General features: G+C 36.3%; 11 protein-coding genes and 1 long non-coding RNA gene across 15 annotated transcripts in view; 4 read left to right on the top strand and 8 right to left on the bottom strand.

The window, feature by feature from the left end:
• Positions 1-1131: 1131 nt before the first annotated feature.
• Positions 1132-6597, bottom strand: LOC111456092 (transcription initiation factor TFIID subunit 12b-like). Of its 3 annotated transcripts, none has more exons than XM_023097839.1 (9): positions 6138-6597; positions 5736-6107; positions 5282-5503; positions 4026-4655; positions 3848-3922; positions 2587-2665; positions 2254-2318; positions 1832-1870; positions 1132-1745 (listed from the first exon to the last, which is right to left on the bottom strand). In XM_023097839.1, exons 1-9 carry the CDS (start codon positions 6468-6470, stop codon positions 1563-1565), a joined length of 1998 nt encoding a protein of 665 aa, XP_022953607.1. In that variant the 5' UTR covers positions 6471-6597; the 3' UTR covers positions 1132-1562. The 3 variants fall into 3 exon arrangements, with proteins under 3 accessions (XP_022953607.1, XP_022953608.1, XP_022953606.1); XM_023097840.1 differs by having other exon boundaries at positions 6141-6597; XM_023097838.1 differs by having other exon boundaries at positions 5736-6597.
• A 1949-nt stretch (positions 6598-8546) lies between these two features.
• LOC111456093 (40S ribosomal protein S3-3-like) lies at positions 8547-10789 on the top strand. Its single transcript, XM_023097841.1, has 6 exons — positions 8547-8671; positions 8774-8921; positions 9652-9823; positions 10001-10055; positions 10150-10281; positions 10387-10789. The coding sequence occupies exons 1-6, from the start codon at positions 8642-8644 to the stop codon at positions 10561-10563; spliced, it is 714 nt and encodes a 237-aa protein (XP_022953609.1). The 5' UTR covers positions 8547-8641; the 3' UTR covers positions 10564-10789.
• Positions 10790-15419: 4630 nt separating this feature from the next.
• On the bottom strand, positions 15420-17995 carry LOC111456560 (vacuolar protein sorting-associated protein 2 homolog 1-like). The gene is made up of 5 exons (XM_023098480.1): positions 17754-17995; positions 17287-17417; positions 16992-17096; positions 15812-16072; positions 15420-15700 (listed from the first exon to the last, which is right to left on the bottom strand). Exons 1-5 carry the CDS (start codon positions 17788-17790, stop codon positions 15572-15574), a joined length of 663 nt encoding a protein of 220 aa, XP_022954248.1. The 5' UTR covers positions 17791-17995; the 3' UTR covers positions 15420-15571.
• Positions 17996-26093: 8098 nt separating this feature from the next.
• LOC111455790 (protein BIG GRAIN 1-like B) lies at positions 26094-27709 on the bottom strand. The gene has a single exon (XM_023097403.1). The coding sequence runs from the start codon at positions 27406-27408 to the stop codon at positions 26218-26220; it is 1191 nt and encodes a 396-aa protein (XP_022953171.1). The 5' UTR covers positions 27409-27709; the 3' UTR covers positions 26094-26217.
• A 3436-nt stretch (positions 27710-31145) lies between these two features.
• On the bottom strand, positions 31146-36881 carry LOC111455892. Its single transcript, XR_002712649.1, has 2 exons — positions 36706-36881; positions 31146-31418 (listed from the first exon to the last, which is right to left on the bottom strand). It is a non-coding gene; the product is annotated as an uncharacterized LOC111455892 (long non-coding RNA).
• A 907-nt stretch (positions 36882-37788) lies between these two features.
• On the bottom strand, positions 37789-41531 carry LOC111456580 (protein Brevis radix-like 3). Of its 2 annotated transcripts, none has more exons than XM_023098509.1 (6): positions 40932-41531; positions 40549-40782; positions 39808-40181; positions 38774-38912; positions 38291-38661; positions 37789-38063 (listed from the first exon to the last, which is right to left on the bottom strand). In XM_023098509.1, the coding sequence occupies exons 2-6, from the start codon at positions 40666-40668 to the stop codon at positions 37985-37987; spliced, it is 1083 nt and encodes a 360-aa protein (XP_022954277.1). In that variant the 5' UTR covers positions 40669-40782; positions 40932-41531; the 3' UTR covers positions 37789-37984. The 2 variants fall into 2 exon arrangements, with proteins under 2 accessions (XP_022954277.1, XP_022954276.1); XM_023098508.1 differs by having other exon boundaries at positions 40549-40748.
• A 4612-nt stretch (positions 41532-46143) lies between these two features.
• LOC111456080 (phospholipid:diacylglycerol acyltransferase 1-like) lies at positions 46144-52084 on the top strand. The gene is given in 7 exon segments (XM_023097817.1): positions 46144-47104; positions 47690-47912; positions 48021-48304; positions 49479-49788; positions 50278-50537; positions 51440-51722; positions 51724-52084. Coding segments are annotated over 7 exon segments (1986 nt in total). The 5' UTR covers positions 46144-46679; the 3' UTR covers positions 51925-52084.
• Positions 52085-53716: 1632 nt separating this feature from the next.
• Positions 53717-56673, top strand: LOC111456082 (PHD finger protein ALFIN-LIKE 3-like). The gene is made up of 5 exons (XM_023097819.1): positions 53717-53941; positions 54780-54812; positions 55058-55286; positions 55386-55515; positions 56147-56673. Exons 1-5 carry the CDS (start codon positions 53845-53847, stop codon positions 56411-56413), a joined length of 756 nt encoding a protein of 251 aa, XP_022953587.1. The 5' UTR covers positions 53717-53844; the 3' UTR covers positions 56414-56673.
• Positions 56674-57812: 1139 nt separating this feature from the next.
• LOC111456081 (solute carrier family 25 member 44-like) lies at positions 57813-59764 on the bottom strand. Its single transcript, XM_023097818.1, has one exon. The coding sequence runs from the start codon at positions 59102-59104 to the stop codon at positions 58064-58066; it is 1041 nt and encodes a 346-aa protein (XP_022953586.1). The 5' UTR covers positions 59105-59764; the 3' UTR covers positions 57813-58063.
• Positions 59765-61280: 1516 nt separating this feature from the next.
• Positions 61281-105016, bottom strand: LOC111456078 (midasin). Its single transcript, XM_023097816.1, has 78 exons — positions 104880-105016; positions 104241-104516; positions 103674-103990; positions 102953-103037; positions 101442-101701; positions 101156-101362; positions 100798-100967; positions 99077-99186; positions 98859-98978; positions 94446-94524; positions 93647-93769; positions 93452-93548; positions 93273-93369; positions 93042-93176; positions 92855-92911; positions 92604-92780; positions 92393-92518; positions 90545-92302; positions 90193-90260; positions 89906-90110; positions 89709-89807; positions 89331-89627; positions 87828-88021; positions 87692-87746; positions 87020-87170; positions 85878-85951; positions 84847-84994; positions 84517-84615; positions 84349-84449; positions 84147-84236; positions 84007-84072; positions 83743-83907; positions 83437-83644; positions 82467-83347; positions 80793-82373; positions 80537-80714; positions 80281-80361; positions 77711-77787; positions 77385-77633; positions 77134-77269; positions 76813-76898; positions 76642-76727; positions 75671-75812; positions 75496-75582; positions 73685-73808; positions 72934-73088; positions 72450-72566; positions 72026-72163; positions 71769-71939; positions 71493-71684; positions 71303-71404; positions 70981-71193; positions 70762-70884; positions 70307-70388; positions 70080-70210; positions 69838-70002; positions 69523-69598; positions 69332-69444; positions 68958-69016; positions 68762-68872; positions 68459-68527; positions 68203-68359; positions 67360-67454; positions 67161-67273; positions 66843-67072; positions 66528-66749; positions 66049-66270; positions 65806-65964; positions 65503-65727; positions 65090-65377; positions 64835-65005; positions 64448-64654; positions 62639-64339; positions 62271-62552; positions 61967-62146; positions 61735-61833; positions 61517-61642; positions 61281-61420 (listed from the first exon to the last, which is right to left on the bottom strand). The coding sequence occupies exons 2-78, from the start codon at positions 104343-104345 to the stop codon at positions 61388-61390; spliced, it is 16278 nt and encodes a 5425-aa protein (XP_022953584.1). The 5' UTR covers positions 104346-104516; positions 104880-105016; the 3' UTR covers positions 61281-61387.
• Positions 105017-107203: 2187 nt separating this feature from the next.
• On the top strand, positions 107204-109042 carry LOC111456440 (threonine synthase, chloroplastic-like). Its single transcript, XM_023098294.1, has one exon. The coding sequence runs from the start codon at positions 107282-107284 to the stop codon at positions 108890-108892; it is 1611 nt and encodes a 536-aa protein (XP_022954062.1). The 5' UTR covers positions 107204-107281; the 3' UTR covers positions 108893-109042.
• A 2694-nt stretch (positions 109043-111736) lies between these two features.
• The window catches only part of LOC111456249 (protein enabled homolog), a 3674-nt gene continuing 3267 nt past the window's right edge, over positions 111737-112143 (bottom strand). Inside the window, exon 2 of the mRNA XM_023098066.1 lies at positions 111737-112143. This exon is cut by the window's right edge and continues 1136 nt beyond it. Within this exon, the coding sequence (XP_022953834.1) occupies positions 111840-112143 (304 nt within the window). The 3' untranslated portion in view covers positions 111737-111839.

Below are 112143 nucleotides of genomic sequence, written 5' to 3'. Positions count from 1 at the left end.
ACATTCTTTATAAGGGTTTAGAAACCAATTCCACGTTGGTTGGGGAGGAGAACGAAACATTCTTTATAAAGGGTCTAGAAACCAATCCCTAACATACGCGTTTTAAAAACATTGGGGAGGAGAATGAAACATTATTTATAAGGGTGTGGAAACCTCTCCCTAGCATACGCGTTAGAAACTTCTCCCTAGCATACGTGTTTCAAAAACCTTGAAAAAAAGCTCGAAGAAAAAGTCTAAAGATGACAATATTTCCTAAACGTGGACTTGCAAATCTTTCCACCTCATATGATGAATTGAAAAAAATGACAATATTTCCTAGGGGTGGACTTGCAAATCTTTCCACCTCATATGATGAATTGAAAAAACTGTGCTCTCAATCGACTTAGTGGCTTCCTTTCTCCAAAGTAAAAAACTTTGATGCATCCAAAAGAAAGGAAGGCTGAAATCAAGAAAGAAAATGGTGTTGCTGAAGGACTCAAATTCAAACACAAACTCATTGGTTAATAAGATCCAAAAGGTTTCTCAATCCTGGGTTTTAAGATCCAAAAGGTTTCTCAATCCAGAGGTGGAGATCCAAAATAGACATATCTACATTCTTATACGTCAAATAATATCAAAAGTGTTGGTTAATATTTTTCACCTAGAGAACTAATTGGATTGTTGCAAGCGTAATGAACGGGGTGCTTTGGAAGCAACAATTTGTTACCGAGCCATATTATTGAGAATAACGAAAACATCTCTAAATACTAATTTCCCCTATCCGAACCAAGTTTGAAAGAAACTAACTTCTTTCCACGATTCCCATTTCAAATGAAGAGTGCAGCACCTGATAACTCAAGGATATGTGATAGAAGTGGAGTGAACTAAATGCACATGGGAAGTGAAAAATCTGCAACTTTTAGAAGGCCAAGGACCAAGATGAAGAGGTTCCATCAAGGCTTTCTGTATCACAAGCCCACCATGAATGGCTTATGGCTTTGTGGCATAGAAGAAAGCCCTGCCATGAAGTTCAAGTCATCTGCATAATTCACCATTGAAGAAATTTTGTGTACCTTACAAGTTGGCCCTTTTCCTCATCTGGAAATTGAACTGTTAACATCTGTAATACTTGAAATCAAAACAGTTAAAAGGGAATCAAAACATTTGTAATCATATCTTCTATTCCATTTGTAATAGTTTTGCTATGATCCTCAACAAACTTCAGACGGTTTGAGATTGTGAAGAGAATCAATATAAACTAAAGATGTCCTCCATGGCAAAACACAACAATAACTTAAGGCCTATACTAATATGACTGCCAAATATTTTGTACAATTAACATTACGCCCGTGTTCCAGATTATGCATCTTCATATTATACAGCCTAAAAAAATTGATTTCATAAGTTGTATCACTAAGAACCATCACACACTACTCCACTCCACACAGAAGTCCAGTTCAGGCCCCTCTTAAATGGCATTCTCTAAATCTCATTTTATTTTTGTATCCCTGAACTGGTAACCAGGGTTGTTCACCAAGTAGTCGAGATTTACAAGCATTAGTTTTTCAAACATAGTTGAGACATTAAAACCTCGTCATTTGCTGCAGCAGCTGTGAACCGGCTGTCTGTGACAATAGTTGTTCTGAACTTGGTGAAGGCCTTGTTAGAGTGTTGGTACCGATGGAGATTCCAACCCCTTGTCGGACCATCTCTTTAGGGGTGTTCATGTTTGTTTCGACACGGGAAGCTTCCTTCAATATGCGTATCTGATGAAATCCCCAGAAGAGAACATTTGAGACAAATGATAAAAGAAGGAATGGACCAAACACTTGAACAGATGAGTCCAACTTACCATGTCCAGACGTTTCTTGTGGACGTCACTTGATGATAACTACAATATTAAAACTCAATAGGGTTAAACAAAAACGGATTTTAGAAAGTTAAAGGCCTCGTTTGATAATGATTTCATTTTTAATTCTGTTTTTGACGCTTGTTTCCTCCAAAATTCTCTGTTGTGGTTTTCACATTTCTTAAACAAACATTTAAGTTTTTAGTTAAATTCCAAAAACAAAAATAAGTTTTTAAAAAGTACTTTTTTATGTTTTCACAATTTTACTGTTTTTGAAAATATTGGTAGAGAGTGGATAACAAACAAAAGAAATTTATAAGTAAAAGTAGTATTTATAAGCTTAATTTTCAAAAATCAAATCATCATCAAATGAGGCCTAAATTTAATAAAATGCTTGTTTTGAGAGATTATGATAATTTTCTTACACTTTTGTTCTGGTTCTTCCGCTCGTCACTTGAATATCCAGGAATGTTCAACTGCCAATTCTTCTCTGCACATCATCCAGAATTTATGGTTAGTATAGATTTGTCTAATACTATAAGATCAATACCATTACTACCAAACATGATGAATAAAGAAACTTGTAACCTAGTGCCCTCTAGGTTGAATTATCACAAATGATGAAAACTTGAACTGTTCATAACAATTAAATTAACGGAGCCTCACCATATCCCACCCCCACTCTCTTTAGGGAGGCATATGCTGCTGATGCATGCCAGTTAATAAATCAAGTAGAGAAAAGACAAGGTAGTACACACCTAAGTGTAGCAAGAGATCTTTGGATTCTAAAGTTGAGGACTTTCGATGTTTAGCCAAATTGCATGAAAAGGTAGTAACCTGTATAGCAACAAAAAAAGAAAGGGAAAAAAACTTAGTTTTTACATAATAGACCATCGAATCATACTGAAATGATCATAGCTGATGAACGAGCCATGAAATTAACATGAATTATTAGGTACTGCTATATAAATAATATTGCAATAGAAGAAACATAATAATTAATCCACACTACTCTGAAAATCGTCCCCACCAAAAGGACCCTGACGCCAGTTAACTTGATTTGTTTGTAACATGAACATGTTATGGTATGGGGCAATGAGAAAATAGCTTTCAATAAGAACATGTAGACTTTAAAAGGACCTAAAAGTGTCCACATCAGCGTCTTAGTGGCAAAGTATTTAATTTTTTAATGTTCTTGTGAGAGCTGGTTCACAGGTTTTTGTTGGCAAGAAAGAAGGGAGAATAATAAGAACAAGGGAGTGTAGTAGTATACTTCTACTAAACTGATAAATGACAGAGAAATAGACCGATCAGTCCAAAAGAAGGTATACACCACTCTATGCACCCATGGGCGATCACACTATTGAAAAGAAAAAAATCCCTGAAATAGGGCCCTAAAAAGTTAATCAGGAGAAGAGGCATAGCAATTTATCATCATTACAAAACATAACAAGCCACGGCTTATAAAAATATAATCACATGATTGAGGAGGAGCTCTCGTTCTTGACTTTTGGGGCTGTTATGGGTCGTAACAGAGGATTTTGTTCTATGATTGAAGAGGTGTTCTTGAACCCTCCTTTTGGGACAAAGGAAGAGTTATGTAGCAGTCTTTTTTTTTTTTTTTTTTTTTTGTCTTATTGTGGAGCATTTGGCTTGAGAGGAACTTTAGAGGGTTTGAGACATCTGATGAGGAACTTTGGGGGTCGATTTTAGGTTTAACTTGTGGCCATCTGTTTAATAAGACCTTTTGTGTTGTCATAAAAAAAAATTTGCTTCATAATGTCAGTCTTCTGGTGATTAATAATGTGTCATAGAATAGCATACTATTTTACGAAAATACTCCAACATTATCCTCTATGACAGTATGCAGTAATTTTTCTTCTTTCAAATGACTTCCTATTGTAAATGTTTTGATATAATCGAACATAGTGCTTCACACTTATTATAGTAAGTGTAAGAAATTGGGTGGAAAGGTACAAAGAAGTATAGGGAAATGGTAACAGTACTAGGAGGTCTCACCGAGTCAATAAAATCATCGGCAATCTCCAAGAGAAGATCTTCAACTTCAGGTTCCAGCTTTCCATGCGGATCTACCTGCAGACATTCAAATTTCAACTAAAGCGAGAACAAAATAAGAAACACAGAAGTGCGTTACAAAGGTAGAGTAGATAAGATATGTGGGAAGTTAAGGCAGAACCTGTGAAACCAGATCTTGTATCTTTCTCTTTCCAAGGACTTGAGTGGCAGCTTCTGTCCCTTGGCTTGAACTTCCCCCAGGTGTACTAGTGCCAGACGCTGTAGCATCTGGATGTGATCCAGTCAAACTGAGAGATTTCTGGCCCACAAGTCCAGCTATCCTAGGAGAATGCTGCTGATGTTGATGCTGATGCAATACTGGTTGCAGAGAATTCTGAGGTGATGGTTGTTGAAGTAGCTGCTGTTGTTGATGAAGGGTCTGCTGTTGTAGCTGCTGTTGTTGTAGCTGCTGTTGTTGTGGTTGCTGTTGTTGTGCCTGTGGTTGCTGCTGTTGCTGTTGATGTCCCATGGACGGCTGTTGCTGTACAAGCTGAGGAAATTGTTGAGAGTTCAAGGACATGGGGTTTTGATGCAATTGATTAGATGAGGCCAATTGCTGCTGTAGCAGAACTTGTTGCCTCTGTTGAAGACGATATGAGGGTGAGCCAGGGGTAGACATTGATGGAATTTGCTTCAACCACTGTTGCTGTTGCAAAGAGTTCTGAATCATGTTTGACTGCCCATTCTGAGCCAAATTAGTCAATTGTTGATTCATAAATGCTAGATTTGACATTCTCGGTAAGTTCTGAACCTGCAGTTTATAAAAATTGTCTTGGTGTCACAATCATGCACGCAATTTTACAGTTACAAGTTTCTACACACAAAACAAAATATCAAGATTGAATAGTAAGATCAGCAAAACAAATTGCCAAAAAACTATCCATTAAAGTAATAAGGTGATACTGCAGTTGCTGATATACAGATTAAGTTAGAGAATATGACGGACATATAAGTAATGATGAAGACAATAAGAGTTATACCATCTACCAAAATGAAAAAAGAGTGTTAATGGGCACCAAATGAAATTAGAGACGTGTACTAATAAACATATTAGTATGCCCTATGGCCATTTTTTGTAGTGCAATGAATGTCTAGCTTGTAATGAATGAATGTTTAGCATACAAAATAAGTTGTGTCAGATAAAAGCCGGAGTACTACACTTCTATTATAGTCAATAAACTAACATCCTTGATTAATTGCATAAATAATACCCAAGCAATCACCAAAGTAACCAAACAAAGCATTAATCTGCCACGGTTCAAATTTGGCCTATCAGCCCATATAGAATCTAACAATACGTATATAGAATTAAAAGCGCAAACCCATTATTGTAATAAAGAACATGGGCACGGGAGCAAAGATGTGCTGTCATGAAACCTGTGGAGACGTGAGTGAGCTTTGTTGTGATAATTGCTGCCTTATTTGGCCTTGGTTTATTCTCTGTTGGGCATATGACGACGCAAGGCCATTGGCTCTTAACTGCGAGGTCAAATTCATTGAACCCATCATCCCCATTGCTTGGATTCCTTGTAAAGCTTGCCCGTGAGAGTTACCCGACTGAAATTGCGCCCCCTGGACTAAACCAGCTTTCTGCTTCGACTATACAAAATGTTCGGTTTCAGTGAAAATCAGAAGCAAAATATATTTAACTTGATTTCTAACGTCAATAAAGTAAGAATTTAGAATTGTAATTGAACAATAAAAGGCAACTATAGACGCTGACCCATCACCAAAATGCCAACGCCATGCCTAGAAAGATCTTCAAATAACAATGTCAAAGTAGCATCAATACCAATTTAAGACCAACGAGTACCAAGAATTCAGTGCATACCGAAGCAAGTAATTGTGACTGCAAGTTATACTGAGCAGCAGCAGCCGCCCCAGACAACATGGGCAAATGGCTACCCTGACCAATTAATGCAGACCGCGACAGATTCCCAGTTCCTATTTGCTGTTGTTGGTTAGGCTGTTGCTGCTGCTGGTTTGTAGAAGACGCACCAAAATTCATCTGACTGTAAAGCGCCGATTGCTGTCTCATCATCCCAAACTGCTGCTGCTGCTGCTGCTGCGGTTGCATTTGGTTCAACCGAGACATCGAAGGTGACCGCTGTAAAGCCTGCTGGATTTGGAAATTCGTCATCGCACTCGCATTCTGAGGTTGTTGCACCAATTGCTGCGAATGTTGCTGTTGTTGTTGCTGCTGTTGTTGCTGCTGTTGTTGCTGCTGTTGTTGCTGCTGCTGCTGCTGTAGAGGCTTCTGCTGGTAGTCCAATCCAACCGCAGGGCTAAGCTGTTGCTGTTGCTGTTGATTTTGCGGGAGAGAGATGTGCGAAAGAGGAGGAGAAGAGATTTGAGATAGCGGATGTAAGTGGTCAATCGAAGGTGATTGAACAAGCGCAGAAGGCGATGGAATGGGAGGATTTACAGAGGAATTTGACGGATTCGATGAATTTTGAGGAACAGCGGTGGTTGAAGGTTGAACTTGCGGTTGATGCTGCGGCGGCGGTGGCGAAGGGTCCATCGGGTTCGTTTGAACTGGTCTAGGAGACGAAGTACTATCCGCCATTGAAATTCAAAGATAAGCAAAGATCAAGAAACTAAATCATGGCAGAAATTGCATCAAAATTTGCAGAGAAAGAAATGAATGCGAAGGGGAGAAGAAAAGAGGAAGGGGGAAGAGAGAGCGGAGGAAGAACGATCAGTAGGATTTGTACACGTCATCTGATGGACCGCTTTACGGTGGGTCATTTTGTGCAAATGGGTTCAGTATACACACGTGGCTTGCTCCTGTACGTACGATTGGAGCGTACGATTGATTCCTGTGAGTACTCCCGTATCTGATCATTGAATTAAATAGTTTTCTAATTAACCTCGGATTCGAGTTTTTTCTTTCGCCATAACTTCTAAGTAATTATGATAATGATATGATTAATTTATAGTTAAATATCACTTTTAATCTTTATTAAGTTATTTAATTCAACTGAGGCACGTACATCTTTCTTCTTCAAGTATCGGGGGTTGTATATCCTTCTCTTTCCTTTTATTTTTCTTCTCGAGCAACACGACAATTGCTCTGCTACAACGTGTCACGTTGGATGATGTGCGATTGACAAAACGACACAAAATAGGTTTACAAACACAACTGTAATGTGAGTTTTTTTTTTTTGTCGAAAATCTATAGTTTTACGATGATAAGACTTGCAAAAAGGGAGTCATACATCGACTCTCACGTTTTCTCCAACATTTCTTAGACAGATTTCTAATCACCTCGTGCTTGTATCTCCAATAAGTATGCGACAACACTAATGGACGATTGATAACGGTTTTATTCTCAAAATTACGATGAAATCTCATATATTATATGAGATGGATTTAACAAGCAACTTTGCCTCGACCCATACCTATAAAATTCGAACCTCCATTATTGACGTGTTTAAATAACTACCAACCATGTTTTTTCCTCCCTCTAGCTCGTCTGTTACATATTGATGTGTTTTGAATATGTCTTACTTGCTACTCATATGACTATCATGTTACCCATAGCCGGTAGAGTTATGAATGGTAAGTTTGAACCTATTCAATAAAGAACTAACATAGCTTCCTATAGATTTAAGATCGAACAAGGAACGATATTTGAATAAATATTAGGTTATAATTTGAATTCATTAACAACATTTAATATGAGGTTTGGATTTAGTTCGGTTAAAGTACTTAAATTTTAAAATTTTATTTTGCTCAATGAACAACTTATCTTATTCCAAATTACTTAATATTCCACGTGGTCAATGTCAATGTCAACATGACCCCAAAATACTTCGAGATGGATTCAACTAAATAGTTGTTTTATTCCATTTTATATACATATATTTTTAATTGGAATCTAAAAAAAAATTAATTTTTTTAGACAAAAAATATATATATCCATATGTTTTTTTTTTCATAGATTTGCAAATATCACGAACATGCATGCAATAACAACTACAACCAGTTTAGGTAAAAAAGACTAAATAATTATACAAACACAATACACAACACGGTAACATGTTCATAACAACTACAACCAGTTTAGGTAAAAAAGACCAAATAATTACACAAACACAACACACAACACGGTAACATGTTCATAACTACTACAACCAGTTTAGATAAAAAAGACCAAATAATTACACAAACACAACACACAACACACAACACGGTAGGTTACAACGGTGGCAAAATCATGAAATTACACGGTACTACCGTAATGGAATTATTTAGAAATCAAGCACTACCGTAATGGAATTATTTAGAAATCGAAAAGAAAAAATGACCCACATCAATTTCAGATTTAGAATTGACAGAGAAATTTTATTTTATTTTTTAATTTAAGAGATTCATGAGAAAAAGAGATATATAGCCACGGTTGATGAGAACAACAAACACCCATATATGGGAAAATAAATATAATAATATTTTCATTAAGATAATATTTTTAGAATTTATATATTTGGATCAATATTATTATGTTTAGAAATGTTTTTATTATTGAGAAAATTTAATTGGATTATCTTTCATGCAGCCCATTAACTTTTGTTGGGCCTATAAGGAAACTGGAGGCCCAATCTTTAGATGTTAAAGCCTTTAATTTGAGGATATTTTCCTCTTTCAGGGTCTCAGCGTTTCCTAGGGTTTTATTCATCTTCAACCTAGAAGTACACGCAGAGTAGCGGTGAACGGCGACATCACCAGCAACCAAACATGGCTACTCAGATGAGCAAAAAGCGAAAGGTAGGTATTGAATTCGTTTCTTCATCTTATGTTCTCCATGAGACACTAATTATTCTGCACATTTTGGTTTGGTTAAGATTTACTTTATTCAATTCGGTGCAGTTTGTGGCTGATGGAGTGTTCTTCGCGGAGCTAAATGAAGTTCTTACCAGAGAGCTTGCAGAGGATGGATACTCCGGAGTGGAGGTTAGGGTTACACCAATGCGGACTGAGATTATCATTAGGGCTACTCGTACACAGAATGTTCTTGGTAAGAAATTTTCTCTTCTAGTATTGATATTTTTGTTATTTGAATCATCGGAATAGGTTTAGGAAGATTGGAATCTGTTTTTGTTTCAGATCAAGCTACCGCTACGAGTGTCTTTTCATTTTCTCTTCTAGTATTGATATTTTTTACCTGCGGATCATCGGCATAGGTTTGGGAAGTTTGGAATCTGTTTTTGTTTCATATCAAGCTGCTACTGCTACGAGTGTTTTTAACCATTATTGGTTGTGCTTCCGTCTATAACTTCCAATTTTGCTTCAAAATTATGAACTGTGTATTCATCTCTAATTGGAATCTCATGTAATTCTTGCGAAGTTGAATTTAGAATTTTAGACATGCGTAAGGAGTTGTGTTGAAGTGTTACCGCTTTGTAATTGGTTACGGCCTCTAATTGGGTTGGATGGCTCTCTACGTTTTAGTACAATGTAAAGTTATGTTCTGTTGTTGGTGCTGGATAGTCGACATAGTTGAATTTTTCTTCTGTAGAGGTTATTGGCGCTGTATGCCTTACTCGAGTTTTGATGGTTAATGTCATTGGAGGATATGGATACATTGAAGTGGATTTAAGTTCTTAGGTCAATAGCTGTTTCATTTTCCTTACACAGGAGTTGGGAGTTTAGATATATCAAACATGTTAGAGTAGTTTAATTTTGGTGTTTTCAGTCGTTGCTTTTGGATCTGGTGTCTGACTATGTATTCAATTGTGTGGCTATAGGTGAGAAAGGTAGGAGAATCAGAGAATTGACATCTGTTGTTCAGAAGCGTTTCAAGTTTCCCGAAAACAGTGTTGAGCTATATGCCGAGAAGGTCAACAACAGAGGACTCTGTGCCATTGCTCAAGCTGAGTCTCTCCGCTACAAGCTTCTCGGAGGCCTTGCTGTGAGAAGGTATAATAGAAATTATGGATGTTTTTGGAAACTTTTAGTCTTAGGTTCGTGCAATATCATAATGATGAAAATTTTCCTGGATACTGATTGTTTGGTTTGGAACTATGTCGTCTTTACACGTTTAACTCCATATTTTGGCAATCACTCCTATTCAGCATTACTTTTTCATTTTTCCAGGGCTTGCTATGGTGTCCTTAGATTTGTCATGGAGAGTGGAGCTAAAGGATGTGAGGTCAGTCCTAACTTCATCTTTATAGAATTTGTTCTTGATGGTTTGGTGGGTTTGTATTACACATCTTTATTAATTAGTAATCTGAATCATGCAGGTTATTGTAAGTGGTAAGCTGAGGGCCCAGCGTGCAAAATCCATGAAATTCAAGGATGGATACATGATTTCGTCTGGACAGCCAGTGAAAGAGTACATCGACTCTGCCGTGAGACACGTTCTCCTTAGACAGGTCAGTTCAGTATTCATCTCAAGACGGCATTCATTATCTTTTCATGAATCATATATGTGGGTGGATTTGTTCTTTAATTGATGCCTCTGTTTCTTTAATTTACAGGGTGTTCTGGGTATCAAGGTCAAGATCATGCTTGATTGGGATCCAAAGGGCAAGCAAGGTCCACCGACACCGCTTCCCGATTTGGTTACTATCCATACTCCCAAGGAGGAAGAGGATTTCATTAGGCCTGTGGCTGTGATTCCGACGGCTGAGATTGAAGTTGAAGCAGCAGCTTAAGAGCCAGCAGACATGAGGGGGGAGCAAGTTGTCTAGTGTTGCTATCATAATATCATTTCTTTCAGAATATGGAATTCTAAGTTTTGATGTCATTTTTCTTCTGTTTTGAGTTTTGATTTTGGGATATTTCTGTTACAAAATATTCAAAGAGGCCGTGGTACTTAACTTTATGTCAGAGCCCCTAGTGTTCTAATGGTAATCTTAACGATGATGCCATTTAGTTGTATAAGTTTGGCCTGTACGGACATAATTTTGGGCTTCTCACGTATTGGGCCTTGGACATAATGACGGGCCCAAAATTGACATTTACAGTAAGGAACACTAAAAGCCTGCGAAGAATGATAAAATGATAAGCACGTGCGAACAAAAACCATCCTTGGTGAATGGAGACAGGAAAGGTCCTGATGAGCATGGAAGATTGTCTGCTATTGTTGAGAAGCAAGAAACTGCTCACTAAATTTCTCCAAGTCTAAATGAGAATCATGGGAATGAACATAGGAGTTTGGGGGATTGTTTAAAGCATCCAGATAATCTTTATTGATTGGGGACAGATGCCTGGATAATCTGTCAATTAGAGAACGTAAATGTTTCAAAGCAACTTTTGGGAGACATACTACTGTTGAAGACAAAATGTGGCTTAAGAGGAGAATTGCCATGGGATTTACCTATTCATGCGACATTCCAGCCACATCTTTCAAAATTAAGGAACGACATTCCAGCCACATCCTTCAAAATTAAGGAGGAACAAATCTCAAAACCTGGAGGGCTGTTTGTTTGTTTATAAGGCAACCTTGATCCTCAGTTCAAGGATCAGTTTACCGGTCCAAACTTTTATTAAAATAAGAACCCTAAAATCAAAGAAATTAACACCTCCTTATCGAATCACCAGGAGATTTGGAACTTTTAAGATTAAAGATTTAGGAGCAAGAGTTGGAACAAAAATTAACACCTCCTTATCAGATCACCAAGAGATTTGGAACTTTTAAGATCAAAGATTCAGAAACAAGATTTGGAACTTTGTTCTAAATTGAGTGACTCCACAACCAAACTTGATCAAAGTTTTGATTGAATGACTCGGATACAATTTACCAAAGAATTACTTAGAACTTAGAAATGACAAAGATAATGCTTAAATTTCTAATGTTAAAAGTTTCAATTTCATTCATTCAAAATCTGCCTTTTACGTGCTAATTTGTGGGTATCTATAGTCCCCTCGAAAGAAACTTACAATTCTTTGAATGCCTACGAGATTTCAAATTTCTATTTTTCTTCTTAGTCTACCCTTCCGAACAAAAATCAGAATCCTTTAGTTATGGATGCAGATGAGGCAGAGAAGACTTTGGCGATGAAGCAAACAACTTTTGGGTGTGCGTCGGATGATAACACGGTGGCTTAGACATCAAAAGAAGGGATGAGGGGAAACATTATCGTGCTTGGACTCTAGTTGAGATCATCAAAGGACATGTCTGATAAGGATCACGAAGTTTCAAATGTTCCAAGACATCAAAGGACATGCTTTACTTTCAAGTGTTATAAGCTGATTTGATTGAGGAAGAACTATTTGGAACTTCAGGAGTGAATATTTGCACGATTGAAGTAGTGGATGAAGTTGCAAGAATCATCTACTGAGTTGTTATAAAACTTTATTTATTATTTTTAACTTCATAATTCTTGTAATGGACCAAAGGGTGAAAGTTAATTGTCAAATTGACTACATGTTTTGTGGAGATGGAATCGGGATTAGATCAAGTTGAGACTTTCTCCCTGAAATCCGAGCATCATCTCTACCATTTCTAAATTTCATGCAATTTTTGTGGTAGATTGCATCTGAGTCATTCAATCAAGCCTTAATGAAGTTCGATTGTAGAGTGACTCAATTTAGAACAAGGTTCCAAATCTTGCATATAGATCTTCGATCTTAAGAGGTAATCTAATTCTAGCATTTTCTCTTAGTTGATCCGAATTTTGTATAAAGAGGTGTTAATTTCTTTAATTCAAGAGTCCTTGAATCCACAAAAGTTTGGATTGTAGGGCTGAGGATTAGAGTTAGCCTTATCAATGTCGAAATATGGAGCCGAAAGGTGGTCCGAGACCATCTTTTTTATCATACCCATACCGTACATCAGTTGATCTCAAGGTGAATTTCCTCACAAACTGTCCACAAGGAGGCTGTAACTTTTGCGAATCATGCTTAATGATTTTGATATTAAAAAATTTGGTTTAGAACATCACAATTGTAGGAGAGGAGGTTTGAATCTTGAACGGGAAAGATTACTGGTGGCTTTAACTCTTGAGCTCTCTGTTCAGGTTCGTTTTGGACACTTTTTTATTTACTTCATCCCAAAATATCTTTTGTAGGATAAATGGAGAAACCTGCTTAAAGCTAGCCTCACGTCTACCTATTGATGAAGGGGTAGGCATTTGATATCCAAAGGTTATGTTCTTTGATTATGTTCTCACTATGATTAATCCGTTGTTCTTCATTTTTGGATAATCAATGCAGATAAGTTCTTGGAAACATCCATCGATATCGATTCCTTCATCGATCTTGTCACGGGTGAGGGAGCTTGATGAGATACATGCTCAAATTCCTCCTCCAAATCACAGCCAGGGGATGTTGGGTGCAGGAGTTAGTGGGAGAAGTATGCATGAGAGATGAGTTCAGCAGTGTGCTTGTGACATTGTAAATAACAGCCCATCTTATTTTCCCCCCCTTGAAATAGAAATTGAGAAATAAAAAGCATTACTGATATGAATGCTGTAACAAAAAAAGTTCGTTGTGTTGGAAGAAAGTCCCACGTCGGTTAATTTAGGGAATGATCATAGGTTTATAATCAAGGAATACTCATTCCATTGGTTTGAAGCCTTTTGGGGAAGCCCAAAGCAAAGCCATGAGAGCTTATGCTCAAAGTGGACAATATCATACTATTGTAGAGAGTCGTGTTCGTCTAACATGGTATTAGAGTCATGCCCTAAATTTAGCCATGTCAATAGAATCCTCAAATGTCGAACAAAGGACTCCAGAAGAAAAAGGAGTCGAGCCTCAATTAAGGGGAGGCGTACTTTGTGCGAGGGGAGGTGTTGGATGAAAGTCCCACATCGGCTAATTTAGGGAATGATAATGGGTTTATAATCAAGGAATACTTTCTCTATTGGTACGAGGCTTTTTGGAGAAGCCCAAAGCAAAGCCATGAGAGCTTATGCTCAAAGTGGACAATATCATACCATTGTGGAGAGTCGTGTTCGTCTAACATAGTATCAGAGTCATGCCCTAAACTTAGCCATGTCAATAGAATCCTCAACTGTTGAACAAAGGACTCCAAAAGAAAAGGGAGACGAGGCTCCTCGAAGGCGTAGTAAAAAATGACGAAGACTCCAAAAGAAAAAAGAGTTGAGCCTCGATTAAGGGGAGGCGTACTTTGTTCGAGGGGAGGTGTTGGATGAAAGTCCCACATCGGCTAATTTAGGGAATGATAATGGTTTATAATCAAGGAATACTCTCTCTATTGGTATGAGGCCTTTTGGGGAAGCCCAAAGCAAAGCCATGAGAGCTTATGCTCAAAGTGGACAATATCATATAGAGAGTCGAGTCGTATTCATCTATTATGTCATTGGTAGCAAATTATAGGAGTTTCATGAGCTTTGCAGTAGTTTTTTTTTGTGGTTCCTACGGTTTTAACTCCCAAATTGTTTACAAACTTACAATTGGCAGACAATGAAAAAAATCTAAGAAAAAAACTCCAGATTTCTACTAAATTAATAAAAAAAAAAAAAGGAATAATTAAAAACTTTCCTTTCTTTAAAAATATATAAATTTAACATCTGTAATTGGTTTTATTCAAAATGATCAAGACAATATGAAGTGAACCTATACTATATAATAATTGCTTAAAGAAATTAGTTACCTCAACTTCAACGCATGCCTGCAGCCACATTATGAGCGTAATCGGAATGGACAATGAGGGTTGACGCGGACAAAGCACATATTTCAAGTTCAGCAGTTCGGAACCCACAAAAGTTGATGAACTATGTCAGGAGAAAAATAAGAAAACAAAAAAGATGACTCACATTTTTATGTCGTTTTATGAAGATTCGTACCTGGAACAATTGCCAAAATTGTTAATACGTCCATAAGATTTGCCGTTCATTGTTCGTTACAGCTGCAGCATCTTTTATCTGATTTCCATTGTTCAGCACGACACTTGAGAGCTCCTAATCTGAATTCACCATGTCCGTCCTCTTCATTTGCTCCGGCATTGCCATTATTTGCTCACTGATTATATCCCTCACATTCTTCCGTCTCACAATACTAGGATGGTTCAATTGCTGCTGCCATTCACCCGGGACGACCGAGTCGGTTGAGAATATTAAGAATGAAGTATCACATATCATGCAGATCCCAACTGTCACGTACAAGAAAGAAAATGAGAATGAAGAAACTAATACTGAAAGTGAGTGTGTTTTGTGCTTGTCACCTTTTGAAGATGGGGAATGCATACGGCAGCTTCCCAGCTGCAACCATGTCTTTCATGCTTCGTGCATCGACGTATGGCTCTCTTCACATTCAGAGTGCCCACTCTGTCGGACTCCAGTCCACCATGTAGCTTGTCGGACTGCAGAGGCGGTGATTTCTCAGGTAGTAGACATTAACAGTCTCCAGATTGAGCTTTCTCCTCATGTAATTAGGAGCAAGGCGTGGCCAGAAAACATGGTTTAATAATTCAACTGCATATCGAAATAAGAAAATCTCGATATGCACTCAGAAAGCTTCAAGTGGAATGGTTAATCTCATGCAAATCTATACTATCAATCCAAACCTTTGTCTTCCTTGAAGGCTTAAATTTGTAATGAGAGAATTACCTAATCCCAAGTGCTAAATTCATTCTCTTCTCCAAACAAGAGATCAAACTTGTCAATGTAGTATTCAAATACATAGAGTTCAACTATAAACAATACATGATTTATTATGTCTATTATCTGAGAGTTATTAATTTCGCATAATTGAAACCTACATTTTTCTCAAGTTGTCCAGCCTAGCCTGTAAATCACTGTCAATACCAGTATCTTCGGCTTCTGCTTGGGCAACCCTATTATTAGCAGTTGAAACTGACACAGAAGCTGAGGGTGCATTCACAAGCTGCATGTGAGAGAGAACAAAAAACAATCACGATTGTGTTTAAGTTACCTTTTCCCATGACAAGATATGAAGCATTATGAAAAAAATCTGTACGTGTGCAAGCACATTTACCTCTGAGTTGATATCAATTCCAATCTCATCGAGCACCTGATTCACAAGCTCGTCTGTCTCCTCCTCTTCTTCATCTCCTTCTAAAGCATCATCAAGAACGTCTGCCATCACTTCAGATGTCATTTCCATCCTTTCATTCTGCCTCTCAAACTCTTGCATTATCTTCTGTAATGCCGGCAAGTTCATCTGCCTATTCATTTGGCCCATCGCCTTAGTAACGCCTTTCATGGCTTCTCCCATAGCTTGAGTTGATTTCAACGTCTGCAGGAAGCAAACAATTTGGAGCAAAATTTGAACAATCACAAATGCAGAAATTGTACGTGTCAATTGATTAAATAAAACAACTTTATATCTTTATGGTCTCAAAAAGAAAGTAAGAGTTCATTTCCAAAATTTATAAAGAAAAATTCTATTTCCAAAATTAATCGTTTAATGCTGAAAGCTTCTCTTACAGTGATGAACAGTTTTCTTCAAATAGAAAACATTCTAATGATACATCCACTTGTTTCGTAAATATAAACAATGGAAAATTATGTTTATACAGTGTATTTTCATGGACAGTGATACAGTGCGACATTAGACAAACCATGAAAAGTAAACAAGAGGCAGACAAACTAAAAACAACCTTCCCACGTTTCTGAAATCACAAAGAACTGAAAAGATAGTTTTTCCAACTTTGTTATGAAAAATCAATCTAGAAACAAACCCTAAAGAGGCAGATAAGATTTAATGGAATCAAATCCATTATTCTAAAAAGTGATTCGAATAAACTACTTCAAATTCCAATTTGCATATAAACTTGAAGCAAGAAAATACTCTTGCCCCAAAATCCCAATTTTTTTCAAACCTTCCTTTTACTGTACAAAAAAATTAGAAGATGCAAGTGAAATTAAACTAATACTAAAGCATTTTGTTGTTTGTTCTTTAATCATGCGGCAAGAGAACTGTATGGTTTGCAAAATGTTTCGTTTCTTAGCACAGATATAAGCGAGCCTCAGTTAGAATTTGAACCAAGCAAATGCATAGCTTAATAAGCTCTAGATAGTTATAACCTTAAACTTTCATTTTAGGCTTTTAGAGCTCATCTATCAAGAATAAATACCTCTGCGTCCCATCAACTTCAAATCCACGCCCTGTAGCTATAATCCAAAAGTTTCGGAGAAAGGTGCACATAGAATACCTGAATTCTCAAAGCCACGCCCTGTAGCTGTGATTTTAGTTTATAAAATTTTTCAATCTGATGTCGTGTCCTGATGAGATCTTTGGCCATTATTTTAACTGCTCCCTGGAAAAAACAAAAACAAAGGAATCAAGGAAGTTGTGCGGAGTTGATGGTTCCAACCAAGAATCCATCGCCCTTTCTAAAGAAACAAAAGAAAAGAAGTAGAAGCACACTTCCATCCCGTAGAGCTATAGAAACCCCGTCACTGAAATGTGTCGATGTCAAAGAACAAGTTCTAAATTGTTTAACTCACCATCTGTCCTTGTTTAGCATTTTTCTTTATCTCGACAATCAACTTCTTTTCCTGAGACTGTAAGCCTTGTCTTTCCCGTTCAATTTCTCTTATGGACTTATCAAGCATCCTCTTGTTCTCCCGCAAAAGCTCTGCGCAGAAAACCAAAACAAATTACAATCATACAAATCACGAGTAAAATTAGATGTACTGAAATTACCGTCAAAGAAATTTCATCCACATCAAAATGACGTTTACAGGACTGAGCTCTAGACTTAGAAATCCACACAAAAAATCACGCTATCACAAGAACAAAGCTCCGACGAATGCAAAATTGAGAAGGTAAAAGGCAAAATTTCATCCACATCAAACATACGTTTATACGACTAGACTCCAGAGTTAGAAATTCATCACAAGCAATCACGATATGATTAAGAACAAAGCTCCAGAATATGCACAATTAGAGAAGGTAAAAGAACATAATGGACCTGCAGGAGTTTTCCGGCTGCCAAAGAGGAAGCTCATACTTAACCGCCTATTGATAAAACCAAAAGATACGTGCAATTTCCGATCTCGACGAGCTTACTCCTTCTTCTCTTCGCCTTCCGTTACGCTGCAACTCTCCCGTTACTCAAAGTCCGTCGATGGAGGTCACCGGCCACGGTGGGCTCTCGTCAGGAGGAGCCACCTTTTCTTCTGGTCGATCGGTACGTAAAAGCATTTTTCTCGAATTGCATCATTGTTCGATTGAAATGTCGAAGGCCCAAGACGTATAGTGGGCCGTTATGATTGTTGGTCCTTATATGATCATTGACATTTTTGCCCATCATGTTTGCTTGTAATTACTACAAAACCGAAAATCAATAAAAGGCAAAAATAAAATAAAATAAAATGAAGCATACAACTTTGTATAAATAATTTAAAAATAAAAATTTTAAAGTAAATAATAAAATGATATTTTTCTTTATAAAATACTTTTGATTTATTTTGATATTTTACCCTTTTTTTTAATAAATATTATATTAAAAAATAAAATTATCCAATAAAAAAATTCTTCAAAAAAAAATATTTTAAAATAGAGATAAATAAAATGAGAAAAAAATCCCGATATTAGGTTGCGTAGCTTAATGTTTATATAAGTTAAATTTACTTCAGAATTAAGCTTAATAGTTACTTAATTTAAGTATGTAATTTTTAAAAATGGATTATTTTAATGACAACTACTTAAAATCATCAGTATATACACTCCTGTGGAGTTTTCCATCCTAATGTTACTACGTATATTTCTTCTAGCATCATCTCTCTTTTGTTCTTCATGTTATTCATCTAGATCGAGTATTTGAGTTGTGTGATCCTAACATTCGATCTCCACAAATTTCTTTTGAGGAATCTCTACCTCGATAAAATTTTTACAGGAGTGTAGAGTGAAAGAGGAGACGTGAATGGAATGAAAAAAATTAACTCCAAATTTCGATACAAAGTTTGATGGTCGAGTCGGGACTCCCGAACAACCCTAAATCTATATTCGCCTTAATGTGATATATATATATATATATATATATATATACTCATAATTTTTTAATAATAAAATATTTAATTTAAATGTCTGGAGTTTTTACAATACTAGGAAGATAATGTTCTCGGGATCATAACAAAATAAATAATGTGGGAAAGAAATTTTTTTTTTTTTTTTTTTTTTCTCTCGACACCCACGTACTGAAAATGCATCGTCTTTTCTTTTGCACAAAGCTGCTCTGTTGCCTTCCTTTTCTTTTTACTTTTTTGTCCTCTCACTACACCCACATTTCATTTTTCCCATTAAGCCCACCTGAAAACGAAACGTCCCTCTCAAACTCAGAGGGCAGTTTTGTACTTTTGAAAGAACGGGTATCATAGTTGCACGTGGCTTAGATGTATAGGTGTCAGAGCGGGAGTGGATGCCCCGGGATCGTCTTTTAAATTCTTATTTATGCTCAAATTATGCTTCTCCATTTATTTATGTATTTAGTCTAATTAAAATTAAGACCATAAATAAAATTTTATTCGTTAAGAATATTTAGTAACCATATATATTATATTTGATATTTTATTATAAAGACAAATATCTAGATATTTACTTCTTTATCATGGATATCTTTCTATTTATTGTTAACTTCGTTTATTACTTTTTCCATATTCGAATAATTTATTTGATTATAAATAGATGTGCTGTGGATTAAACAAATATATATTTTTTTTAATTTAGATAGAATATTTTTTGAAATATAAAAAAAATTTAAATTTTTTTATTAGGTCAATTTGACTGACCAACTAACCTGAAAATATGGTTACAATCTAACTCAACCCTATCTTACTTTTAATATTTGAGTTTGTAACGTTTGTTAGTGATGTGTTGCGACTTATGAATATTTAATGTTTGAGTTTTATAAAATTTTAGTTACTAATGTAACGTAGATAAATATGATTTTTTAAATAATAATAATAATAAAAACAACTTGACAACCAACTAAATTAAAAGGTCAAGTTAGATTGTGAATAATTCTATTTGGGTTGTTTCGGTTATCAACTATGAGGTCCCACATTGGTTGAAAAAGGAAACGGAACATTCCTTTTAAGTACGTGGAAAGCTCTCTCTAGTAGATGCATTTTAAAATCGTGAGGTTAACGTCGATTTAATGGGCCAAAACGGACAATATCTATTTGCTCGTACACATACTTAAATATAATAACGAGGATATAAAATTTTAATTTATTATGGTCCACCAAGAAATTTAATCAAGCTTTTAAGTATAATTTGGTTGATGTAATTTTAAAATTTTAATTTAATTAGTACAATTTGAGTTTTTTTTTTTAATTAGTGGGTAGATCTGGGAGCACGTGTGCATGCACGACAAGGCTGGGACACGAGGGCCCAATCTGTCACGTGCGGAGGGAGGAGAGAGAAAGTTATATTAGACCGAGGAGAGAGAGAGAAAGTCTCGTAGCACGCTTGGGTGCCAGACTTCGGAGTGCATTAGTGGGCCCACCACTTCTATTTTTCACTTTTATTGCGTCACCAATCTTTTTCATTTTTCAATAAATAATATTATGCCATTTATTAAATTAATAATAAAAAAATACATTTTAAAATGCGTTTGTTAAGGAGACGTTTTCATACTCTAATAAAGAATGTTTCATTTTCTTCTCCAACGTGCGATCTCACAATCCACTCCTCTTGGAGGTCAGCGTCCTCGTAGCACACCACTTGGTGTCTGGATCTAATACCATTTGTAACAGTTCTAGCCTACCGTTAGCAAATATTGTTTACTTTTGTTAGACGAGCTAATTTAGAGAATGATCATGGGTTTATAAACGAAGAATACTCCCTCGATTGATATGAGGCCTTTTGGGGAAGCCCAAGACAAAGTCACGAGAGCTTATGCTCAAAGTATTCTCAATTTCTAACAACTTTGACCCATTACGTAACTTTTAAAAGTTTTATTAATACATTTAAACTTTTTTCGATATATCGAAAACATTTTTTAACATATAAAAAATATTTTTATTGTTAGTATATGTTTGGAACCGTTAATACCCGTTTAAAAAATACTCATGAAATTTTAAAAGAAATATTAATATTTTCTTTTAAAAAAATACTTTTGGTATTTTGAAACATTTAAAATTAAAAAAAAAAGTTTAAAAATAATTATTAATTTAGCATTTATTTAAAAAAATATAAACTAAAATAAAAAGAAAAAGAAAAAGAAAATAGTAGATAAATGAAAGAGAGGACAAAAATGAGAAGCAAGAAAGGGAAGGGAGGTCCCCTTAGACAACACCCTTCCAAATAATTTGGCCAAAACAAAAGGGATAACATTCATTCCCACCAAACGCACTTTAAAGACAGAAGTGACCTCCATTTGGTTTCCATTAGATTGGACAACACAATCGAATCGAACCCGAATATAATGAAAAATAAATCACGAGAGCTTAAATGGACAATATGGTACTATTGTGGAGGTATGCGAAACGTTTTAGGGTCTAAGATTCAATCCTTGACCTTTACGACAGATGTTCGGGTGAAAGTTCCTTAAGATTATCTTGTCTGTAGCTTAGTTTTACTAAAGTTTGCTTCAAAAAGAAGGAGAAGAGCAAGTTCTCGTATAAAATTACGAGACCATAAATGGACAATATCATACTATTGTGGAAGTATGCTACTCCGACCTTCGTGACAGATGTTTGTAGTGAAAATTCCTTAACTTTGTCTGGTTCGTGTTTAGGTTTTACCATATAGTTAGAGTGTGGTTCGAAACAAGGAAGAGTTAGACCGGATAAGAACGAGCTCTTGTGTAAAGTCACGAGAACTTAACTAATAATATTATACTATTGTGGAGGTACGTGAAACTTTTGAATCGTATAATTACGAGATTTGGTAAGTACCATAGGCTTGTGCTTGGTGGTTGAGCGACATGCATGGCCAAATATTTAAACGTTTGGAAGTTTTTGTGGTGCATGTTATGGTCCTACTATTGTACCATAGTTGCTAGCAATTTAGCCGTATATTGTTCGAATAATTAATATCATACCGTACGCTTGTCGGGACGTGAACGTTAGTCCTATCTCGTTTCGAGCCAAAAAATATGTAATGTATATTTTCGACGAAAAAGAGGTTTGAATCAGTTATTTTAGAAACACTTATGCATCAATTACAGTGAGTTTAATATGGGTTTTCGAAAGTGTAACAGCTTAAGCCCATCGTTAGCAGATATGGTTCAATTTGGTCCGTTACGTATTATTATTAGCCTCACGATTTTAAAACCCATCTGCTAAGGAAAGGTTTCCATACTCTTATAAAAAATGTTTCGTTCCTCTTTCCAATCGATGTTGGATCTCACACGAAGAGTAAGGGCATTTTAGGAATTATTCTGAAATGGTTAAAATCACTACGACACACGTTTTTCACCATTCAAAACCAATTTTGACAGTATAAAAACCATGTTTGAAACTATAAAACCGAACATTAAATTGAGTTTGACTTATTAAAAACACGTTGAAAGTGATTTTCACCGCTTTTAAAATTTTACCCAAATGTTAAATTATGGGCTTTTGTTGTTATCAAGTGACACTGATGGTAATGATAGTACTATGAATTAACGAAGCGTGATGTGACGCACCGAGATATCGTAAGATAAATTTTAATAATTAGAAAAATATTGATATAAAAGATAGGGTTAAAATTATAACCCAAAGTCTAAAAGTATAGGATATAGGGAGGGCCCATAAAGAATTCAATGCTCCAAATCTAAATGAGATACATAAACAAATTCATTTGAAGCCTATGAAACTTTTGACTCTAGGCTTAGCAATAGGCTTTCTTTTCTATACAATTTTTTTAGTTAATAATTTTTTAAAAAGACATCGCTTTATAATCAGCAAATCAAACGGGATAAAATCGAGTGGAGATTTGGGTCCGGTGATAAGGCAATCCTAATCTTTAGCACAACGATCCAAGCTTTGGTTGAAACAAGAACCCTTCAATCAAAGAAATTAACACATTTTTTATACAAACTTCGGATCAACCAAGAAATAAGACTAGAATTAGATTACCTCTTATGATAAAAAAAACGTAGAAGTAAGATTTGGAACCTTGTTCTAAATTGAGTCACTCTACGATCGAACTTGATTAAGGTTTGATTAAATGGATCAGATACAATCTACCACAAGAATTGCATGAAACTTAAAAATTGCAAAAATAGATGCTCGAATTTCTAAGAGTGAAAGTCTCCGTTTAATTCATTCAGAGTCTCATTTTTTATATAATAATTTGTGGGTATTTATAGTCTCCCCTTAAATCTAAAGTCTATCCAATTTTGTAGATGAAGAATGAATGTTTGTGGAATATTTTTCGCCTTAGATGGTGTAATAGGTTCAATTGGAACATTTGGAACACCGTGATTCTTATCATCAGGGACAGAGAATATAATCTTCATCCCGGGCCAAATGTCCCTCCACCCCCTCTCTCATTCTCCAAATTCCCACTTCGTTCAAGTCTTGAGCCCTACAAATTAAATAAACATCTCTACTAAAAAAAAATTACTATACGTCAGTGTGAGATCTAACCTTGGTTGGAAAGGGTAACAAATCATTTCTTGTAAGAGTGTGGAAACCACTTCCTAGTAGACGCGTTTTAAAACAGTGAGACTAATGACGATACATAACGGGTCAAAGCAAACAATATCTTAGCGGTGGACTTGAGTTGTTACAGTTAGTTACTGTTCTCACCCCGTTTGAGAACAGGGTCTCGAGCCCCATATGTTAAATAAACATCTCTACTAAAAAGAATTAGTATATGTCAATTACTGTTGGAGCTACGCTCATATTGACTGTTGTCCTATCAGTTAATGAATACACATACAATGTCATTAGATACATAAATCTTAATCCGTCCTACTCAAATTTGGATCGTTTTTTAAATTTGATACTCAAAACGAGATGAGAAGGGAGTCCCCACAAATGTATTTTAGGACTATAAGGTTATATTGGGTTTCATTGGTTATTTAAAGATATGAATTATTTTGGAATTATGTAGGAAATGGGGCCTAAAACTAGTTGTGATTGTGAATAAAATAGCAAGAAATGGGTTGGGATTGGTTATATATAGCCCTTTCCCATGTGGTTTTGTACCTCTAATTTCAAAGGTTTTTTTGCGACTCCCAATAAAGTTACATTTTCTTCCCTCTAATTAATTTATTTATAAAAAAAAAAACGTGACGAGCCAACCAAATCAGTCCCAACTTTAAGAAATGTACGAATAGTCGAGAGTCATGTGACCATTACTGGATGTACTGAACGACTCTAGATAAGGAATCTCTATGATAGTCAAGAGTCGTGTGACCATTGCTTGATGAGCTAAACAGCTCTAGATAAGAAATCTCTATGATAGTCGAGAGTCGTGTGACCATTGCTTGATGAGCTAAACGACTACGAATAATGAATCTTCGTGTGACCATTACTTGATGTACTAGTAAATGGGTCATCCAATTATGCAACATTCAGTATTACGGAGTAGGGTTTCTTCTTTATTTGTGGCCAAAGACGGATGCTTAGAAGTTAGTGTTAACGTTCTAATTACATTTACAAACACCCAGAATTCTCGTTCGGGAAAGAAGATATGTACAGAGAACAACTATTTCTATTAGGACGAGCCCTTTTAAGTGGAGCCAAAAGCAACACTGTGAAGGTATGCAAAACATCGATCGAGAAAGACGGATCGTACAAATTAGTTGGGATAGGAATGATGTGGAAGTTTGAAAAGGATATATGTTAGCAATATACTTTAGGTGAAAGTGGGTGCAATATATATATATATATATATATATATATATATATATAGATATATATATATATATATATATATATATATATGTTTGAAAATATAAACTCTTTGATTTGAAGGCAACCAAAATTTGACATCAAAGGGGTTTAGAGATCAAAGGTTGGATCTTGTTGTCCATTGCTTTGGAGACCACACCTTTCTTTTACTTTTTTTTTTTTTTTTAATGTATTTTAAAAAATATTTTTAATATATATATATATATATATATTATGTTAGTATGAATTAATTTATTAAATAATCCACTTTTTTTAACTCAATATTTACTAAGGCATTAAATGATGAATGTTTGTGTTTGGTGTCTGTTTGTTTGGAAGGAAAAGAAAAGAAAAGAAAAGAAAAGAAAAGAAAAGAAAAGAAAATAACTGTTTGGTTTGTTTGCCGGAAAACTTGTGTCTCCGGCAGCAATGATTTGTAATGCATGAAGACATTGTTGTCTTAAAGCAAAACATGTCCCTACGTTACAATGTCCTAAAGGAAAATCCCTCTCTCTCTCTCTCTCTCTCTCAAGAAAATTTGCCTTTGCTTTTACCATTGTCTTTCGTGTTCTCGGGCTTTTTTTTATGCTCTGACGAATTTAGATACAGCTCGAGTAGTTGAATACTGTCGTCTTTACTCGGCTGTGTTCTCGGACTTCCTTTTATGGCCTAACGAATTTAGATACAGCTTGAGTCGTTGAATATTGTCGTCTTTACTCGGATGCGTTCTCAGACTTTATTTTATGCTCTAATGAATTTAGATATAGCTCGAGTCGTTCAACACTGTTGTCTTTACTTAGCTGTGTTCTTAGACTTTCTTTTATACTCTAATGAATTTAGATACAGCTCGAGTCGTTGAATATTGTCGTCTTTACTCAGTTGCGTTCTCAGACTTCCTTTTACGCACTAATGGATTTAGATACAGCTCGAGTCGTTGAATACTGTTGTATTTTCTCAGTTTCGTTCTCAGACTTCCTTTCACGCCCAAATGAATTTAGATACCAGTCGAGTCGTTGAATATTGTACTCTTTACTTAGCTGTGTTCTTAGACTTTATTTTACGCCCTAACAAATTTAGATACAGCTTGAGTGGTTGAATATTGTAGTCTTTACTCAGCTGTGTTCTCAGACTTCCTTTTATGCCCTAACGAATTTAGATACAACTCAAGTAGTTGAATATTGTTGTCTTTACTCAGTTGTATTCTCAAACTCCCTTTTATGTCCTAACGAATTTAGTAGTTGAATACTGCCGTCTTTACTCAGGTGTATTCTCGGACTTTCTTTTATGTCCTAACGAATTAGATGTAACTTGAGTAGTTGAATACTGTCGTCTTTATTCAACTATCGATCTAAAGCATATAATAACCGAGGAGTTTGATACGAGTATACTGTGATTGAACGACTAAGCTGGACTATGAAAAATAAGAACGGATCCGAAAAATATAGATAAAGAGTAAAAGAAAATTAGGGCAAGGAAAATGGAAGGGAAAATTTTGGTTATTGTTCATCTAAACCCCCCCAAGACACCAATTCCAAAAGGCTAATTAATAGAAACTTTTTACTATCAATTCCCTTCTTTTTTTTTTTTTTTGGTTAATTATTATTACAAAATTAATCCATCGGCGATGGCCTGATTCGTACTGAAATGCGTAGTTTCATACACTGGAAGTTCTTCGCGATACCTTTCGATTCCGATGGAGGAGAGATTATCCAATTCGAACAGATCAGAGCTCGAACAACTTGCTGCATCTTCGTCGTCATCTTCGTCTTCGTCGTCGTCTTCTTCTTCTTCTTCTCTGTTTATGTACACATCGTCATTGATCTTCTTTTGGAAACTGTTCATCAGATCTTTTGAAGCTTCCTCTGCTCGGCAATGGTCGTTTCTGATAGCGTTTCGCAGAGTTGTCGCTGCCGCCATTAGACCGAGCTCGTCTTGAAGGCTTTTGTGACCGCAAGGCCGAGAGTCTTCGTCTAGTATCACGCTCACAGGGCAGAATCTCACAGATCGTTTTGTACTGCTACTGTTGATGAGTTTCTCGCTTGACGATGGTGTTTTGCTTAGACAGGACCTAGAAAACGACGATGCGGAAGAACACGTCGATCCTTGAGAGGATTTTGATTTTCTCATACAAGCGTCATTTTGCTTGGCGGAATTTGTGAATTTCTGTTTCTTTGGACTTCCTCCATTGAAGAGAGAGTTGAGAAAGGTCGCCAAACGGCCGCCAGGAGAGATTGGCTGTTTCACTTTCTTCAGATCTCCGTAGATTTTTAGGGCTTTCGATTTCGTCTTCACGAAGCCGTTTTCGTTCTTCGGCTTCTCGAATTGAGGCTTCTCTGTTCTAATCGGCCTCGGCCTTTGCATTGTATAAGGAGATGACCTCGTTTCCGATTCGGACGAAGAAAATCCCCCTCCGGAACTCGATTCCGAAGAACTCGAACTCGAATTCATCAATTTCTTAAAATCACGATCGCGAACATTCCTCGCCTTCCGATCGAAATCCACCATAGAACTCCGACGAACAACAACCTTCTCACTCACCTTCTTTTCCATCCACTTCTCAATCATACAAGCGCGGCGGAAATTCAACCTATCGTCTTCATCCTCTTCAAAACCAATGCTCTGCTTCTTCCTCATAGTCTCTCTGTACAAGATCACCTGTTCTTCTCTCTCGTCGCCGTTGCTTTCGTCAATGGAGCGATAAATAGCGTCAAGAAGAGAGGAAGAGAAGGACGGATTCTGCTTCCGATGACGGCCGTGTCGATCTTCCTGCAGTTGTTTATCCCAAACATCCATGGATGAATGGTTATATAGAAAAAAAACTTGAAACCGAAACAATTATGGATGGCGGTGGTCGCTGTCCGGTTGAAAGAGCGTCAAAAGCTGTGGTGAAGGTATGATTATGAAGGAGAAAAACAGAGAGGGAAAAAGTGTTGCAGATCAGAGAGAATGTAAATGATCATCAATGGAGTTTTCGTGAGAGAGAAAAGAGAGAAAGAATGATGAGAGGAGAAGGCCACGCCTGAGAACGAAACTTGAACAGAGGAGAGAGAAAGCGCAGAGAGAATGATTGAAGAGAGAGAGAGAGGGAGAGTGTGTGTGTCTGTGATGCTGTGCTTCAGAGCCACTTATAAGAGCGACGGCCATTCAGCGCTTGCACGGGAAGCTGAATCAGCCAGGGTCCCAAACCATCGCTACGGTAAATATTTTTAATATTGGATTGATTTATTTATTTTATTTTATTTTTCAATTTAAATTTGGTTGATTTTTTTTTTTAAAAAAAAAATATATAAGATTACAACTCAGACCTACTCTAATATAGATTAAGAATATTTTGCATTTATAATGAGGTTAGTAATGTATTGTTACCTGTAAATGTTTGACTTTTGTGGATTGAGTTGTGAACTTTATTTGAATTACTCGAGTTATTATCCCGACCAATTCGACGAAATTCAAGTTGGTCTAAAAGATTTTCCCATTTCAATTCAACCCATATCGCTCATTTTTATGGTTAAATTATGAATATGATTCTCGATCGAGATTTAAACTCTCGAGAATGTTTGACTAAATTACATTCAAATACTAAATATACACGACATTTTCACATGTCAATGGATGATAAATATAAATATAATAAAAATGGTAAACATTGTAACTTTTAAAAGATGGAAAGTGCATATTTATTATAAGAATTAATTCTTTAATTTTTTTTGTATAGAAATATTGACATCTAAATTATATTGAAAAATTTTGAAAAATTGGAAAAAAATTTAGTGCAATGGTACAAGAAGGACCATTTATCGTACGAGAAAACCCTAAAGTACCCTCGCAGATCACGTATTTGTTTCCATTCACATTATATATTTTTTCTGACTATTTAATATTTTACTGTTACGAGATTCTACATAATTCTTAAACAATGTTGATTTACAATAAATAATACCTGGACGGGAAAACTTGTTTTTCAACCTTATCCCACATGATGTCATCTCTAATCAGCTATAACGGTTGACTTTTTTTTAATACGAGTGATGATATGAAAATTTAAACTCCTAAAAAAAAGTACATACGGACTACTATTGAGCTAACCCAACTTTAATAGGATGGACGTTTTTTTTGCTTCAAACTTGTGATTCGTATGAAGAAGTGTTATTATGTTAATGTTTGGTAGTTGGTGTGTTCTTATGAGTAAAAAAAAAAAAGGTCAACTAATGCGGCAGCTTCTCATCATAATTCTTTGGGCGCACGGCAACTTTGTTGTGGAGGACTTAGAACTTTACCCACAGTCAAAGGAACCCTAAAAAGCCCTAAATTCAAATACCCTAAACCTCATTCATACATATATTATATATATATAGGTCTATAAAACGTTCCAACCCGTCCAAATCCAACTCACAAACACCTCTGGTGCAAAGAAATGCACTCATTCCCACAACCCTTTTCGTTCTTTTGTACGTTCGTATTAGCCAAAATTAGATTCAGGGTTTTATTACTCACTCTCGAGTCGTCTAATTCCATCTTCTGTTCTTGCTTTTCCACTCGAGCAACCCTATTTTCACCTTGAATTGGTCAAGATATGCAAAAAAAATTTAATTTTAGCAAATGATCCGATCTAGAAACCGGAGGTCTATATCTAACAAATACTGCAGATCATATGTATCGGTCCAACTAGATCGAACCCTAAAATTATATCGAACAAAGCAAGAACATGCACGACATTATTGAATCATGAGTCTTGATTGTAGTGATGGGGAAGTATTTATGATCCCCAATCTTGTTAATGTGACTTAACTACTTTGAAACATAGTCATCTTTTTTTAATAAGGCAATTGGGATATGTCTTGGATCCAAATAAAGATTCAATCATGATGTTAGATCTTATTGTAGATGAAACTAAATATATGAAATGGTTGATTCAAGATTTGCATGTTGTTGTCAACTTTGTATGATAATCATTATTATGTGTCTAAATATATATTATTGCTTTTTTTTTCTTTACTTACTTGGTAAGTATGTATATATATATATATATATATATATATATATAAAATATTAAAATTTTAAAACTTACGTTAAATATTATATTATATTTTGGCTTATGAAATGTTACGATATTGTAATTTTTTTTTTTATCAAAATTCTATTGGAAAATGTAAATTATGCACTACATCTTTTTTAACGAAGATTTAAAAAAAAAAATGTATTAAACATGGAAAAAAAAAACATGCAGAGAATCTTCGTTCTAATCCCTATGAAAATAAACGAAAATAGGGATGGAGATTGAAATAACAGACAGGGACGAAGATAGAAAAAGTTTTGTCATTTGTCATCTCCTCTCTGTTACACGTGTTAGGTTGAATGACAATGTAACCTATATGAGTCATGATTTCATGTATTTATAGATGTGTACCATGAGGATTACAGTGTAACAAACCATGAAATCATAGATTTGGTAACAAGCAGTAAATCATAGATTCTCGGTAACAAACAAGTAAAACATTTGGTAAAGAAATTATAGATTTGATAACAAACAGTAAATCATAGATTCTCACAAACAAGTAAATCATAAATTCTCACAAACAAGTAAAACAGATTTGCACAAACGAGTAAAACAGATTCTCTGTAACAAACAAGTAAAACATCATAGATTCTCCCAAACGAGTAAAACAGATTCTGGTAACAAACAAGTAAAACAGTAGATTATCTTACTATGTACAGATATGATCTATTCTACTCTAATTCTAGTAAAATTTTAGCATAAATTCGATGTATAATGAATATATTCAGAGCTACATCTTAAGAAATTTCGTGAACGAAATGTAATGCTAAAATTCCGATAAAAAAGAGATACAATGAAAATGAAGAGATCAAAATGGTCGAACTAAAATTTTAAAAAAGAAATGATCTAAATATGCATTATATAAACCAAAAAAAAAAAAATTAAAGAAACCCAACATTTTAATTTTAATCATTTGTGTTTTAGGTTTGAAACCCTAAAACCTCTCAACATACTCAAAAGAGAGCATGAAAACAATGGCACCTACCCAATTGAGTACATTTCCAACAACAATCAATAGTTCCATTCAAAGCTTCCTTTGGAGGTCTTTGCATGCTTCATATTAACTAGTTTATATCTTAATTAATTACCCTCACCCCCCACTCCTTTTAAATCATGATACCGACCTATTTACGTCACCGAGATAACATGAAACCACTCCATGTTCAATCTCGTGATCTTGTTGTTATTATTATTATTTTAATCTTGATCGGGTATAATGTCAAACTTCACAATATCGAGTAATTGAGATAGCTCATATGCGACCAGTCCTTACAAATGTGGAGGTTAAATTGAAATGCGTAAGGTTTAAACTAATATGAAAGTTGAAGTTATTATCTACCTCTATTTTCTCTGTTGCATGTTCGAGACCAATGTTATGAACGACAAGTGAGCTCATTCTAGATGGAGTAATCGAGTGAGCTGCAATGTCCGACGATACCCTGTACCTTGAAATGACGTCAAAACATATGGGTCATGTTAATTGAGAACCAAAATGAGACGATGAGATGCAACACCGTATCAAGAGACCTTGGCCCCGAGTACAGGCAAAGTCGAGCCGAATGATTTGGCCTAGTATAGAGGCAAGGTGGCGTCTGTGGACGAACAAACTTGAATTCCACACAAGTGATATTCAATTGACGAAAACAAACCTCGCCTAAGTTTGATGAAGCCACAAAGTCGGAACAAAAAATGAATATAGAGCTCAAGTTACCCTTAAAGCTTATCGTAAACATGTCAAGATTAGACACTGTATAGTTAAAAAAGTATAACCGTACGAAAGTCAAATGAAAATTATTAATTATTTTGACGAGAAGATAGATAGGAATAGAAGTCAAATGGAAAAAGAATATTGTGGTTCATATTTATAGTGAAAGTCATTCCAAATTGTCAAATATATTGGAAGAGGGAATATCAAATATATATATAAAAAAGAGGAATGGAATCCATGAAATTACTTTACATTTATAAACAAGATATTATGCTTATGTCTAAACTAATAATAATAATAAACAAACAAACAAATAAATATATTATTTATAAATTAAAAAAAAAATTGCACACATCCCTTCATATGCATACGTGTGTGTTTATGAGAGAGGTTCTTATTGGGACAATAATTGTGTTCGTGGTCATAGAGCTTTTTTTTTTTCATTTTTCATTTTTTTAAAAAATAATTTTAAGAGAGAGATATGATTTGATTATCCTAACGAAATAGATTAGAATAAAACAAATCACTTAATTAAAGAGATCAAGAGGGATAGGGATAGGGATAGGGGTAGGGGTAGGGGTAGGATTTCAAAGTTTTTATTAAAAAAATTAAAAAAGAAAACTAATGAACTACGTGTACGAAGACAAAAGAGAGTCCCCTATTGATATGGTTAAGTTAAGATAAGAACATGATTATGATACCACTGATGAGGCAGCAATCTCTACAATGATACGATATTCTCTACTTTAAGCATAATCTTTTCTCAAAATATCTCATACCAATAAAGATAATGTCTTTTACTTATGTACCCAAAAGAGAACATTGCAGAACTCCAACATTCAATAGGTTTTTTGAACGTTTAACGTCGTGCTTAATAAATACCTTATATATAAAACATTAACAGTTCAAAGACTTACGGATACGAAATTAAAGGCTATGAACTTAAATATCAAATACTTTCTAAAGTTTGAAACTTACACATATTTCATAGGAATCGTAAAATTTAAAGACTAAATTTGTAATTTTAATCCTAAAAAGATATGAAAATATGAAAGATGAATTGGAATTCCATGTTAGGGACCCAAAATTCGAACCTTAGGAGATATATCATAATGAGAGTTGATGATGATAGTGGGATGCAGCCCCCAATTAGATTCGACAAGTCTCAAAGGGCTTAGAATAACATGTGGTAGAGGAATCAAACTTACCCTTTTCTTTTCTTAATCATGTGAAATATGCTCAAATTTTAACTTTAATCCTTCAACTTTTATAAAGTTCATCATTCCAATGGGAATTACTTTTCCCCCTTGTCTCTTCTTTTAATTTCTTTTTTCCATTTCTTTTTCTTAGATGAGAGCAGCATCCATTATTTTAAACGGATGGGCGCTCTAGACCATTTTGATTCACTTCATTGGTCTAAAATCATTTTAACTATGGACTATTGGCCTCCCTCTACAATCGTTTTGATCTACGACTTTTGTGGTTTTGAGAGAAAATGTGTTGGTAAGAACTAAAATTCTGTAGTGTTCATGAAGTACCTACTCTTCAAGATCAAGTTCAAGTTCAAATCCTCACGTTCATATTCAAATTATAATATTAAAGAAAAACTAATAAGAATCATTCACATATCAACTTGAATATCACTCAACTACTTAAGGTATATGAACTTAGCCAAAAGATCAAATATTTGAATTCCTAGCTCCAAAAGAAGAAAAGAAAAAAACAGTAGTTTCAAGATAAATCGTGTAAATGTTTCACCATCCTTCTATTCACTCCTAACAATCTTTAGGTAAGGTTAGCTTCCACAAATTTGAATTTCTAGTTCAAAAAAAAAAAATATAGAAATTTCAAGTGAAGTCGTGTAAATGGAGCCATGTTAGCTACCTTTCACCATCCTTCTATTCACTCCTAACCATCTTGATTTGTAGCATACTCGATCAAACGGGTGATTTTCTCGCCTACTACAGATCCCATACTACCCCCCATAAACTTAAAATCGAAAGAAGTTTTTACGGGATCCCTATCTACCAAAATTTTGACTTCTCCTAACCATCTTTAGGTAAGGTTACTTTCTTAACCAAAAAAAAAATCAGATATTTGAATTCCTAGCTCCTAGAAAAAAAAAATTCAAACTCAAGTGGGAACCAGAGTTAGCTAGCTTTCACCGTCCTTCTATTCATTCCTACTATTCATTCCTACCCATCTTTAGGTAAGGTTAGCTTTTACCATCCTTTTATTCCTGTCATTGAATTAGCTAAGATTCTTTTCATTCTCTTTGAAAGTTTTGTTCTCCTGGAAAATATATACATAGCTAACACTAGCTATCACCATCCTTCGATTCCTATTGATCTATAGCTTTCTTTCTCTTTTTCATTCAACAATTTATGGAGTGAAGATTGAACAGTCAATCTTATCAATGATGTTTTTGTCCATTAAACTATACGTTTGGCCTATTAATCTATAGCCAAAGTTGCTTCCAATATAAATAGTACTAGCTTTCACCATATTATTTGATTCCTAACAGGCAATATAACTCAAGTTAACTATTACTATCCACATACCGACAGAAATCCACAGTCGCGGGTCTAAGAAGAGAAAAATAAGAAAGAGGATTATGTAATATGAGAAACAGTAAGCAGCCACATTGCATTAGTCAAAAGCAGACAAAAGCCGTAATAGTAATTATGAACATAGAGCCTTACTTTCCAACTTGGGTTTTAATCCTGCTATATTTAATTCTCCAACACTCATTTTTCCACATACATCTAGACATCAAGTAAATTAATTCCGTTAATAAATATTGTCCGCTTTGATCCGTTACGTATCGTTGTTAGCCTCATGATTTTAAAACACGTCAAATAGGGAGAGATTTCCACACCTTTATGAGAAATGCTTCGTTTTCCTATCCAACCAATGTGGGATCTCACAATCTACCTCCCATGGGGCTCAGCATCCTCACTGGCACACCGCCCGATGTCTGGCTCTAATACTATTTGTAACTGTCCAAGTCCACCGCTAACAAATATTGTCCGTTTTAGCTTGGTACATATTACCGTCACCTTCACGGTTTTAAAACACGTCTAATAAGGAGAGATTTTCACACCCTCCTAAAGAATGATTCATTCACTCTCCAATCAATATGGGATCTCACATTTAGTATCTACGATCACAAACCAAACAGGTTGCAAGTAAACAAATAATCGGTTTTCTGTGTTTTTTTTTTTTTTTTCCCTTTAACTTTTCAATTTGAATGTAAGAGTGGAAAACAAATATTTGATGTTAGAGAAAATAATTGGTGTTTTATCCGCGGAGCTCCGAAAATCAGTTTTATACAGTTACACGATTACTTCTATGGGGTGCAGGCTTGGCATTCAAGTGTGGGAATGTTAAGTCTGCAGTTTAAGAGGAGCACTTAAAAGAAGTTTAAGCTAACCAAGTCTGTCCAGGTACAGGAAGCCTAACCTTAGAAAAATTGCGTGAATTGTTAGGAATCACGACTCTCCACAATAGTATGATATTGTCCACTTTGAGCCTAAGTTCTCATGGCTTTGCTTTGGGCTCCCCCCAAAAGGCCTCATCTCAATGGAGATGTATTCCTCTATTTATAAACGCATGATCATTCCCTAAATTAGGGAATTAGCCAACGTGGGACTCACTCCCAACAATCCTCAACATGAATTAGTGGGTCTGGAATACTGCCAAAACCAATAGGATTGTCTAATAAATCTTGGATCGACAAACCAATAGAAGAAACATGGGTTCGAATCTTAATCTAAACTTGAAACTCAAACCTTCACTTCAAACACTCCTTTGAAGTTGGTTTTTCTAAACAGAAATGAAGACTTACAAAAAGTAAGCTATAAAGATCCTAAATTTGTGCAGTTCTTGCTCACAAGCTAGTAACTGGTTCTCTGTAGATGTAATATACTAATCTAATGGGCAAAAAAGTGTCAATTTCATAATAACAAATCTTCAATACCTGAAGCCAAATGCCCAAACTCCCTATTCTGCCATAGGCAGTGCCCGGATACGTATTTAATGTCCCTGTTCATTCAACATGATAACCATTTAATTTTTTGTTTTTGAAAATTAGGCCTATCTATACTTTTTCCACCAATTGGTTTGCTTATTTTGTTGCCTGATCCAAGTCAAGTTTTGAAAACTATGCCATCCATTGAACGATTCACGGCTGATGGAACAAAAAGAAAAAGATGCAATGTCCCTGGCTACATAACTGTATTCATAACTCTACAGCACATGTATTCTAATATTTTTAAGGGGCAACAACGGAGAGAAATGAAGAAACAGGACTAAGAAGTGAATGTTAGGGATCTCGGATCTCCACGATGGCATGATATTCTCTACTTAGAGCATAAACTCTCGTGGTTTTACTTTTTGTTTCTCCAAAAGGCCTCATACCAATAGAGATGCATTCCTTACTTATAAATTCATGATCATCTTCTTAATTAGCCATGATGGGACTCTCCCAACAATTCTCAATAGTAACTTGCTGGTAGAATTCTAAGTGAAAGCTTTTTAAAGGAATTCCACTCCCTACTCTGCTTGCTTCTGATTCCCTACGAGCTATTTGACGATTATACTTTTTTGAAGGGTTGGAAAACTAAGAGACCACTTTGTGTTTTCTTATCCTTTTCCCGCTCTAGGAGTAGTAGCAGCACAAAAAGAAAGATTCGGATTCTTGACCCAAGCAACGGTAAAGGATAAATGTTTCATTTTCTAGGCTTTTGGAGAGAAATTTGAGGGGGTTTTCAGCGGTTAGGTCCCACAGAAGGACACACTTGGAAGCAAACAAAATGTCAATTCATATTTCTAATTTCTGCAATACCAAGGAAAAAAAAGAACTCAGATCTCAAAGACACTGAAAGAGTTAAAGGCCACAATTATCACTACCAGAACAAGATGACAAACATTTGATCCACAGAAAAAAAAGAAATCGAGTATGTTGACTATGCAATCTGGATTCTGTTTAATGTGTTCATATGCCTTTGTAGATTTCACGTTCTTGATAGATCGAAAAATGGATGAAAATAAGGCTTCATTAACAGTCAGATCCACTACGAAACCATCCAGTTCATTTCGTTACCTAAATCACTGCTCCAATTTCAGAAACAGAACGACTATCAAGCCGTCTTTTCAGATTCTTAGTCATTATCGAAAAAGCGAAAGCAACTAAAATCAATCTGAATTTCATCTAATTCTTCTTCATGCTTTTCTATAAGATTCTAATCAGAAAATTCCACAAGAACAAGGAAAACGCATTTTCTTTGAACTCCAGTAGTAGAAAACAGCTCGACGAGTATTTTACCTGCGAACTAAGTGCTTTAATTAGCGCTCTACTCCTTCGTGTTGGAGCAGAGATCATCCATTGCTGAGCTGCTTCGATCAAGCGTACAACGGCCCACAACATCTCTGGAATCTCAGCAGCACACAATGGATTATCTCATTCACAACTAAGGCCGTCCGAAGCCTTTGGTTAAAATTAATTTTGAAAAAATTACAAAATTTTAAATTATATAATTTTTTGTAAATTAAAAATTTTAAAAATTCAGTCATTTCCTACGAACAAATTTTAAAGTTTTATATATCATTACACATATATTTCATAATGATTTGATTAATTTTTAAAATGCTCAAACTATAATTATTTGTTGGACGATGAAAATCCCACGGCTAATTTAGGGAATAATCACAGGTTTATAATCAAGGAATACTCTTACCATTGATGTGAGGCTTTTTGGGGAAACCCAAAGCAAAGTCACGAGAGCTTATGCTCAAAGTGAACAATATCATACTATTGTAGAAAGTCGTGTTCATCTAACGTGGTATCAGAGTTATGCCCTAAACTTAGCCATGTTAATAGAATGCTCAAATATCGAACAAAGAATCAGAGTCATGCCCTAAACTTAGCTATATTAACATAGAATTTTCAAATATCGAACAAAGGATATACTTTGTTCGAGGCTCCAAAGAAAGGAATCGAGCTTCGATTAAGGGGAAACTTATAGTATACTTATGCTCAAAGTGGACAAAATAATACCATTGTGGAGGGAGGCTTATAGCATACTTATGCTCAAATTGGACAATATCATACCATTGTGGAGAGTCGTGTTCGTCTAACACTATTTATTTGACTTTACTTACATTATTTGAGTATTTGTATTGACTACTTATGTTCTATTTATTTTGACTCAAATTATTAATATTATTCAAGTATATGTAGTAATGTGTTAGTGTATTTAAATCACATATGGGTTAAACAAATTATGGCTAAAAAATAAAAAACGATTATTTTTAATGTTTAAAAAAAATCTATCTTTTTAAAAGGTCAATAATTCTCTATTTCCAATCCAATGATTCAAGACAGACATCGAAGAAGATGCCCAGAAACTTGGGCCTGAAATGGGCCTGAAATCAGAGCTTAATGGGCACATTGAAAGCCCATGGAAAGAGAAATCTTTCTGAAATGAGAGACAGAATGAACATCAGCATAGATTCTGTTATCCCTACTATCATAAGTCACATAGAGAGGTCTAAATTGAAAGAAAAAGAGAGGCAGAGATGCAATTCCATTAAGCTATACCCCATCACAAATACTGTTCTTGTATCCGAGCTCGGTTCTCTTCCCACCATAATCTCGCATGCATTTCTCCGAACTTTTCTCGACTGGATCAAAACGAATCGAACTATGGTCAGATTTTTTAGGTAAGTCAAGAACAAGATGATTCTGAACACAGACCTTGACTATGGTTTCCAGCTTAATATACCAACCAAGATGAACATATGACAATTGACAATACAGTTTGTTTAAGATCAAGCTGTAAGTGTTGTTTAAGAGGCTAAATTCTGTACCAATTTATCATAGACTTGTTAAGTAGAGACAGTTTCTTTACCTGAATCGAATGCGTCTCAGCTCCCTCGAGCCACCCGGAAGAGACCGGATGGTGATATAGACTCCTGATTCGTCCTGCTCGATCCATTCAGTCTCCAGATCACTGGCATTACTTACAGAAAAATCTTCTGATTGGTCTCCCTCACTCGTCCTCACAGAACCATCTACAGATGGTGTCTCGATCTTGGCGTCGTTTGCACTGGAGGGTTTCATGGATGAAGCTAAATCATAGCCATGAGTGGGTTGGTTAGGATGGTGATCAAGTGACTCGGATAACGAGTTTCCCATTGGGCGATCGGAGGTTTGAGGAAGCCGCTGGTTGGTCAAATGTCGAGTAGCGGGGCTGTCCTTGGCAGATTCAATCTTGGAGCCCTGGAAAAAAATATTGCTCTTATCATTCTAATCTGCAAACATGACCGAAAGTAATTTTAACCATTTCAAAACTTCGACTTATATCACGATTAGTACGATGCTCAAAACTCACCTCGTCTTCCGACAGTGGAGGGGATGGCGGGAGGGGAAAAGCTTCGCTGTTGAACCGCTGGACATTATACAACTCCATAACCTTCTCATAATTTTCCGCCCACCATCTTTCAGCTTGCCATTTGTTGAACAATTCACGGCTGATTGATGAAAGAAAACGAGTCTTAGCAATCAATCATAAGCAATTACAGGAAGATTGAATGCGTTAATGATATTCAAATTCATGATTCTCATACCCACAAGCATAGAAAAGAAGGGAATGAAATAAAATGTTTAATCCAAACCAAATCACAAGACTCCACTTCCTAAGCTTATTTTACAGGACAAGGTAAGTACAAATCTTATTGGGAAGCAATCTGGAGAAGTTTCATAGCACCAGAGAACAAACTATCCAAACATTTTCAGTCTAATACCATATCAAATCACCAATTAATCTAAGGGTAAATTTAGTTATGGCAATCTTCAAACAGTGTATAAACCTTAAGCACACGGGTAGCAGATATTGTCTTCTTTGGGCTTTTCCTTTCGGGTTTCCCCTCAAGGCAAAACGCGTCTGCTAGGGAAAGGTTTCCACACCCTTATAAAGGGCATTTCGTTCTCCTCCCCAACCAACATGGGATATCACAATCCACCCCCCTTCATGGCCCAGCCTCCTCACTGGCACTCGTTCCTTTCTCCAATCGATGTGGGACTCCCACCAAATCCACCCCCTTCGGAGCCCAACATCCTTACTAGCACACCACCTCATGTCAACCCCCTTCGAGGAACAGCCTCCTCGCTGGCACATCGCCCGGTGTCTGGCTCTAATACCATTTATAACAGCCCAAGCACACGATAGCAGATATTATCCTCTTTGGGATTCCCCTCAAGGCTTTAAAACACGTCTGCTAGGGAAAGGTTTCCACACCCTTTATAAGGGTGTTTGGTTCTCCTCCCCAACTAATATGGGATATCACAGACACAATCTGACAAGCAAGTGAACCACTTCCAGACAAATTGATGTCTTCAGCAACAGTTGAAATCCAAATGATTTACCTGAAACGAATTCGTTTGAGATCGTTTCCTCCTTGTGGAAATGAAACGAAAGTGATAAGCACACCAGGCTCCACCTGCGCTACCCATTCCTTGGGTTCGTCTTCTTCCATGAAAACAATCTCAGTTCGTCCACTCCCTGAAGCTGGAGTTCCTTCCCCACTTGACAGAGCTTTCAATCTGGCCTCCATTTCCTTTCCCCATTGCCTTGGTGTGGAATTTGAACTCCCATTCCGCCTGTAGGGACAATGAAACCTCGCCGAATCTGATGCAGAATCAGATTCTGCATATTTATACTTGCGGTTATCGCTCGATGAACCTGAACATGGCTTGCAGTTCTTGTAAGCTCCCGAGGCTTTCAGTGCGATGTCCTTGATCTGAAAGTAGAAGAAATAATTTCAGCCATAAACATCAATTTGACAGTAAAATGAGCTTTCAAGAAAGTAAAAAACAATCGGAACACGTCAATTTCGCATTGATTCATCATAAGAATTCCTTAACACATCATCTGGCCTCTTTTCCCCAACTTCGAAAATCGAACAATTATCTTGTTCCTCAATTTTGATTCCAGAGAAAGTGAAGGAAAATGAAAACGAAAGAACGTAAATATCTTCAAAATGTTCAATCAACAACGATTCCATAAGATAAAATTTCCCTCCAAATTGTACGAACCAAGCAGCCACAGACTTCATTTCCTTGAAATTTCGGAGAATAGAAACAGAAACACAGAAAGGAAATGTTTACCTGAGCAGTGAGGGCCTTGATTGTTTGTTTAGTCCTCGGTGTAGCAACGGATTCTTCTCCCTCCTGCTGGTGCAGAGATCCATTGTTGTGTTGCTTCGAGCAGGTTACGCACGTCAACATCTCTGGTACGGAAAGCAACAATCCACTGAATTTTTTAACGCGAATGACTTTAGGCGAACCGAGTTCGAGAAGCTCAGTAACTGCGCAGAATCACAAGATCTTGTCTCTTATAAACTAAACCAAGATCAAAAAGTAACTAAGAAAAAGAAGATTAAAATCGAAAGGCTTAAGGAATACGGAAGAATAAAGCAATGGAATAAAAAAGAAAGAAACAAAAAACAGAAAAGCAAAGCAAATGGAATGGAATGAAGAGAACTATTCACCAGTAGCAGGACAAGACAAAAGGCAAAAGATCAAACGATCACGTCCAGCAGTCGCTTTCCATAACTTTCAATCAGGACCCGTAGAAAGAGAAAGAAACCGATTATGGAGAAGAAGAAGAACGAAAAAGTCGATTGGATTGGAAGTAATCGAATCGAATCGAATCGTCGGGATTAGAAAAAGAGGGTTTCGTGGCTACGAAACTTTAAGCGCGCGCGCACACACACACATTCATCAGATTCTTCCTTCCTCCATTCCTCCCTTCAATCGCTTTCATTCCAGCAGACTTTAATCTCTCTTTTCTTTTCTGCTTTTCCTTTTCCGACGATCAGCGTGAAAGCCAGTTACGAGGAGTGAAACGCACTCAATGTCTTCTTCTTCTTCTTCTTCTTCTCTCAGTGGACCATTGAGATTTGGGCTGCAGAAACGTACAGAGGTACTTCTCTACACTCCATAACGCTTGCTCCGGCGCGAAGCAACGCAGAGCCGCCCTATGTGGCTATGTATTGAATGCGTAGCGCAGCCGTGGACCTCCGCCGCCGCCTCTGCAGAAAGGAAGAAAGAGGAGAGGCGTTTTTGTGTTTGGGAATTTGATATGATTCAGACACGAGGTTGGTGACCCACTCACGTGCACTACCAACATTTTTGGATCTAAAATAAAATCAAAAGAAAAATAAATAAATCAATTCAATCCACTAACTTTCCACTCCTATCCATTAAAATTTTTATTACTTTATCGCCGAATAAATCTAAATTAATATTTTTATGTTTTTATAAATAAAATTTTAAATGCATAATTATATTTTAAAAAATATATTGTTTCACGTTCTAAACTTTATATTATAAATTATATATATTATATGGTAAAGTAGCAATTATACCAAAAAATAAAATAATAATAATAATAAATTTAAATTAATTAATAACATAAAAATTCATTTAATCAAATTGATATTAACTTTTCATCTAACCAGACAGTAATAATTTACCTTATTCACAATGGGTTAAATACTATAGAAAATAATCGGGCTTCCTTGCTAAAATATTATTTCGGGAATGGCTTAGTTTTAGGAAATTACCGATGGTAAAAAAAAAATATATATATATATATATATTAAAAGCTATAAATTAAATTAAATATTAATTATAAATATATAATTAATTAAGGTAATTTAAATTTTGAAGAAAGAGACAAGAGATTGGCTGTCATTTGGGGGGCGTAGAGGGGAAGGGCTTCCCAAGCCGCTTAGGGACCGAGTCGACTTGGGAGAAATAAATGGCTTAGCGCCATCTCCACGCAAAACCAAACGGGACGGAACCGAAGCACTGAGCGCACCGTTTTTGTCGCCAGTTGTGTTTCTAACCCAAATCCAAAATATTCCGTTTCAATAATTATTATTTTAATTCATTAAATTTTGTGTTTATGTTTTTATTTTTTTTTAAATACCTAACCAATCTAAAAATATATATATATATTTATATTTATTTAATTATTAAATATTTAAAATTTTAATTTTGTGTCTAATAAAAAGATATTTGATATATTAGCTATAAAAATAAAATTTCCAGTAAATTCTTGAATTTCAAAAAAAAAATTTGTGGCATAAGTTAAAGTTTTATTATATACCGCTAGTAGATATTGTCACATTGAGCCATTACATATCATCATCGGTCTCGCTATTTTAAAATGTGTCTGTTAGAAAAATGTTTTCACATCTTTGTAGGAAAATTTCATTCTCCCCTTCAACTGTCGTGGGATCTCACGATTCATTTCTCTTAGATACCCAGCGTTGCTAGTACACTGTTAGACGTCTGGCTCTGATATCATTTATAACAGTCGAACTCATAACTAACAAATATTGTTATTTTAGCTCGTTACGAATCACCACCATCCTCAGAGTTCGACACATTTTAAAGTTCAAATGTAATTGAAAGACTAAATTAGTAATTGAAACTTCTCGTTAATATTATTATATACTAAAATAATAAAATTGAATATTTGGGGTATATAATAAGTATGTTTTTTCTAAAATTGTAGAGGAATGATTTATAAAATTATTATGTTATAAAGTTTTAAAGTGGGACCAACCTTATAAAAAATAATTATTATTATTATTTTGAAAAAAAATAAATAAATAATAGAGGTGGCGATGGGAACAGAAGCACGTGGGAATGGAGCGGCATCCGTTTGGAGGATGTTGGGTTAGCGGTCGTCCCCTACCGGAGAAATATGGGTGTTTGGATGGGGGCGGAAGTTGTCCCCATCCCAGACAAACAAAAACCTGTTAAATACAAGCTAGTCAAACAACACACAATCATATTATTTGTACGACCGTGTCATTTCCATGTTTCCTACTAACCCAATCACACCAAAAACACATTTCATCTCACTATACTTTCTTAATTATTAGCATATCGTGTTGTACTGATCTGATACTCGAACTCTAAAAGTCTACATCGGTTGAGTTAGGCTGGGTTTGAAAAATCTTTTAGACCAACTTTAAATATTCGGTTGGTTGGATCAGTGACCCGAACAACCCAACCCACCCTCTATTTTTGGGTTGGATTGGGTTGAGTTGTCGGGCGGTTCTTTTTTATTATTTAAAAAAACATAATTATCCACAATACCTAAATCTCCGGGAGCACCCACGCGTTCAGTTGAGTTGGGTTTGAAATTTTTTTTGGACCAACTTGAAATTTTGGGTTGGTTGAATTGATGACCCGAGCAACTAAGTTCACAACCCAACCCAATCCTTTATTTTCAGGTTAGGTTGGGTTGATTTGTCTAGTTGTTTTTATTATATTACTACCTAAAATCACGTAAAGTTCAAAATATCAAACATTTACAAGCAAGTCAACACATCAATGACATTGGTTACAAACGTTAAATATTATTGATTTAAAATAGAGTAGGGTTGAGTTATAACCCTATTTTCGAGTTGGTTGAGTTGACCCGACTAACAAAAATGTCAACCTACCGACACGAACCGAATTTTCGATTAATATAAATTCAACCCAACTCAAACTAAAAGAAAATCCAGCCCAACTAAACCTATAAATATAGACGAGTGATATTCATCGGTTTGATTTCTTAGTGAGTAAGAAAAGCAACATGATAATGAAGATGCTTTTTTTGGGGGGGCGACGAGCGCCGATTATATCTTTCCTAAGCGGAAAGTCGATCCAAATAACGCTTTATAATAATGTGTTTAATACATTAATAATATGTAATTAATTAACTTTATAAACTTTATATTATAAAATTTAATTTTCTTGTCACACTAAGATTAGAAGTGTATGGTTATGCTTTCACTTTTTGGATGTCTCCTTCCAAGCTAAGTTTGGAATTTGTAGACCAAAGGGCTGGCTTGTTTGTGATTTCAAGGCAATGGTTTTAAAAATAAATAAATTAATTAATTTTAATTTATATCTTTTGCAATCTTAATAATTATTCATAGAAATTACAAAAAGCAAAAACTTTAGGGCTTTATGCTTTGCTTGCATTTGGTAAGTTAAATATACCACAATTTTACTTTTAAAAAATTACCATTTTCAACGCGTGTTTACCGTCACTTTTGGATAGTTAAATATTTTTAGTACAGTTTATAATTTATTTACGATAGTTAAATGATATTGGCTCCACGACTAGACTCTAAGCTCAATATTCTTAATGGATAGACTATCATAGTAAAATCGAACCTAGCAACGTTCGGTCTACGTTAATAAAAAATTGTAAGTGAACTTAGTATCAGAATGCTTACGAGCTTGATTAGATGAAATTATTTGCTACATGAATAACACGTACCTTATGATCGTGCTGTTTTTAGACTCAATGGAATGGAAGTCTAAATATCACGATCCAAGCGAACCAAAACCAACTTATTCAATAAAACATCGATGATGAAGACACGATGACATTATCGAGACCTGCCAATTTGTAATTAGTTATGAATTTATTAATATAAGAAATGAGGTGGAAATTTGTGATTGGTCAAGGTTTAGCATTAAATAAATTAAATTACTGACGTGCTTTTAAGGAGGCAGCCCCAGCAATCACATGCATCAGACATAATGATGTAGACTTCTTAAATGGAATTAATATATATATAGAAAATTTTATTTTATTATTTTAATTTATGTTTAAAAATAAATTATAAAATTATAATAAAACTGACAAACAGCTAAAAAACAATTTATATAAATGAAGCCGTTGGAAATTCAAAACTTCTCTATTTGGAAGTCCCCAACCAACCCGGGGGTCCTTTAGCTTTATAATAATTTTTAAATTAATTTTTATATACTTATTATTTATATAGTTTTAACTTTATTTATTTGGTTTTTTATTATTTCGAATATTAAAATTTATTGACGAATGAAGTAAAAATAAAAATAAAAATAAAAATAGTTTACCCAATATAATAATATCTATTTAATTAAATAAATTAATCATATCTAAACTAATATAAAGTTTTAGTTAGATAATAAAGAGTTATAATCTATTTTATTTGAATTATTATTATTATTATTTAATTTTGAGAATATATAATATGATATCTATTAAATTTAAATATTTAATATTCCTAAATTCCAAATTATTGTACAAAAATTGATAAATGTTTTTCTTTTTAAAAAATAAATAAATAAAATTTAATATCTTCTCTGAAAAGCCCAAGTGAGTCCTTTTCAAGGCCCAATAGACAAAAGGCCGGCCCATTTAAATTTTATCACTGTCTGTCACAGTTTCAATTTTAATTTAAATTATAGCGAATTTAAGCTCGGATGATAATTTAAAATATTTATGAAGGGAAATTACATTTAAAAAATGATGATTATTATAATTTATTTATTTTTTGTTATTTATTTATTTATTATAATTTAGCCTAAAATTGGATTTCATGTAACCAACATGCTTTGGAAGCAAACATCTAGAAGTAGCATAATACGACGTCGTATGTGTGCGAGGCACACGTGCTTCACGTGCTGGGGTCCAGAGACATGGAAATTAAAATCCGCTGCATTTGCGCACATGGAAGAAAGACGGTCCTCCATAATCACGTCCATCAATTTGGTTCCATCATTTCATCAAGATAGTCGGTCACGATGGATAACAAATATCAAAATTAACAAAATTCAACCAAGTACTGCCACGTAATAAATTAATATATTTAAAATCGAATTTATAAAAGACGATTCCGTCAAAATCTGAAAGCAATAGCAAGCACGTAGAGCCAGCCGAGTTTCGTTTCTGCGCCATAATTTTGATTATCTTGCTGAGCAGTCGACAGCTCCTCCCGATCCGACCTGCCATTGATTGATAAGCTAAAGCTTCTGTTTGTACTACACAAAGTGACGACAAAGCTTTCGGATTATCTCTTGAAAGCGGCGTTTATTTCTAGCATTTTAGGTATTTTTTTTTAGCTTTGAGTTGGCGCTGATTGTTTGCCCAGAAAAGCAACCTTTTCCGGGTTGGAAAGGCGCATTTCTTCTTACGGATTTTAACGTAAACAAATGTTTAATTAGTTTGTTTTTCTTCCCGCAAGATCGTGCTGTTCGAATTTTGTTCCCTAGATTGTTTTGCTTCTTATAAGTTCTGTTCTTGAGTGAATTCCGGTGGAAAATGCGGTATATAGAGATTTAAATGATGTTATAGAGACGATTAATTCATGAAATTTATAGAGATTTAAATGATGTTATAGAGACGATTAATTCATGAAATTTAGTTAGAGGTTCTTGATTGAGTACTTCCAAATATGTCTTCGATTCGTCGGAGAAAGGCGGTGGAAAAAGAACCCAAAATTCCGAAGGATGAAGATGACGGTAAGAAGGACAAGGTCGGCGGAAAAGTAAGGGAAGCTAAGGCAAAAAAAAAGTGGTCGTGTGTGGATAACTGTTGCTGGTTTGTTGGTTGCGTTCGTACGACATGGTGGTTCTTGTTGTTTATGTACAATGCGATGCCTGTATCTTTGCCGCAGTATGTGACAGAGGCAATTACAGGACCATTGCCGGATCCGCCGGGTATCAAATTGATGAAAGAGGGGTTGATGGTGAAGCACCCTGTGGTGTTTGTGCCGGGGATTGTCACTGGTGGGCTTGAACTTTGGGAAGGCCATGAATGTGCAAAAGGTTTGTTCAGGAAGCGTCTGTGGGGTGGCACATTTGGCGAAGTGTATAAAAGGTATTTGATAAAATGACCCTTCTCTGTACCTTTGGATTGTTAAGTTTTAGTAAATCTTCTACATGAATTAAAGAGTGATATATAGTTTGAGGTTTTAAGATCATTGATGAGTGTTGTGTGATTGATTCTTTAAGAATTCATCTGGATATTAATATTTTCAATGGACTGTTTGATGCTGTGTACATTCATAGAAATTGTTGGTTGGTGAATATGACTAAATTTGGTAGGCTTGTTGAACCTTGTTGATAAAATATCGTAAGACAAGAACACTTGTTTGAGATTCGAATCACTCTACAAGTAAGATCAATCATGTCAAGCTTGAATGATTCTAAACATGCAATCTAAACTACATAGATAACATACATGACTTTAAATAACCTCAAAATGAAAACTCTTAACCTTCCATGAGGCATTGACCATACTTAGCCACTATGTAAATTTAATCTATAAGTAAATAAAAGCCTAAAAATATACTAAAGAAACACCATAACTCTGAATGATAATTTGAACAACATTTCCTTTACATTTTTCTTGAAGTTTATCTTGCATGATTGATATCTTGGTTCATATAATTTTCTCGTGCAGACCTTCGTGTTGTGTAGAGCACATGTCATTGGATAACGAAACTGGATTAGATCCTCCAGGAATCAGGGTCAGGCCTGTCAGTGGGCTTGTTGCTGCTGATTATTTCGCTCCTGGTTATTTTGTGTGGGCAGTCTTGATTGCTAACTTGGCTCGTCTTGGTTACGAGGAAAAAACTATGTATATGGCTGCATATGACTGGAGGATTTCATATCAAAACACAGAGGTAATCATTTGGTGGAATACAATTTCATTGTTGATATAAATGGCATCATTTAGAATTACTAAATGTTTGTAATTGTTGGTTGATTATCTAAATTCTCAAATGATAAAGGTTAGAGATCAATCGCTCAGCAGGATAAAAAGTAACATAGAATTGATGGTTGCTACGAATGGTGGTAAAAAGGCAGTGATAATTCCTCATTCGATGGGTGTTTTATACTTCATGCACTTTATGAAGTGGGTTGAAGCACCAGCGCCAATGGGTGGTGGGGGAGGACCGGACTGGTGTGCTAAACATATAAAAGCAATTATGAATATTGGTGGGCCTTTTCTAGGTGTTCCCAAAGCTGTTGCTGGGCTTTTCTCTGCTGAAGCTAAGGATATTGCATTTGCCAGGTCTGACTCTATCACTTTGATTCCACTGTAGCTGAGTAATTTGACTGTTGTGTGTTGTCTGTGTTTCCATGGTTAAGGAAGAAAATTCCTCTTTCTATTGTAGGCACATGCATCTTGTCCTTGAATTTATAAGCATGGATGTTGTCTAGGGTGAACGGTGAACGTTTTAAATCAATTAACTCAAGTTGTCGATATACGTGCTTTTATGCTACAAATCATCCGTTGTAGCAAGTTGTGCAGCAATGTGTAACATCCCAAACCCTCCCAAACCCACTGTTAGTAGATATTGTCCGCTTTAGCTCGTTACGTATCGTCGTCAGCCTCACGGTTTTTAAAACGCGTCTACTTTGGAGAGCTTTCCACACATGTTCTCCTCTCCAACCGATGTGGGATCTCACAATCCACCCCCCTTGAGGGCCCAACCGTCCTCTCTGGCACACTGCTCGGTGTCTGGCTCTGATACCATTTACAATAGCCAAGTCTACCGCTAACAGATATTGTCCGTTTTGGCCCGTTATGTATCGTTGCCAGCCTCACGGTTTTTAAAATGCGTTTACTAGGGAGAGGTTTCTATACCCTTATAAGGAATGTTTCATTCCCCTCTCCAACTGATGTGGGATCTAACAATCCACCCCCTTAGGGGCCCAGCCGTCCTCGCTAGCACACTGCTCAGTGCTTGGCTCTGATACCATTTGTTACATCCCAAACCCATCGCTAGTCGATATTATCCGCTTTGGCCCATTACGTATCACCGTCAACCTCACAGATTTTAAAACGCATTTACTAGGAAAAGGTTTCCACAACCTTATAAGGAATGTTTCATTCCCCTTTCCAGCCGATATAGGATCTCGCACAATGTCAGAGAAAGAATGTCAGAGCATCCCTTTCTCTATACCAATAGTTTTAAGGCTCTAATTCTCAGCTTGTTGATTCTCCAAGTCTGCCTGGATGAACATCAAGTCACACTCATTTCCAACGTCGTTAAAAAGCTTTCACTTTTTTGGATCATGTATGTAGTTTCAAGGCTGCTCTGTAAACCAAAATGCGAACAGCTTTTAATTACTGTGGGTTCACTTCATTGACAATAGCTTTGTTTGATATCAATCTACAAACATTGAGTCCATACGTTTTTGTTGACTCAAAGAGTTCACATCTCTTGCTTCCCATAATGCAGGGGCATTGCGCCGGTTTTCTTGGACAATGATCTATTTCGCATTCAAACATTGCAGCATGTAATGAAGATGACTCGTACATGGGATTCGACCATGTCAATGATACCCAAAGGAGGGGATATTATATGGGGTGGCCTTGATTGGTCACCTGAAGATGACCATGTTCCCAGCAAAAGAAAGCTAAAAAGCGATGATACGCACAATGGTTATGGAGATACTTCTTCAAAGAAAGTTCACTATGGAAGGATGATATCATTTGGGAAAGACATAGCAGAGGCAGATTCATCTGAGATCGAGAGGATTGAGTTTTTGGTAAACCTCTTTTCTTTAGCATAATAATTTTTACTTTTATTGTATTCTACAACAAGAGCAAGGACAAATGTTACAAATAGTATTAGAGCCAGACACCGAGCGGTGTGCTAGTGAGGAAGGTTGGCCCCCAAGGGAGGTGAAGTGTGAGATCCCACATCGGTCGAAGAGGGGAACGAAGCATTCCTTATAAGAGTGTGGAAACCTCTCCCTACCAGACGCGTTTTAAAATCGTGAAGCCTTACGATTTTTAAAACTTGTCCTACTAGGGAGAGGTTTCCACACCCTTATAAAGAATGTTTCGTTCCCTCTCCATAATAATTTTTCTGTAGCATAATAATTTTTACTTTTATTAATCAATCCTTTGGTAACGTATAAATAAAAGCAAGCTTGCTCTCTCCTTGTATTGGTACATGAAAAACGAACCCAAATCAGTTGCCTTGATGATTTTCTTCAAGGAAGTCTTATGTTGTTCATCTTATTATCGTGTAGGATGCTATCAAGGGTCATAATGTTGCAAATACTACTTGCCACGACGTTTGGACTGAATACCATGACATGGGAATTGAGGGTATTAGAGCAATCTCAGATTACAAAGTTTATACAGCCGGATCTATGATAGATTTACTTCATTATGTTGCCCCACAATCAATGGAACGTGGGAGTGCCCATTTCTCTTATGGGATTGCTGACAACCTTGATGATCCGAAATATAACCACTACAAATATTGGTCAAACCCATTGGAGACGAGGTTAGAATCTTATCATTCTTGATTTTACTTAAATATATAGATTTTGATCTTGCCCCTAGGGGCGGCCCCCTTGCCATGGAGTCTCTAGGTCATACCCACTTAGAGGTTTGAAGTTCGAACCTTCAAGTGAGCTTAATACCAAAAACTCTTGATACCTCCCAAGGCCGAGCCTTGGGATGGGTATGGGTGTGTCCCGGATATAGGAGAGCAAAGCTTTAAATTCTGGTTTTCATAAAAAAGAAAATATATATAGATAGATTTAGGTTTCATAACTGACATTTCTAATACACAACATTTGAAGAAAAAAGGGAAGAAAAAAGGGCGAAGATTGGTGTAACAGCTCAAACCTACCGTTAACAGATATTGTCCTCTTTGGGCTTTTCCTTTTGAACTTTCCCTCAAGGTTTTTAAAACGTGTTACTAGGAGGAGATTTCCACACCCGTATAAAGAATGTTTCGTTCCCCTCTCCAACAAGATGTGGGATCTCACAATCCACCCCTTCAAGGCACAACGCTCTTACTGGCACTCGTTCCTGTCTCCCATCGATGTGGGATCTCAGAAACCCACCCCACTTCGAGGTCTAGCGTCCTTGCTGGCACATCGGACAATGTGCCAGTAAAGATACTAGCCTCCAAGGGGGCGTTTCCTTATAAGGGTGTGACCTCTCCCTAGCAGCAGACGCATTTTAAAACTGTGAGGCTGATGGCGATACATACCGAACCAAAACAGAAAATATTTACTAGTGGTGGGCTTGGACCATTACATGAGGAGCAAGGAAGGAACTTAATTAAAGGAGAAATCATTGGAGGAGATTGGATTGATGCGTTTGATCTATAAGAAAGAGTCTTTATCCAGTCTTATGTTATATTAAACTTTTGTACAATATCAAACTGCCCTGCAGATTGCCAAATGCTCCAGACATGGAGATCTTTTCTTTATATGGAGTTGGAATACCAACCGAAAGAGCTTACGTTTACAAGCTATCTCCTGCTGCCGAATGCTACATTCCATTCCAGATTGATACTGCAGCTAACGATGGTGATCACAATGGCTGTCTGAAGGACGGAGTCTACACCGTCGACGGAGACGAAACCGTGCCCGTTCTAAGCGCCGGTTACATGTGCGCGAAAGGCTGGCGAGGGAAAACAAGGTATAATCCTTCAGGAATCCGAACGTACGTTAGAAGAGTATAATCATTCTCCCCTGTCAAACTTGCTAGAAGGACGAGGCACGCAGAGCGGCGCTCACGTCGATATCATGGGAAACTTTGCATTGATCGAAGATATAATTCGAGTAGCAGCCGGGGCCGAAGGGGAAGATTTAGGAGGCGATCAAGTCTATTCTGGTATCTTTAAATGGTCAGAGAAGATCAAATTGGCTCTGTGATGTGATGATATGATCCTCTAGTTGGTAGTTGATGATATATGTTCTTCTGATATCATAATAGCAAATTCAGCATACAAAAACTACGGTATTTTAGGACTCGATTGATTTTCACCAGAAATGGTTGAACCCCAAATTTTACCATTCACCATTAGACATTAGAGTTATTATATCTTGATGTATAAATTAAATTATTGAAACAAAAGCTTGAGATTGTAAATTTTACATTTTCTATAACTTTTTTTTTTTTTAATGTTTAATTGTAATTATTTACCATCTTTGGCGCATGTTTTATTTTATGCATGAATGTGCGTCTATATACATAAACGTACACATACATTATTAGATAGAGTTATTAAGGATTTAACACCTCCTTATATGAAATGAAATTCGGAGGATTATTAAGATCAACCAAGAGATAAAAGTTATAGTTATCTAGGATCAACTCAGAGATAAAGTTATCTAGGGATCAATAGAGATAAATTATCTAGAAGTAAATTCATTAGATCAACCAAGAGATAAAGTTAGAGATAAAGTTATCTAGGGATCAACCGAGATAAATTATCTAGAAGTAAGATTCAACTGAAATTAACACCTCCTTATATGAAATTCGGATCAATTAAGAGATAAAAAGCTAGAATCAAAGATCTATATATGAAATTCGGATAAACCAAGAGATAAAAGCTAGAATCAAAGATGAAGATTTTGAACCGTGGTTCTAAATTTCTAACAAGATTTTGAACCATATTCTAAATTTGATTGGATGACTCAGATGCAATTCTATAATTGATGCTTGAATTTCAAGGGAAACGTGTTTCAATTTGAGATCTCAATTTGACCCATAATCTGTGGTATTTATATGATTTAATCCCGATCCCCTTAAATCTCCACAAAATTAAAATTTCAAGGGAAACGTGTCTCAATTTCATTCATAATTTGTGGTATTTATATGATTTAATCCCGATTCCCTTAAATCTCCACAAAATTAATTTGATTTGACCATTACAAAATTTATAAAATCGAAAATAATAAAGTTTTAGGTTGATATGTTTGAGTGGGCCTACATTTGAATCTTTTTGAAATTTTTGAATCTTTCGACATTTTTTAACCGTATAATAAGTCCAATTGAAACATTTGAAACACCTCATTCTTATCACAAAATAAGTGAAAGATAATCAACCGTCGAAAATATTGTTTCACCATCGACTATAAGGTTTGGCTCGACCAAGAAATAAAGAGCCAATAATTTTTTTAATGGACTAAAGTTTAATATTTTACGACAAAAAATAGTATTTGGATATTTTGTTGCATTTTATTATTTTTATAATATATACACCCACACGTACAAACAAATCATGTAAGAAATTTATAATATTTTATTCACACTAAAAAAAATGAATATATATTCTAATATATATAATAATATTTTAATCTTGCCATATGAGCATAGTCAACGGTAGTTGACCTGCATTATTTTTTAAATACTAAAAAAAAAAACTTGGGATATTTGTGAAAAGAAATAACTAGTTGGGAGGAATTTAAAAAAAAAATTACAAAATTGGTAATTCGACCTTAAAAATAATTTAATTTAATTTAATTTTTTTTGTTAAGATTCAGCCGAATTGAAAATATATTTTGAATTTGAATAAAATTAGAATATTATTATTTTAGAAAAAGGCGTTTGGATCCGAAATACGGATATACAGAGGGATAATCCGAATTTGCCCTTCAACAAATTCAAATTTCTCTGTTCGCGATCGATAACCATATATATATATATATATATGTATGATCATTTTGCAGATTGAGATTTTTGATTTTGGAATCTCTCTCTCTTTGTTTAGGTAATCTGCAGTTTTTTCTTTTCGCTTTTGACTCTTTCGTCTCCGGAAGCCGCAGAGGGACGAGCAAGAAGAAACGGTCATGGATGGAGGTGGCGCAGTGCACAATCGCTCAGTCGAAGATGTTTTCAGTGATTTTAGGGGCCGAAGAAACGGCGTCATCAAAGCTCTCACCGTAGGTATATTATTCTTTCCTTTTTATCGTTGTTGACTCTTTCTATGAGACGGAAAGAAACCAGCCGTGGTGGTAATTCATTGTATGTTTTTGCTGTTTTAATGGCTTTAGTACGTAATTTACGTCCTTCAACCTTGCGTTTCGGAGTGGATTGTTTTCACCTTCGTTGTTTTTGGTTGATTTTTTGCGTTCTTGTTTGTGACGTTTTCGTTTGGTTTTTGAGAGAAAACGAGGATAGAAGAAATGTGTTCTCGAATGCGCTACTCTTGGTTTACATGACTGTCGTGAAATTTTGTGTCTCAGTCTAGTTTTCGCCGTATAAGCGTTGAATTGAATTATGAATTTTTCTCCTGAATGCGGATCATATTTTTTTTGGTCAAGTTGTGTACATGCACGGCCGTCTACAGACGGTAAGAGATAAGAGAGAGTATAGGAATTGTAGCCAGAGAGCTCTCTTCCTTTGCCTGCATTTTAAAAATTGTTGCGACTACTCTCTGCAACAATTCTGGTGCTTTGGCAAGGCTGCAAATCCTACAAGTATATGTTCCTATAAGTTTGTTGACAACTTTTGTATCAATCGACTAATTTTTTGTTGGAATGAAATACTTGATAAATGTAGAATGAAAACTTATCTTGTTCAGGTAGTCGAGAGGTCTTTATTTGGTTTTATGTTATCCATATTTTGTGTCTTGCTGATTTTCTTGTTCAAGAAGGTCAAAGGGTGGACGCTTTATTTCTATAACTTTGATTGGGAGCTAGGAGCGGTTGGTTGTTTGGACCTTGGCTTTTGGTTACATTTGGGAGTTGTGAATATCTAATTCTCTTCAGTTTTATCATTGCAGATGTTGAAGAATTCTATCAACAATGTGATCCTGGTACAGTCCTAAATCTCTGTTTGCTTCTTCTTATCTAAGCCACGAATTTATTGTGTATGAAGTTGAATTGTGTCTCCTTGTTATCTGCAATGTCAGCTTTTGTCCCCATCCCCATTCGTTTGATTTAATATGCATTCAATTCGTCCATTTTTCTTTGGTTAAGTTCTAGATTTTACGTTCTTGGTCTTTTGTTTAGAACATCCTTTCTAGCTAATTAATTTATAACGGTTATTTGGTGCTTACAGATAAGGAAAATCTATGCCTGTATGGATTTCCAAATGAAGTATGGGAAGTTAATTTACCTGCAGAAGAAGTTCCTCCAGAACTTCCAGAGCCGGCGTTGGGTATTAATTTTGCAAGAGATGGCATGCAAGAAAGGGATTGGTTGGCTTTGGTTGCTGTCCATAGTGACTCTTGGTTGCTCTCTGTTGCCTACTATTTTGGTGCGAGATTTGGATTTGATAAAGCTGATAGGTACTTCGATTTTGAACTTTGTTCATATAGGAGGAGTCCTTTCAACAATCATGATGGATGATCTTGCTAGAAAATGTTTTGCCTTGTTTTTCGATGCAGGAGGCGGCTTTTCAATATGATCAATGATTTGCCCACTGTATTTGAAGTAGTTACAGGTCTTGCGAAGAAACAAGTCAAGGAAAAGGCATCAAGTGCGAATGGTAGCAAATCCAAGTCGAGCCTTAAAACGGTATGTGGATAGGTCTTCAGTTTTCAGTTGGTTGACAGATTACTCTATTTCTGAATGCAATCTTCTTGATTTCGTATCTGTACCAAACGATGTAGCTTAGATACTTCCCCACCCGCTTCGACATATAGAAAAAGAATTGAGCTGGGGCAATGATATTAGTTATGATAGGTCTTCAGTTTTCAGTTGGTTGATAGATTTCACTAGTGGTACTCTATTTCTGAATGCAATCTTCTTGATTTCGTATCTGTACCAAACGATGTAGCTTTGATACTTCCCCCCGCCTCGACATATAGAAAAATGATTGAGCTGGGGCAATGATATTAGTTATGATAATGCTTATCGCTCCGTTGGACAGTCTCCAATCCTTCAGTTTGTCAACTGTCTTAATTTGTGATCAATTTAGTTCATGCCTGTACCTGTGGCTCACCATTTCCCCTCCACCTAGTCAGCGTAGAAACCAAGCAAGGATGGAAGATACCCTATAGCTTACTTATTGGCGTGATGCAATTTACATGATCGAACCGAGCAAGGATGAAAGATACCCTATAGCTTACTTATTGGCGTGATGAAATTTACACGATCGATCGCTTGTATGGTTACTTAATTCTTTCCATGTTTCAACTGTTTTCAGAGGGAAACTGAAACGCAAGGAGTGTATGTGAGGCAGCCGCTGGCAAGGGAAGACGTAGAGGCGTTGTACGAAGAAGACGAAGATGAGCACGGCGACACCTTGTGTGGGGCGTGTGGTGAGAATTATGCAACAGATGAGTTTTGGATTTGCTGTGATATCTGTGAGAAATGGTTCCATGGAAAGTGTGTTAGAATAACTCCTGCAAAAGCCGTGCACATTAATCAGTACAAATGCCCATCCTGCAGCAGCAAAAGAAGCCGCATTTAAACAATGGGAAAGGAAATTTGTGTTTTGATAATGGAATCACAGGGCAATTGCTTTGTTGGCTTTTAAAGCACATTTCAGGTTTTTCCAGTTTTCTGCCTTCTCAGTTTCTATGTAAAGTCAATATTTCTATAGTCTTTTAGATTGCCTCTTAGTCTTCTTTCCTTTTAATGCTCCGTAGTTACAAGTACTCGGTGATTAGGAGATTGGTTTTTTTTTTTTTTTTTTTTTTATGGAATAAATAGGCTAATCCGAGCATTCTTTTTAGATCCAAATTCTCGTACTCACGTCTAGCTAACTTGAACAAAACTCATCAATTAGATACAAATTCTTGTACTCACGGCAACTTAAGTATAGCTCACGAGTATTTCTTTAGATTGTAATTCTCGTACTTATAATCTGAGTATAACTCATCAGTATTTGTTTAGATTCAAATTCTCCTACTCACGGCCAACTTAAGCATAACTCACCATTAGATTGTAATTCTTGTACTTAAACTCGACCATAACTCATCTTGTTTAGATTCAAATTCTCATACTCACGGCTAACTTAAGCATAATTCACTAGCATTTCTTTAGATTGTAAATCTCGTACTTATAATCCGAGCATAACTCATCAATATTTGAGCAGAACTCTTTAGTATTTCGTACTCACAACTAACTTAAGTATAATTCACCACTTGTATTTCTTTAGATTGTAATTCTCGAGCATATCTCATCAATATTTGTTTAGATTCAAATTCTTGTACTCACATTAAGCATAATTCACTCGTATTTGTTTAGATTCAAATTCTCGTGCTAACTTACGTAAGCATAATTCACCCGTATTTGTTTAGATTCAAATTCTCGTACTCACAGCTAACTTAAGCATAATTCACTCGTATTTGTTTAGATTCAAATTCTCATGCTAACTTACGTAAGCATAATTCACCCGTATTTGTTTAGATTCAAATTCTCGTGCTCACAGCTAACTTAGGCATAATTCACTAGTATTTCTTTCGATTGTAATTCTCGTACTTATAAATAACTAGAGCATAACTCATCAGTAAATTCGAATTCTCATACTCACAACTAACCTAAACATAACTCATCAGTATCTCTTTAGATTCGGAATGCTGGTACTCACGACTAACTTGAGCATAATTCATCCGTATTTCTTTAGATTCGAATTCTCGTATTTGCGGCTAACATGAGCATAACTCATTGATGTTTCTTTAGATTCAAAATCTCGTAATTCAAACCAAAACTAGAAACTTCTAACCCAGGGTCCCACTACACCATTATAATTTCAATTATCATTAACTACCCAATAAGGTATAGGCCCACTTATATAATACATGAATGTCTTTTCTGGTCGTTATGATTAATGTTGTTGAAATCTTCATTTATACAACAACAATCTCTTAATTCATCTGGATAATCTCCAGTTCTTCAATTTTTTCTTAACTCCATGAAAAAAATACTCTAAAAACATAAATATAGTGGGGGAAAATGGAAGAAAAAAGCTACCAATTTTACAGCAAGTAATTATTTCTATACATTTTATATATGAACATTGCCATACCTTGCATTACATCAACAAAAAGGAGAATTATCAGAGACAGTTCCAGAAAATGACGTGATCATCATCATTATCTTCCTGCTGTTTGTTTGTTCAGCTTGTTAATCCCTCTCGATTCTTGGTTGATAGCCGTTTCAAGAACTCATATGTAGTGATCATTGTCGTTGCAGACATCGACATCGACGCGCATCGCGGCGCCAACCCTCGGTAGCACGCCGTCCACCCGCCTTCCCTCACCAGATTTCTCAATGTCTGTCCAATTGTTGGCCCTCGTCTACCATTCTCATCCCCATCCAAAACTTGCAATCTCGTCTTGATTGTATCGAGGGGCATTGTTATCAGAGCTGAGATACTCCCTGCCATGGCTGCGCTCGCGCCCTGTACTGCGATCACCGTCTTGGAATCCGGTCTGTAAACGATTGAACCTCCATTTTCATTGCCTTCATCAAGCTTCTTTGAGTAATAGCATCCAATTCCGCCCCATACTAACCGCTGTGCTACATAATAAGAAGCCCACCACACTGCATTCGACGGTGCATATGTCAAAATCGATATCCCGAAACCTCGATACAAGCCTCGGATACCATCGGCATTGAGGATCTTACGGAATGCATCGACTCCATTAATGTAACGAGTCGAGGAAGGATTAGGATTGTTGAAATGAGTTTGAACCATGAGTCTCTGACTCACAACATCAACAGGAGTCCACACAAGCTGAGCAGCCATTGCAGCACTCAATCCAGCAGCTGCATTAGCAATGGTAGCGGCAGTGGCCTCTGGAAATCCGACTCTAACAGTGGCAGTCCCTACATAGCTCTTAGTAAACTCAAGAGCTCCCATGTACAGAGCCCTAGCCGGGATAGTCCCCATCAGAGAAGTCCCAAATCCACGGTAGAGAGCTCGGAAACCTTCGTGCCGGACAAGGTGGAAGGCGGTTCTGATGCAAGAAAGCTGCGAATGAGCGACCTGTTGTCGAGTTTTCAACACTACCATAGGGTAAAGAGACGCAGAAACACCTGAAAACAACGCCGCACCGAGGAAGAAGAATTTGGATTTATCGAGCATTTGCCAATCGATTTCGGCCGGAATATGAATCTCCTGCGGCGATTCTTCCTCCGCCGCTCCTAAATTCATCTTCGCCACCTTTACAAAGCTTCACTGAAACAAAAAAAAAAAAAAAAAAAAAAAAAAAACCAGAAACAGAACGGAAAATGAACGATCGAGATTTTTCTAAACTTCAAAGCTCAAATCTCCGGCGCCAGTTCTTCAGTCTACAACCGAATCTAGAAAACGTGTGACGAAGAAGATGAAGGTGAACTGTACAAAATTTTCGATTAATATACAAATTTGACAGAGACGGATCTTGAATTATTCAATTCGGAAGAGTTTTTTTTCCTCTTGTGGAACCAGGTTTTCGATGGAATACAATCGATGACGTATTGTTCCACCATTTCCAGGTGAAACGAAAACATCAACAGCAGAAGAATTTTGTCGCGAACCAGAGGAATTGAGATTGAATGTAAGAGGGAATTTTAGGGCTCCGATTGGGTGGCAATGGCGGTCGGAGATGAAGAAGGGAAACCGGATGAGCGTGGAAAGAGGAGTGAGGCAAACATAAAAGGAGGAAAAGATGACTGACACGTGGCGGTATTGGATTAGGAAAAATGGCTTGCTTTGCTTCTTTAGGGTTTTCCATCTTTGTTGGGCCGCAAGGCGGCGGGTCGTTCGAACTAATGAGTGACGTGTAAACCCTATCCATCGAGACCGTATTTCCGGGTTTTTATCCTCTGCGGCGCATGTACTTGAAACTCCACCAATCATATTTGATTGTTTTACAAGTTTTTTTTTTTCTCTCTCTCTCTCTCTCATTATAAGTAAAGCTTTTACAAATCTTATGGAAATATATTTCACCAGTATCACTTTCATCATTAGTAGCTAGACGGGGTCAAGAAGGTAGCCTATAACTAGCTCGTTGGTTTTATGCGCATAGCTCGTCTTAGTCGATCTCAATTTCTTCACCATTGAAGTCAAGAAATTGACATTGTTGCTACCTTTCAACGGTGTTACTATCTAGATCTTTCTCACTTTTGTTGTTGCTAGTAATATCACTATTGGCAAGGAGAATACAAGAGTTTGTTTTTGTGTGAGTTTTACGACAATTTGGTTAACGTTTTTTTATAGAATAATAGTTTGGAAACCTCTCGCTAGCCTACACATTTTAAAAACAGGAAAAACCTAAAGAGAACAATATCTACAACGGTGGGGTTAGACTATTACAAATGGTATCAGAGTCAGACACAGGGCAATATGCCAACGAGGATGTTGACCCCTAAGGGGGTAGACACAAGGCAGTTGCCCAACGTCCCTGATGGGGGTGGATTGGGGGATCCCACATCGATTGGAGAAGGGAACGAGTGACAACAAAGACACTAACTAAGCCCTGGAGGGGGTGGATTGTGAAATCCCACATCGGTTGGAGAGGAGGAAGAAACATTATTTATAAGTGTGTGGGGAAACCTCTCCCTAATAGACACGTGTTGAAAACTTTGAAGGAAAGCCCAAAAGAAAAAACCAAAATAAGACAATATCGGTTAGGAGTATTACAAGAATAATGATGGCATAGGCTTTCTTTCTAAGTTATTTGTTATCTTTACCAGAAAATAGAAAGTTTCTTAGACGCTGTCCTTCTCCATGAGTCTGCTAGCACTTCACTAATTTCCTTTCTTCTTGTGAATCCAATCACTAAAGCATCTGATGTTAGCAATTGATTGCAATGTTACTAAATGGACTAACCTGCAAGGACCCAAATACAAGCACCTATTATAGAATAACAAGGGCAGCTATAAGTAACCTTTTTTTATGGTGATTGAAACAATTAGCCAAGTTTGAAGTTTAATTAAAATTAATACAGGATGCCAAATTTAGGGTAAAATATGAGATTTTACCCAAAACTTCATTCTTCATCCCTATATTTTAGTTATAAGCTACCTTCTTGGCCCCATCTAGTTGAAAAGAATTTAGGGTAAAAGCACGATCTTAAAGAGATATTATTCATACGTGTAAGATACAATCCAAAGAGGACGATTTGAATACGTAAAGTAGAATCGAGAAGGTTTTTCTAATTGGAAAGAGTAGCTACACAAAGGCCTTAAGGGAATGGATAGATGAAGCTATAAGATCACATTCGTAGAGCCAAACAGGGGCTTTGAACAATAAAGCCTTTTGAGGGACAATAATTGATGGAAACTTGTGATAAAAAAACAGTGACCCAACAACAGGGAAGATAAGAACCAGGAGGCAGACAAGACAGTGAAGGAAACTTGTGATTTATATTGATAATAATTATGAACTCAGTTACATTTTTGTAGCGTAAAATGCCAATATACATCCAACGTTTCCCTCTAAAGTTGCCTAAGTTCAGTCCCCAGAATTCTGCATAAGCTCAAACCACTGCAACACAGGAAAAAAGAGCATTAAAACAAGCAAAAGGAAAAGAGAACTCATCTGATATGAGAGCCAAGTTTTTGCCTTTGGTTTTGTTTTTACCTGTCTCAGAAGATCTCCAAGAGTCCTAGGAAGAGCTTCGATGTTCCTTAGAATTATGTAATATGGGAATGGAAAGGAATCCATGTACTTTGAGAACTTAATATTTCCACCTTCAAAAGAAGCTTCCTGAAAACCAGAGAGTTCGTAGTAAATGGGAAGAACATTTGAATCTAAATCCTCGGAAAGGAAGCGAAGTTATCGAGCGAAAAAAGGAATACCATGAGGTCCATGATGGACTCTTGCGGACTATCGAGAAGCAAAAACGCAACCATACGTTTCCGACTTAGAATATCCCTCACGTAACGTTTCAAGTTTTCCTGTTAAAGGAAAAATGATGTTTATGAAAATAATCCAATGAACAGTTCATGTCTCAAAGAACAGGAAAAAAAAGTATTAGACTGCCAATGTTTTGTCCAGTGACAATAAATAATAACTGAGAAAGTGCATCACCTTCTCATGAAATCGTCCATCTGCAATTACTAAAACAAGCTGCTGTAAGGGATTGAATCCAGATGGAAGACGTGCTTTGGTGACTGCGTTATCCAGTGTGTCGTTCAGATATTTCAATAGGTCGACAACAGGTTCATCGGTGATGCTGTTCTCTTGTTTGAATGTTAAATTGGAGATCATCTGTATACACATTCATCAGATATAAAAAGGGTTTGAGTGTCTGATATATTTTAGATACGGCGTTACGGCGTAAGTGTAACGAAAGCATAAAGAGTCGAACATTAAGCAACAGATAATTCAATACCTGGACACCAGCCTCTGCCGTGAATGCGTGATCAAAATCATGCAGTAACCTTATGTTTCCTTTCTTCCCGAAGCTTGCAACTGCTAAGCTTCCCATTTCTAGTTGGGACATGGCGCGGCATACAGTCACTAAAGCTTCAATGGCGACATCTCCACAACAACTTTCAGACATGCTCCGGGAATCATCCACGGCGATAACAATTTGGTAATCACGTTTGTTCGGCCTCGTCCTTCTCATCCATATCTTATCTTTGCGATAATGACTTGCTATATAGGGAATGACCTGAATGCATTCCAAGCAATAGATTGTTTTTAGGAGTTTCTTTTGAAGAAAATGACAAGTTTAAGAGAAGATTGCATAGAAGATACCTTTTTCATATTGATCCTCTTGCCAGTTTTGTAATCCCCCTGGAGCTTGCTGGCAAGAGTTGGCTCCATGACGAGACGCAGTTGTTCGGCCAACTCCTGAGATAACCTAGTCGTGCGCAGTTCGTATTTCCGCCAGAGAGAGGTTGCATTATCTTTCAGCTCATTAGGGACTACTTCAGTATCGTTCACTTTCCCCAACTCATCATCACTGACAGAGAGCTTTTCAAATTTACGCATTGGCTCATTCAAGTAAGTTCTATTGACGGATACCAAATTATCCGAAATGGGTGTAGAATCACCATCTTCAGTTTTATGAATTTCTTGAGATTCCTCTTCAGTTGGATTCTCCAAATTTGAAACAGGTACGGGATCATCTACCGTGCTCTTATGAATGGAGGAACGACTCAAAGCATGAGTTCCAAGATCTTGTTTCTCAGACTCCATTGGCTCAGCGATGTCAGACTTCATGGCAGCAGTACTATCGTTGTCAAAATTATTATCATTGGCAGCTCTATCAATCTGCTCCGATGTTGCGGGTCCCATTGCCTGAGCAGAACCCTTTTCCAATTCAGAAACAAATCCATACTCTTCTGCTTCTTCGTCCTCCATCTCATCTTGTACATCTGCATTATTTGCCTCAAGATCAACCGAAACTCTTGCTCTTTCCTTCCACGTATTCAGTGCATCACCAACATTCCGATAAGGATTCGGTTGCATTTTCTGAAAAGACGACGCTTCACGCTGAGGCAATTGAGTATTTAAAGGATCATCAGAGAATCGCCCACCACTCGATGAGTCTGCTGCCAAGATATCAGTCTCAGAAGCATCACCACTAGGCATGCCTCTTGATGGAGCACCATCATTTTGTATTTCATTGCTTCTAGACAAGCTTTTCTCAAGGTCAATATTCCTAGAGTTTGACGACTGCAAGCCACCGTTTGGTCGAGTAGCAGATTCAGCATTTTGCGCGTTTTCACCTGCCCCTGTTGCATCATTCATTGGTGCCATTGCATTCAGTTGATTATTTTCCTCACGCTCACCATCCTCAATGTCCATTTCAGAGGTTTCACGCTCGGTCTCAGCTTCAGTCATATTTTCATCTATTGGATCGGTCACATTCTCCTCGACATTCCCGTTCTCGGTACTGTTTCCATCCTCTTCAAGATCATCTTGCACAGAAGATGCATCCTCTTTTTCATCCATCTCCAGATCTGAACATTCATTTGACTCTTCATGCTTCGATTCTGGTGGTTCAGAAAATTCTTGCTCTTTATCTAATTTCATTTCCTCATCTTCCTCTCCATCGAAAGAGTCAGGATTAATTTCACCTTCATCATTCTGTTCTTTTTGTTCATCATTATCTGTCTTACCATTTTCATCTGCAGAAGCCGAAAGTTCATCATTGGCTCTAAGTTCAGAAGGGCCAACATCCTCATTCTCAACTGGAGGCACTGATTCAACTTTTTCATTCGCATTATCGGGACATTCATCTTCGTCCTTGTTACACATTTTCTCACCAACTACATCACTTTCAGCTCCTGTTTCGCCCAGAGCGGACTCCAATTGCTCATCTCCATCATCTTCATTGTCCTCCTCAGAATCCTCACTAACACTAAATGTTTCTGCATCAAAATCTTGCTCCATTTCAATACCTTTATCATTTTCACTTGGGTTTTCATTTGGAGCATCTAGCTCACTTGCCTGAAGAACAAATGTATTATTAGAAAAATCAATAAAGAATTGAAAATAACAACAAACAGTAAGTCTGATTATAAAGGAAAGGGCCTTGTACGATTATGCATAGCATACCTTCTCATTAGCACCAAGCAGCTGATCCTCATCCATCATCTGGTCACTCACATCATTTAATCCTGCACCCTCTCCCATACCAGTTCCACTCGCGTCTTGAACATGTTTATCCGTTCCATCATCGTCTGGATCTTTAGTAGGAATGCCAAATCCTTCAGAATACAGATTAGCTAAGACTGTTGCTAGCACATTGGTTGTTACTGATACCTGGCATTGAAATTTTTTAAGACCATAAAAAGATGACCTAAGAAGATTTGAGATAAACGGTGGTAATAAATGAAATGCAAATGCCACTGATTTACTTCAAATTGTAAATCAATGTTCATGATATATGGTACAGCATGATTTTTCAGTTGAAGGGATATAATTGAGTTACGACAAACCTACCGAGCAATTGAAGTCAAGTACGTCTTGTAGCAGACGCTCACCAATATCCTTCATTAAGTCTAAAAGTACATGTAATTGCTCAAAGCAAGCGCCTAATTGCAACGGCAGTATGTGATTTTCAGGGAGAGAATTGCCCTCGAGTTGTGTACCAGAAGTATAAAGCAGTTTATCCTGAACACAGAACTCCAAATGAAAAAACCAGGCCACGATTTTAGAAAGAAAATGTAGAAAAATGAGAGAGAAATATCAACTTACAGCAAAAGAGATAGTCTTGAGAAGCTTTTCACATAAAATGTCCAAGCTCAAATTTTTCATAAACAAGCCCAATAAAGATTCCCAGGAAGTAACATTCCCTATATTTTCTGCAGGCAAACTATTCTCAGAGCAGGATGAATTGAAATTTTCCAATGCGCTGAAAATGTGTCTGAAAGTGTCATCAAGAGCTTCATTAAATCTGCTACAAATCTCGGAAAAGTTTTCACCAATTCTAGTACTGCTTCCTGCCTCCAGACCAGATCTGAACTCTTCCTCAACAAGACTCGACTGCAAAAAAAAAAAAAAAAAAATTAAATTTTCAAATGACCATCGTTGAGAAGCGGAATTCACTTACGAGCATCTGGCATCGGTCAACAAGAAATAACGGGGATGAAAAATTATTTAAGGCAAACCTTCTCAAATACTTCATTAAAATGACCAATCAGAATATTTTCAACTGAGCTTTGATTAGCAACACGCTTGGACAAAGCAGAGTGATGCTCCCTGAAGATATTGATAACTTCAAAATTCTGAATGACAAGCTCTTTCATTTGTTCTGTAACAACGTATGGTTGCAAGACACTAGCAGGTGTAGATATAACTTCCTTCTGGCCGAGAAGGCAATTATCAAGGCATTCCTGCAACATGGATTTCATAAATATAGAGCAACAATCACTGCATCCAAATAATACAAAATGAAGTATTAAATTCTAAACCTTTGACTTCTGGAACTCTGGCATAAATTTCTCTATTGTTTCTAGAATCGAATTTTCTTCAGATTTGATGCTTTGGCAGGACTCCAAATGCACATTTTTAAAAGATTTTAGCAGGATTGATTCTTCGTAAGCCATTGTACTCAAACTGTCGAAGATTTTCTGTAAAAAGCCAAAAAGACGGTCAAATACTTTACTCAAAACGATGAAATAAAGTTGATATCAGACAATGAAAATCAAACTGACCTTCTGCTGCCACATGCATCTATATATGATGTCCTGATTACAACTACTACTGCTTTCAGAACCATTCCGAGCACTGGAAACCTTAGAACTTGAGTACAACTTTTCCAAAAGTGATGCACAACTTTTCAAGTGATTCAAATGTTTAGCAAAGTGATCCGCAACAGTGTGTTGCTTTTTCTGTATTACAACAAGTTGGTGCAAAAAAGAGCATGACCGCTCCACCTGGAAAAGGAAAAACCGAGATATAAGAGCCAGTAAGTTATGGATCCATGAAACATAAAAAAACTGGACACAGAAGAAATCCAACCACAGTGCAGTGTGTTATAGCAGGACAATATTATAAAAAACAAGAAAGGAAAAACATTCTTTATTTAGTACGGAAAACCAATGTCCCAGAGACAGACAAGAAATCATGCTGGTCACTTGACGGCTGAATTTCTAACAATATTGATTACCAGCACTTTCAAAATAGGAGTTACCTGCTCCCGAGTAACATCTTTATGAGAGTTCAAGCAAATCTGCTGCAAGTGCAACACTGCTTTTACACTCTTGAAATAGCATTCAATGGTTTCACTTCTTTTTGCAGCCAATCCTACATTCTGAAAATCATCTGAAACTTCACGTGGCAGTCTACTTTGAGACAGAAGCAAATACTGAATGTCATCTGATTGCTGAAGGAACCACCAGGATTTAGGATTCTCCTGAAAGGGCCAAACAAATATTTAAGCAAACACGACATAAAAATCTAGATGGCTTCACAATTTAAGGAAAATTTAACATCTGAAGTAAAATACCTCCAAATAAATAGACTTGTGCCTTGACAAACCACTAGCTTCCAAAAGCTTTAGAAGTTCAGACAAGGCCCTCCGCTTCCCTTGGCTCTTTTTTGATTCCTTCCAAATATCATCGCAATAGATTGCCCTCTGGTATATTCTTTCAATTGTAAAACTTAAAGATTTCCATTCTTCTTGGTAGGAAAGGGACTGCGATTGAGATTCTGATTGCTGAATAACACTAATCAAATCTGAAAAGTTGCAATATTCTCATATTCATAAGCATTAAATTGGAAACAGAACTCAACGATAAGAAAATATAAATATGAATAAAAAGACCTTCAGCACTCTTCAAACTTGAGAATGATAACTTGTATTCAGGAGTTCCATTTAGGTACAAATTTTGAACCACGCCTTGGACACTTTTTCTCCAGTCAGTAAACCAATTAAACCTAAGAACCAATCAAGGAATATTAGAAATTTTAATACAAGAAGTTCTCAGTCACAAGGAACAGCAGGAAGACGAAAAAACACTAACCTGTCTTCTGCACCAGATTGAAGAGATTGTATTTTGGTCCCTTTTTTCCCTGCATCTTGGTTTAAGAAAAGCAGCACAGGTTGCTGCAACAGATCCTATAATAAAAAAGAGAAAAAGTAGAAACAAAAAGAAAATTATAAGAAAAATGTCAACGCTTGATCTATAATGTTGATCGCTATAATTTTTTCTAATAGTGGATGCAACCCAAAGGTCACACTTGCCTACATTTCCAAATTTACTTTAAAAGAAATTTTTGCGAAGTCTAATTTAGACCGATGTTTTTCTTACTTTCAGAGAATTACATGTCCAAGAAAGACTAACTAAATCTAAATTGATAAATAATCTAAATTCACTAGATACTAGGTAATCTAAATAAATCTCTAGATAGTAGGCAACAAGATAAGATAAATCTAAAGAAATCTCTAGTTAACAATAAATCTAAATAATAATCCCTAAATAGCAAGTAACTAAATCAAAATAACAATCCTTAGATATAAAATAATAATCTCTAGATACTAGGTAACTAAATCCCACTACTTTATCCCCTTGGATACTAGGGGTAAACAAATATCCCTTCGACACTCCACTCAAGAGTAGTAGATATCATTTATTCTCAGTTTGGATACTAACTCATGAATTACACAAATATCTTAAGACTAATTCTTAAACTGATTTGAGCTTATGAATTACACAAATATCTTAAGACTAATTCTTAAACTGATTTGAGCTTATGAATTACACAAATATCTTAAGACTAATTCTTAAACTGATTTGAGCTCAATGAAGGCACCAAAGACCCTAGAAACGTATAAAAGCAAGTTGGAGTCATTATTTATCACTTACACTGTATTTCTTAATAAGCTTCCTGAGCTTCAGCCTACTTCTTCTTGAGTTCTCCAGAGAACAATAACTCTCAACACGTTCCCAACGACATAATTTCTGAATTTCCTTCAACTCCATTTCAATTTTCTTCCGACAACCTTCAATATGCTCCAATATTCTGAAGTGGGAAAAAAAATCATATCCCATGATCTATCAATACAAGAAGCATCCAATATTCTGAAGTGAGAAGAAAAATATCATATCTACTGAAACTCACATTGGTAAAAATTGCACATAATATCCAAATAAGTTGTACAAGGCCTTCAATAGTTCCACCTCATAAGGACTGCATTCAGACAATTTCATTATTAGAAGGAATGAGTTCAAAATACAAATTACCGAAGAAACTAATCATCATCAAGCGAGAGGGGCTACTTTAACCATTAGACTTGAATTTGTTTGTCCCAGGTCTTCATAGAATGTAAGAATGAACAATAACCACACACAATCCATTTTGTCCATCTTCCTATTTATACCACTTCTCACAAACAAGATTTAAGAAAAGAACTTTTTGTGTTACCTGGAAACTTTAACGCATGCACCAATTCTAATTTGTCCAAGGAATGAAAAAAGAAGCTCAAGGCGTTTCCTGAATTCCCCAACACTTGATGTATTTATGAAATCCTCCAAACTGCAATAAACATACTACTGTTGATATAAATAGCAGACGTATAAAAAACATTTGGAGAGCAGGGTTTAATAGGTAAAGAACATGCCTGCTGATGGTAGAGTCCGAATGCCAATGTCGTAGAATAGAAAAAAGAGGAAACCATAACTGCAGCAAAAATGAGGCAGAAGTATTTTATTAGTACTAAAAAAAATGTAATATATAAGTTCCTCAGGACAAGAGGCACTTGGTCAGAAGAAGACACGCAAGTATCTGCGCTTCAGCCACTTGAGACCTTGTTTAGCAATATCAAGGGGGAAAACCATCCCTTAACCATTGAAGGTCAAGACTAAAATAATCAAATTAAAAGCATGGATCAAGGTAAACAAACAAAAGCTTTTCTATGGCCAAAATGAATTAGAACCCTCCCTCATCCTATGGAAAAAAGTAGTCTTATAAATCAACATTGGTCCATAGTATCACCTTTCCACAATTGAGTTCATACTGGTCCTGCACCTCATCAAGCAATGCTGGCCATGAGTCAAACTCAATCTTTTTCCATGATGAAACTAATTCAAGTATAGGCTCCAGTTGCTCTGCAAGTTAATATAAAAAAGTTGTGTAAGATGAACTTCCAAGAGCAAAACCAAAAAAATATAATTAAAAATCCTTACCAGAAGAAGAAAACTTTGACCCATGTTCTGGTAATGTCTGCACCTTGTTAACCAAGATTTGCAAACTTGATAAAGCCTGTAAAGATCATGATGAGAAACAGGACAAAAAGTTTAATAGCTTCGCCTTTCTTGCATAAGAGGTCACTATATGGGGTCTAACTGAATTGATTTAAAAGTATGCCCCATCACGATAATTATGGATGATCCAACGGGTAGCTCTTACTAACATCAATTTCAGTCAAGAATCTACATCCCCCTAAAATAAAAAGATTTCTATCTGTGTTACAAAGTAGCAATGCATAGCAGTACAAATACCTTTGCTACTGGGGTGTCCATAGAAAGATTTCGAAGCATTTCAATTATATCCAAAATCATCTGAAGAACATGATGTTCTGCATGATCAAGCAAAAGTGAAGAAACACGTTGATGAAGTGGGGCAAGTAACTTCACCATCTTTGCTATCATTGAAGGATTTGAATCCTGAGTAAAAGTATTACAACCATAGTTATAAATAACAGTACATTAAAAATTAAAACAAACAAATCACTTTGTAAAACCTTGTAGAAATTATATTTCCCGGATACTCTTTCAGAAAAAACACAGTTCCCTTCATATTCCAAACAAAGACGTAATAAGTGCTCAGGTGCAAGTTTGGCGTCCAGACTTGACAGCAACAACCCACCAAAATCTGAAAAAACAAAACAAAAAAAAAAAATCAACAAACAAATTTTGACTTTAATGGTTCAAAAAAATGGTCAACAAAATATCTCGTAGTCACGAATACCTTTAATGAATGCTAAACCCAAGTTATATGAAACAGAAAAAGAAAGTAACCGGGATGCATCAGATACTTTGGAAGTTCCAGGCTGAAACCAAAGGAAACACGTCAGATAATGAACTGCTACAGCATCTACAATGCAAAAGACGGCAGGAAAAAAGTGGAAGCAGAAAGCTATACTGTTAATACCATAAAAACCCTTCTTAATATTCAAATTCTGACAGTGTGTGTGTGTGTGTGTGTGTGTGTGTGTGTGTTTTAAGAAGGATACAACTTTACAAGTATCTTTCATGGCAGCAGTAAGAGAAAATCCTTTGCATATCCATACTTTGAGAAAACGAAACACTAACCTATCTGAAGAAAAACTATAGAAGGCAACAATTTCTCGGAATTATTAAAAGTACAAGTTATGAAGGAAAGAAATGAACAACAAAGCTCACAGTAATCTGTAATGAACTTACAGCTAAAACAAGATCAGGAGAGCCAAACAGCTGATTATGAATGTGGATCATCTGGTCGATCATAGACTCGTCTATTAAGCTCCATTCATCTTCTGAAGTATCATATTGCTTGCTAGCTTCACTCTGGAAGATCACATGCCATTTCAACCAATGAATAAAAATAGCACAAGATCAAAGAAGTATTATATAATTGCCTATAAATCTGCAGGGGTGTGGTACCATATCAGTGGACTCATCTTCAGAGAGTAGCTCCACTTCTGAAGAATTTTCGTTATCTAATGATTTGCCAACATCAGCTTCAATAACCTTCTCAATCTCGAACACACGGGGCTTAAACTTGTATAATTGAGAGTCAACATCTTCTTTAGTTGTTGATTGAACTTTCATATTCATCCAGAGGTTCGCAAATCCATTGAAAATATTATCTAATAGCTGACCAATACATACCATAAAAAAGATCGTTAAAAATGATGACATGTATGGTGAACTTATAGTTATAAACATTCACAATTCTGAAATAAAACATGGCAAGAAGCTTCACCAGAAAAGATTTAGCATCCATCAGCCTGGAATCAGCAACAACATGTGAAGCACGAACCAGAATATTGTAGTGTAGAGCACTTTTAAGTTGCATAACGCAGGTCTGTTATCAGAATGGATTATGTCGATTATAAATAAATAACAGAAATGAATGATTATTAATTTTCTAAAATGTAAAAGAAAATACAGACCTTATCACTATCCACAGTTTCTTTTGAACTAGTAACCAACTTTTCCAGCAAAGCCACATCCATTGCATAGAAACAATCTGTATCAGGACTGAGATCATGGAACGAAAACCCAGCCAGGCCATCATTTAAACCAACAGACATGTGATTGGAAGGAAGCCCCCGTGGGAATCTCATAAAGGAATAAATTGATTTCTGGCAAAATTTTCAGGATCAGCATTTGAACTTATGAAATCTAATATGAAGGGAAAAATAAAGGCAAAAGCTGAAATAGAATACCATAACTTGCTCCCCATTATACGGTTCAACCACGCTAGAAAAGCACAAGCTTGATGAGACAAGAGACAAGCCTAATTTCATTTCATAAACTGCAAGCTGAATGGGTTGAATTATATCAACATATCCAGTGTATTCATCTGATAACCGATCAATAAAGCGAGTAGCCATCTCCTGTGTAATCAGACCGTGTAATGTAAAATTTGCCAAAATCATAAATAATAGTCCAGAAAATAATCTACTAGAGACGTGACAAATACCTCCCAGTTGCTTAGTCTGTCCATTTGGTGCGAGTCTGTTGCTTCAATATTAGTTAACAAAATTTCAACAAACTCAAAAAACTCTTCACACTCATGTGTCAACTTCTTAAACTTCCCAGGTTCTACACGGAAAACAACCTGAACCAACAAAAAGCCATCATAACGACAAATCAATAACTAAAATTTAGAATTTTCATCTCTAAACTGCTGTAAAAGAGTATAGACAACTTATTTTCCAAAACATGGAAAAAAATGCTTTCCTACAGTCCAGTATTAAATATGTTTTTCTAACACTTGAATAAGATTGCATTCACACAATGATGCATCAGATGGTAAGAATGCATCTCCAGCATATAGAAGACAAGCACACGGTCTCTCTTCCAATGACCACCAGATGCATAGAATTGATGTAAAAAAGACAAACCTTTTTCTGCAATTTAGTGCACTCCAGTTCAAGATTTTCAAACGTCTGTTTTCTTTCCTTATCAGCTTCTCCCACAATGGAAAACAACCCTGCCAATAGTTCGCACTCTTGCCTCACCTACAACAACATTGAGTAGCAGCTTCAACTTATCATCTAACAAAAATGACTTAAGCAAGAAGTAATCAGGTGAGCCTGAGGAAAGCAGTTGCACTCAGTACAAAACCTCCTACGGTCACAAACTGATGTCATTTATATTACAAATGCATCAAGGAAGACTGCATTTTCAAAATCAATAATTGCCAACCAATGGCGACATGGTTTAATTTGAAGGCATAAAACTTCGTCAACACATTTAAAAAATCTGAGATTTGAAAAACATAGCATAAAAATTATAAAATTAGAAACTTCGTCAACACATACATTATCTTTAAAGACAGAATTAAATATAAAAAACAAAACTATTTTTAATAGCATGAGATAATACCTCAGTTTCAACTTCAAGTGAAGATTTCTTTTCCACTAATTGCATATACTTGTAATAATATTTGATGGAAGGATCCAAATGACAGCAACTGAGCAATAGATACAATCGCAATCCTCCAAGTCTTAACCACACACGACCAAGTGTATGATGCAGATCTTGAAAAAAAAAAAATAATAACAGAAGAGTTGTAAGTAACAGAACGGAAAAGGCAAAGATCAAGCATCAGTCATTAAAGGGATTTCCAGTCAACTAATAGCCACTGATCTGCAGAAAGGTTAACCATATCCAAAATACGATGAAAGTGAAATATTATGGTAGAAACTTTTGCAGTGGCCATCTAAATCCAATAGACATAACCAGTTCATCCAAATGCAATATAATAAGAGAAAGCAGAGAAGATATGAAGCAGCTGGGCTGGAGTAGAATCCTTCTGTTCATTGTTGTTTCACTAGATTCCAAAACACTGAGGCTTTCAGTAACTTGTGGCTGACGCCTATGTGCATTTGTGCCTTCTGATTCCATAAGACTGTTGGCCCTATGCCCCAAGAATCTAGGATCTTGGATATAATGAGAGAACTTTTCAAACTCTTACGGAACCCTTCTCTAAAGAATGAGAGATCCTTTTGACCTCCTTTGTTCTAGATTTGGGTTGGGTTTCTAGTCAGCCTTCATCAATGCTTCCTTAACGACACATACATTTCTTAAATCAAAGTAGTTAACACAATACAAATAGATTTTGTTATTTGCTTACCTGTTGTGACGTCCTGAGAAAAGAGATCCTTAAGCAGAGGTTCAATGAACAAATGCACAGAATTTTTCAATCTCTGTTGGCTTGATTTCGCAATGAGGGAGCAAAACAACCGGACACTTTCTTGCTGCAAAAAAAGTCAGCTAAGGTTTTTAGGAAAAGTGATGGATCATATTTGTACAACACATAAGGCAATCTACCATTTTACATGAACAAAATATATATACATACAAACAAACAAGTAGTAAATTAGAAATCATGTTTAGAAGTCTTGTTAAGCTAGTTTACTAAGCCTAGAAAGTTAAAAGTTTACGACTTAGCATTGTACTTAGTTTTATACTTAGTTTTATAGCTTCCGCAGTGCATAATTGTGAACTTCAGTGCATAATTGTGAACTTTGATTGAATTAATATGTTTATAAGTTTTCCAACATACCTTGGATGATTTACTACCCCTTGTTTGAGCATGTTGAGCATGATGTATGTTTATATATGTTTATAAATGTATGATTTAGGGTTTGGGAACCCGTATATGGTTATGCTATTGGATAATGCTATGTGATCTAGCATACATGCTATGAGTATGTTAGACCATGTTCCACTATTCTACGTTATTATAGTCCTCGAATCTAGTTTTGGATTCCACAAAACATTGGGTTGACCAAGTATCTTGTAGGGACGATTAGGGCACAACCCCTCTTCGTGAACTAGCCAAGAGGGGTTAGGGTTCTACTTGATATACAGAGTTCAGTTGCTACCCATCGAGAATCCCAAGAATCATAGAGGGTACACTACTAAGGTGGCTACAGTTGTGCCTAGTGGGAAGTCATGACCTTATTTATACTCTTCTAACCCAGGAGGGTGTGCGAATAGGCAGATTACGATTTTCGCTTAAAAAGGTGCTTTAGTGTTTCTGCTTAAAAAGACGATGCAAAAGGTGCTTTATTGTTTCCGCCCAAAAAGGCAATGCAAGAGGTGTTTCTTTATATGGTCCCATGTATCTAAGAGCCCGATATATGGTCCCATGCTTTAGAGCTCGTTACAAGGGCTAGGTAAACTAGAGTTTGCCACATAAAAAGTAAGAAGTGCATAGAGTTGTATGCAAAACCTTACCGGGCAAGAATAGACCAGAGCAAGTATAAGTATGAAAAGAGCCGACAAATATACCGAGTATTTTTATACTCATACCATGTCGTTCTATTTTTTTCTCAGATGGAGTATAGAACACTATTGACGACGAGAGCATGCGGAGCTGTGCAGCTACAGGGGTACCCTTTAGATCGAGTTGTCTTCCTTCTTGTCATTTTATTATTATTTCAAATGCTACTTCTCAAAACATATGTTTTTTTGTAAACCGTTTTGACTTGACTCCACATATATTACCTTTAAATTACATATATGTCGGTTTTGAATGCATAAATTAATTTTAAATTCTATGTGTCTCCCGCATTATAAAAAGAAAATTTTACCTTTGAGTGTAAGTAGCAACATATGATTCGAGGCATCGAAAATCAAGTCATTACAGTTATATATATTTTAATCTAAATTGGACAATAATGCATCTCAATCAACTAAATGCAAGGTATCTCCCTGCCTGAGGTTGAGGTTGATCCTAATTGTCCCTCATTTTGCATATTAGGATTTCTTATCATTTTAAACACTCCCACAATCTAGAACATATGCCTCGACTTCTAGGGTACAGCTTACAATGAGAGACCACATCACATTTGACACCAAACAATAAGAGCATCCAAGGGCATGGTATTAATGGAACATTTCATAAGGTAATGAGTCAATAGCTTTCAAGGAGCATACCGGAGTTTTGTCCTTGTGAAAGAATCCAAGGGACTTTATCTTAACAAACTGATCCGCATCAAAAGATTTTTCATGAGCGTAAATAATCTGCAAGCATTGATATAGCAGGAGTAAATTCAAACTCTGGTTTCCATACATGAAACATAGGATCTCCAGTTAAAAAATGCGAACCTACCTGCAGGAAAAGATTACAAGCAGCTGATAAAAGAGAAGAGTGTGCATCCACTTCCCCTAGTGGTCTATGCCAAAGATAACAAGCTGCTACTTGTATCTTCAAACGCTTAGCAAAAAAGTCTTTGATAGAAGCAGGGCGCCACCTGAATGAAGAGAAAATCATGAAGGATGCACTACGCAAAGTACGCATATCTTAGAGAGAAACTTTCCATGAGCAAATCTATTTACCCCAAAGCCATTAACTTTAAATACGAATCATTGTTTTGAATGTATTTCATAAAAAATAATAAATCAATTAAAAAACTAAATTTTCCTGTGCGAATAGAAGTGCTAAAGAGAAACGACTTCGTATATAACTCATCACTAGCCATAACCATATTTCCAGATTCCAAACGCACTTTATTTGAGGCACACTTCTTCCTATCAATAACATACACAATTTATTTTTTCACCATACAGGTCATAACATAATTTCTCATAGTCAGTTACCAGAAGTATTAAGTAAGGTTTGCCCCAAAAGGAAAACCTGACACCAAAGTGAAGCATAAGAAAACATGCCTACTCATGCTATATCGACCCTAATAGGTTAATTAACTTAACAACGTTTCTCAGATTTCAGCATCTGAAATGAAAATCTTCATCATTCTCAGATACTAGGTAATCTAAATAAATTCTTTAGGTACTAGATAACTAAATCTAAATAAATTCAACCGATAAATTAGGGAGGTCAACTTCCCTTATTTAATAGGATTACACAAATATCCTTCAACACTCCCCCTCAAGCTGAGTAATAGATATCTTTCATTTTCAGGTTAGATATCATATCTCCGAACAGCAAGCGTATCCTTATCCATATATAAAGAACCTACTACATTTTCCCCCTATTTGCATACTAGGTTAGATATCATATCTCCGGACAGCAAACACCCGTTAATTTCATTGCTATCTGGATAAAAATAATAATAATCTTACAAGATCTGGGAAACTGTTGCTGAAATCACAGGCTGAACAAGTACATGAGGAACTGGAGTTCTGTAATCAACAACCTTTGAGAAGTTCTGCATACAAGAAAACCATAAAAAAGGGTACCTAATTATATACCGAAGGTTTATATTAATAATCAGTCTAAGAATGTAAACCTACCTTGACATAATCAGGGCAATGAATCCACAAAGACTGATGCCATCTAAACCACATCTCGAGAAAAAAACCAGCTGCCTTTGCACGCACTGAAAAGCAAGACAGATCAATTTTATGCATAATAGAACGATATATGTCTAGAATGCATGCAAAGTGGGTGTGTTTCAATTTGAGGAAAAATCCTCCAATTAAAACCCAAGCTAATCCCCATGAAGAAAGAACTTCATTTACATCATACAAATAAAGACATTCTTCAAATTTCCATCGAATACCGAGAATGTAATAATATAAAGGTGAAAGAAATATAATAGAATTGTACAAAACCTCTATCCATAGAATCCCACTCATCCAACGTCCATAGCAGATTTTGATGAGCAATAAACATCTGCGGAGGTCTTGAGGAGAATGTCAACGAAAATTGTAAAGTTTCTTTCATGAGGATGGACATGCCGTGTAGTGCCTATCATCAAAGCAAAACAAATATCATAATGAAAGCATTTGCAACTAAAACTGGAAAAACGTGAAAGAACAATAAAAGAATCTGCCTTTATAAAGAAAAAAACTGTAAGACATACTTGCTTCAGTTTTCCTAGATCAAGCAAAAGAATTGAAGAAAGCTCCTGCAGCAACAGCATATCGAGGAAAAAACTGGTACCATCATTTATAGGAAGAGTGTCCAACCAAACATCAGGATCTGCCTTTATAAATATGTCATAGCCAGAAGGACGACAGATAAGTGATAATTTTTCCTGAACAGGATGGTTCTTCGATCCCAGAATTGCCTTAGCATTGTTCTTCTCATGTTCAAACCTTGCCAACAGCATCTGTTACAAACAAAGTTGATTTCCTTTTTCAGTTGATGAGAAAATTAATTTGCACAAGTAAAAAAGTGATACAAAACCTGATAAATGTCCAGCAAATTCTGAGCGACATCATCTTCATCAAATTTACTGAGTATACAAGAAGACATGGAAAGGCCTACAAGAACACAAAAGAAAAGAGAAATGGCCACTTATAGTTAAACCAGTAGTGGCTGCGATTTCAAGAAACAAAGGGGGCTAGTTTCAACTATTTCAAGAAAAATTTATAGTGAAGAAACATAATGAAGATATTTTACACAAGTTAAAAGTCTGCATCTACTTTCAACTATTTGAAAGAACAAGGCATATAAATCAGAAATACGGAAAAAGGTAATGCATTGCGTCAAATTGCAGCAAGAATAAACCCCAATACTGCGTAAGTATGGAGTGGGAACAGAATAAGTACATAAAAGATAATCTTTCTAGGCAATAAAATGATGACAGCATAAATATCTTTTCAATTCAGTTCTACACTAGGTGGTTGGGCCATGAAGTTTTTTGACAACCACGGATGAAAAGAATTGAAATTAAAACTCAAACATGATGAATTGTGATATATTCTACAAAAATTCACAAATATATAGGAACGTCTTTGGACAGTTAACAAATATGAACGCCATAACTGTGAAATATTAAAAAGAAGTAAAGGAACAAACAGAAATAGAAGGATTTTGTGTTTTGGTAATACCACTACATGTTACCATTGGACCCAAACGTTTAAGATTATGGGTTACAGAAAATTTATTCTTTCACTAATTTTTAACAAATGCTCTAAAAGTAATTTTAAAATTATCTATCTAATCCTAACAGAGCATCTTTATAGTTCATTTCGTTTAATGTTTCCCTTCTCAGATTATTGTTTCCAATGGGTTTATCAAACAAAAAGTTGAAAGTTTGTTGTTTCATTGAAAAAGAAAGATGGCTCTCTTGCATTCCCTGCTCGCATTATGTGCAAATGAACTACGAAAGGTCTTTTTTCAGATAAGAGTATTTGAAAGAGCCAAATAAACACAGGCTCACATATGAAGTCCATGCTAAAATAGCCCCAGCACAAAATTAAACAAAAGAACTCTTCCCTGATCACAAAAAAAAGGTAGGTGCATCCATTAAAAAGCTATAGAGAAGTTTCTAATATAAGTTAGTAAATGTGCAGAAGGCGTATGGATTTGTGATTTACAGCTAAAAACTGATCCCTATTTGGTAAATGGATTTGGATACTTCATCTTGGAGGAAGGTCATTGAATTGAAATATGGTTCTTACCACTTTGATCACAAGCCCAATCATAGATCAATCATTTCATCAAATGCTCCATTGAAAGTCATTGATAAGTTCAACGATCAGATTCATAAAGTTGACAGTTGCTATATTTGGTCAAAAGGACTTATTTGAGAAGAAGTCTACTGAAAGAAGAAATTAGGGAATGGAATAATTTATTCATCCTTCTCTCCTCCAACAAGTTGAGATTTCAAGGTGACTCATAGATATGGCGCATTGAAAATATGGTTATTTTTTCCACCAAGATCCACTACTCCCTTGCATTAGCAGGTATTAGAGGTAATGAGAAATTTACCCAAAAAAGTCAGATTCTTGAGAAACTCAGCCACTAATACTTAACGACAAGCTTCAGCGCAAAGCCCCTGGATTGCTCTCTCTTCAATGTTGCATTATTTGTAAAATGGCTCCAGAAACATCCATTCATCTCTTCAGTAACCGAAAAATTGCTACAGCTTATCCGAACCATGTTTTAGAAATTTGGTTCATCCAAGTGATATGCTTTCCTTCCTTTTTCTTGTTTTTTATGGACACCGTTTCAAGAAGGAAAAAGTTGTTTTATGCCTGAAGTTAAATCGGGCTTTCCATTGGTCATTATGGTTAGAGAGGTACTGGTGCATTGACGAAGTTGAGGAGTAAGGATGTAATTGCCCTCTACTTTTTGTAATTAGCCTTGCTCCTTTTATTGCCCATTGACTAAGTTTTCTGCAACATCCTCTTGATTGATTCTACACAAGATGGATCTTCTTCATATTGCAATTTCTGTTATTCATTGAAATGTTCTGTTTCTTCTTTTAAAAAAAACAGAAGAAAATGACAAGTTTCACTGGCACAAAGAGAGCATTGAACATAACTAAATCCCATACCTCCACATAAGAATCCTCTACACCTAGAAACATCCTTCTAGACCTTTCTAGTCCAAAAAATTACGAAGCTCTTGAATTTTGTACTTTTCAGGCTTTAGGATTTCATTAACCTGTTTGCTTATTTTCAGGCGTCTAGTCTGGAAGTTTTTCATTAGAAATCTATCCTCATACTGCTTAAAATTCTAGCTTATTAGGTTAATATCTTTAGTTCCTTTATGATTATTCTCGAATTCTTTTCAGGTGGAGAACCTGTTTATAATATCATGTTCCTTTGGTTTTCATGTGGCAAAGGTACGACCCAGTTCTAGGTATCAAAATCAAAATAAGTACACATGAGCACGTGTACACAGGCATTCTTTTGACATGTCCCCCTCTGTTCTGCCACATTTACAAAGATAAAAACTACCTACTGCTTTTGTCTCATAAAAAAGAGACAAAGCGTAAGCTCTCAAGGAAATACCAAAAAGTATACCTTCCATTGCAAGGCACCGAAGCTCAGGATTGGATGATGTGAAAACTTCAATTAAAGGATCCTTCCCTGCTACAGCTGAGACTGCATAACAAAATGAGCACAGCGTGTTGTTGGTCTTTATAAAGATTATAGAACACATGCAAGTAAATCCCAGTATAATATTTTCTAAATTTTCTCACAATAAAAGAAAAAGAAAAGAACTGCAAATGAACTTAAACTGTACAAGATAGAGGATCAAGAAATCGAGGTCCCTTACCTCGATCATGTAGTTTTAGATTTATTGGCCATAGACATTCACATAATCTATAAAGTTGCTGTTGCTTATGATACAGGTCAGCAGAAGAAGGTGAAGCAGGGTGACCACCATAAATCCATAGTAAGGACTTTTCTGAGTGAAAGGACAATGAAGTCTTTTCAAGTTTCTTACACTCCCTCTAAGTAAAATAAGAAAATCCATTAGCTATAGAAGAATATTAATATGCTCAGAATCTTTCCAATTATTACCAGCTTACCAGTATGGCTTCAACGGCATCTGCAAGGAAATCCTTGAATGGGAGGATATCTTTTATCAAAAATCGCCCAGAAACTTGTAACGTCTCAAAATTCAAAGAGACAAGTCCATCCCAGAGCAATATGTGATCATCGAGAAGAGTGCTGTAAGACTGAATAAGCATGTCAAAAGAAGCAGACTCGATAAGCTTAGAGGATGGATCTACAAGCTTGAAAAAGATTTCCTTCTCTAGTGCTCGCAGAGACTTCAAAACTGGTAAGAACCCTTGAGTTTCACTGCTTAGTTCATGCCTGCTTTCGGCGTTCCACTGTTGATACGTACGCATTAAAAGACCTATGCACTTGATAGCATTACGTAGAGATGTGCGGGACAACTGAAGTTCATCTTTTGACAATTCTAATATGCCTTTGGATGCATTAAATTCATCAGTCTTGTCTTCTTCACCCGATATAGCCACCAACTCAGATGACAAAATTGGAATTGGATGCACATCAAAATCTATTCCAAGATGGGATTTGATCTTACCCCGAAGGTGACAAATAAAATTCCACAATGGATGCTCTATAACCTGTTTGATTGATGTCAAATAAAGATTGAAAAGTTGGCAAAACGGGTGCAATATGGAACTAAACCAACTAAACCAGATGATATAAAGCTCAATATCCATTTCGGAAGCTTGCTCGATTGCCCAGTTGGCAGCAAAAAGTAACTTATTATTGTCAGATTTTAAGTTGAATTCATTTTTTACTTGAGAGCTCAATAACATACTGTTAGAAGCCTTCGGAAACAATAAGTTACGTAAAGTCTTAAAATCCATTAAGAATGTTCGTGCATATCCACCAGCAGATAGGTTAAAGTCCAGAGAATAACTCTTAGCAATTCCAAGTTCATGCAATGCGCATTGAGCTCCCAAGAATTCCAAATACATACAATTCTGCTTTACACAGGCTTCTTTTGAGTGCCAAACATAATCTCTCAATTTTATGTGCCCTGGCCATCCTCCAGGCAAACATAGATATGTCATTGATGCATCAAATTCAGAGAGCCAAGCATCTGATAAATATAAAATTTTTGCATTTTGAACAATACCCATCCCCTCGGCCTCACCAAAAGAAGAAAGATATGTATGCTCCCAACTGACATGAAGGCTCCACCGTGGCTTACAGCCATTCATGATGAGTTGCTGGAACAGCTGCACCCAGCGTGCAAGTTCAATGTATGTTATGCGAACATTAAGGTGAAGACCTTCTTCCCTTGCATAGACATGTGAGTTTGCCATGCATTCAACCAATTTGGCACCAGGAATACCAGATAAAGCAAGAAATCTCCTAGTGTCATTCAATTCAATGTCCTTTTTACCACACTGAGCTCCATCTTGCAGCCAATGAGGCTGTAACATGAATATTTCCACTCCCCTATTTCTCATTGCACGAGAAACCTCTCCATGAATTGGATTAACAGTAAGGAATATCCGAAAATTAGCATGTGGATACAGGACCACTGGTTCCCCATCAACAGTCCCGCATTCATTGATAGTTATTGAACCACATGACTCCACCAATGAATTGATTCTATCAAGTACCTAATGTACAAACAAAAAGAAAATTAAAAGACAACAAGTGTAAATCATCATACGAAATAAAATACAAAAAAATTGATGTTAGCTTTCACTCACAGTGGGGTTACAAGAATTTGCATTCTTAAGAATGATCCATTCTCCATGTTCAATAGCCTTGACTAGTATTCCTAGCACCCATTCAAACTTTGCTGAAAATGGCTGTTTCTGTTCACTCTCTTCCAACTTTAAAACTGTCTTAATGCATCGTTCAAGTACCTTGTTAGCTGGAGCATCATTCAGGTATGACATAAGTTGTTTAATGATATCAACTAGTAAACCAAGAGAATTCACAATTCTGTTCCAATTTTTTGCATACCCACAAGCAGAACCTGTTGCCAACTGGAAACTAATTTTGGACGAAAAAGATAGCCATTTGGTCATTATACCATTTCCAACCCAATCAAACTCTTCCTTAGAAGATCTTATTTGCACACTACAATATTTGTTGACATGATAGCCAACTTGATCGATAACATGACGTAAATTCCGAATGGCATCATATTGCTCAAAGCACCCAAGTAATTCTGATATATCAGTTGTGGACGAAAGATTCAACTCATTTAGTACATTCCCAGTGAGCTGAGCAAGCAACCTTGCGAGAGAAGTTTTGCCAGATGAAGATGAACCAACCAAAATGCACATCCACTGATGTTTAATGCAATGTGCAACAGCTTCTAAGCTTTGACGAATTCCTGGCAAAATCTTAAGCTGGCTACTCGCTACGCTACATGCTTGAATGCTATTCCTTTCAATGGCAATATTCCCCACAATTAAAAACTGAGAATTCAGTTGAACTCGTGGATAAGGATTAATAAAATATTTTGAACCAAACACTTGCTCATAAAGCCGCAGCACTTCCCTGCGATCACAAGCCGTTCGCATCCGTTGAATGTAGACAATGTTGAGGAAGCAATAATTTCTCAATCTTTCAGGTGCACCTAAAAATAATTTTTGAAAAATGTAAAAGAAATCAAGCATGGCTCTTTGCAAAGGAATCAATCAAGCCCAACCAAACAGGAGATCAAACCTTCAATAATCTGACAAGATCGTAGAACATCACGGAGATTAAACTCCCAAGGTGTCCCATCCTGAGCAAATTTTTTATACAGCATAACTTCTTCATGCAACTTTTTATTGAACAAGATCAATTTTGATAGCAAAGGCTTCGGGATTGATTCATAAAGTGAGCTACAAATGAAGAGATAGTCATCCTCAACCAACTCATCCAAATAAACCTGAAATCAAATTAAAAAATCAATACCAACTCTAACGTATCATTTATATCAAGATAGGGAATAAATAATTCAAACCAAGTCTATGGAGCAAAAAGTACCTTAGTGAACCGATTAAGGAATGACTTAGGTAGGCCTTTCCTTCCACCTCCTTGATACGAAGGATTCTGACATGCAAAAACTCTAAAGGATGGTGGACATTTAAACGTAAGTGCCAACTCAGGAATAAACACCTCAGCTCGATGGTCTAATATGGCATTCAATCCCTAAAAAGTAATTTCCATAAAAAAAAAAAAGGAAGGTCAGCTGCATAACAGATTAATATTGTTAAAAAAAGAGAGAGACACAAGATCTTCAAACCCTGCCTCTAAAACAGATTGTGGAGCAAGATTCAGTTCATCTAGCAAAACCCAACAGCCTTCCTTCAGAGCCTGCAGAAAGATGGGGAAAGTGTTATGTACTAAACTTCATAACATTATTATTTCTAATACAAGAAGATTCTAACCTGCAACAAGATCCCATCGGACCATGCAAATTTTATTCCCTCGTCACTTTCAACTGGTAAATCAGACCCCAGCAAATCCATCATATCAGTCTGCATCACAAATATGAGGAATGACAACAGCAAGATAGAGCACAGATAAGGTATACGTCAGATGATAATCAGAATAAAAATGAGCAAAGACAGGTATGTGGAAAATCATTACCTGCTCAGACAAATTTATGCGTACAACCCTGTGTCCAGAAATTTGTCCCAAGGACACAATCAAACTTGTTTTCCCAACGCCTGGACTTCCCTCAAGTAAAACTGAAAAGTACAATTCCATTCAGTATGCTTAAGTATGAGAATCTCGTAAATATGAAATCAGACAAACCTGGCTTTGAAAGCTGCATAGCCCGCAGTACCCTTAATGCATTTTTGTATGTTGTTGGTGCCAAGAACTCATATTTACCAGTTTGACAAGGCAGACAGCCTATAAACAAAGCAACTATTACTTAACTACCAAATGAAAATGGATATTTCTACACCATATGAAAAATAACTGACTGCAACCAAACTACCAATAGTAACTGAAATAGCAGTAGAACAAAAGTTAATTATCCTAAAAGGAAATTACGGAAGCAAAATCAACCTAGAAAAAAAAAAGATAAAAAGAAAATCAGACTTAGCATCACTACCATTATGAACACAGTAGCACGTATACCTTTCTCAATATAGAATGGATCAATCCCAAAGTGATTGCTGTCTTGCATATAGTCAGTGTTTGAAAGATCCGAAGCTGTACTAAGCTCCCCCCAGCCATAACTTTGAAGTTTCGCAAGTAACGAGCATTCAAGTTTAGCATTACCCAACTGTAGCAGGAGAGATAAAGCTCATCAAAAATGAGTTATTAATGCTGGGAAAAAATCCAAATAAGGGAGGAAGAAGTAACAGCTGTATCAATTCTTTTTTTAATTATTTTCAAGGAGGTACATATGTCTTTTATAATATAGAAAGGCTAACTAAATCCTTAAATACTAGGTAACCATAAATCTAAATAAATCCTGGGTAACAACAAAAATAAATTAGGGAGGTCAACTACTTCCCTTATTTGATGAGATTTCACAAATATCTCTTAACTTAAGGCTAAGAATTATACAAATATTCCTTAAATCAAGTTCATTCCTTCAACACAAACCTCCCCTTAAAAGAAGAATATCAAAATTCACTTGGCTTAATTAAAATTATTTTTAAAAAAAAAAAAAGAGTAACTACAAGCCTCCTCATGAAAATGCACCATATAAACCCAAATATTAATTCAAATATGTGTGGAGTTGAAAAGATGTCACCAAAGGCTTCCCTGTCCTTCCAACCACCTTCATTGTAAAAGAAAACAAAACTCATACCAAAGGACAATTGGAATATGGTCCTTGTTTTTCTCCTCAAGAAGCTACCAAGTTACCAACATTTTTCCTTTTTGAAAATATAGTCTAGTTGCTTTTGTCCCGTCTCCAGTAAGTTGAAAGTGCAAGTTCACTGACCTTTAAGAGATTCCCTGTTTTGTCTACTTCATTGTTTTAATGTTGCTTTTCTCTCTGAATATAACTGACTTAATGAAATAATTCTTACTAATTCCTATCAAATAAATATGTTATTGCCTTATAATAATTAACTATCAAGAAAGCAAGGTATGGTACAACACCAGTGCAATAATATCGAAGCCATATAACAGGAGGTTAACAGAAGATTGACAACCTGTAGTTTCTCTAAAAGGAATGAAAAGCATCTTTTCCGCAATTCTTCAGCATCTCTTTTCAACATACCTGTCCCTGAAAATCAATATAAGAAACGATTTTCAATATAGAAGAAACAAAGCTTTAAATCTGTAAATGAATGGCTAATAACTTATAAACAAGTACGATAAGCAACCAACATGAAGAAAGGACATAGCTATAACGCAGTTCACAGATCAAGAATAAACATCTGGCTCCTTTTCCTTCTAATTACCAAGAAACTTAGGAGGGGGAAGGGTTTTCCATCCAACACATTTGATAACCGAGCAACTAATACACTCATTTTAGTGAAGAAGGTTCTTACCACTTATAATACCCAAAGTTTCTTCCAATCGTGTTTAACATTAGACAGTAACTTTGGCTTGAATTAACAGTTTCAAATTCTTGCATGACTAAGGATCCCGCTAAACTATATTAAGTAACCCGTTGGTGTGTAGGGATAACTCATCTCCCCTTCCTTTTGCACTCCCTCTTTTGGCAATGGAAGTTGTGTTTCTTAAGAAAAAAAAAATCTCGCTAAAAGACCAGTGGGTAATAGGATGGGAAGGACATTCTAAAATTGGACAAGCCTGGCAGACCACAAAAGACATGATAGAAACCAACTGTAAAGAACACAATTAAAGAGTTGAAGCAACAGTAATTACAAGCAAGAAAACACAGGCAAAATTAAAGAAATAATACAACTTAATAAAATATTCTGCTTTGGCTCATGTATGATACTAACTGGTTCTAGTGGACATTATAATGTTATTCACCCGTTTTCCATGAGCTTAATAAAATATGTGTTCCCTTGGCTTCATGCTGCTTCCTTTCCCATTTCTACTCCACTTGTTCCACTTTTTCCATTCCATTTCATTTCTATTAGTCTGTCAAGCTAAGTCCCTTGCTAAGGATTTCTACTGACGTTCCCCATGAAAAAGATGTGTTTCAATTATAAATATATTCACACAAAAACGGAAGTGTGGTTATATAGAACAGCAGTCAAATAATTAAGGTCATACTCGCGGCTCCCATGCATAAGCATAACTATCCCTAAAAACATCATTAAAGAAATGAAAGAAATCTTTCTGTAAATAGATAACATAGTAACACTGCAAGAATTACCTAAACTTAAACCATCTAGCAGAACAAGGAATGCTCCATGAAGAAATGCATATTCAGGACCTAGCTTCCTCTCAGTTGAGTCAATAAAGGAAACCCAAGAAAGTAGATCCCTCACTGTGAGCATTCTCCCTGACTGAAGCTGATTAAACCACTGCAATCAAAAAGACAAACTATTAATCGACGAGTGAAGGAAATAACCGAAGCTGCAGGATTGACATAATAAACAAGTGTTTTCAAAAAAGAAACGCTTTTTTTACAGTGTCAATGAAGTTCTGTTTATTTTTTAAAAAAATAAATACTGATAATTATGATACAAATAACGAAACAAAAAAGATATTGAGCGTAGACAAATAGTTCGATAGGAAATGCTTTGATCTGCAATTGTTAGTGGCTGGCTTTTAGTTCAAGTTCACGGGTTTTGAACCTTGTAATTACTTTGTTTAGAATGTTTTTTCTTTCTTTTGTAAAATGAAGAAATTCTTGTTTTGTAAAATTGATGAAGAATTTTGTTTTCTTCAAAAAGAAAAAAGGAATAAAATAATTACTCTTGAAAAAGATGCTGGGGCAAAATCGAGTAGTACTTGAAATTAGTACTAAACTATAAATACACTAAACGAAAGCAACACTTAGCCCCAAAAGAACAAATTCAATTCGTAAAGCAAACAAACATACCTCCCAAAAAGTTAGCATTAGATCCACCAGATGTGTAACTCTAGGGTTGGAAATCCTGTAATAAAATATGCTGGTAAAAAACACGGAAGATTACATTAAAGTTTGGTAAAATGCAAAAAACGTGCTAAGATTCTACCTTGTCAGCGCAATACTTCTGAGCTCATCCAGCTCCCCAACAGGAGGAACCCATATCTCTGTAAACCGATTACGAAGAGCAGGAGATAGCTCCTTCTTGCCATAGTCACCACCAGGATTCATTGTTGCAAAGAGAGAGAACTCAGGGTGAGCGGTCACTGTTTCCAGAAACTCTCCTCCTTTCTCGGCCAAAGCCTACAAATTTTCAACAGAACGTAAACAATAGTGCAATATTCAAAACAACAAGGTAACTATCACAATAGGTACAGCAATAGTAAAGCAGCATGAAATATAACTTGCATGGACAGCAAAATATTTACTGAAGGGAAGCGATTGAAGAAAGATCCCAACCATAATTGAATTTCACATCATCTGCCAATCTCATTGTTGGTACAACAGTCAAGGTAACTATCTTAATGCTAGCCGAATCTATGAAATAAAAGTCAATGGCGTTTTTCTTTTTCTATATTTTTTTTCTTTTAACGTGTGGAAGGTCGAGGATGCAAACAAGAGAAACTGCGAAAGAAAATGTACGATAAAATAAAATGAAAGTACAGAAAGAATAAATAAACTATGGGTCAGACAATAAACCAATAATTAAAATCAAGCTTAAATGTTTTCAAGAACATTGAAGAAACAAATTGAAATGAAACAGAGAATGTCCGTCGAACATTTTTGTGTTTTTCTATTCCAAGAAAAAATTAAAAAAATTCTAATTGTATAACTTTAAACATCAACATAATAAAACACACATTAAAATCATTATTCAAATAGGTAACTTTGAAACAAATGACAATTTCATTTGTTCTAAGACAAGTCATTTTAATTTTTTAAAAGAAGCTTTCTGGGAATACTCATTGAATTTCTGTCTTAAGAAACGCCAAAATGTCTGAAAATCCAAACAAGTCCTAAAACCTTCCAGACCCACCAACATTTAAAATGCACAGTTTCTCGCAAGATCTCAGATAAAAGCTACAGTTGCTAATCCACAACACGTTAGCTTTCCCTTTAAAAACCATGGCCCAAGAGGATTTAGAAAAAAAGATCTTGCTATTGTTTTAAGTCGCTGAATTATAAATGAAAGAGAACTCTTTCGACGAGAAATAACAACAGACACATGTATACACATACATGATATCTAACTGTATAAAGAATGCATAATTAACAGAGGTCGAGAAGGGATAGTAAGAAATCAAAATCTACAGAGTACAACAAAGTATATAAGCATGAAGAATAAAAAATATCAGTTATCTGCAAATCGTGCATATAAGCATGAAGAATAAATAATGGGAGTTATCTGCCAAACAAAGCAAATAAGCATGAAGAACTAATAATGGGAGAAAGAAGCCTTTGAAGGATTTTTTTTATCACAGGATTCTGAACCTGTTTCACATTATACAGTAGAAGAATGGAACAACTAATACGAAAAAAAGTATGATCATTAAACAATAAACAAGCACAAAATGACTAAAAACGTAATTTCAGAATAGGATAGTAACGTTACCAGCTTTCGTTCTGGTTCCAACACGCTGTTAATTCTTTCGAGCACACTATCATCCGCAAGCGAAATTTCGTCTATGAGAAACATATCACCATCTCTCATTGCTTGCACCAGCGGCCCATCCTGCCAGGTGAAAATTGTCTGCCACTGTTTATGCAACTCTGTAAGCTTTTTTTTTATAAGCTCAAGCTCCTTTATGCAGGGCCTTTGACAATGCCCACTGACTTCTCGGAGAGTCTTTATGATCCGGTCCAGCGAATCAAGAGTTAATGATGTTTGACCTATGTCAGAAGAAACAGACTACAAATGCAAACTGTATTAAATAACCTTCACATAAAACAGAAGGACTAACAAAAAGAAAAACGCAAAAAAAGAACTTACAATCCCAAGATTGTACTCAGATATCTTCAATATCAACTCATTAACTTCTTTTTCGTACTGTGATGTAAGCCTTGATCTCTCTCTATTAGGGTAAAATCCCTAATAACAATCCGTAGTTATTAGATTAAGGAACGGTGAAAATCCAAAAAAAAAACATCAAGCAGCTAAAGTAGCAAGCATTATGATAGAAAACACACCCCAATGAAGTCTGACGTCTCAGTGTATTGATGGCAATTCAAAATGTGTAATTTTTTTTTCATATGAGCACTCAAGAGTTGACAAATGGTAGTCTTCCCACCCCCAGTTTCACCAACCAAGAGAACAGGTTCACGGTTCCTACCATTTTTATAGCATCTTTCCACAAGAAACCATAATCTTCGCATACTCTTGGTTAAAGTAATACTGCAATTAAAGATAAGAGTCAGAAAAATGGCTCATAAAAGCTACCAGAACAAACTGGGAAACAGGGTATTTGAGCATTTACTTTGGAAGAATCCTCGAAATTAACGCACCATCATTCATCCTAAATGAAAACTCCTTTCCATTAGGGTCCTGAAAAAAATTGTGGATAACCTTCATTAATCATAAGCTTTCAGTAATCACATGATCAAACAACATGGTGTGTAACACCTGATTACGTTATTCATGTTTAAAATATACTATTATTCAATTTGGTCAGTCGCAAAAGACATTCATGGTATCCAAAATGTCTGTTAATCATATAATACTAACAAGTAAATATAGTATATTTAGCTGTGAGAGAGAGTCCATTTTATTGAAAAATCGAACTACAAGAACCATAAACAAATAATATGAAGAAGCAGAGAAAAAAATACCAGATTAAACAAGTCATCAGTTGGAAGTTTTACTCGGAGAATTTTCTCCAATACACCTTGGACTACAGATTTCTCAACTGGATTACGTAATCTCTCTGCTAAGAGATAATAACCATCTCTAGCTAAATCCTCATAGGAGCATCCAAATTCCTTAAAACGGTATGCCCAACGAAACAAATCTCGTGGTGTTATAAACCCATGCTTTCCAGAAAATACTTTGCTACTTTGCCTGAATAATTGCAATTCCTTCATCACATCTACCATTTTTTTAGCATAGTTTTGGGGGATTTCACATCTCTTCTCTACTATTGTGCTTAACTCATCTTCTGGTATTTCATCCACATGGATCTCCACGAAACGATTGCGAAAAGCTCGAGAAAGCATTTTACGACCACCATAGAAAGTGGGAGGGTTTTGGGTTGCAAAAAGCATAAAATCTGGATGTGCCTGTATAGTTTCCCTGAGTTCAGGTACAAAAAGTTCTCTGTTGTCATCAAGTAGCCGATTCAATGCTTCAAGCACATCAGATGGAGCCAAATTAAGTTCATCGAGGACTATCCAGTAGCCATTCCTTACAGCCTTAACTAGCATACCTTCTTGAAACACGAGATTGCCAGAAGAATCAGTTAGGTAAGTCCCTAAATATTCCTGCAAATCTGTGTGTTCATGATTATTGATCCTTACAAATTCATGACCTGTAATTGCAGCAAGGTACTTAACTAGACTGGTTTTCCCACTCGAAGTAGGTCCTTGCAGGAGGACAGGATATCGTTTAATCAACACAGCACGTGCCAAGTTCCTAAGATGCTCCTTGACACTCTTAGTCAACACATAACTCTCTGAAAGACCAGGACAAGTGTCCTTTTTTGGGGACAAGTAAGCATCAAAAGATATGTAAGGCGGTAATTTTCCCCCCAACAAATGTGATAACATCAACTGGTTCATTATCTGTGAACTTGGATAATCCAGCATAGTCAAGAAAAACATACAAAAACCATCATATAGTGCTCTGATAAAGCCAAATCGTCTTTCAGCTTTTCTAGTGTATTCCAGAGCACGGTATAGCGACCTTAAACTATATTGTGGCTTCTGATTAGCACCATCTTGTAGCCTTTCTTCAGATCCCTTTTTTACTGCTTTATAGAAACATACAATTCGATTTACGAGCTCCCGATTTGCTTGGCAGTCATCCATGAATTGATTAACAAATAAAGCCAAGTCTTCATCATCTAGCACATCATCCACAAAGAACTCTGTAAATCTACTCCTAAGAGAGACAGGCAAATCGCGCTTTCCGGCATCCGTTGCAGGATTCATACAGGCAAATATTCGAAAATTTGGATGTCGGGAAATATAGGTGACATCACCTCTTTCAGCCAAACAAAGTGAGCCAGTATCCCCTTCAAGGACTCCAATAATTCTCTGCAAGGTCTCAGGGGGGGCCAAATTAATCTCATCAAGTAAAATCCATTCTCCATTTCTAAGTGCCGTCACAAAAGCTCCTTCAACAAATGAAAAAACCATTCCAGATGACGCATCAATCTGCCCATTGGCAGCTTCAAGCTTCACAGAAAAGTTTTCCCAAGCTTTAATTGAATCTTCAACAAATGGCTTCTTCCGTTTTTTATCAGAACTAGCTCGCCCTGCTTCAACTGACTTCTTGAAAAATTTAACACCTTTCTCAAATCCAGTTAGTAGCATTTTCCAATTCTTATCTCCAAAATGCTTCTGCAGGCGAGTTAAAAAATCCCCATTGACCTAAATATTAAAATTAAACAAGTCAGTAGATTAAGAAACACAAAATAAGACTAGCAACAACAAAAGGAGAGCCTCAAGTATTGAGGATACCTTAAGAGAGAATGTTTTTGAAAAGAGATCCTCAAACTCCTTGTAAAGAGAAAAACATATAAACTGAGCATCGATAGGTTTAAAACCTCCTAACAGATCTGCAACATCGCTTTGCTGGCTCAAATTCTGAAACAAAGTAATAATTCAAAATTTGACCAACTAAATATGTGAACAAATGGAAAAATAAAAAACAGATAAAAAAGCAATATACCAAGACAGTAAAATTATGACCAATCCTTCTTGCCAAGCTCTGCACAAGTGTAGTCTTCCCGGTACCAGTTTCACCAACCAGGAGTACAGGCTCATTATACTTAATAGAACAAGCTATTCTCTCAAGCAAATGCAAAGAACTACGAATCTCAACAAAAGGCTGCATTTTATGTTTCGACTGCACAGTATACACAAAAATAAGCAAAGAACATAAAAATATAAAAAAAACAAAGGTAAATAAATATACTTAACAGTTGGTTGAACACGTCGAATTTCAACTCGGCCAACTCTTAAATCAGTGATTGAATCCTATATCATATTAGCAAAAACACAAAACAGAAATGTATACGTCATTTAAAAGGTAAATACGGATACAATGCAATTAAACAGTTAAAAGCATAAGCAAAACAAATGCATGAAACGTTAAATGACATGTAACCTGAATTGCAGGTTTATATTGAGGGTACAGTGTCCCAGGTACTGAAGCACCTCCTAACCATAACTTTGCTATTTCCTTCATAATAGTCAACCGGTTCTCCGCCGAAGTTGAGAAAGCAGCGAATATATCAACAGCCTAAAATCAACTAGCAAGTTTACCGGCTTTCTATGGCAACACTACTTTCATAAAAAAATAAATAAATAAAGCCATCATAAATATGAAGCATCAAACCTCCTGATAAATGGACTGACATTGATAAGCTGACAAACCATCACCCATAAAACTGAAACCTAAACCTACAATGCGTTTGCACCATTTAAGAAGATCCCTGTCGTCAACATGCAAAATAACCAATTAAATTCAGATGACACCAAGCAACATACAAAAAAATTAAATATATATATATATACCTCAATGAGAACCGGTTAGGATAACTAATAGAAGCAGATTCTTCACAACGGAATCCTAGAAGTTGTTGGGTGTAGGAATTCACCTTTTCCAAGGTTTCTACAAAATGAGTGAGAAAGGAAATTGAACAACCCCAAATAACAAATAGGCAATGAAAAGCAAGGTTCAGAACTCCCTGTATGAAAGTTATAACTCACCAACTAATTTTGAAGCAATAGACTCAAGAATTGGATACTGAATTTTAACTATACTCTGCAAGTCCTCGCTGTGTGGAGGTCCAATCATTATTTTCCTCCAAAGCATACCAACTGTACTTCCACCTGCCACCAAATAAGAGAGAGAGAGAGAGAGAGAACTATCACTTCTAAGACCTTATCCAATCAATAAAATGGTGCACATAACTATGCAAAACCTTAACAAAATAATATGAGAATCTATTTATCAAAAGAGAAGAGAAAGGGAAAAGGAAAAAATTGGGGAGAAAGTCGGAACAGAACGTAGCTACATTTGGTCAACAATTACTTGAAATGTAATATAGCAAAGGCGGGTCTATAGTATATAACTCCACATAAAACGACTCCTCAACTCTCTGGTTTTCAAAAACATGTTCACATGCGTGTGAGAGAGAGAACAGAGAATTGAATCCCAAAGAATTCAGAGACATAGATGGGGTAAACTGATACCACAGTAATTAAAACATTGCAACCAGAACCCAGAAGCAAATTCAGTGCTTTACAACCAAACTTAATAACATCATCAGTTCTACAGTTACAGTAATAATTTTTAGGGCTTAATCGTGAAGCATTGCATTATAAAGAGTAAATTTTAAAATAAAAAGTTATTAGAAAAAAAACACGAACTAAAACTCCTCACAATGTTCTAAAAGTTCCATACCAAATGCAACAAGTTGACAAGGGATAAAAATATATATGCAGCAAAAATGGCAGAAATAAAATTGATAAGGATACCAAAATTATGCTACATTAGTTAGCAAACCTTCTTTATTGCGAAACTGATCGAGTCTGAAGGCTGAAATGGTAGCAAAAAGCCTAAAATTTTCAGCCACCCTTACTTCCTGCAAATGTACCCGACAATGCTCTAGATAAGGAACAAGTTTATTAAATAAACATAGGTACGACAGAAAAAGAAGATAAGTTAACCAACCCCCCTCTGTTGCCAAGGAGGAGTTTTGAAAAGAAAGCCAAAAATATTTCACTTGCAAATGATCAAAGAAGGGACAAACTGCAAAAGCCCATGGAAAGCAAGTATAATGACAGAGCGCCCAAATTTACATTAAAATTGCACATCCTAAAAAATTATATATTCATGGTTCAAGAAGAAGATGCACAAATGACGTGATATGAATATAAGCAGTTCAATCTGAATAAGAGAGATGGGAAATGAAATGAGGGACGAAAATAACAAGCAGGCATAAAAAAATAAACTGAACGGTGACCCAATTTTTCCCTTCCTTTTTCTCAAGGACATGGACATGTTAATGTGGTGAAACTACTGCTCTGAGAACAAAACCTCTTGTGATGTTCCCGGTCATCTTCAACGGAGGGTTTTATTGTATTTTCGTAAGTGTTTTAATTGTCAGCCGGTTATAAAGACCAAATTATGTGTGACATGTTGGACATGGATGTGTGTCACATGCTACTAGGTAGTCCATGACAATACGATCTACAAGCCCTTCATCAACAGCACTTGCGTCTTTTCATGGATGGGTAAAAAAATAGTGCTCTTACCAATGGCCAAGAATGGAAACCCGAGAACAAATAACCCACCAAGATTTCTTGCAGCAAACAAAGAATGACAAGTGGGGATAGTGGTTAAAGGATATTCATCTCCAACGCAGCCTATTACTGTACCAATAAAGGTACAAAACTTGCTGTCGAATTATCATTCCCCAATCTCTCCACCAACAGAACTACCTCCATTAAAGAGATACTCAGCATCAAATAGATATTATTCAAGGTGCAGTATAAAATAAGTGTCAGCCCATGTACAATTCCATGTACCTTCCCCATTATAGAATAAGTCCTCGAGAATATCAAGCTTTACATGAGCAGATTTATGAACTTTTAAGGAAAGGACATATCCTACCGAGTGTCAGCCTATGTACAGTTCCTGCATTGTTAACCCCTAATAAAGGTGGAAGCTAGCGGATGAGTATTGACAGCAGAGTAATAAATAAAATAATCATAAGTACCGGTTCCATATTCCATGAATTTATTGGACCAACTTGGTGGGGTTAGTGTATTCTCCAAGGTAGATTTGTACAGTGGATATCATCAAACTCGTATTCGACCAGGAAATGAATGGAAACCAGCATTCAAAACCAACGAAGGATTATTCGAATGGCTAGCAGTGACATTTAGTCTTTCAAATGGGCCAAGCACTTCTATGAACTTTCGGTTGGGAGTTAGCTCAAGAACAAAGCTTCCAAATCTTAAAAACCATTTATGTAACAGCCATGTCCATCACATCCCGGACTCTTCTCTCCCTTTCAAAGGGGCATAGATGCATCCGGATTTGGGATAAGGGCTTCCTCTCCCAAAATAATCACACAATAGAAGTTTTCAGTGAAATCTTAGCCAGCCTAAGAAAAATTGGAGTACATATGAGCAAGAGTTGTATGCTTTGATTGGCTTTTCTACCTGAATTATATGCTACTAAAGTGAAATTTGGTACAACTTGGACTCAACGTTCTGACAACTTACATTTTGCTGATTTTCATATCCTTGATGGATATTTTTTGAAGGAATTCTGTATTCCTCGTACTTCCTTACGAGAATCTTTTGTTAAATAATTGCATTCCAATGGCTTAGCAGGACATTTTGGGAGAGATAAGACTTCGGATTTGTTACACAACAGTACTTTTGGCCACAGCTCTGAAAGGATATCAAACACTTTGTGAAACGTTGTTTCACTAGTCAAACAGCAGAAGGAACTTTGACCATTGTTGGTTTATACACGCCTTTGCCTGCTCCTCCAACCATTCGGGAGGACTTATCTATGGATTTCATCCTTGGACTGTCTTTAATGCATCGGGGTTTCAATTCTCATGGTTGTCGTCAACCAATTTAGTAAAATGATTCATTTCTTTGCTTGTAAAAAATATCATGATGCTATTAATATTACTAACTTGTTTTTCCGAGAAGTTTATAGAGTAAATGGCATTCCAAGTACAATTGTTTCCAATAGAGATGTGAAGTATCTTAGCAATTTTGGGAAGACACCGTGGAAGAAGTTTGACAGCTCTTTGAGATCTAGCACTACAGCCCATCCCCAAACAGATGACCAGACAAAGGTTGCCAACAGCACCGTTGGAAATCTTATCAGGTGTCTTATTGGAAGTATTATTGTGTGTCTTAGTGGAGATCATCTTAAACAATAGAATCTCAACCTTGCACAAGTCGAATTTGCATTCAATTTCATGAAGAATTGCTCCATAGGGAAGTGCAAATTTGACATTGTTTATACTAAATTGCCTAGGCTTGTGGATTTGGTTAACTTACCTACTTGTATTGATGTTAGCCAAGAGGCTGAAGTCATGGCTGAAAGGATAGTGGAGCTTCACAAAGAAGTGCAGTCAAACATTTAATGAGCAAATTCATCCCCAAGCAGATAAGCATGGTTAATAAAGAGACCAATGAAGCTGAACAGTTATAGTGTTGGTTGACACCTGGTGTAATTTGATCTGTCCAAGGAAATTCTTGAAGAGTTTACCTCAAATGTTTGTGGATAAACAAACCCAAAAGTACCAGCTAGAAATGAACTGTCATTTTCTAAGATCCCTACGAAGAAAAAAACTAGATTAAAAAAGTGAAGCAGACATGGAACAAGTCTTCGAATATCCAGTAACCAGATACAAAGTTTTGCATCTGCAGTTCTCTCTAGTTGATGTAGTAGAGCTTGAAACTGGCAGGGAAAAGAAGCCAAAATTGGGAAACCCTGTTACCTAAACATTATTGCAAATTTTGAAAATGGTTCAGTCTGACATTCCCTCCCCAACAATCTGGCGCTGGTTAGGCCAGTTGCAAGAGATTTAGTCTATTTTTAAAAATTTTAGTTTCACCCCTAGCTTTTTTTATATATAAAAACAACTTTCATTGAAAATAAATGAAAGAATATAGTACACAAAAAACCAACAACCAAGCCCACAAAAAAGGGGCCCCACTATGGCTTGTTGAGGTGTGAGCTTTGTTGTGGGATCTTTGGGGAGAAAAGATTAATATAGATGGTTTAGAGGTGTGAAGATTAACCCCTAGCTTCTATGAGAATGCATTTGAAAATGTGGTATAGTTGTTCTCCCATTTCCAGCTCAAGGTTGAGCCCATTTTCTTAGGATAATGGCTATTAAAATCATGTTATAGAGCCCATTTCATAGCTGTTTTTTGTGTGCACTCCCTACCTGGTTTTGTAATTACATGGATATAATAAAATTACAACTGAAGCACCTTTCATTGATTTCATTTAAAACAGTCGAGGTTCTCAGAAAAATGAGAACGAAAGGCAATATAGAGTGTCAACATAACATTCTTGGGGAAAGCTTTTGACCACATCATAAGATTGACCTATTATCAGGGGTAAACTAAAGAGATTCCCAATAATATATGAATAAAGAGAGTATGAATGATAAAAGAATCAATGGCTTGCTGACAGAAAAAGAGTACAAGAACAAAAGTTGACACTGATAATAAGTAAAACCAAAAAGAGGTTCTAAGTTTTAAAAGAACAGCTCGGAAAGTTTTTATAGGTCAAGCTACTTGAAATAAAAGGCTTAATAACTATGTTCCACGACATGAAAAGACAATTATAAGAGACTGAACATAAACGAGGCTACTGTTTAAAGAACCTCAAGATAACCAAGACCTAGCCAAGAAACATCACAAAGACACTACAGCACTAATTACACAAAAAATTCAAAAACCTGAACCAGATTGAGTTATAAAACAAGTATTCAATTGCATAAAACAGTATAGGTCAAATCCTTATAAGGTAAAGCTGGCTCATATTATCCTACAATTCAAAGTTAGTTTGGACGGAACTGATTTGTTCCTTTTTTTTCGGGGGGGTTGCAAAATTTTAGGTTGCAAAGATTATTCAAAGCTTAAAAGAAACCAACCCGCACATAAAGCCCAAAATTTATTTAAACACTTGTCCATAAGACATTTTTAGTTTCATTGCATTCAATCACCCCTTAGATTATTACTGCCCATCTCTGGAGAAGGAAAAAAAGGTCCTTGAAGTACTATTTCTCATTCAAACTAAATCCAAGGATCTTATGATACACATGTAAATTTTACCCATTTATGGAACAAAAAATGAAAACAACAATAAGGACTGCAATCATATTTTCAGCATGAATATCGAAATCAATGGAAAAGGGGAAAAAATAAATACCTCTCCATGCCCAGTTGAAAATGTGTTTCCACCTTCTAATAATGGCAATAAAATGGATTGCACATCAGATGGCGCTTTGTCTACATCCTCAAAAACAACCCAGAGTCCATTCTGAACAGCCTGGAAAACAATAAAAAAAAAAAAAAAAAAAGCAGAAGAGTTGAAATGACAAACATATAGGAAAAGAAAAATGAATGTATCTTGATAACAAAACATACCTGTGTAAGTGAACCTGGCTGCCATCTGAATTCACCAGGACGTTCCGCACAAACGTAACTTCCAATCAACATCTTACCGTCAATTTGGTCATCCATGTGGATGAAGAGAACTGAGGAAAAGAAGGATAGCAAAAAAAACATCACATGAGAATATTTCATGCAATCATTTGAAAGGATTTGTGAAGGTCGTACTGTGTAGAATATATTATACATTTAATGGAAGCCTGTTAGGGACCTCTGGGGGAAGAAATAAGAAGTACGAGGGGAGGAAAAAAAGGTGGGGAGCAGAATTGAAACTAAAATCTTAAACAAATCAAGAATCAAGAAAATTTTCAACTAAAAAAACCTAAAGCAATCTTTTATCAAGAAACAAAATTTTCTATTGAATAAATAAAAAGAGACTGATGCTCAAGGATACATACTCCACAAAGGACAACTAAGAAAACCAACCGGAACACAATAAGCAACCCAAAAGAGAACAAAAACATGAGAAAATCTCAAGAAGACCATCAAGTAAACAAAGAAACAAGCAAAAATAGATGATAAACACAGCCTAAGAACACTACCAAACCACCCGAACAAAAAAGGGGGGGGAAAGCAAACCATTAGGGCATAAAATAGCCTAAGAAACCACACAAAAAACAAAGAACAGCCAACCGAAAACCACAGTAAAGGCCAACAAAATTTTTAAAACACCACCACCAAACCATCCGGGAGCTTAGAAGATCAAAGGACAAAAACCCAAAAGAAGTGCAAAGAACCAAGCACCAAAAAACAAGCCTTCAAGAGCCTCAAACACTGTTTTCAGCTGAATTTGAGGAAGAAATTTCTCAAAACTCAAAATCACAACCTTCAATAAGAAATGCAAATTTCCTAGACACTTAAGAAAGATGAGGAATCTCATTTTCACATTCTTGAGTTAACAAAATTAGATATTTAGCAAAAGATTTTTCAACCCCTAAATCATCAACCTGAATGTTCATAGGCTGTGAGATGGAATCCACGCTACCCAAACCGACTTCTGGATTCCGTTCAAAATAAATTTTGAGAAAATGTACCAAATGCTTTAACTCTATCAAGGAGGTTGAAGGTTTGAATTGAAAGGGGGGAGAGAGTCCTATTTGGTCTTCTGACTTCCGAACACCTAAAGCTATTACTATTATAGCTCACGAATCCTGATTTAAATAGAACTCTAAAATGACTAAGAAATCCAACCAGAACTATTCATCATTAATCTCCTAATATCAATGTCTAAACTGACACCTAACAATTATTAAATAATATACAGCATACCATAAATCACATAAGAGATATGATTTCCTTAACGGCCCAAAGTTAATAAGATGAAAAACTCAAATTCTCAGGAAAGGTGTGACAGTTAAGGGAATTGATATGCGAGCCAATCTTGACAATAATACAAAACTAAGAGAAGTTACCATAAATCTAGGAGAAGGACAAGATAAAGTTACCATAAAATATAGGAACAAGAAAAATAATAGATACATGCATATATACTTGAATAAAATTGTTAACAGACACGATGCAGATGTGAGCTTGAATAGCATTGCACATCTATAACAAAGGACCTTGTCATTATACATTGTTAATCAATTGTCTAGCTTCAGACCCAAGAAAAAGGCCCCGAGTGAAACAAGATGCACCTATTAAACCAGAAGCATATATGGAAATCGTGTCTACTGAACCATAAAAGCAATTACTACCTTGGTTGTGGCTATCACTGGCTATCTTATTTATGAGAGCAGATTTCCCAGCTCCAGGGGGACCATACAAAAGAACTGGCCACTTTTGACTCAATGCCAATACCACCATCTCATAACCTTTCTTTATAGATGATGTCATAACAAATGAATTTTCAGCTTTCGTACTACCCCTGTGTGAAGCAAGTAAGTTGTTGAATCAAACATTAAGAAAGAAACAAAAAAAAAAAGGAATCGCCAAATTGTTGAATATTAGTGCTAATGAAAAAATAGGGGATCGCAATAAAGCAAACTTTTCTTTTCTTCTTGTCAATGATTGAAAAGATAATAAGTATCCCATATTAAAGTGTCATAGTGCTACCATGTAGCAAGCCGTTGACTTCTCATTGGTCGCTCAATCTCATCATGATTCAAGAGAATGGTAGGACTACAGAAGCTAGAGTTGGCAAGGAGGCAGTTTTCTGAGTCAAAATCAGCTCTTATGCCTTCAGAATCCCCTTCTTTCTCAAATACCTCAATATAGGAGCCAGCTTTCTCCAAGGATACATCCTGACAAAAATCTTCCCATCTGCAAATGAGAAGGCAGTATGAAGCTTGTAAAAACAGCTTTTGTTATATTACGGAAACCACCAAGGTTCAGAACAAACCGCAGTAAGCAAGCTAATGTTTCTTCAGACCCAGAAGACAAATTTATGGTTGCTTCATAACCCAATTTAAGCAAAATTGATAGTATCTGTATCCCGCACCATCTTATGTCGGGTAAAAGTAACTGTTTCGAATGGTGTTGGTCAATGTTTGATAGCTGCTTCATGAAGTCCAGGAAACACGACCAATCCCAGAGTTTAATAAAAGTTTCAGGCTCCACCAGTAGGAGGCGGTAAGACAACCGAATAGCAACCAGTCCATCCTAGATACAGGAAAAGGTGACTTACTTCTTGAAAGATATAGCAGTAAAAAATTGTATGACTTACATGCTTGAAGCAGAATGAATAACCAGGCATAGAAATTATATACACACACAAGAAACGGGATTTATAGACAATAAGAAAATGAGAATACGCCTTATGGGTAGGGGGATAGAAAATAATCCCAACTAAAAGAGCAACAAGAGGCCATGTACTATACATGGTCACAAAATATATCAAGTTTTTCTATTTCTGAAAGCTCTTTGAGACATTTGGCTTTTATCCCTCCAAATAAGCCACAATAACACTAGCCACACAACTCCAAGGGATTTTGGAAAGTGAATGAATTAATAAAATCCATAAAAATAAGTGTGCGCATACCCTTAATCAGTGTTGGCAATATCCCTACATACTTCATTCTATCTTTAAAATCCCCAACAAAGTAGCTAATGGGTGGAAATGGTGATTAGAGAATTTCTGTGGGAAGGGCAATATCAAGATTGAACACAGTTCTTGAACTTTGGAAGCCGGCACCTTGATCATTGGTAATGGGACTTTGGTACCAAAGTGATTCAAAGATCCCCTGCAGAAGGATAACCCTTTAGTATATTATTTCAAGTATGAGAAAGACTCTCGGCTGGTTAACTGGACAGAATTTTTATTGTAGCAATTGTCACCCAGGAGTGGTTACTCTTCAAAATGTCTTGCAGGGGGATCTTGTGAAATTTTGGCAGGACGAATGACTGATAAGGTCCTTTTATGTTTTTCTTCATAACATGGAAAATAATACGCATATGTTAGAGACTGCTGAATTCATGAGACCCGAATGGAATCTTTACTTTACAAATTCAAATGGTAAGGAGAAAGGAATGGGCCTGTTTGGCTGAAAATATTGAGAAGTTCATTCCAAATGCTTCAAGGATAATTCTTTGAACTTGGAAAATTCTGGCCAATTATGATAGATCATTATTCTTTAAGCTCAAGGCCTTGGATTGTGTTTTCTTTATGTTTTTAGGGTAGGGACGAAGTGCCTTCAATATGAACCTTCGGTCACGAGAGCATCTAATATGAATTACAAAAATCAAAAAGGACAAACGACTATTAAACAAGCCTTTTTTCTATTAAATAAGTGCCAACTGGGAAGTAATCTCCTTCAGCCCAGTTTTGAGAGGGAATCTGATCGTCATATTTTCCATTATGATAACTGAATTTGAACCTAACCCAAAACAAAGACATGCACTCAGAATAGTTACCTTGTTATAAACCTCAGAACTTGTTCCTTTGGTCATAATGCGTTGAAAAGGGCATGGAGCAAACTTGAAATAATCTAAAATAGTCCTGTACAAACAGCAAATAAAATATATCACAAGTATATTGACCATGGAAAACACAAAAGCACACATCAAACTAAACAAATCTAAATTGAAATTAGTTAGCAAGTCTCCTAAACATAAAGTTCGCCTACTCCCCAAGACATACAAGAACTGTTTAAATATAATGAACTGATTGCTGCAAGCAGGAAAAGAAATTAGATAAGTTCAATGAGCCATTGGTGAGGGAAGGTAAGACGATTAGATATCCATAACCCAAGAACTTCAAAAACACTTCTTAAAAACGTGGCTATGTCAATTTGGATGTTTGATGGCCACACTTCAAGATCTTATTAAAAAGAATTCACCAATTTGTGGTTTGCAAAAAATTAAAAAAACTGTTCTCTGGCCACCCACAACTATCAAAGTTGTGATTCACATAAGTCGTGTGGAGGTGGAGGAATGAAGTAAATAGTACGCCCCTATTCAAAGATTGAAAAAATAAAAAATAAATAAATAACATCGAGAAATCAACATAGCTAACTGGTTATTCTATTAATTATAATTACACCGGAACTAGGTAAGCAGCAAGGTAGCAAATAATTAATTGAACTGGGACCAGATAAAAGCTAAAAGTCATGATTCAGCAGAGTAAGTGACAAACCCTAATAAGAAGGGGGCCAAATCAAGGGCACGACAGAATGCTAGACAAGCAAGCTCGTGAAGATCGAGCCCTCTCCCTCTCTGTTCATAAAACGAAATTATATTGACAACTCCATTCAGCTCCTCTTCATGAATTTCAGAATCTATGATATTTGAGTTTGATCTCAAATTGGGCACAAGTCTCAGCAATCCTATCACTCTGTCCACGATCTTTTGAGCTAATGGACGGAAACAACCTATTAAACATATTGAATAATTTGGATTCAAAAACAACTCTGCCGCAGTACTCAAGACTTCCTCTTCAGTCACTGCATATCCCTATAAAAGCCAGAGAACAAGAAGGATGATTAAGATACAATTAGAGGCAGACACACAAATCCTAAAATTCCTGACAGTAAACTTCTTATATCTATCAGAGAAACAGGTCCTTGTCGTGTCCGTTCGTTGAGTAGAAGTCAAAAGTAAAAATATTAAAATCGTTCCGTTACTACGCTATCTCAGAAACCATTTAAAAATGCATATTATCAAAATAACCGAACATCACACGCACGAATGATAAACAAAATACCTTTTTAATAAGCGTATCAAACAGTGAGAGATGTGTAAGAGCTGGGCAACGGGAAAGAAATCTTTCCAGTGCAGCTTCAAGTTTAAAACTTCCATCAATGGCCATTGAGAACAGAATATCTCCTAAGTCAAAAATCTGTGAAAAAATAAATATATAATTAATAAGAACGTAGCTTATTCACAAATATAATTGGTATAAAGTATGCCAGATTTCTATAATTTAAGCCGCGAGGATAAAGAACTCCGAAAGCAACTCTCCCGTCTTCCCAGCTTCAATCTGTTCATGTTACACGATCAAACAATCAATGCCACTTCCAACGAAAATTTCCAACCCAAGTAACAGAAATAGTGAATCAAATTAAAAATCCAAAAATGAAAAATAACCCATTCCCTCAGAAAATAAAACAGAGCCCATAATCAAAACGAGATAGTTCATTAAAGAACGACGAATCTTCGCCATCAAATGCATGCATACAAACGTGCATTAAGGGCAAGATACAACTCCCATGACACTCGAGTTCTTGGCACACAATTTGACAAGATATATAATGTATATTGGAGCTCCACAGGAAGAAGGACTTCTGAAACGGCTAGTTTTCAAAAATTCAGGAGACAAATCAAAGAAGCTGGGAGAACAAACCTGAACTCTTGAGGATTACAAAACTGGATTCTGTAAGTGAATCGTGAGCCTCCACGGAGTGAAAGTTGGAAGCTTGTGCCCAAGTTTGAAGGTTTTTTCGTGGGGGGTTTAGGGTTTTAGCAGGCTGCTTCGTGTTCGCGGTTTCTATTTGTAGTTTATGAAGAAAACGGCGCGTCCTAGCGCCACGCGCGCGCAATATTAGGTTTTTTTTCTCTGATTACGCGCTATTTTGTACGAAAGGGTTTTTAAATTCTTATTTTTATTTTCCTTTTTAACTCCAAAATTTGTGTTTCATTGATTTAAACATATAAACTTATTTATTAATTTTTTTAAAATAAAATTATCCAGTCAAATATAATAGACTCACGTAAACTTTTTTATTAATAAAATTATCTAGTCATATAAATTTATTTATTAATTTTTTAAAAATAAAATTATGGAGTCAAATTATTGAGAGCAATGTTTTTATTTATTTATTGTCTTTAGTACGATAATGTTGCTTTATTTTAGTTCATTAATGAAATTTTTTAAATTTTTAAGTAATATTCTACTCGAGGTCACGAAGTATTATCATTATCAAATTCGTCGTTAGTATTAGTTTATTTTTTTATTTTATTTCTCGTTGGTCTTAAGTTCGATTTATCCTCCATCCGCTATTGCAAGACAAGGCTTTTGTTATTACCTTCGCTAATATTTAATGATGGTTTTGAATCCAAACCTCGTATATGACCACAACCTCATCAAGGGGAGCCTCCAGGTGGCAAGCTCGATTCCCTGACACGAGCCTGCCACCTGCATGCACTTAATGACCCAAAATTTTCATGCAACAGCTCACTCGTCTTTGTGTACAACCCACGACAATACCAAAAGCCTAGATTCAACAATCGCCTCGCACACAACTAAAAACGCTAATAGCCCACGACACAAGCTTCAATGCACAATCCAATAGCCCCGCAACACACACATAAGCCAACCATGCTTAACTAGCGCACCTGACCCATCAAAGATCCTGCCTGGACAGCAACCCACACGCGCCTTCCCCTGTGATCGACCCCATCTGTACTTCAACCCGCACCCCTCCCATATTCGCCTTGAGTTCAACTCGGTGTGGCAATGACTCCTATTCGGCATATTTGGCTTGGGTTGGCTATTTGGACCCCATTTTTGCTTCTAAGACTCTTTCCTACCGATATGAACCATCACTGAGCCGTTTTGATGTTTTTAAAAGTACTTATGTGAGATCCCACATCGTTTTGAGAAGATAACGAATATTCTTTTATAAAGGTATGGAAACCTCTCCTTAGCATACGCGTTTTAAAATATTGAGAGGAAGCCTAAATAAGACAATATCTGCTAACGGTAGGCTTGAGTCGTTACAACTTGAGGTTGGTATGACCACTATTTAGTTAATTTAAGTTATTTTGTAGCAAAAAGTCAAGTTAAATGATGTCGTTAGATGAATTGAATTACATGGTATGTATTAACTCGATGTTGTGTGCCCACATATGTTGATTTTGATTACAAATGACTGTTTGAGATAGTACCAAGCTTGAGTTAATAACGTCGGTTTGGACCAACCAGGTAAGCGACTCTATTATTGCCTTCGTTTGATGAATTGTTTGAAGTATAAATGACGTATGACCCGTGACCCTTGCATATGTGTCGTACCTCGTGATTGTTTAATGACTGTTTATTATATTATTGCTATGATGTGAGTAGTTATGCTATGAAACTCGATATTTTATGTTGTGTTATAATGATGAGATATACTGTGTTATGGAATATCACATTGATACGATGTGTCATATGAATTTATGTTATATCACGGAAAGTGTTGTACCATGTTATAGACTACACTGTGAGACGACACGAAATGAATGAAGATAAAACTTGCATCACAAATACATGACATGGTTCTAAATTACGAGAACCTTATGCATATTATATGTTTACGTGCATTGAGATACTTCCCTGCTAAGATTAGTACAAACGTGTTACGTACGCCATAATACCATGCGTGTTATCTTTCCTCATGTATGCAAGTAGTGCTAGTGTACACTAGTCGAACGGTAGGTCCATGGACACGTATACAACCTCACCTGGGGTCCATGTGCGGTACGCAAACCGTGTGTATGGAAGTACTACCCATACAATTCTACCTGAATCGGAAGTAGAGACCAAAACATGTTATGATATTTTATGACACGGTAAGTCGTAAACACGACTTGCATGTGAATGCATTCCCTGGCCAGTAGTAGGGTTACTTGTGAAAATACTAAAAAAAAAAAAAAATAATAAAATAAAATATCGTGTTAAATCTACATTAGTTCGATTCCGGTATCAGTCGCCACCACTCCCACGTGCAACTCACAAGCAGAAAAACCTTCCGCCTCTCCTCTTCCATGGCGTCCGCCTTCTTGAACTCCCATTCTCTCATCCTCAGATCTGATTCTCTCAAAACCCCTCAACAACCCAAGCTCCATTTCTCATCCTTCACCATCAAAGCCTCATCATCTTCGTCATCAGCTTCATCTGCTTCCAATTCCGGCGCTAATGTATCTCTCACAGGCAACAACATCGAACCTGTACCCTCAAAGCATCGCCGACCCGCTGATGAGAACATTCGCGACGAGGCTCGCCGCCACAACACCACTCATTCTCATCGGTTTTCCGCCAAATATGTCCCGTTTAATGCAGATCCATCGTCCGATGAATCGTATTCGCTCGATGAGATCATCTATCGGTCCCAATCTGGGGGCCTCCTCGATGTACAGCATGATATGAACACATTGAAGAATTACGATGGTAAATACTGGCGTAATCTATTCGATTCTCGTGTCGGGAAGACGACATGGCCGTATGGCTCGGGGGTCTGGTCGAAGAAAGAGTGGGTGTTGCCGGAGATTGATGGCGACGACATTGTTAGTGCGTTTGAAGGTAACTCCAATCTTTTTTGGGCCGAGCGTTTTGGCAAACAGTTTCTGGGCATGAGTGATTTGTGGGTTAAGCACTGTGGTAATAGTCATACGGGAAGTTTCAAGGATCTGGGAATGACAGTTTTGGTCAGTCAGGTCAATAGATTGCGTAAAATGCACAAGCCTGTCGTCGGAGTTGGTTGCGCTTCCACAGGGGACACGTCCGCCGCCTTATCGGCTTATTGCGCCGCCGCGGGGATTCCGTCTATTGTTTTTTTACCTGCTAACCGGATATCGCTTGCACAGTTGGTTCAGCCGATTGCAAATGGAGCTTTTGTTCTTAGTATCGACACTGATTTTGATGGTTGTATGCAGTTGATCAGGGAGGTTACGGCCGAATTACCCATTTATTTGGCAAATTCTCTGAACAGCTTGAGATTGGAAGGGCAAAAAACTGCCGCCATTGAAATTTTGCAACAGTTTGATTGGCAGGTTCCTGATTGGGTCATAGTTCCGGGAGGTAATCTTGGGAACATATATGCATTTTACAAAGGGTTTCACATGTGTAAAGAATTAGGACTTGTGGATAGGATTCCAAGGCTTGTCTGTGCTCAAGCTGCAAATGCCAATCCACTCTACTTGAACTACAAATCAGGTTGGGGTGAGTTCAAGGCTGTAAAAGCTAACACTACTTTTGCCTCGGCGATACAAATTGGTGATCCTGTCTCCATTGATAGAGCTGTTTATGCATTGAAGAATTCAAATGGGATTGTCGAGGAAGCAACTGAGGAGGAGCTGATGGATGCCATGGCTCAAGCGGACTCTACTGGCATGTTTATTTGTCCTCATACAGGGGTGGCTTTGACAGCATTGATCAAGCTTGTGAAGAGTGGAGTCATAGCTCCTACTGATCGAACCGTGGTCGTGAGCACGGCTCATGGCTTGAAGTTCACACAGGCCAAAATTGACTATCACTCAAATGAGATCAAGGATATGACTTGCCGTTTTGCAAACCCACCAGTGCAAGTGAATGCAGATTTTGGATCTGTCATGGATGTTTTGAAGAAATATCTGTTGAGTAAAAATCCGAAGTGTTAGGCCTAGACCGTTTTTGATTTATTATTCCATCGTCTTATTTTCTTCTAGCTATGCCTAACAACTTGGTTATACCATTATTGTTATCGTATCTTTCATTGTTGCTTGTCTTTTTTTTTTTTAATCAATTCTCAGGTTACGGATTGACCCTTATCTCTATGTCTCAACTTGGATTTCATTTCGACCAACTTTTAATGAGTTTAGAACAATACTTAGCTACATGCAGGAATTAAAGGCTTCTATTTTGGAATATGTGGCAGTTGAGATAGACTTCATTGATAGGGTAAGGGCTCCAAGTTATCAGGTAAGGCCTAACATTTCCATTATTAGTCCTGTCTCCTCTGTAGAACATGAGCTACCATGATGGAGTCCATAGCAATACAAGCTAACAAAACCATGTCTTTCCTCACTAGTTGTGGGTATCAGTTGCCAATGCGTGTTTATATTTGCTCCATTTGCATTTTTTTTTTTTGAATGTGTAGAATGTTTTGCAATATTCACTGATTGCAGGTTACTAGATTTAGGTTTCTAACTTGTCTTGCACTATTGTAGCTGATAGATAATATATGAGCGATCTGGACCAACATGGTCTTGTTTGCTAGACCTGATGAATTCATTGTAGCCGATAGATAATATCGATCCGGGCCAACATGGTCTTGTTTGCCAGACCTGATGAATTCATCGTCCTTGCAGTTGGTTTGTGTTTGACAGAACCAAATTTTCTATCTATGAACGAAGTAGTCATTCCTTTTGAACACATTCAAAATGGACCATGGCAGTAATATATGAACAGGTGGACTTTCACCATCTTTTGTCACAGAGGGTAGCTTTTACTTAAGAGCCACTGATTTCAAGTTTCAGATTAGAAATTCATTAGCAAAATAGTTAGATTTTGTCCGGTAGGATATGACAAGTTACTAGTTCAGATTCAAAATCAGTAATCTACGTAGTTTTTGCTTGATTGGAAAGCCAATCTGATTACATTTACATACTCTGCTAGCTAGTTGTGCTTAGAAATAGTATATCAAGTTGAATGTCTGTCATTTTCATCTGGTTTGAGGTGCAATAACTAGTTCTCTTATTGGGTCTGGTAAATACCAGAATGATCTTTGATCTTCTTGATGACTTTCGAGAAATGGTGACCTCCTAGATCACTTCTAATGCAGAACCCAAGAATTTGCCTCATAAGAACTTAGCTCAGTCCAACCCAAGGCCATATTAGTTTCAATTCCCTTTCTATCCAAGCACAACTTTGATTGATTTTGTCCAACCCAGTCAACTTTGCCATTATGAAATTATTTTACATGATGATCTGCAGGATTAATTCTCCATCACAAAGTTAGAAGTTAAATATAGCTCTATGGTGTTATACTGCCTTTCTGACTTTGTGTATGAAAATGTGATGTCCCACGTTGGTTGGGGAGGAGAACAAAACACAATTTATAAGGGTGTGGAAACCTTTCCCTAGCAGACGCGTTTTAAAGCCTTGAGGGAAAGTCTAAAGAGACAATATCTGCTAGCGGTGGATCTGGGCCGTTACAAATGGTATCAAAGCTAGACACCAGACGATGTGCCATCCTTCTCACTGTTCCCCGAAGGGGTGTAGACACGAGGTGGTGTGCCAGTAAAGACGCTGGGCCCCAAAGGGGGGTGGATAGTGATGTCCCACATTGGTTGGGGAGGAGAAAGAAAACACCATTTATAAGGGTGTGGAAACCTTCCCCTAGCATACGCGTTTTCAAAGCCTTGAGGGGAAGCTCGAAAGGGAAAGCCCAAAGAGGACAATATTTGCTAGCGGTGGATTTGGGCCTGGACCGTTTCATAAAATATTTAGCTTCTCAACTAAACCCCATCAAATTATTTTCATTCCAACATTCATAGATGAGCTGAGCATAGTCATAGGCGGTCATTGACACAAGTTGCAACTTAAATGTCTCTAAAAGTTTCGGATTTAATGTGAGATCCCATATCAATTGGAGCGGGAAACAAAACATTTCTTATAAAAATGTAGAAACCTCCCCACCCACGATAGGCTTAGCTCGGACTTTGTGGCAAAAGTACATATGGGATCCGGTTGGAAGTTTAAAAGAAGTGGATTGATTTCACGTGGAATGTAGGACGGGTTATCAAGTGAGGATTGGGCGATGTTAAGGGAATTGGTCTGTGTCCTGTAATTCCTGCATGATTTCCGCCAACATCTTTGATGGGAAGGCCACCTCTGTCATTGATCATTGACATCTCTTTTACAGATGAGCGTGCTCCTTGGAGGATGATGCCAGTCTCATAGGATCCTCCAAAAGCATCCTATGTCAGTTCCATTTCTTCCCCTCTACTTGATTTCTGTCTTACTTCTATGCCAACATTACCTACATCTTACTTTGCACGGTTTTATATCCCTTTCTATTAGGGATAATACATCTTATGGTAAGTTTCGAACTTCTCCCGAATATTTTATCGTGTCTACGTCCTTCAATGATGTAGGGTCCGTTTGCATTAAGAATAACTAAGAAAGGAAAATTTATAGTGTGAAAATAGGGATTAGCTGCTACGAAAAAACTAGTAAATTTATTAAACAAATTTAATTAAGGGCCACTAATGTGATACAACTCATGTATTTTGGCAAAATTGTTTTTCAAACTTCAAGTTAGATTTAATAATAGCATGCTGTCACATCACCGATAATAATAAGTAAGAACATAAGCCTTTAAATTCAACTTTAATAATTCAATTATGGATTGCTTAAATTATTATAGTTATTCAATACAAATCTCGTGATATTGACTAATATTCAAATTATATTATCCTTTCATTTATCATGGACCAAATAATTAGAGAAAATATGTTTTGTATTATGGTATTCTAAAAAGCTTCAAACAAGCTCTACAATAACTAAAAAAAATAAAAATAAAATAAATAAATAAATAAAATAGAAGTCTATATGGGCTGGGCCTTATCTTGGGCCTGGGCCTGGTGTTCGGCCTAGGTTAGATCTCTTTCTCGCCGTCTTCTCTTTGATGGAATTCATCTTCTGCAACTTCAAATCGGCTCTGAATCTTGCAATGAACTTATCGGCTTTACTGTTGACATCAGGGCTGGAACAGAACATCGGAATTGTCGAGTCTTTCACGAGTTTCCTTTCGCCGGCCGCCGGTTTTCCATCGGCTTCACTCTCATCCATGTCCGGCGAAACGGCTCTTGGTGTACTGCTGTTGCTTCCGACACTGTCGAAGTCTCCATGCATTCTGAACGGCGGC

Source organism: Cucurbita moschata, unplaced genomic scaffold (genome assembly GCF_002738365.1).
Source record: "Cucurbita moschata cultivar Rifu unplaced genomic scaffold, Cmos_1.0 Cmo_Scf00018, whole genome shotgun sequence".
Lineage (NCBI taxonomy): Eukaryota > Viridiplantae > Streptophyta > Magnoliopsida > Cucurbitales > Cucurbitaceae > Cucurbita > Cucurbita moschata.
The sequence above is the reverse complement of the archived record's forward strand: the minus strand, read 5'-3'. Positions and strand labels throughout refer to the sequence as shown.

Coding starts and splice junctions, on each gene's coding strand:
- LOC111456082 (XM_023097819.1), top strand. CDS start 53,845: ATGGATGGAGGTGGCGCAGTGCACAATCGCTCAGTCGAAGATGTTTTC. Junction 54,813..55,057: donor CTATCAACAATGTGATCCTG/GTACAGTCCTAA, acceptor TGGTGCTTACAG/ATAAGGAAAATCTATGCCTG. Junction 55,287..55,385: donor GGATTTGATAAAGCTGATAG/GTACTTCGATTT, acceptor TTTTCGATGCAG/GAGGCGGCTTTTCAATATGA.
- LOC111456081 (XM_023097818.1), bottom strand. CDS start 59,104: ATGAATTTAGGAGCGGCGGAGGAAGAATCGCCGCAGGAGATTCATATT.
- LOC111456078 (XM_023097816.1), bottom strand. CDS start 104,345: ATGGCCATTGATGGAAGTTTTAAACTTGAAGCTGCACTGGAAAGATTT. Junction 68,873..68,957: donor TCGGACTCTACCATCAGCAG/GCATGTTCTTTA, acceptor TGTTTATTGCAG/TTTGGAGGATTTCATAAATA. Junction 64,655..64,834: donor TACTTGACTTCAATTGCTCG/GTAGGTTTGTCG, acceptor TTTCAATGCCAG/GTATCAGTAACAACCAATGT.
- LOC111456093 (XM_023097841.1), top strand. CDS start 8,642: ATGGCTACTCAGATGAGCAAAAAGCGAAAG. Junction 8,672..8,773: donor AGATGAGCAAAAAGCGAAAG/GTAGGTATTGAA, acceptor AATTCGGTGCAG/TTTGTGGCTGATGGAGTGTT. Junction 8,922..9,651: donor TCGTACACAGAATGTTCTTG/GTAAGAAATTTT, acceptor GTGTGGCTATAG/GTGAGAAAGGTAGGAGAATC.
- LOC111456580 (XM_023098509.1), bottom strand. CDS start 40,668: ATGTTGACGTGCGTAACCTGCTCGAAGCAACACAACAATGGATCTCTG. Junction 38,913..39,807: donor CTCAAACGAATTCGTTTCAG/GTAAATCATTTG, acceptor TTCATCAATCAG/CCGTGAATTGTTCAACAAAT. Junction 38,662..38,773: donor CTCCACTGTCGGAAGACGAG/GTGAGTTTTGAG, acceptor ATTTTTTTCCAG/GGCTCCAAGATTGAATCTGC.
- LOC111455790 (XM_023097403.1), bottom strand. CDS start 27,408: ATGGATGTTTGGGATAAACAACTGCAGGAAGATCGACACGGCCGTCAT.
- LOC111456440 (XM_023098294.1), top strand. CDS start 107,282: ATGGCGTCCGCCTTCTTGAACTCCCATTCTCTCATCCTCAGATCTGAT.
- LOC111456092 (XM_023097838.1), bottom strand. CDS start 6,470: ATGGCGGATAGTACTTCGTCTCCTAGACCAGTTCAAACGAACCCGATG. Junction 3,923..4,025: donor TACAAGATCTGGTTTCACAG/GTTCTGCCTTAA, acceptor GAATGTCTGCAG/GTAGATCCGCATGGAAAGCT. Junction 1,871..2,253: donor GGAAGAACCAGAACAAAAGT/GTAAGAAAATTA, acceptor TTAATATTGTAG/TTATCATCAAGTGACGTCCA.
- LOC111456560 (XM_023098480.1), bottom strand. CDS start 17,790: ATGAGCTTCCTCTTTGGCAGCCGGAAAACTCCTGCAG. Junction 16,073..16,991: donor GCGTGGCTTTGAGAATTCAG/GTATTCTATGTG, acceptor TGCTTCCTGCAG/ACGTTGAAATCAACTCAAGC. Junction 15,701..15,811: donor GAATTGATATCAACTCAGAG/GTAAATGTGCTT, acceptor TCTCACATGCAG/CTTGTGAATGCACCCTCAGC.